Source organism: Miniopterus natalensis, chromosome 15 (genome assembly GCF_054644295.1).
Source record: "Miniopterus natalensis isolate mMinNat1 chromosome 15, mMinNat1.hap1, whole genome shotgun sequence".
Classification (NCBI taxonomy): Eukaryota; Metazoa; Chordata; class Mammalia; order Chiroptera; family Miniopteridae; genus Miniopterus; species Miniopterus natalensis.
Genome location: NC_142095.1, coordinates 29,476,648 through 29,603,242, shown reverse-complemented (window position 1 = coordinate 29,603,242; position 126,595 = coordinate 29,476,648). Strand labels below are relative to the sequence as shown.

At 44.3% G+C, this 126,595-nt stretch overlaps 4 protein-coding genes across 8 annotated transcripts; 2 read left to right on the top strand and 2 right to left on the bottom strand.

Moving 5' to 3' along the window:
- Positions 1 to 55,006: 55,006 nt before the first annotated feature.
- On the bottom strand, positions 55,007 to 64,705 carry LSM3 (LSM3 homolog, U6 small nuclear RNA and mRNA degradation associated). The gene is made up of 4 exons (XM_016209877.2): positions 64,622 to 64,705; positions 62,070 to 62,180; positions 59,586 to 59,681; positions 55,007 to 55,735 (listed from the first exon to the last, which is right to left on the bottom strand). The coding sequence occupies exons 1-4, from the start codon at positions 64,640 to 64,642 to the stop codon at positions 55,655 to 55,657; spliced, it is 309 nt and encodes a 102-aa protein (XP_016065363.1). The 5' UTR covers positions 64,643 to 64,705; the 3' UTR covers positions 55,007 to 55,654.
- Positions 64,706 to 70,214: 5,509 nt separating this feature from the next.
- On the top strand, positions 70,215 to 92,668 carry XPC (XPC complex subunit, DNA damage recognition and repair factor). 5 transcript variants are annotated; one of them, XM_016209874.2, is made up of 15 exons: positions 70,215 to 70,399; positions 71,844 to 71,962; positions 74,985 to 75,108; positions 76,124 to 76,208; positions 78,199 to 78,356; positions 78,859 to 78,979; positions 81,158 to 81,247; positions 82,402 to 83,274; positions 84,691 to 84,851; positions 86,231 to 86,312; positions 88,994 to 89,128; positions 89,208 to 89,377; positions 89,942 to 90,035; positions 90,542 to 90,631; positions 91,675 to 92,668. In XM_016209874.2, the coding sequence occupies exons 4-15, from the start codon at positions 76,137 to 76,139 to the stop codon at positions 91,879 to 91,881; spliced, it is 2,253 nt and encodes a 750-aa protein (XP_016065360.2). In that variant the 5' UTR covers positions 70,215 to 70,399; positions 71,844 to 71,962; positions 74,985 to 75,108; positions 76,124 to 76,136; the 3' UTR covers positions 91,882 to 92,668. The 5 variants fall into 5 exon arrangements, with proteins under 5 accessions (XP_016065360.2, XP_087681101.1, XP_087681100.1 ...); XM_087824973.1 differs by lacking the exon at positions 70,215 to 70,399 and having other exon boundaries at positions 71,775 to 71,962; XM_087824976.1 differs by lacking the exons at positions 70,215 to 70,399; positions 71,844 to 71,962 and adding an exon at positions 72,756 to 72,828.
- A 1,147-nt stretch (positions 92,669 to 93,815) lies between these two features.
- TMEM43 (transmembrane protein 43) lies at positions 93,816 to 111,942 on the bottom strand. The gene is made up of 12 exons (XM_016209876.2): positions 111,775 to 111,942; positions 109,309 to 109,458; positions 108,297 to 108,431; positions 107,569 to 107,663; positions 106,245 to 106,294; positions 105,896 to 105,965; positions 104,958 to 105,028; positions 103,794 to 103,915; positions 103,427 to 103,501; positions 102,763 to 102,864; positions 99,411 to 99,528; positions 93,816 to 96,558 (listed from the first exon to the last, which is right to left on the bottom strand). Exons 1-12 carry the CDS (start codon positions 111,784 to 111,786, stop codon positions 96,356 to 96,358), a joined length of 1,203 nt encoding a protein of 400 aa, XP_016065362.2. The 5' UTR covers positions 111,787 to 111,942; the 3' UTR covers positions 93,816 to 96,355.
- Positions 111,943 to 112,260: 318 nt separating this feature from the next.
- CHCHD4 (coiled-coil-helix-coiled-coil-helix domain containing 4) lies at positions 112,261 to 122,528 on the top strand. Its single transcript, XM_016209873.2, has 3 exons — positions 112,261 to 112,362; positions 117,730 to 117,828; positions 121,347 to 122,528. Exons 1-3 carry the CDS (start codon positions 112,341 to 112,343, stop codon positions 121,646 to 121,648), a joined length of 423 nt encoding a protein of 140 aa, XP_016065359.1. The 5' UTR covers positions 112,261 to 112,340; the 3' UTR covers positions 121,649 to 122,528.
- Positions 122,529 to 126,595: the final 4,067 nt, after the last annotated feature.

Sequence of the window (126,595 nt, the reverse complement as noted above, 5' to 3'; positions counted from 1 at the left end):
CTGCGAGGACAGGGCTGTGCCATGTGCTTGCTTTAGGGTGTTAACTCGGGACCAGAATTTTTGAGATTGAGAATTCTGGCTTGACTGTTCCCTGGCTGTGTGGTCTGGAGAAGGTAACTAACCTCTCTGTGTCTCAGCTTGCCACCTGTACAATGGGGGCAAGTATAGGACAGATCTGGTAGAATTGTTGAGAGGATAGTGTTAACATGCGTAAGACTCTCACAGGGGCACTGGCTGGTGGTAAGTACTCGGCAGATGTGAACTGTTATTGATGTTTTGAAGCAAGGGAGGCAACCGGAGGAGGCCCACAGCACTGGCCAGAGCTTGTACTCAGATGTCTGCAGCACTTTGAATCTGCAATTTGCTTAGTCTTCTGCACACTACCCTACTTCTGAGGCCAGGGGCTGTGGGCAGCCGTGGTGCCAATGGGTCTGGCATGCGTAGGACCTCAGGCCCTCCACTGGCTGAACCCAGCTTCCCTAGGCCTGGCTCCCAGAACTTCCAGCCAGCCAAAGTCCATCTGACCCAAGCCCTGCCTGGCCAAATCTTCCTAGGGAAGGATTCAGGCCTTGGTGGGGATCCAGAGACTAAGGTCTGAGTAGGAGGAACTGTGGTCAGGTGGCTGGAAGGCTGGGTGGGCAGGGGCCGATGCAAAGGCAGCCCTCTTCTCTCCACTCCTGAAAGCCCCAGCTTCACTCACCTCCACTGCATTTCCCTGGCAGGCTACAGGGCCTCTCTGACCTCAGGTTCCTCATCTGTCAGAGGTCTGTTGTGGGGACTCAATGACATAACCACCCATCAGTTGCTCAATACATGGTGGCTGCAATTGTTATTTTTATTATGATCTCATTGGTGGGGGTGGCTGTCTAGGGCATAGAGAGTAAAAGGATGCCAGAGCCCAGAAAGAAACAAGAATTATGGATGTCCCCATGCACACTCTTTGCAAATGAGAAATCCAAAACCCAAGGTTGCACAGCAATTAGGCGACGGAGCCAGGGGGATCACACAGGGATTCAGGCTCCTCAGACCACGGAGCCAACGTTGTCACATAGGTGGCTTCTTGCATGGCCCTGGGAGGGAATGTGCAGAGGACAGACAGGCCTCATGACTTGGATATGGGTAGAAGGAAGGAAGACTCCCTGAGGTGCATATGAACATAAACAGTCTCTCTCTCTCTCTCTCTCTCTCTCAACACAGCCATGGTGAGTATCCTGTATTAGTTATTCAATTCTAGGATTAGGAGAAGCAATGCAGAGCCAACATGTGCTGGACAGAGGGAGGACACAGATGCACCATCCAAAGGTGACTCAGAAAACTGGAAGAACCCTCAGCATTGACCTCAATCCCTCATTTATGAATTCTGCTCATTTCACTATGGAATATTTCCAACATATAGAAAAGTACAGAAAATAATGTAACAAGTACCGTGGATTCCTCACCCAGTGCTTTTAAATGCTAACATGCAGCTGCTCCTCTCCCCCCACTCCCCTTCAAGGCTCATGTTAGAGATACAGCAGGAGCTCCAAGAACCCTCCCTGATTGCCTTACCCTCCCTCTCTCCCTCCCTCCCTCCCAAGGGAAATCGCTCCCTGAATCTGGAACATATCCTCCCCATATTTGTTTTCACACATACATCTGCATCCGTAAACATGACTGGTTTTTGCTTGTTTTCAAACTTTATATAAATGGGACTTCACTGTATGAGTCACTTGCAACTCATTTTTTTGATTCAACATCAGTTAGTGAGGTTGCTTCACATGGCTCCACAGAGCCCTGGTCCGTTTGCTGGCAGGCTGCACAGAAACCTCGATTCATGAAGCCCCTTCCCACTGATGGACGGCTGGGCTGTTTCATTGCTCGCCCTCACAATCAGCAGGCCTGGGTGCAAACGCTGATGGAAGGGAGCTGCGACTAGGGTGCAGGGCCTGAGCATCGTGGCTTCCCCAGGTGGGGCCTGACTGCTTCCGAAGGTGGCCATGCCACTTCTTCATCCCCCAGCTGCACATCAGATACTGCATCATCCATGTTCACACTCTCGCTGGGTGGCAGACCAGGTCCTCGTCCTTCAGTGAGGAAACTGAGGTCCAGGGAGGAAAGGGACCCGAGATCCTAGAGCCAGTGACTAAGGGAGGCAGGGCCCCATGTTTCCATGTTTGTTGCTATGAAACAAACAACCTCAGCACTTAGTAGCTTCAAAAAAGGCAGTTATTTGTTTTGCTCATTAATCTGCAGTTCAGTCAGGGCTTAGAAGGCAAGGCTGGTGTCCCTGTTCCATGGAGCGTCAGCTGGGGTCGCTTGGTGGGGAAGCCTGGGAGACCCATTTCCAAGATGATGCAAGGGTGCCAAGTTGGTGCTGGCTGTTGGGGGGTGCTCAGCTGGGGCTGAGAGTGGGGTCTGGGTTCTTCTCTGCAGGGCCTCTTTGTGAGCTGCTTGGGTTTCCTCGGGGCAGACTGGCTGGGTCCCAAGAGCTGGTGCCCCAGGAACTGGCAGTGTCACGTCTGTTCTCCTCTATTGGTGAAGCAGCCACAGGGTCTGAATCCTGCATTTTGATGGAAGGAGTGTCAAAGAACCAGGGAGTCATGTTTTAAAACTGACACGCTTGACCTCTGCAGCAAGCCTTCAATAATGTAGAGTCCAAGATGCTCTAACAGGCAGTGGATAAATAAACGAATGGCAAAGCAGCCATCATGGCTGCCAAGAACTACATTGTTATCTGTGATACACCAGCTACAACATGCTCAACAAGGACCTGAAGCAGAGGTCCTGAACTATTGCTCAAAGGCCAGATCTGCCCGTGTGCTTTACTTGGCCTGATGGGGGAAGTTTTTATGTAAAAATAACAATCAGTGTTTTAAATTGGTAGATTTTACTTCAAAAATCCAGATTTGCAGAAAAACCAGAAGATTTGGCAACGTTGGGCCCTCATTCCCAGGTGGCCTCTCTGGCTCAGCTGAGGAGTGACCACTCTGGTAAATCCTCTGGTTTTCTGCAGTCCCCAGCCGTTAGAACCTGTGGACCTTTGAGTTGGCAAAGTCTGGGTCACTAATTCTAAGACATTAGGGGGGCACTAGAGGGATAATTATTCCACAGGGATTATTAGTGAACACAGTTTGGAGAATACACCTGGAAGACAAATGAGGGATATAGTTCGGGGGGGGGGGGAGTAATCCCAGAAGGCTCCCCAGAGGAGATAACACCTGAGTCATGAAAGGTGGGAAGAATTTGTAAATGTTCAGGACTCTAGAAGCTAATGAGTTTGATCTCCAGTTGGAACATCTGAACACTGAGATTAGGAAGGACACAACAGCAAGATTTCCCTGGGTGTCCAACCTCCACAGTCCCAAATCCAACCTCCTCATTCTTAGGTGGGAATGAAGAGCAAAAACTGAGGCTCTACGTAGGTGGTGACTTGAATGAAGGACACCCAAGATGCCAGACCTTCAAGATACTGTCCTCGCTGGCTGACCACACTGCCTCAAATGCCAGCATCAGCACCACCCTGTAGACGGCAGCATTCTGTAGGAGGCACACGCTACTTGCAAAGAAGGACATGTTTACCTACATTACTCACTTGCCCGTTAATATGAGGCTGTATGGATTAATTAACCTCTGAGATTTGCCAGCACAGAGAAGGAGTTCCTGGGAAGGAGACAGGATGAGTAAGTGCTGGTAAAGAGAAAAGAAAGAGCTCATATGAGGCTGCTTGGGAGGGAGGGGGGCACAGTTGGAAGCCCTGAGCATCCTGCAGTAGAGGGAGATCTTAGGTCATCAGGGAAAGTGGAGGCAGAAGGTGGGGTGTAAGAAGGTAAAGCCTCGAGGGTCACCATTCAGCAGGGCTTCCTGCAAGTCACTCAGTCTCCCTTTTGGGACTGTGATTTCCTCCTCTGCCAAAGAAGCGATCTAAAATAGCCTCTCACATTAGGGTCCTAGGAGTCTATGATCCCCTCCGTCTAATCTGAGATCCCCAAGATGCCATGATCCCAGGTTCTCATGGATTCTAAGAGCTGTAAGATTATTTTATTAAATACTGTCTTTCCACGGTGTTTCTGAGAATGCAAACAAAGATATTATGGTTCAAAGACTACTTCTGGGGCTCCAAGAGTCTGAGATTCAGTGTTCTCCAGGGTCTAAGTTTTCATATTCAGTCATTATTATAAGATTTTATGAATCCATTACACTTTCTCATCTAGAGCCATTATTGGAAGACCATGATTTGCAATGAAGCCAGTGATTTATCTACGTGCTACCTATATGATGTTTCCTCTTTAAATTATAATTTTAAATCAAATTGTAAAACTTTTTCTTTTCACTTAACCTCATTCTAAATAATAACAGTATCTGTGAAATCATGGGTTTGAAGGATAAACACCATTTTTCTAGAAACATACCAAAGAAGCTTTGATAATATAGGTCCTGGCACCCTCTCAAACCATCTCAGGCACCATCAGCAATTTGGAATACATTTCAGAAGCCATTGCCCAAGGGGCAAGAACATGCCCAGGGTAGGAGCTCCCTGGGCACTGAAAATGTGAGGTCCACTCACATGGGTCTGAGTTGGGAGGTTGGGTGCCCTTCTCATGGGCTCCCAGCACCGAGACTGGAGTGGGCTGGAACCACGCAGGGGACACTATGCAATACTCCCATCTAGTGGCCAAAATGCAAGAAACCGCGGGCAGAAGCACAAAGAGGATGCGGTTCCTGGACTTCGGTGTAGATGAGACAAACGACTGAGATACAAAGCAATGTGGCAGCGAATCAAATACTAAATGGGCAGCACAGAAACAATTTAAGTGTCCACCTGTGGGATATTGATTTTAAAAAGTATAGTGCATCATATGAAATAGTATGCAGGCATTGCTAAGGTTGCTATGAAGATATATTATTGATATGGAAAAATGCTCAGTTGAGTGGGGGAAAAGAGCACCAAGCAATTCCATGCAACTTAGTAAAATGTGAGTATAAACCCATTTTGGTTGTCCATCTAAAGAGAATGTGTGCTACATTCTGTCTTCCCCAGGACAGTATATATAACCCATCCACACAGCTACTCAGGCCAGAAGCCTAGAAATCACTCAAGCCCTCTCTCCCACCTTAACCCCCACACTATCTCCCTGCTTCTCTCCCTCTCCATGGCCACCACCTTGGGCAGAACCAGCATGATTTCTAGCCTGGGCGACTGCAGTGGCCTCCCAAGTACCAACCTTGCCTCTCTGCCTTCTCTACTCCACAGCCGAGAGAGCTTTCCCTAATACCAGCCAGATCACGCTGTCTCCTTAATTAAAATCCTCCAGTGTGGTTCAGTTGGTTGGAGCATCATCCCATACACCAAAGGGTTGCGGGTTCAATTCCTGGTCAAGGGACATACCAAGGTTGTGGGTTGATCCCCAGTTGGGGGCACCTATGGGAAGCAACCAACTGATGCGTCTCTCATATCAATGTTTCTCTCTCTTTCTTTCTCTCTCTCTCTCCCTTCCCCCCCTCTCTAAAAATCAATGAAAACATATCCTCGGGTGAGGATTTAAAAAAAAAATCCTCCAGTGGCCTCCTGTCTTACATAGAATAAAAGCCAATCTCTTCACCGTGGCCCTCAAGCCTCTGCCCACCTCCTCTCGTACCCTGACCCTCTCTCACTCCATGCCTGCTCGCTGAGCCTCTGAGTCTTTGCATGTGCTGGTTCCCTACCCTGAAACACTCCTGGCCCTGCTCCTCTCCTGTCTAATTTCTACTCCGACTTCAGCCTGGGCACACTGTCACCTCCCCAGAGAAGCCTCTGTGGGTAGCAGGATTTCATCTTTGTATTTTCAGAGACAGGAAGGGAGAGAGAGAAAAACATCAATGATGAGAGAGCCATTGGTCGGCTGCCTCCTGCATGCCCCCGACTCGGGATCGAACCCGCAACCCGTGCATGTGCCCTGACCAGAATCGAACCCCGATCACCTGGATCCTAGGTCAACGCTCAACCGCTGAGCCACGCCCGGCCAGTCTGTATTTTCTAATTTATCTGAGGAACAAGTATTATGTTGATATGATCAGAAGAAAGCAATCCAATCATATTAATTTAAAATCAAATCAAATGCATAGACCACTGGCACATGGTGAATTCAAAGAAGGAGGCAATCTATGTGAGCTGGGAAGCCAGAGAAGCCTCCAGGGAAGGTGAGGACTGAAGGAAGGGAAGAATGAAGCCTGGGAAAGGAAACATTGTGGAAAGGGAAACATTTGAAGGTGTGAAGGTGGACAGAGGCAGCTGGAGGAGGTGGCACGTGGTGATTTTGCCTGCCTGGCACCCTTAATTCTGGTTGCAACACCCTTTCCCCACCTCTCAGGGTCTACTCTTCCCACATTCTCAGACCACATGTTTCCAGTGGGGCTGGTTCTCGGTAGGGGTGTGTGAATTGAGCCTGGCCACTGAGAACCTTTCCTGGGCTTTTGTCTCATCTGTTGAAAAGGGGTGTTGGCTTTCCAGTGGAGTTACTGCAAGGATATACGCCTGGATCTTCTCTGCCATTGCAAGGGAAGACTTTGCCTCGGAATAAAGCCCATACAGAAGAAACCAGAGCCAAAGATGAAGTCATATTCTTGATTGACATTTTTTAAGCACCTGGATTCAGCTGCACCTGAAGCCATTTCCCCCTAGACTTTTCAGACCTGTGAACCAGTAAATCCCCCATCTTTTGAGGATTGGGATATTTGCCATCCATTTCTGTCCCTTGTAACCCAAAGATTCCTAATGTCCACACTAGTCCGGCTGGTTCAGAGACTTGCTTTGGGAAACAGTGAGGGAGGCCAAGCAGAGACAGCAGAAGCAATACATATTCTGGCCATTCTTTGGAGGCAAAGCCTTTAGTCCCAGGAGACTAAAGCATCTAGTGTGGGAATTGGAGAATTTGAATTTTTGAGCCAAGTCAGAAATCTGAACCGATAGGCCTTCTCCCCTGACTGCCCACAAGCCACAATCGCCCTCATCAGCCCAGAAATCCTATGAAAGGAGACCCAGGGACAAAAACGGCCTGAGGCAGCTCCTGTTCTTGGCTTCCTGGGGCTCTGGAAAAAAACTTTCTAAGTCTTCCCAGACCACATTGGGAAGGCCAAGAATCCACAAGACAACTCGGCAGGGATGAAATGGGCTAAAATGGGAATCACTGGATGCATTTTCCACTGTTCTTTCCCTGTTTATGCATGGCCCAACTACTCCCAAGGGCCCTTGGTCCCTGGCAGGGAGATGCTGTGGGGGTGGAGGAGAGAGACACAGGCCCACTGGTTCTAGCCCAAATCTGGTTCCTCCTAAGAACTGCAAGATGACATGATACATGGGGACCCCTGAGGGCTCTGGAGAGTCAGTACCTGTGTCATGATTCACCCCCACCCCCACCCCCACCCCGTGATTCCCAGTGCCGGGCACAAGATTATATATAAAAGGGACTGGTTTCCATTCAGAAAATAGATCCCAAGTCCTTCTGGGGAGTGAGCAGGCAAGGACTCCTAAGATGGGTGATCATATAAGTGTCACTGTCTTGTCTCTTCAGGGGTACTTAACGCTCCTGTCCTGCAGCCATGTCGTCTGGCCCCCACTAGGACACAACTTCCTCTGAAACCTATGGCCTGAGACCAGCCACAAACCGCTTCCTAGCTTTTGAGAGCTACATCTGTAGGTGTGAGCTAAAATCAATAGATACAGAAAAAGATTTGTTAAAATTCAACACCCATTCATGATAAAAACTCTCAGAAGAAAAGAATATCAAAGAGAACTTTCTTAACCTGACCAAGGGTACCTGCCAAACACATACACACAGAGAGAGAGAGACAGAGACAGAGAGAGAAAGACAGAGAGAGAGAGCACGCAAACACCACCATTACTGATAAAATATTAAATGCTTTTCTCCTGAGGATAGGAATAAGAAAAGTATGTCCATCACTATCTTATCTATTCAACATTGGACCTAGTCATTTCAATAAAGCATGAAATAAATATTTTAAAAATAAAGATTGGAAAGAAAACATACAAACTATCATTTCAGATGATAATCCTGTACATAGAAAGGTTCAAAATAATCTACAATTAGAATGAATAAAAAACATTTAGCAAGGTTGCTGGATATAATCAACATACAAAATTTGAATTTCTACATACTATCAACAATTAGAAAATGAAAAATTTATTTTATTTTTTAAAAAATTTTTACTGAGCCCTAGCCGGTTTGGCTCAGTGGTTAGAGCATCTGCCTGCGGACCGAAGGGTCCCAGTTTTGATTCCACTCAAGGGCACATATCTTCCATTGCAGGCTCCATCCTGAGCCCTGGTCGGGCACATGCCGGGGGCAACCAATCAATGTGTCTCTTTCACATCGATGTTTCTTTCATTCTCTCTCTCTCTCTCCCCCTTCCACTCTCTCTGAAAAGCAATGGAAAAAATAACCTCTGGTGAGGAGTTTTTTTTTAATCTTTTTAATTGAATTTATTGGAGTGACACTGGTTAGCAAAATTACATAGGTTTCAAGTCTACAATTCTATAGTACATAATACGTATATTGTGTCATATGCTGCTACTTTACTGAATTAATTTATCAGTCCTAGTAGTTTTCTGGTGGAATCTTTATGGTTCTCTGTATCCAGTATCTTGTCATCTGCAAATAATGACAGTCTTACTTCCTCCTTTCCCATTTGGATGCCTTTTATTTCTCCTTGTCTGATCGCTGTGGCTAGGACTTCCAGTGCTAGGTTGAATAAGGGTCATGAAAGTGGGCATCCCTGTCTTGTTCCTGATTTTAAGGGGAACACTTTTAGTTTTTGCCTATTGAGCATGACGTTGGCTGCGGGTTTGTGGTATATGGCCTTTATTATGATAAGGTAAGTTCCTTTTATTCCCATGTTGCCAAGAATCTTTATCATAAATGGGTGTTGGATTTTAGCAAATGCTTTTTCTGTACCTATTGATATGATCATGTGGTTTTTATCCTTTGTTTTGTTTATGTGTGTGTCACGTTTACTGATTTGCAAATATTATAATAACCTTGCACCCCCTGAATAAAGCCCACTTGATCATGGTGTATGATCTTTTTAATGTACTGCTGGATCCAGTTTGCTAATATTTTGTTGAAGATTTTACCAACTATGTTCATCAGGGATATTGGCCTGTAACTCTTTCTTTGTAGTGTCTTTATCTGGTTTTAGAATTAAGATGATGCTGACCTTGTAAAATAAGCGTGGAAGTCTTCCCTCCTCTTGAATTTTTGAAATAGTTTGAGAAGGATAGGTGTTAGTTCTTTGAATGTTTGGTAAAATTCACCTGTGAAGACATCCGGTCCAGGACTTATGTTTATTGGGAGTTTTTTTTTTTATTACTGCTTCAATTTCATTATTTGTAATCTGTCTATTCAGGTTTTCTGATTCTTTCTAATTCAGTTTTGAAAGATTGTATGTTTCTAGGAATTTTTTCACTTTGTCCAGATTGCTCAATTTGTTGGCATATAGTTGTTCATAATATTTTCTTACAATCCTTTGTATTTTTGTGGTGTCAGTTGTTACTTCTCCTCTTTCATGTCTGATTTAATTTATTTGGGTCCTCTCTCTCATTTCTTGATGAGTCCGGTTAGAGGTTTCTCAATCTTGTTTATCTTTTCAAAGAACCAGTTCTTCATCTCATTGATCTTTTGTATTGTTTTTTTAGACTCTGTTTTGTTTATTTCTGCTCTGATCTTTATTATTTCCTTTCTTCTGCTCACTTTGGGCTTTGTTGTGTTTTCTTCTAGTATACCTTTAAGGGTAAAGTTAGATTGTTTATTTGAGATTTTCCTTGTATCTCAAGATAAGCCTATAATGCTATGAATTTCCCTCTTAGGACTGCTTTCACTGTTTCCCAAAAATTTTGGGTTGTGGTGTTCTCATTTTCATTTGTTTCAAAGTATTTTTTTATTTCTTCTTTGACCTCATTGTTAACCAATTCAATGTTTAGTAACATGTTATTTAGCCTTCATGTCTTTGTGTATTTTTCAGTTTTTTTCTTGTGATTGATTTCTAGCTTCGTACCATTATGGTCAGAGAAGAAGTTTGATATGACTTCAATCTTCTTAAACTTATTGAGACTTGTTATGTGTCCTGACATGTGGTCTATCCTAGAAAATGTTCCATGTGCACTTTAAAAGAATGTATATTCTGCTGCTTTGGGTGAAATGCTCTGAAGATATCAACTAAATCGATCTGATCCAGTGTGCCATTTAAGGCTACTGTTTCCTTGTTCATTTTCTGTCTGGAAGATCTATCCATTGATGTCAATGGGGTGTTAAAATTCCCTACTATGACTGTATTACTGTCAATCTCTCCCTTTTTGTTCATCAAAATTTGCTTTATATATTTAGGTGCTCCTATGTTGAGTGCATAAATTTTTACTAGGGTTATATCCTCTTGATGGATTGCTCCAAAAATTATAAATCTCATTTAAATTTTACCAGAAATCATCATGTACTGATGAATAAATCTGATGAAAGAGATGCAAGATCTATATGCTAAAAACTACAAAACACTGCAGAAAAATTAAAGAAGAGTTAAAGAAATTGAGAACTAATTCATGTTCATTGATTGATTGAACAACAATAATACTGAGACGTCAGTCTCCACGGTTTGTTTTGTATCCTCAATGCAGACCCAATCAATGCCCCAGCAAATACTTTTAAAGAAATTGGCATTTTAAAATTTATATGAACATTCAAAAGACCTAAAATACAGGTGAGTCAAAAGTTGGTTTATAGTTGTGAGTACGTGAAACACAGAGTTTATTCTTGTATTATTATTTATTAATTATTGCTTTATTTTCCATAGGAACAACTGTAAATCTACTTTTGACTCACCCTGTAGTCAAGGCCATCTTTAAAAAAGAACAAAGCTGGAGGACTTACACTACTAGATATCCAGAGGTTTTTTTTTATAAATCTGCAGTAATACAGTATAGTATAGCATAACAAGAGTCACATAAACCAGAATAGGGAGCCCAGAAGGAGACCAACACACATTCAATCACCTGATTTACAATAATGATGCACCACAATTCAGTAGAGAAAGCTGGTCTTTTCAGTAAATGGTATTAGCTCAATAAGATATCTATATGGGGGGGAAAATGAACTTACTTCATACCATACACAAATATTAATTTGAGATGGATCATAGACTAAAGTAAAAAGATGAATCTTCTAGAAAAATACCCTGGAGGTAGGCAAAAATTTCCTAAATAAAACAGATTGAGAGAAGAATCTGTGGTACATCTATGAAAAATAACTCATACCTAGAATACATAAAGAACTTTTATAAATTAATAGGAAACAGATAAGCATCCCAATTTTAAAGACAGGCAAAAGATTTGCACAGCCATTTGCACAAAAGAGGACATCCAAATGGCCAATAAGCACATAAGCATTTTGAGTCATTACAGAAATGCTGATATAAATCTCAATAGGATACTATCACACACCCCACTCAGTGGCTGGTGGACTCGGAGAGATCTCCCTTCAAGGGAAGGCTTCTGGCCAGCTGCAGGGAGTGCCATCAGCTCCTCAGACCTCTGCCTGAGGCCATGGCCCCTCCAATGCAGTCCACATCTGGGGACTGAGGGAGGCAGGGTTTGATGTGGGTCACTGTGATGGGCAGCACTCATCCCAGGGCTCCCTGCCTGGTTGACTGGTGCTTCAGTGGCCTGCATCACAGATCAACTTCACTTTCTACCAATCCTGCTTCTCCCTTTCTCTCCATAGGTGCTGATTCCTCACGGACAACTTGCAACCCAAACTCTATCACAGTATCTGCTTCTGGAGAAACCAACCTGCGGCAGCAAGGATATGGCAGCTGAACTCTCAATTATTCCTGTTTGGATCATAAGTTAAAACTACTTCAGAAAACTGTTTAACAGCATCTATTAAAGCCAAAGGTGCACACACCCTATGACCTAGCAAATTCTCTTCTGGGTAGGGACCCAACTGAAATCGCCACATACCAAACACCCACATACCAAACATACACCAATACACATACACCAACATACCCCAATACACACATATACATACACCACACAGACACACAGGCACACACACCACACACCCAAACACAAACACCTTCACCAACACCCCACCACCACCAAACACACAGCACAGACAACCCAACACATGTACACACACGCACACTGCCTCCAAGGTGCGGCTGAGGGCTGAGGGCTGAGGGCCAAGCTGTGGGGGTGACCACAGGCAGAGCTGTTGGCTAAACTCTGTGCTTCAGTCTTCGCATCTCTGAAATGGGAGTGACCAGAGATGTGATCACACACACACACACACACACACACACACACACACACACACACACACACACACACACCCCTCAGTGAACACAGGGCCAGGTGAGCCCAAACTTCTCTGAATATAAGGATTGGTCATTACAGCTGTTGAGGGAGGACACATCTGAAGAGCACAGAGTGTTGTGGGGGGGACAGGCAAACAGATGACACAAGATAGCCTGTGGTACCTGACAGAGGATTGGGACAGATGCTCTAAATATCTGCGTCACCCATTTCAGTTTGCAAATCCCTTCCAAGCCTGTTACTGCATTTCTTCCTCTCTACAGCCTGGGAGGGACCATCACGTTAATTCCAACTATAGAGAAACCATGGTGCACACTGTCAGGAAGGGGAGATTGCATATTGGTTCTTGCCCTTTGTTTCTGAAAAACAATGAAGATCGTGATGTCTTTCATGTGACTGGCAAGTTTGAAGCACAGAGAAGCCTTGAATCACTAAGTTGGAAAAGGCACAGCCAGGTGAGGAATCTGAGGCACAGAGATGGCAAGTGGGTGGCCCCAGGTCACATAGCGAGTGAATGTTGGGATCAGAACCTGCTCGAAAATAAGATTTGAACTACACCAAGACAGGCTGGTAATGCAATGGCATGAAACAAAGGTGGGGATGAGAGGAGTAAAGCCCAGGTCTGCTTCCTCCCCCAATTCTTCAAAGGCCCACCTCCCTGTCACTAGACGCCCGTGCAGCTCCTATTAGAACGGACACTGAGTCCTGGCCTCCTTCCTTGCTGGAGGGATGTAAACAAAAACCATGCTCAAGACTTCCTCCACCCACACTCAGAACCGCATTCCAGCCAGAGGGAACGGAAGGGAACTCAGACCTCATTAGTGTCATCCCCAGCACCCAGGCAAAACACATTCCTAAAGGTCTAGGGCTTCAGATGAGACCATCTGGGAACAGAAAGATGAAAACATCCTGTATCTCAGGACTGAGCTGTCAGGCAAACACCAGTCCCTAGAAGGGGCCCAGCCATACTAGACAAACACACTGAGGCCTGGCCGACATGTGGGCAGGGCAGTCCTCAGAAGAAACTGCCTTGGCAATGGATAAGAGAGCTTCTAGCACAATCCAGACTTGGTACCATCCCTTAAGTCTTAAATTGGGCTTCTTATGTGATGATTTAGTAGTTAATCAACTCAGCTGAGACCCTGAGCCTTCAGGCTACTTGGAAGGAAGGCGGGGGAAGGAGGATTTTGGTTTTGTCACTTGGCTTAAGTTCAATGACCACTGGGAAATTGAGCAACAGACACACACCACGCCGCCCACAGGTCTCGTCGGCACAGCCCCAAGAGGTCCTCCCACACCTTTGCTTCATTCACAGTCTTAGCCCTGCACCTCTTGTCCAAGCGAGCTTCACTTTCCAAATGCCTCCGGGCCACTGGGTGATGGATCGTTTAGGACCCACGGGCTTCGAACAGCACACAAGGCACCCCCATCGCTTCCTGCCCTGGGCTTCCTGATTTCGCCTCCCCTTCTGCCCTGCACAACAGCACAGCTCCCCAGCAGGGGCTGACAGTGCCACACCAGTATCTCACTTGCCTCACAAACAGAATAATGGGAGGCCCAGAGGCTGGGGCCATTGTCCCAAACACAAACCAAGCGTGTGAGCACCTTGCAGTGCCCTCCAAAACTTCCTGGTAGGAAAACTGAACTAATGAATCATCTCACCCAAGCGGACCCATGCCTGCTGGGGACAGGTGTGGGAGGCTGGAGGACAAGCCTGATGACAGCAGGTTGCTGCTCTCCAGTCCTTGGTGTGAGGCTGACTGGCAAAGAAGAAATAACCACATAGCTTTGGGGATACTTTTAGGGTTGCACAAGGGAGTCAGCACAAGGGAAGCAGGTCTTCATTGGAAGCAAGCACAGCCAAAGTTCAGGGAGATTAAGGACAAGTGCGGCGTCTAGACGGTCCTTACAGGGATACAGAAGTAAGTGCTGAAAATCCAGCAAAAGGCAAAATGCAAAGTGGGGCCACAGGCACTAATGTGTCTTTGTGTTCCTTTCCTTCTCTCTCTCTCCTTTGTTTATCCGATCAGCAAACATTTATGGAGCCAGCTCTGTGCTAAGCACTGAGCTATATATAGGTGGGGAAACCATGGGTAAGCAGGATCTGTCTTTGCCTTCACAGAACTTGCAACGTAGTGGGAGATGGAAAGATGGACGCGTAATCCCACAAATAGCTATGTATAAGCCAGGAGCTCTAAGTGAGAAGAGGGATTCTGGAGGAGGGAAGGGCCAGATGTCAGTGACTGTCCTATTTGGGGGCAATAGGCTAAGGCCACAAAGGTTTTCATTGCTTTCAGCTCTGTGTGCTTCTCTGTGGAGATTCCCTGCTGCTGCCCAAATGAAATCTTCCAGATGTCAGATGTCCACACAGGGGCTGTTTGTTTGTCTCTGATCACAGACTCATTTATGAAGCAAGGCTTGGGGAAAGCATTCCGTGTTCAAATAAACGATTAAAACTTCCAGAATTCTGTGTCCTAGAGGTTGAGGAACTCAATGTGCCACATCATTGTGGGTCTCTCCTTAAGGACCTTCTGTTCAGCCACTGGGGCTTGTGGAATGGATTATTTATTGGCCAGATTGAATGTGTCCTCCGGCTATAAAACTGGTGCCAACATCCTGGGCAACACTTCCAGGGCAAGACCAACTTGTCTAACCAGGGAAGAGCTCTATGGATTGGGCTCCGTCCCTATGTCATTTCAGGATGGAGAGATTCATGGTTGAGCATGGAGAGTCTGCCCCAAAGGATGGTCACTCAAGGGCATCCGTTCATTTTATAACTACTTTGTTCACACCTGGTACACAGCAGGCTTTGGATCCAGCTCATGAACAAGACAGACCAGCAGAGCTTACGGTTTGGTGGGGGAGACAGATACCCGTCAAATCATCACTCATAAATTACATATGTAAGTCTAATCATGCTAACCGCCACAAAAGAAAAGCACAGGGTTTTCAGGTGGGTATATCAGGGTGATCTGGCTTAGATTAAGGATTTAGAGACATGTGAGCTACAGAGATCTGAAGAATGAGCCCAAGTGACACAGGAAGGGAGGGGAGGCAACACAGCAGTATGTGCAAAGGCACTGAGAGAAGACAAATTAGGGCATGTCTAAGGAACGGAGGGAGGTCAACGTGGGTGGAGCAGAGTAAAAACAGGGGAGAGTGATTCAACAGGGTGAAGGGCAAGTCACACCAGGCCCTGCAGAGTCTGAGGATTCTGGAGTTTATTGTAAGAACCATGGGAAGCTATGAAAGGTGTAAGAAGAAGGCTGGCATCATCCGTCTCTCTTCCTCAGGCCATCTCTCTCTGATCCTTCCTGCTAACTGCAGGATCTTTCTAAAATAGCTCTTATCACATCACTCCCAGCTTAGACCCTGTCAATGACTCTTCACAGTGGACAGGAAATCAAATCTCCTGGCAGATATTTAAGGTCTTCATGATTAGTCAAAATTTTGAAGAATAAATAAGTGGGAGTTCATTGGAAGTAACTGTCGCCTTTCTCTTCTTGTGCACAATGTCATGTCACAAGCTCCTTTAGGGCAGAAGTCATGAAACCACCTTTTCTTATATTCCCAACAGTGGCCTAAGCATAGCCACTGTCGTTGTCATCATCATCATCATCATCATCATCATGGCTTCGATTAATTAAGCTGTGATTACTACTGTGCTAAGCATTTTACACAACGTATTGGTTAGCTGTTGCTGTTTAATAAAACAGCCTAAATTTAGTGACTTTAAAAACACAACCATTTTTTCTTCTTTTTTTTTCACCCCTTTCACCCATTTCTCCCACCAACCACCCCCCCCACCCCACTCCCCCCCCCCCCCCCCCCCCGCATCCACCAACCTGCTCTCTGTATCTATGAGCTTGGTTTTTGTTTTTCTGTTTTATGCTTTTTAGATTCCACATACAGGAGAGATCACATGGTATTTGTCTTTCTCTATCTGACTTATTTCACTTAGCACAAATGCCCTCAAGGTCTATCCATGTAGTTGCAAGATTTCCTTTTTTTAAATGGCTGAATAATATTCCATTTTATATATATATATATATATATATATATATATATATATATATATATCACAATTTCTTTTTATTTCTCTATTGATGGACAATTAGATTGTTTCCATATCTTGGCCATTGTAAATAATGCTGCAATAAACATGGTGCATATATCTTTTCACATTAGCGTTGTTTTCTTTGGATTAATATCCAGAAATGGAATTGCTGGATCATATGTTAACTTTTTTGAGGAAATTTCACACTATTTTCCATATGGGCTACACCACAGTACATTCCCACCAACCACATACAAATGTTTCCTTCCCTCCACATCCTTGCCAACACTTGTTGTTTCTTATCTTTTTGATAACAGCCATTGTAACAGATGATATCTCATTGTGGTTTTGATTTGCATTTCCCTGAGCATCTTTTCATGTATCTGCTTGGCCTTCTGTATGTCTTCTTTGAAAAAAAAAAAGTCTATTTAGGTCTTCTGCCCATTTTTAAATCAGATTGTTTGTTTGTGTTTTATGCTGTTGACTTGTATGAGTTCTTCATATGTTTTGGATATTAGCTCCTTATCAGATATATGATTTGAAAATATTTTCTCCTATTCCATAGGTTGCCTTTTTATTTTGTTGATGGTATCCTTTGCTGGGCAGAAGGTTTTTAGTTTGATATCATCCCACTTGTTTATTTTTGCTTATGTTCCTTTTGCTTTTGGTATCAGATTCAAAAGATAGTCACCAAGACCTTTGTCAAAGAACTTACTGCCTATGTTTTCTTCTAGGAGTTTTATGGTTTTGGGTCTTACATTCAAGTCTTCCATCCATTTTAAATTAATTTTTGTGTATGGTATAAGATAGTGGCCCAGTTTAATTCTTTTGCATGTAGCTATCCAGTTTTCTCAATGCCATTTATTGAAAAGATTGTCCTTTCCCCATTGTATAATCTTGGCTCCTTTGTTGTAAGTTAACTGACCATATAGGCATGGGTCTTTTTCTCTATTCCATTCCATTGATATATGTGTCTGATTTTTTATGCCAGGACCATGCTGTTTTAATTACTAGAGCTTTGTAATATAGTCTGAAATCAGGGCTGTAATGCTTCCAGCTTTATTCTTTCTCAAGATTGCTTTGGCTCTTTGGGGTCTTTTGTGGTTCTATACAAATTTTAGGATTGGAATTTTGATAGGAATTGCATTAAATCTGAAGGTTGCTTTGGGTAGTATGGACTTTTTAATAATATTAATTCTTCCAACACATGAGCACAGAATACCTTTCCATTTACTTGTGTTTTCTTCAGTTTCTTTCATTAATGTCTTGTAGTTTTCATTATACAGGTCTTTCACCTCGTTTGTTACTATATTCCTAGGTATTTTATTTTTTTTGATGCAGTTGTCAATGGGACTGTTTTCTTAATTTCTCTTTTTGATAATGTGTAGCAAAGCAACAGATTTTCGTGTATTGATTTTACATCCTGCAACTTTACAGAATTAATTTATTAGTTCTAACAGTTTTTTAATGGCATCTTTGGCTATCTCACAATTCTGTGGGTTGGTAATACAGGCTGGGCTCAGTTGGGCAGTTGTAGTATTGACTGGCTCTCTAATGTGTCTGTGGTTAACTGCAGGCCAGCAGGCTGTCTCTGCTTCTGGGGATCGACTGACTGTTGGCTGGATTGATAGAGATGACTGATCCTACGTAAGTCATCATCCTTCAGGTTAGCTTCGGCATCTTCACATGGTGATGTCGCAGTCCCAAAGAGAGAAGGTATACTCAGTCAAAGTAAAAAGGTATATTCAGTTGACCGAATCAAGTTACAAAGCCATCCCATTTTCAGGAAAATGGAGAAAGAAACTCCATCACTAAACAGAAGGCATGGATACTGAAGAGGGTGAAAAACTGGGGTCATTTTTTGCAACAATCCATCTCACAAGCGTTATTTCATTCTGAAAAATGCAAAATAAAAGTCCCATTTTACAAATGAGGAGGCTAAGGCACCGAGAAGATAATAAATATCTTGCTCAGGAAGTTAACAGTTAATAGACTTGAGATTTAAGCACAAGAGTTTATGACTCCATAGTCAACATGTGTTCTTAACTCAGGATGTACTTCCCACTCCCCACTCCCCACTCCTCACTTATTCACATAAAAAACTTATTGAAGTGTGTTTCCAATGAGGCCAGTTGTCTTCATCATCGATGTCATGATGATCAGCAGCATATTTATTCAACATCAATGATATGCAGGCACTATCTGAGTGCTTTACATGTATTAACTCATTTAATTCTTTCAACAGCCCTATGAGGTAAATATTAATGACTCTCCCATGTAATATGGGTCAGGATTAGAAATTTCATGAGGGCAGAGACCATTGCACTCATTTTGGTATTCCCCACAGTTTGTACAATGTCTGGCACACAGTGCACTTTTACCAAATGTTTGCTGAGTGAATGAGTGCGTGAGTGAACAGAAGCCCAAGGAAAATGGTTATTAGCCCATTAGCCCAAAGTCACACGAGGAAACTAGACTTCCAGATCTCTGACCTCCTTCCTGTGGCAGCCTCATTATCTGGACCTCCTGCCGCTTCACTTCCCCAAAGTGGGTGGGGGGAAAAAATGAACACAAGATTTGAGATGCGCTGCTCTATCTTACAGAAGGTACCCCCAAACCAGATAAACCAGATATAGCCCCCAAAACATACATCTGAAAATATTTGGAATTCACGCAATACATGGAGAGAGCACAGGGCCTGGAGTCCAAAAGCCAGAGTGTGATCCCAGGCAAGTCACTTGAGTAAGGCCTAACTTTCTTCATCTGAAACACAGACATATAAATCCCTGCCTATATCCCAGGTCCATGTCAAAGATCAAAGGAGCTGATAAATGTAAACCATTACAAATTAGTACATTGTACTCACCTCAATCTACAGACCTCTCCAGGTTTACTCAATTTCACAACTGTGCCACCACCCCAGCCTCTTTTGCTTGTCCAGGGGAGCCCTGGCCCCACTGCCGGCTTGTCTCCTGATTACTATGGGCTCAGCCTCCCACAGAGCAGTGGCCTCCCTTTACTCTTCACTACAGTGCTCTGGTCAAACACTACTGGACACACAGAAGCTCTAGTTTCTAGGTTCAGATGAAGTACTGTGCCTTAGGGTGTCCACACTGTGCCCTAGTATCAGATCTGGCTTCCCCAGCAGCTGCCCAAAGGTGCCACGCAACACATTCAGGGGAGTTAAGGCTCCACAGGGCAAATCTGGACCAGTTAAAGACAGGAAATGGAAAACTGTCAGTGGATGCTTTCCCTTCCTCTCCCACACACTCTTTCAAGGTGTTCCAGCTCCATACGTCTTCTCCAGAGACATGGCATGGCTGAGTGACCAACTGTGCTTTCTTGTGTAGCTGTGACCAGCTCAGCAATGTACCACGTTGTCTTTGCTTTCTCTCTTTCCTGGCCTCACTTCCCATTTCCCTCAATCTATATCCCCCACCCTCACCCTGCAATGAAACATCAGTACCTAAGCTTTGCCTCCAACTCTGTCATCTAGGCAACACAGCCTAAGTCAAAGAGAAGAAATTGAGAAAGTTGTCATATTGCAGCCACTCAAAAACTCCTAAGAGGACCTGCCACAATACCCCTGGTGTCGGCGAGAGTGTGGAGCACCTGGAACTCTCATACGCGGCTGGCAGGAAGTAAAATGCACCAGGCATTGTGGAAAACAGTTTAGTAGTTTCTGAAAAAGTTAAAGATCCCCCAGATGGCTCAATCTTTCCACCCCTAAGTATTCATCCAAGAGAAAAGAAAAACATATGTCCACACAAAGACTTGTACATGAATGTTTATTGCAGCTCTAGGTATGATATCCCCAAACTGGAAACAACTTGAATGTCCCTCTGCTGGTGAGTGTACAGACAAATGGTGGTGTATTCATGCCGTGGAATTCTACTCAGCAATAAAAATGAATGAACTATTGATACACCTGACATGGGTGAATTTCAACACAATTATGCAGTGAGCAAAGCCCCACAAAGAAAGAAGGCATACTGTTTTACTTCTTTACATAAATTCAAGAACTTGCGAACTAATCTATAATAGCAGAAAGTAGGTCAGGTTTACCTAGGGACGGGGGTGGAGGAGATGGGTTGCCAAGGGGCATGAGGAAATTTGAGCAGTGATGGGACTGTCTGCCATGTCGGTTGTGGTAGTGGTTTCATGGGAACACCTGAATGAAGAGTCAAAAAGGAAAAGGGCGGGGGGGGGGGCAGAGAAAAAATCACCATGCCCACAAGTGAACTCAACCAAATCCTTAGAGAAACAATAACTCCAATGCTATTTAAAACATTTCAGTGCGTAGAGAAAAAAGGAACACTTCCAAATTCCTTTTATGAAGCCAGTATAACTTTGATACCTGAAACCTGGCAAAAATAGCACATTAATGAAGAGCATGATGCTCTCTGCACACACTTGGGGGGTTATTATTAACTCTGTAAATCAGCTACACTACACCTGACCTAGTTGCAAGGTTTGTCTTTGTCTTTGGTTTTCAGAAGTCTAATGACAATGTCTCTTTGTGTGGATTTCTTTGGGTTATCCTGTTGGGGGAAATTAGCAACCAGATAAGATGGGGAGAGGAGGCACATTGGTCTCTGAGACTGATGCCAATAAGGGGGCTTCTAATGGGTGGGAACCAGAGCTAGAAAAGGGAGTCCGGACATCTCGGTGTGGTCTCCCTGATGCCCTTCTTGGGACATCTCTCCCCCCCCTGAGCCACCCCTGCTCTCTATGACCATGGCTCCTGCCTTCATTTGTATCTTGAGCACCTCTTGCTTTTTCTTTAAAACAAACAAACAAAACAAAAGTAGCAGTCTCTGAGCCTCCTCTCCCTGCAGTCCACCCTCCACTATGCACAAAAGTCTAATTATGTGACATGGCTATGATCCTGTCGCTCCTCTGCTCACTGACTTTCACGGGCTCTGCTCCCCCATGGCCCACTGAACAAAGTGCAAACCGGGACATGGCCCAGCACTATAGCCTCACTGTCCACAACGCCGTCACTTGCTTCCAGCCAATGTTCCGATCTGCTGAAGGCCTGCACCATGTTGTTTACGCCTGTGTCTTTGCAATGCCATTCCCTCTGCTGGGGTGGTCATCCCTCCCTCTCATCAGTGGCGAGACATGGGCCTGCTCCCCAGGTCTGACTTGGGCCTCCATTGCCCAACTCAGGATAGGACATGGCACCAAACAGATGCCACTGAGAACTTATAGGGAGGAAACGCCCTCTTCATTCTGCTGGTCCTGATCAATAACCTTTATAATACAACTATAATCGTAAGTATAGCATTTTCTTGAGTTCCATGAATCATTCTAGCATATTATCAAACCCGAGGAGGTTATGAGAACCTCAAAATCTGAAGCTTAGTCATAACAGTGGGTGACCTGGGGGCCCCTGAAATGTGGCTGCCATCTGAAGTAAGGGCAGTCTTGCTGAGGGATGTACCAGTCAACTGTGGAGCCTGCAATCGTTCTAGGTGGTTAGTGCCAGAATTGTGTTGCAATATTACAATAGACATTAAAATTTCTAAGTAAAAAAGAACAAAAAGAAACCACATCCTTGTGACAGGATGCCAACTAATAATGGAGAATGGATGGTTGAAATGAGAAAATAACCTTTTTGAAATCATCACAGTCACAATTGATTCAGGCAAGAACCATCAATGGATGCTAAAACTTGTGGGTGAAAATTTGATGAGGTAGAAGATACTGATAGTCTCAAAGTGTCACTTCACAAATTATCTATTGATTGCAAAGGAAAAAAGAGTAACTTTATGGTGTAGAAACCTGTAAGACACCATTTGACCAAGAGATAAACGCTAATATTGCTAATAATGTGACAAACCTACATCAAGTGCCTCCGTAAGACACACAGAAAAGAACACAGCATCATTTCAGTGGTATTCCTGTTAAAAGCATCATCTGCCCAGCTGGTGTGGCTCAGTGGTTGAGCATCAACCTGTGATTCAGGAGATTGAGGTTCAATTCCCGGTCAGGGCACATGCCCTGGGATGTGGGCTCGACCCCCAGCAGGGGGCATACAGGAGGCCGCTGATCAATGACTCTCTCTCTCTCTCTCTTTCTCTCTCTCTCTCTCTCTCTCTCTCTCTCTCTCTCTCTCTCTCGTCATTGATGTTTCTATCTCTCTCTCTCCCTCTCCTTTCCTCTCTCTGAAATCAATAAAAATATATTGTTTTTTAAAACAGCATCATCTGAGTCTAATCAGGAGAAAACACCAGACAAACCCAACCCAGGGGCATTTTGTGAAACACCTGGCTTGTATTCCCAAAAATGCTAAACTCAAGAAAGACAAATAAAGGCTGAGAAATTGCCCTAGATTAAAGAAAACTAGAGAGACATGAAAACTAAATACAATGCAGGACTCCATATTGGATACTAACCAGAAAAAAATTGCTAAAAAATATTATTGGGACAATTGGTAACAGAAGAGCAAAGAGATAACAAATGTTGGCCAGGCTGTGGAGAAAAGGGAACCCTATGCTGGTGCAGCCACTATGGAAAGCAGTATGGAAGTTCCTCAAAAAATTAATAATAGAAGTATCATGTGATCCAGCAATTCCACTTCTGAGTATATATCTGAAGGAAATGAAGTCACTCTCAAATACATGCACTCCCAAATTCATTACAGCATTATTTATAATAGCCAAGACCTGGAAACAGCCTAAGTCTCCACTGATGGACAAGTGGATAAAGAAAATGCCACACACACACACACACACACACACACACACACACACTATGGAATATTATTCTGCCATAAAGAAGAATCTTGCCATTTGCAACAAAATGGATAGATCTTGAAGGCATAATGCTACATGAAATCAGTCAGACAAAGACAAATACCATATGATCTCATTTGGAAACTAAAAAATCCCAAACTCATAAAAGCAGAGAACACATTGGTGGTGGTCAGAGTTGGGGGGTGGGGAGGTGGGGGAAATGGGTAATATATGCTAACTAAACTTAATGTAGAACTCGCTTCACAATATATCTACATACCAAATCATTATATTGTACACCTGAAAGTAATACAATATTATATCTCAATTACATCTCAATAAAAGGGGGGGTATTAATAAATACCAATGAAACAAAGATCTGATTCTTTGAACAGATAAATTGTCAAACCTCTAGCAAGACTGACGGGGGGAAAGAAGACACATTACCACGTAGGAATGAAGCAGAAAGTACTCCTACACACCCCAAAGACATCTGAAAAATAATAAGGGCATGAGTAGAGCAAGGACTACGGGCCAGGTACAGAAGGTCACCAGGGAGGAAAGCCCGGGTGCCTAGCAAAGGACAATTGTAGGGTGGGGCCTCATCCCCAGGGTGGCCTTTCCTCCCCTAGCATATCCTGGCTCTGCAGTTTGGACCCCCTGACCTTTCCTCCCTAGAGATAACATCTAGGCCTCAGTTGTATTTCAGCTCCAGACCCAGAAAAGCAGCAAAACCAGACAAGTGACCCCACAGCTGACCTCAGGACTAGCTGCATTGAATTATGACCCCCTGCCCTGGTGGAGACTCGACCTTAAAAGGATGCACCTGGAAAGCTGCTAAATATGCTATTGAGATCTTCCCCTGGGACCGCCTCTGAAATCTCCAGCCATAAAACCCCTGGGACAGAGGGCCCAGTGCACTCCCCTCCCTCAGCGCCTTTCCCTCCCCTCTCCCCCTCCCCATCACCATCCCCCAACCCATTACCTTCCTGGCTCCCAAGCTCCAAGGTCCCTTCTTTGCTTCTGTAACTTGTTTCCTAAGCCCAGTTCTTCTACAAATTACTTCTTCCACCTCTGTGACTTTATAATTAAATGTTCTCCTATATAAAATTTTAAAAAATGAATAATAAGGGAAGAGTACAAATAATCTACATGCATAAATTAGCCAGTGGGCAAACTTCTCAAAAAAACACAAACTACCACAACTCAGTATCAAATACATCATCTCAATAGCACTATAACTATTAAGAAAATCAAGTTTATAATTTTAAAAACTCTCAAAAAAGAAATCTCCAGGCCCAGATGTTTCACTGAGAATCTACCAAACATTCAAAGAAGAATAAATGCCAATTCTCCATAATCTCTTCCAGAAAACAGGAGTGTATCAGTCAGGACTTAATCAGTGACACAGAATCAGTAAGATATATATTAAATAAACAAAAGCATTTACTTCGAGGAATGGGCCTGTCGTGGCTGCCAGGCGCTCTGAAACCCACAGAGCAGGCAGTCAGGAAGAGCAAGCTCAACTGCTTGGCCACAACACCAAGCTGCAGTCCATACTCGGAATTTCAGGAAAATTTCAGAGAATTTCAGGGAAAACTTAGTTCTGTTTGTAAAACCTTTCAAATGATTGAATTAGGGCTGCCCAGATAATCTAGGATAATCTCTTTTACTTAAAGTCAACTGGTTATAAATGTTAATCCATCTAAAAAGTACCTTCGCAACAACACTTAGTGTTTAATTGAATAATTGAGGACTGAAGCCTAACCAAGCTGACAGATAAAACTGATCATCACAGTCCACCTCTTGTCAACTGGGCACCCATCCCTGTCTCTTTAAACCATACACAATCTTCAAAAAAAGAATAGCTAGATTATATGTCCACCTAACATGATATAAATATTCTGTACACGACAGAAAACACACTAACCTTTCCCCAGAAGAGAATGCAAAGTCCTTGATACCCTATAACTTAAATACTGTGATATAAAGTCACCTATTATCAATACATCTTATGTTGATGGTAGAGGGGGAAGGGAAGAAAGAAAAAAAAATTTGCTTAATATATATGCACAAACATATTCATAAAAAACAAGAAAGAAATACTCATAACTATTGCAGCGTCCTTTCTGCAACTGGTCATGTGGTTGTTATAACTACCTACTTTTACTACCATAGTTTCTTTGCCCTCAGCTGTCACGATTCTTTATCTGGTGCGGTCACCCAAACCTTCATTCCTGAAGGGTCTGGGCCATTGGTTCTGTCTGAACTGTGTTGTCGTTTTCATTACCTTTAATCACAGGAAATGGTAGAACCAGGAGACAGCCTAATGGATCTCTTGTACTCCAGACATACTTTTCCTTATCTTATCCAATGGCCATATTTTGCATATTTCTATTGCCACATCATACCATGGACTACCAGCTTTCTCTTTACCACTGAAAATAGTGTCATTAGTGTCTTTAAACCTAGTTATGTCAAAGAACCAATTCCAGAAAATACAGAAGCAATTCAGAAGACTCTCCCTTAAGGTTCTGTTCCTCCAGAGCCACTTCTGGCACCAAAGTCTGTGTATCAGTCAGGGTTCAAGCAGAGAAACAGAACCAGAGGGATATACATGTGGATTTACTGCAAGATGTTGGATTATGCAAGTGAGAAGGCTGTCCAGGCAAGTCTGACATCTGTAGGGCAGGCAGGCTATCAGGACTCTTGGGCATGAACTGAAACTATAGTCCAAAGGCAATTTTTTATTTTTCTAAGAGAACATTCATTTAGAAAATCACAGAGGTAGAAGAAGCAGTTCATAGGAGAAATGAGTTTAGGAAACAAGTTATAGAGGCAAAGGAAAGGCCCTTGGAGTTTAGAAGTGAGGAAGGTAGAGCGACTGCCTGGGGCATGAGGAGCAGGGAGGAGGCAGGGAAGCAGGACAGGGGCTCCGAGGCCTTTCAACTGACTCAAGCGGGCGGTCCAAATTATCTAGGATAATCTCCTTCACTTAAAGTCACCTGATAATGAATGTTAATCAGGTCTACAAAGTACCTTCACGCCACACCTAGTGTTTGGATAACCGGGGACCGCAGCCTAGCCAAGTTGACACGTAAAGCTGATCGTCACAAGGAAGAAACATTTCCCAATTCATTTTTTAAAGCTGATATTCCCCTGATACCAAGCCAGATAAAGACAATACAAAAATTTCCTGGGCAGAGCAGGAGCCCCGTGGAGCTGGACTCCATCCACCCAGCAGCCTCTAGGGTGGGGTCATATTTTTCACCTGAACATTTGGCTGCCCAGTTTCCATTTCATGGGGGGGGAATTTAGCACATTACGTCAGTTCCAAATTATTTGTCTAGTTTGGGAACTCCATGCTATGAAGAAGAGGGCTCCATGTGTGTATCCATTTACTCATTCATTCATTCATTCATTCATTCATTCATTCATTCATTTTAGTTAACATTTATCATGCTAAGCTTATCTCTGCACTGGATAAAGAATTTTATGCCAGGGAATTGTTTTATCTTCCCAATAATTTGACACAGTGGATCGCTTGACCCCATTTACAAGTACAGGAACAGAAGGTCAGCAAGGTTGTATCAATAGGCCTGAGGATGCTAAGCTGGTAGGTTTTTATTTGACCCCAAAGCCTGCCCTCTCCACCTCTCCACTAGGGTTTCATCCCAGGGCTGCAGATTGTCACCTGAACTTGGACACCTAGGAGTTTTGCCAGATCTAAGTTCCTTGAATCTCTGGGAAAGGTGCCTAGAACTTTAAGGTGGCCAAGAAACGTTAGTAATCTGGCTGCCCCCAGGTTCTCAGTCTTGTCCACTTCTAGGCCTCTGCTCACGATGTTTCCTCCTACTTTCCAAGGGCTGGGTAGCGGTAAGAATGTAGGCTCCAAAATCAGTCAGAATCCAAGTGAGGCCTGAGTCAGGCGGCTTCACTTCATTAAACTAACTATCTGTAGGATGGGGATACCAGTCTGTACCTCATTGGATGTAGTGGGAATTAAATGCCACGGTGCAGGGTGCCTCAGTCATTAAACAAGCCTATGAGTCACTTGGCCATCTTGTTAGAATGCAGATTTGGTTTCAGCAGGTCTCAAGAGGAGCTAGAGATCCTGCATTTATGACAATCTCTCAGGCGATGCCATTTCTGCTGGTCCACGAGCCACAGGTTGAGCAACAAGGAGATTATTCATGTGATGCACTCAGCATGATGTCTTAGTACATTATAAGTGCTCCACGATAGCAGGCATAATAAAGTTAATAATAAAAATTTGCCTGTCTCTGGACATCCAGACCAGGTATTTGCTCTGCCTTCATAGGTTTCTCTGATATAAAGAAATGTACCAGTTCATAAGGAGGGACAGGTTTTTTTCCCCCCTGGCACTGACTTCTAAGAGAAATTTGTCTCCTGGATCCTCAGATACGGGAATCTGATTAGAACAAAGGATTGTGTCTTCTAGAAACAATCCTGCTGCTAGCTAGAAATGTGTAAGGGAAGAAAACTTGTCAGACCCAGGTCTCAGACCCAGTTCTGCGTCTGCGTGACCAGCGGGGCGGGATCCACCTCTCTGACACTGTTTTCTTGCTGGCTGGCACAGGGTACATGTTCTTCTACTTTTTGCCTGTAACACAGGTATAATAGCACCCTCCCCCTAAGATTGTTGTGAGAGCCATAGACAACATATGTCAATAGTTAACACTTACTTGGGGTCAAGAACTTTAGGTTGAACCTATGAAATTGCTGCTAGAAACCATTTTTGATCTATAGAAATGGCTTGAGCTAATACATGACTTGTGTAATCCTTAAAACAAACCTTTTCGGCAGATACTATTTTTATCATCACCCGCTCTGTTCTACAGATGAGAGAAGTGACAGCCTGCCCAGGGTCACGTGGCTGGTGACTGGCAGAGCCAGGATTCAAATGCGGGCAGCCCGGCCCACAGTCTCAGCTTCCCATCACAATCCCCCACCTTTCCCTTAATGGTGCCACCCTGAAGACCCTGAATTTGCATTTCCTCCCACTCAGCTGTGTTTAATGTCCAATCCCCACAAATGCCAAGGGCCCATAGCTAATTGTCCTTTTCTGGCAGCATTTCTGCAAGGAGCTAAGCCAATTCATTCTGGGAATGTTGCTTTCTGGTGATCTGGCTGGAGCTTGAGGAGCTGGAGAGGGAAACGGGCTTGGCTGGGCCTTTACAAACAGCTCTTGTCCGAGTGGCCCCTATCCCAGGAGCTCAAAGGGACACTCAGCTTCTGTCATGCAGCCAGACCTGGTCTCATTGCTATCACTGTGGCCCAATCACTGGCCACTCACCCACATGTTACCCACCCCTGCATCCTGGTCCTGAGATTAGCCCAGGCTGTCCCATATCTCCCCTCACATAAATCCGTCCCTGGGGGGTGTCGGGCATCATTTTCTGGGCCAATCACAGTAGTGAGCACCAGTTTAATTAGGCCTGCAGCCAGCAAGTAAGGTGCTACGAATACCCAGTTTACGAATGAGGCTCAGAGATAGGAGGGTATTTACTCAAGGTCACACAGTGAGTGACCAGCTAACCTGTTGAACTCCAAATGCACCCTCCTTCCACTATGCTGGCTACTACGACCTCCCATCCGAAGACCCCGAAGGGTCAGTGCCTTTGGATCACTGGGAGGAGCAGCACTGAGGAACCTCGGGACTGCTCAGTCTTGCGGTTGGGTGGGTTTACTTAATAAGAGTACCACATTCATGGCTGCAGGGGTTGGCTCCGAGATGGGGAAGGGGCTCAAGCTAGGCCAGTCAGAGTTAATCCTGGGACTTTTGCTGGGACCCTTGGGAAAACATGCCATTTTTGTGTTGGATGGAATGTTAGCTGGAGCTGCTGGGGGCTCCCTGTCCACTCCATAGGGAAGAATCTACTTGATACAAAAGCCAAATTAGGGGAAAGTGGAGCCAAGACGTGGAGAGGGACAACTTTCTAACAATATTCTTTGAGGCTCTGGATCCAGCCACATCTCCACATGTTTCTACCTACACACTGCCTTTGACACATAGCTCATCACCTTCTACGCCTTTTGTTTCTGAGCTGAAACCCACCTCAGATTGGTCCAGTTCTACCAACCTGAGGGGCAGCAAAAGGCTCCAATGGCAAATGGGCATGGCTTCAAATCCCAACCCTGGCATTTACTCTCCAAATCTCAATTTAAATTTGGAATAATAATAACTATGTCAGAGGGATGTTGTGGGGAATAAAGAGCTTTTACAGTGCTTTGCTTCTGTTACCATGCTATATCATCACTGCTATATTTGTTACCAGATTGTGAGGCCCGGACAGGAGGAACCTCATTTTATTCAACTTAGGTTCCCCAGCACACAGCAATGGTTGGCATAGAGTAGGTGCTCAATTAATGCTTGTCGAAATAAATTTGAAGTACATTTTGACTTCTCAACTATAGTGAGCTGTGTGGGGACAGCTGCTCTGTTACCCGAATCTTCTCTTCTTGTCCCTGCCTTCATCTTCACCATTTCTTTGCATAACACAAATGGTTTTCCTTCTAAAAAAAAAAAAAAATGTACTAACTCAATTATTCTGTGAATATTTATCAGTTACAACCAAAGGAATGAAAATAAGCTCCCATGGTACAAAGAACCCAGATGTTTGGGGTTAGGTTTTTTTTCTTTTTTAACACAATACTCAACTATTTTACTTATTTCATGTTTTTCTCAAGAAACAAAACAAAACCAATCTGCCCTAAAATTTGGAAATGAGATTCCTTTCTCACAGTGTCTCTTGCTGTCTGTTGGGAGTGATGTGGGCATGCTTGGCAGTCACAACGGGCTGCTGAAATGGGACAAGCAGGTAATGGGAAACAGCTGCTTGGCCTGCGCTGAATCTAAGCTCCAAATTGGTGACGAGGTGCCGCAGACAAAAGACAGGCAGTCATGGTTTGGGTGGAGGCCCCACAAGCAGCGATTAATTCAGCTTGCCAAGTTCACCAGGAGAAGTAGAGTGTGCTGGGCTGGCCACAGTGCACCAAGAAACTTCCCTTGCACAGATACTGTCTCTGTCTTCACAGCAATGTGCACCCAAAGAAATGAACCCACTGACCAAAGAGCAGGCTCCCTCTCTCTGAGAGCGGAGAAAACATCAGCCAACAGGGACTGGTGTAAGAAAAGGCCTCACCTTCCTCTGTGTCCTGCAATAGCTCCCTAGCTCTACTCCATGACACTGGCCCACACAGCAGCCAGAATAACCTTCTGAAAACATCAATTAGATCAGGGGTCAGCAAACTACCTTGTAAAGGGCCAGGGTATTTTAGGCTCTGTGGGCCAGGTGGTCTCTGTCACAACTACTCAGCTCTGCTGTTGTAGCATGAGAGTAACCATACATAATGTGTAAATGATGGGCAAGATTGGGTTCCAATAAAACTTTATTTACAAACAACAGGCGGCAGGCTGGATTTGGCCCACAGGCTATTATTTGTCTCTTATTGGTGCCTCTGTTCAAAACCTTGGAATGGTTCTCATCCCCGCAAAGTAAAACCCAGATTCCTAACCATGGGTGCCTAGGCCTAGGCTGTTCCCTGCTGGCTTCTCCACCCTTGCTTGGGACTCGAGTCCCCACTCACCACCCCACAGTCACTGTGAAGTTCATTCCTCCCTCAAGGCCTTTGCACTTGCTGTTTCCTCTGCCTAGAACACTGCCCCCAGCCCCACTTCACATTTTTACATGACTCGCTCATTCCCATTTTTAGGTCTCAGCACAAATGTCACTTCCTCAGAAAGGCCATTCCTTCAACCCTCTAAAGTGACGGTCACCTCTCCCCTGGTCACTCGTTATCACAGCATCTGGTCTTACTTTCTGCATAGCACTTATCATAGTTTGAACTGATCTCTTTTCTTTGTTTACCTTTTCATTGACCTTCTCCCCCTTGAGCTCCAGGAGTGTAGGGAAGCACATCTTATACCCATGGAGTTGGAGTGCAGCATGTATTTGGAGAATACATGAATAAATGAGTGAATGGCTACTTCGGTGGCCTCCTCCTAAACAGTTTCCCTCATCCGCTCATCCCCTCCATCCCATTAGCCACTCTGTTGACAGATATAGCTTTGAAAAATGAATATCAGATCATGGCCTGTAACTGCTTTCAACTCTCTGATAACTTCTCATTGCTCAAAATCCAAATTCCTCACCATTGCCCCAAAGGCCCTGCAAAAATGAATGCCTGCCTGCCTCTCCCAGCCCATCTCTCCCATTCTAAAAAGCAGGCTGCCTGGAGGATCCATTGATGTGACCCCAAAGGACACCACTTGGCATTGGAGGTGTTTTTGCATTGATATCAGAAAATGGGTTATGTTCCAGGAATTCACTTTGAACAAAAGAATGAGGCCATGAACACCTGACTCATGAGAGGCTGGGAAGTCATCCAGTTTCCTCAAATCACCCCACCCAGGTCAGGCTCTCTCCTGTGACACACTCTGGGTAGAAAGAGAGAACACAACCTTTATAGACTAATGCCAAAGCCTAGTGGGGCTCCAGCTTTTTTTTGGGGGGGGGGGGCAGGACATAGAACATAGAGCTTTCAGTGCTCTTTCTCGCCCAACTGAAAACTACATGCAAATCTGTGAAATAAGACAGTTGGAGAAAGACAAATAGCATATGATCTCACTTACATGTGGAATCTAATAACCAAAATAAACTAATGAACAAAATAGATACAGTAGAGGCATGGATGCATGGGACAGACTGACAGCTATCAGGGGGAAAGGGGGTGGGGGACTGGATGAAAGAAGGTGAAGAGATTAAGCAAAAAAAACATATATATAACACACAGACACAGACAACATCGTGGTGATAGCCAGAGGGAAAGGGGGGTGAGGGGTAGGTGGAGGTGGGCAAAGGGAGGGGAAATGGGGATGGAGAGAGACTTTGCTTGGGGTGATGGGCACATGGTGCAGTGTGCAGATGATGTTTTATTGAGTTGTACACTTGAAACCTGTATGGTTTTGCAAACCAATGTCGCCCCAGTAAATCCAATTTTAAAAGAACTGCATGCAAATCAAAGTGAAGAAGATTGGAGGTGGAGCTGCCGAGATAGTAAGTAAGCAGCGGGCAGTGTCAGAGCTGTGGACTCCTCGAGCAACCGCATAGTTTATACTGCTTTTCCCACTGCTGCGATTCAGCTAGCTGAAATTCTTCAGCAAAGATAAGATCACATGGACAGCCCATGGGTCTCACACAGCGTATTGCTTGGGCTATATTGAGATGAAAGATTAGAAAGCTGTCACATTATGGCTTCTTCTCAAATGGGCCCAGAGAATAACGCCCAAGTGGCTAAAAGCAGCACTGATTATCTAACTGGTGTGTAAAGTGTGTAATCGGAGTTAGAACAATGCCTATTTTTGTCATGGGAGTTAAAGGTAGTTTCACTTTAGGTGGGTGTGGGTGTGGTAATGATCCTTAAGCATCTCTGCTTTTCTGCATTGGCTTTCCTGGTGCTCCACAGCGCAGTGTTATCAGCAAGACACAGGAGCAGCCTACTTTGGGGCATTTTTAAGGCCAGGCCAATGCACCGGGCTGTCAGGCTTATAAAAGTGGCCACTTAGCATCTCTGTCCTCTAATACTATTTGATCTTGACTTGTTTTCACTTTATCTCCTCTCCCCCTTTGTGAATTCTTATCTCCCTGCCCTGAATCCCTCCCCTGGGTCCCTCCTCTTTCTGATTATCTCTGGATTTGGCCCCTTCTTAATACTTGGGACCTAGCCTACCTGGCTCACCCACCTCTCTTTTGTTCCACTGTCCCTCATGGCCCTGACTGGTGCCCAGAAAATAAGCCTTGGCCCAGAGCCCCTGAGCAAGGAGGAGAGGTACTGTGCTAGATGACAATGATGTATCGTGGAGAACAGGACAGACGCAGTCTCCCCGCTCGACACATCTGCAATCTCTTCTACAGCATCCCATCCGTCGGCTGCCGTCCTCTACCAGAACACCTCCCAGGCCAAGAAACTCTTGACTTCCTAGGACTGGCCTTTTCACTTTCTGACAACTTTATCAGAAAGCTCGAGCTGTCAACAAGCTTGAGAGCGGCCCTGAAGTCATCTGTTTCCTGCAGAGTGCTGACGGTGTGGCGTGAACTCCAAAGCAGCTGTCAACGTACATTCTGCCTATCACTTGCTGACCCCAGCACTGCAGCATGCGACATAAATTAATCACTTCCACTTCTCACCAGCACCCGCTCCTTGTGCCTTTTCTGCCTCTGGTCATTCATGCTCAGTAGATAAGTGATAGCCACAGCACTCTGTGGAACATGGGCAGGGTTCCGGGACAGCCGGATATAGCTCACTATCACTGCAGTTACAGTGTATGGGCTCATTGAGATGTTAGGGGACACTTTATCAATGAGGGAGGCTGTCCCAGAAACTCTTGCATCGGGTTTTACGTGGAGGAACGGAGGTGAAGATGAAGGTTGCTGAGATAGCAGGGCCTGCTTATCTGACACGTTTTCCCAGTGAGGTCAGACATCAGTGCCACAGCCATCTTCCCAGGTGGAAACAGACCATAGGATGCCAGAGCTGGAAAACCTCCGAGCTTTACAGAGGGAGAAAACGAGACCCAGCCAAAGGACAGGACTTGTCCAAGGTCCCACAGGGAAACAGTGTTGAGAGTCACGTCTGCAAGAAAAAAAAAAGGGGGGGGTGCCCCTTTGCCCTCTGCAAGTAGAATTGGGTTTTGAGAAGAAGGAGCTGGATCTCTGAGGGTGTGAATGTTTTGCTTTTCTGCCTTTAAAACATATAAAGAAGTCAGTAGGGAGTTAGAGATAGCATTTCTTTAGACTCCCAGTTGAAGCATGACTTTTTCATTTATAGCAAATATCTGTATTTTTAAAGTAATTGCACTCATTTCCAGTTTTCAGTTTTGTGTACATATGAAAATAAAATAACAACGAAAAGTATTGGTTCCATTAGGAGAAGAAAGTTGCTAACTTTTAAATGATGATAGTTTTATATCAATGACATTACATGATTCAAATGGAAAATTGGCTAGTTACAATGATGTTGATTTTTTTAATCCAATTCACTGAAGTTCATTCTGCCAAAGATGATATGCCTGACATTATTGTAAAGGCTATTGTAAATTCCACTTAAAGTTCAACTCTAAAGAAAAAAAAACACTTGTTTTGAGATGATAATATACATACAGTTTTATTGGAGCACAGCATCATGAAAATACAATGTACTTACTAAATAAAAAGGGCCCTGGAGAAGGCCTTTCTGAAGAAATGGCTTTAAAGCTAAAATCTGAAGGATGAGTAATAATTCATCAAATGATGAATAATGGGAAGAGCTCTGCAGGTGGAAGAGCATGTACAAAGGTTCTGCAATGAGATGAGGCAAAGTATATCGTGAAACTAGAAGGAGGCTTCAGGGCAGGGTCCAGCAGGTGAGGGGCACAGAGGCCTAAGGGGAGAATCGGGGGAGGCTGGGTCAGATTTGCAGGGTCCTGTAGACTGTGTTAAAAAGGCTTTGGGTAGTTGTTTTTCATTCCAACTGTCAGCCAGTCAATGAGCAAACCATATGTCCATGTAAGTGCCCACTATTTTATGCTTCAGAGGGCAGGAAAACAGTCAGATGCAAGACATTAAGCTGCCTTGAGGGAAAGAAGACAGGCACAGTGTGCCTTACCCTGGGTTCCCAAAAAGCAGATCACAAGCCAAGGACTGGAGTGCAAATAGTTTATTTCATGCCAGGAAGCACTTGCAGGAGAGTAGGAACTAAGATACAGAGGGGAGGAGCCAATAAAGCAGGTGCTATCACACAAGTTACCACTGTGGGCAGTTGGAGCTTAATTCCACTGGGGACTCTGGGAGCAGACACAGAATACAGTGATATCCCGATATCTTCAGAGATATTCTGCCCAAAAAGAGTAGTGATTGAGGGCTGCTATTGGGGATAAGGCATTAATACTCGGGTACTTCTAGACTGACATGCTTGTGATTAGAGGAGGCTCCAGCAGCCGGAGAAAGCCCTCAGGTGAAAATGCAGGTGTTGGCAGATAGAAGTCAGGCCTGTGTTGGATTCCACACATGGACTAACAGACTTTAATTAGCTTGGACACTGAACCACACCCCGCTACAACATGGAACAGAAACTCTGGACACTGGCTTTGTTTCTGGTTCTGCTGAACTCCCAGCTACACTTTTTCCAGGACTGGCTTAAAGGGCAGGGGACTTAGGAACCTGAGGAGTGTAACTCCAGGCCAATAAAATCCACCACATCCCATCCTCCTACAGGGGCTTCTGAAAATGCTTATTCAGTGGTACCTCAAGAACCTCTACCTCACTCCCACTCATGTCTGAAAAACCTGGCCCATTAATTCCTCCAGCCCATTAATTCCTCCAGCCAATTTGAATCAATACTATATCCAAAAATTAACTCAAAATGGATCACAGACCTAAACATAAGAGCTAAAACTATAAAACCTTTTACAAGTAAATATAGGGATTCATTTTCATAACCTTGAATCAGCAATAAATTCTTAGATAAAGCACCAAAGCACAAGCAACGAAAGAAAAATAGAGAACTTTAACTTGAACAAAATTAAAATTAAAAGGATACTATCAAGAAAGTGAAAAGGCAACCTACAGAATGGAAGAAGATATTTGCAAACCATATATCTGAAAAGGGATTGATATCTAGAATACATAAAGAATTCTTACAACTCAACAACAACAAAACAACCCAATTTAAAAAAATAAACAAAGAACTTGATTAGACATTTCTCCAAAGAATATATAGAAATGGCCAATACACATGAAAATATGCTCATCGTCATTAGTTATTAGAGAAATGCTAATCAAAACCATAATAAGATACTACTTCACATTCACAAGGATGGCTATAAATTTTTAAAAATGAAAAATAACAAACATTGGTGAAACATCAAGAAACTGAAACCCATTATACATCACTGGTGGGAATGTAAAATGGTACGGCTGCTGGGAAAGAGAGTCTGGCTGTTCCTCTAAAAGTTAAACATAGAGCCCTGACTGGGTAGCTCAGTTGGTTAGAGCGTTGTCCCAATATGCCAAGTTGTGGGTTTGATCTCTGGTCAGGGCACATACAGGAATCAACCAAAGAATGCATAAATAACTGGAGCAACAAATCTCTCTCTCATCAATAAATTTTTTAAAAAGTTAAACATAGAGTTACCATATGATCCAACAATTCCACTCTTAGGTATATACCCAAAAGAACTGAAAACAGATGTTCAAACAAAAAGTTCCACAAGAATTTCATTGCAGCACTACTCACAATAGCCAAAAGGCAGAAACAACCCAATATTCATAAATGGATGAATGGATAAACAAAATGCTGTACATCCATACAATGGCACACTATTTGGCAATAAAAAGGAATGAACTATTGATCCATACTTCAGCATTGTGAACCTTGAAAACACTGTGCTAAGTGAAAGAAGCCAGGAACATCTCTTATTATTTCATTGATATGCATCCCATGATTAATCATATTGTGATCATGTGCCCATTGTCATACATCCTTTGCAATTAAGGGGGTCTCTTGGTGGAAGAGATGGTATGTGGGATCTTAAGAAGATAGGTCAGACCCTTTGTAAGTTCTCAGATGGTGGTGCTGGCCGAGGCACTATTGGCAGGAAAGGCAACAAGAAGCAGATGCTGGCTGCTGGAAGTTGGGTCTGGATACAATGAATTGTGAGGGCCTGATGGAATAAGGGTGAGAATCCAATAGTACATCTTTCAAAAAAGAAGTTCAAAACCATGAAAATGATCCTAACGGAGATGTCCTAGGCAACGCTAACACTTTTGGGAAGGAGCTCCCTGGAAAAAAGTGAGATGACTTTCTACCTGTTAAAAACTAAAGCCTCCATTTCTGTTGTAATGTGGTCACCACTTTATGTACACTGACTCCACTGAATCTTTTAGAAGCTCTTCAGGATGAATGTCATCACTGTGCAAATGGGAAAACTGTTGCCTATAACGCTAAGCCACTGTACTGTGACCACATGACTAAGAGGTGGAGATGACCATGAACAGAGCTGCTGCACTCTGTGAACCATGCTATTTCTTTAATGAGGCTTGGAAAATACATGCCGTTCTCCTGGCTAACATTATTAATCAATTATGGCTTCCTTTCCTGCTGAGTCTGGACTCAGCTTTACCATCCTCTGCAAGACAGCCATTCTTAGTCATAATTGATGCATAAGATGAAAACTCCTCTGCCATCCTAGCATCACACATCGCTTCCTTCTATCCTAACTGGCATCTCCTGAATCTACTTTTAGCCAACACAAACAGAAAGGTCCAAGTCAATCTAGAAGACATCCCTCACCCCCCACCCCAGGCCAGATGATGCGGCCATTTCTTACCTGAGGCCAGAATGAGGTGTGGTTGGGAAGCCTGGGAAGCAGTGGGTCAACTGAAGACAAAGCAAGAGTCGGGAAAGGGAAGAAAAAGGCAGGAGGCACAGGCCCAGCATGTTTCATTTCAGGAGGAAGCAAGTGAGTGAGGCCTGGCCAGTTGAAAGGGGCACATGACCTCAGCCAGGCCCATCATAATGAACCCTGGGACTTTGGTTGAAATTTTAGGAAGGAGGCGGGATGGCTAAGCCGTAGAATGTTCCCTTGGTGCTGCTATGGCCATCTTCCCACACGAAGAGAGCGCCTGGCTGAGAACAGTGTCAACATCAAGTAAATTAGAAGCAAGGGATAGAGCAAGACAGATTCCTGATGATTATCACTTGAGCTCTTGGATGCAGCCGTATCTACAGTCAGCTCTCCTTAGTCAGCTCTCCCCTAAGCCAGTTGGAATTGGGGGTAGGGGCTTTTTATTGGGGGGTGGGTTAATTGCCAATAAAATATTCCTAATTAATATAATCTATTTGTCTTCCATACTTGCTCTTTGCCTCATTTATCACTACAAAAGTGCCCTCTATCTTCTGTGTGGATTGAGCATCTCTTCACTTGTCTTTGCACAAATTACTACCCCCTTCCCCACTTACTGCTGTACACCGACCTACAGGCACCTCCTGGGATATCGGCTCAAACTCCCCAGGGCTCATGAGATAGCTGCCAGGAGAGCCTCTGTGCGTCCTTTGGAAAAACTCTCCTTCTAGGATAGGAAATATTGTGTTTGTTATCCCGAGTTCACTACGGAGAAATCATGACATAAAATCCTTTTAGAGTGCAGTGCCAGGAAAATGTAGGTGCTATTTTTATCCCCTTTCCACAATGAGAAACAGAGGTCCTGAGAGATAAAGTTTCTTGTCTAAGATCACACAATCTGTGATGGGGCCAGGATTCAAACTCAGGGTGTGTGGCTCCTGGGCTCACTGTCACCACTGAAGTATCTTGTCCCCATTCAGTAAGTGGCTATGATTGTTGTTACTAACAATAATAAGCAGTCACTCCAACAAAGCTGATGACATTATGGCCTTTTTATCCCTGATCACTGGTCCTTCCCCACCTTCCAGCTACTCCAAATTTACTTTATAAGAAGTCATCTAAGCTGGATAATAGGTAAAGTTACTAAGCATCGGAGAGATGCAAATTAAAACCACAATGAGGTATCACTTCACACCTGTCAGAATGGCTACCATCAACCAACAAACAACAAGCGCTGGCGAGGGTGTGGAGAAAGGGGAGCCCTAGTACACTGCTTGTGGGAATGCAGACTGGTTCAGCCACTATGGAAAGCAGTAAGGAGTTTCCTCAAAAAATTAAAAATTGAACTATCATTTGACATAGCGATCCCACTTCTAGGACTATATACTAAGAAACCCAAAACACCAATTAGAAAGAACTTATGAAACTCCATGTTCATAGCAGCACAATTTACAATAACTAAGATCTGGAAACAGCCCAAGTGCCCATCAGTAGATGAGTGGATAAAAAAGCTGTGGTACATTTACACCATGGAATACTACACAGCTATAAAAAAGAAGGATCGAAGGATCTCTTATCCTTTGGGACAGCATGAAGGGAACTGGAGAGTATTATACTAAGTGAAATAAGCCAGTCAGAGAAAGACAAGTACCGCGTGATCTCACTTATATGTGGAATGTAATAAACAAAATAAACTGATGAACAAAATGGATCCAGAGACATAGAAGCATGGAATAGACTGAGGGGTCTCAGAGGGAAAGCAGGGAGGGGTTGTGGGGGGGGAGAGATTAATCAAGGAACGTATATGTTTATAAGCATAACCCATGGACACAGACATTGGTCTGGGGAAGGCCTGGGGGTGGGGTGGATGCAGGGTGGAGGGGATCGATTGGGGTAAAAAAAGGGCATCTGTAATATTTTCAACAATAAAGATTTAAAAATTTAATAAAAAAAGAAGAAGAGAATCCTTGATGATAACTACAACCTCACTAATTCAAAGAAACCATGGCTAGAAGACAGAATGCAAATGTATCCCTAAGACAGAATTCAGATTAAAAAAAAAAAAGAGGTAAAGTATCCATGTTAGGATCCTGTTGTCCCGGATGGATAAAAGTCACCTGGGACAGACTCAAAGTTATCTTGTTCCGTAATCTTTTTCAATACAATAAGCTTCAGAACCAGCTTATTTCGTACAATAAAAGCTGGATCAATCCACACTTTATTACCTAGCTATCTCTGTTCCAGATATTTACAATCTTACCTGGGCATTGTAGCTGATAAGAATAGTGAACCTAGGGGTTAAGAAATGTGGGGATTCCAGACCTAGCTCTGCCATTAACTATGCACAACGACAGGTCATTTTTGTCCCCTTCTCTGAACCTCACTTCCCACATCTGTAAAATTGATAAGTGGGGGTGGAGGTGCTTGACTAGAGAGGTATTTCCCATAGTGTTTTCCAGTAAGCATTTTTTCAGAAGTTAAAGTTAAAAGTATATTTAACTTCAGGACTTCTTGGAAACTTCAGGCAGCTCTTGTGCATTGTGACTCCAGGGCAGGGAGATAGAGCACACAGCAGTTTCCAAACTTACTTGACAAAGGAAAACTTTCTGGGTGCACTGTCTTGTGGGGAGTGGCTCTGTGAAACAGAATTAGGGAGAAGTTAGATTAGGGAATCTGTAGGAGCCCTTTTAGCTCTAACAAGTTTTAATTCAAAATCTATTCTTTTGATTTAGGGCTCTGAGATGCTAAATTAATCCTGAATCATGAAAGAAAAAAATAATTATGGGCAGTAAAGCTTAGATAGAGTTCAACTGTAATTTATAGAATTCCAGTTGCTGAAAATGAGAGTTTATGAGTGGGGGTGAATGGTAATGAGCCAATAAACAGAATAATTAATGAACTTAAACCCTGCTGGACAACAGAGGGAGATATATTGTAAGCTGACCTCCTATGAGTTTCCTCTTTGGAGGTTCGAGGACGCACAGATTCCCCTTTCTGTATCACCAGAGTCTGGGTTAAATATAAAATCAGAAACTCATAGCTTGAGGAAAGTGACTTTGATACTCTGAGCTATAAAATCAAAATGGCTTTGAACTTTTGGAGAGAGCAAAAACAAATACCTGTGGGTGTGCACATTGTCTGCAGGAAAGCAAAAAAGCAAAATGAACTAATGAGCATCTCATTGAACCTACCCAGGAAGAAATTCCATGGCATCCTTCATTACTAATTGTAAAAATGTAGACAATGCAATTGACATTCTATTCAGGGAAGTTTCTTTATTGTCATATTTTGGTGAGTATAAAAAGTACCCATAGAAAAGAACTTCATAGATTCATTCTTGAATAAAGTCCTCTGTGTTCACTCAACACTGAAGTTTCCCATCATGGGGGTTTTCAAGCGGCAGAGTGGTGTGGGACAAGGGGCATAGCATTGGAATCAGACATTTACTCGGTGACTGTGTATTGGCTCGCTGCTGTGTGTCAAGTGTTGGGAGTAAAGCAATGAATGAAGGAGTCAGAAATCCCTATCCTAACAGGGCTGCCATCCTGGCTCTGATACTTTCAGCTGCATAAGCGTAGGCAAGTCACTTAACCCCTGAGCCTTATTAGCTCATGGCCACAGGATTGTTAGGAAAGCTGAATATCAGATTTTGCATGTAGAGTGTCAAGCCCAGGGCCTGGTGCCCAAGTGGCTTCTAGAAACAGCAGGCAGGATTATGGCTCCTGCAGCCCGAGGGGGAGAGGGTGTAGACAGATTCAGGGAGGCTTCACACTACAGACAGGGCCTTTAAAGAAAGTGCAGGATGAACAGGGGCATCAGAGAACAATGGCTTAGCTCCCCAAATAAAGCCCTGCTTTTGTTCCCTGCCCCTCACCTGATCCCTCACCCTTCCCAGGTTCACAAGTAAGGGCATCCGCTGGGCTGCTGACTCCTTGACACCAGAGCCCTGCCTGCTGCTCCAGGTTCGCCCCCAGGGAGCCAGCTTCCCTGTCAAAGTTCAGCTCCCACTGCCCCGGTCTTTTGGATTTCCTCGGAGGTCACACACATGCCTCCATTCCAGCCTTGGGGCAGGGATCGGTGGACACCTCCAGGAGGTGGTTGACGCAGATCTAGTCCCACTCTGCCCAAAAGCAATTCGCTCAGCACATCTGGAAGTCTGGAGACAGGGGCTCTTTGCCCAGCCTGCTACTGCCTTGCCGTGTGTCCCTGAGCTGCTCGCTTCCCACCTCCGCGTCAGGCTCTCCTCTGTCGGCTGAAAGGATTGGATCAGACGACCCTATGGGCAGTCCCCAGCTTTGTCACTGTACAAAGCACAACTGTTCTTTTCACAGGATACCTGGTAGAGCTTTGGAGTCAGTCAAACCCCAGTTTGCCCAATATTACCTCCACTTTCTGAGCAAAGATTTTCTATCTGCAAAAATGGGCTTAATGATCTCTCCCTTTAAAGAAGACTACTGACACAATGGAAAGAACGTGGATCTCTAGTCAGACAGACGTGGGTTTGAATACTGGCGCTGCCATTTTGCAAGGAAAATCACTTAGAAAATCTCTCTGGAAGTCTCAGTTTCTTCACCCGTGAAACTGGGAGACAGCACCTATCTTAAAGAACCGTAGAGTGAGTGAGGCAAACCACCCATCACACCTGCGCATAGCAGATGAGTGGTAATCGGCAGCTTTGATTATTGTGGTTGTTATTTGCTAGAAAATAAGTGTCTGATTAAGCTGTGCTCACCGTCCCTGGGTCTCTGGCGCTGGGGTTCCTCCTGCCTCTCTAATGGGGCTTCTGTGGCTGAAAGCCACATCCAGAGGGATCTCAGTATCTGCCCCAAACTCCTTTTAGGCTTCAGAGTCCCGGTCCATGCAACTCTTCCTGTTGAAGGCTATGTCCTCAAATACACAGTACCCTACTTATCCTTGGAGGGGACTGAATAGTACTTAGTTGAAGTCTACCACACCCTCTGCTGGAGGTTCACTCAGCCTGTTCTTACCTCCAACGGTGGGGAACTTACTAAATGCAAAGGGGGGTCAATTCATCATCTACCCAGATACCTATAGTTAGCTGCCTGGCTCTCTTGAAAAAATATCACTTAAGAGCAACAAAAGCTCCTCTCACGGGCAAGCCGTCTGTGAATCATGGATTACAAAAAACAATACTGTTTTCTTGTCCACCCCGCTCCCCAACTCTGAACTTTGTGCCCACAAAAAAAAAAAAAAAAAAATGGAGATTTGACATTTTTCTCTAGAATAACAAAACTGTTAATGTGTCTCTTTCAGTCACCCACCCACTAGACATTCCCGTAAGGAATCTACTTCAGATGCCCACGAGAATGCATTTACAATTCTAAACATAATTAGCTAGCTTCCAGAAGGAGAAGAAGCATTTTATGGGCGTAGATAAATCGTATCCTTGGCCAAATACCCTCTTCTACTTTCCAGTAGGGATCCCAGAGCAATTTCTGGACACGACTCAGGGGGTAACATTGTTTTCCTCTGTAGCTTCAGAAACCGAGACACAGAAAAGCGAAGGTCAACCAACAAATCAAGAGCAAAGACATGCACTAAATCCCAGGAATCCAAGACCTCCCAGCATAGTAATTGATCCTCTAAGAAAATGTTTGTCTTGCTAACCAGGGATTAACTGTGGTCCTTACAGAGGGATTCTTTTTTTTTTTTTTTTACAGAGGGATTCTTGAGGCTCAAAATTATAAACAGGGAAACCGCCTGGTAATAAATTGAGTGATTAATTGGCAGAGAAAACTTTCAAGGAGGGAAAGGATCAATGAGCTGAAACAAAATTAAACATCTTTTAGGAAGTTTTCCCACTCCCTTACATTGTTTTAATTCTTCATGCTCAGTCTCTTCATTAAACATTTTTAAAGTGGGTTTTTATTTTGTTTCTTAGCTTTTGCTTTTTCAGTTATTTTTCTGGCAAGGTTATTTGATCACATCTCCAATGTAGATTAATTCTCAGGCTGAATTAAACCCGACCTTTGCCCAATGAAGCAGAACAGCCTCTTGCTTATCTGAAGTAAATGGGACCAGGAGTCCATGGAATAATCAAAACGTAATCAGCAATGGCTGAGATATAGAACATTATGTTTCTCTGCCGAGGAAAGGGGCACAGTGAGGATTAATGTCAAGGTCACAGGACACAGGTGGTGTGACAGCTCTGAGGGAGCCATCTGAGGAGTGGACCACCTCACAGTAGCTTCCCTCCTTTGAGCCAGCTTGTCGCCAGCAGCGGAAGAGCATGGGCTTTATTGTTAGATTCCCAGCTCTGCCATGTACTTGCTGTGCAACTTCAGCATATTGAGCAACCTTTCTGAGTCTTGGTTTTCTCAGCCAACTCTTGCTAACCCAGAAAGCTCCACGGGGGTAGGGGCTGTGTCTGTTGTTAACTCATGTTTTCTTTAGTGCCTAGTAGAACAGGCACTCAGTACATATCTGCTGAATGAATGAATGAATGAATGAATGAATGAATGAAATAATGGTACCATCACCAGTGTTGCAGCATCATTGTGAAGATTAAATGAGAGATTACAAATCAAAACCTCAGACATTTTAGATGCTCATTAAACAGTAGCTCTCAGTGTCAGGGCTGGGAAGGAGTCTGGGTGTTACATTGTAGAGCCCCTTGTCCTACAGATGAGAAAACTGAGACTCAGACATGTGAATCTGTTTGTTTGTTTCTTCATTTAATATATACACCAGAGGTGCCTCCTAGATATTAGGCACTGTACTAGGGGATATATCAAGGCAAAAAGTATCTCTATGCAAATGAAGTTTACCTTCTAGTGGGAGGAGATAGTAAAGTAGACAGATATATAAAGAAGAATTTTACATGCTAACAAAGTGCTATGAAAGTAAGAAAGCAGGTAACTTGGTAGTGGGGGGCTATGTTAGATGGAGTGACCAGCTCAGGCCTCTGTGTGGAGGTCACAGAGGAGCAGAGACCTGAATGACTGGATGGAGAGCCACACTCAACAGGGAAGCAAGAATGCTCTGGAACACTGCTTCTTCCTTGATTTATTTTATTTTTATTTTTTAAAATATATCTTTATTGATTTCAGAGAGAGGAAGGGAGAGGGAGAGAGAGAGATAGAAACATCAATGATGAGAGTCACTGATCGGCTGCCTCCTGCACGCATCCTACTGGGGATCGAGCCAGCAACCCAGGCATGTGCCCTGACCGGGAATCAAACCGCAATCTCCTGGATCTTAGGTTGATGCTCAACTGCTGAGCCATGCAGGTGGGGTTCCTTGATTTATTTTAGTATTTGTTCTCACAGGTCTTTTTTGAGGGGAGGGAACAAGACTTTCATTTTTATATAATTACAAACTTATTAAAAAGTTCCAAAATAGTACAGTATTCCAAAATTGCTCCATTCCCTCTCACTCTCTCTGTCTCTCTCTCTCTAATATATGTTTACTATATATTTGTAATATACATATTTTACACATATACTCCCACACACATACTTTTCTCAGAACCATTTGAGCATATACAATGCAAACATACTGCCACATTTTACCCTACAGTTCGGTGTGTATTTCCTAAAATAAGAAATTCTCTTACATAACCACAGTCCATATTTTAAAAATCACTCCAACAATAGCCTTTTGAAATTACATATATTTTTCCAGGTCCAGGATCAAATAGTGTATTTAGTCCCCATGTCTCTTTAGTCCCCTTTAATCTGGAACAATTCCTTAGTCACTCTTTGTCTTTGTTGACCTTAATATTTCTTAAGAGCACAGGCCAGTGATTTCATGGAACATTCCTCTGTTTGGGTTTCCTGATGCTTCCCGAGGAGTGGATTCGGCTACTGCCTTTTTGGCAGGAATGCCGCAGAGGTGATGTTGCATCCACCTCATGCGTCAGAGCAGAAGGCGCCTGGTGTAGGTCTGTCCCAATATGGGTGACGTTAACTTTGTTGGGTGAAGGTGGTCTCTGTTGGGTTCCTCCACTATAAAGTTACTATTTCCCTTTTGTAACTTAATTAGTCCTGTGTGGGGCAGTACTTTTAGAATATAAATATTCTGTTTCTCAAACTTTCACCCATTAGTTTTAGCACTTTCTTGCTCCATTTTCCTTCTGTACTTATTGGTTGGCATTTTACTACAAGGAAGAGTTTTTCCTTCTCTTTCATTTACTTATACAATCATTTCTTTCTTTGTAGCACTATGAACTCATCGGTTTTCACTTTACTCATAAAGGTTATATTCCGCTGCTATCAGATTTGTCTTCGGTTCAGCCCCTTCGAGCTGGCCCGTGTCTCTTTGACACGAGTCTCCATCATCCTTCGGGCATCCTCTTGCTTTCTGGCACCAGGTTTTTCAGGCTTATCTTACACTTTCCCTACACGAGCCCTGGAATCAGCCCTTTCTCCACTGAGCCGGATTCCTTTTGGTGTTAAAAGATAATTAGAATCCAAGATATAGATGCCAGGTGGGGTCCTGCCACTATTGTATTATTGCTTCTAGGCTTTCTCAGGGGACAGAGATAGAAAGCTTCCCAAGCTTTAATGCGCATCTGAGTCACTGGGGATATTATTAAAGTGCAGATTCTGATTCAGTTGGTCAGATTTACCTGCTGGGGTGATGTCATAGACTGCTGCTCCAACAAGCTTCCATGCTGACACTGCTCCACAAGTCAGGTCTTGAGCACCAAGGACATAGGACAATGGTTCTCAAACTTAGGCATGCATTGGAATCACCTGGAGGGTGTGTTAAAATACATATTCTGGGGTTTTCTCTCCAAGTTTCTGATTCCGTAAGCGGGGACTGAGAATGTGCAGTTCTAACAAGTTCCCAGGTGATGGTGCTATTGCTGATCGGATGGGTTCTCAAACATGCCCGCATATTGGAATTCTTGAGGAGTTTTTTGAATTTTTGTGTTTGTTTTCAATACTGACTGACCCTTAAGGCCCCAGAGATTATGATTTAATTGGTATAAAACGTGGCCTGAAAGTTGAGAACGTTATGAGCTCCATAAGTGGTTCTATTCCTCAGCACAGGTTGAGAAGATTGTTCTAGGAAAAGGTAGGAGTGAAATACAAAGTCCTTTAAGAGGGAATGAGCTTGACATTTTCCAGCGCGAGCAAGGAGCCCAGTGTGGCTGGGCAGAAGGAAGTGAGGTCAGAGAGGTGGGGGGGGGGTGATCACGAGGGAATGAGATGGGTCAGGTGTGTAGAGGTTACTCTGGTGAGATGGGAAACAACTGGAAGCTCTAAGAGAGGATTGCGTGACCCGAATGCCTTAACCATGGCCCTCATCCAACAGTCTCAAGGCCAGCTCTTGTCTGCTCATCCAGAGGCTTTCTACCCAAATGAGTTTGAAATGTGATGACTAAAGGATGAAATAACTTCACAGCCTTCTCCAAATGCTCCCCACATTTTAAGTATGAATTTTATTTAGAATTACTTTCCAAAGCTTGAAATCCTTGAAAAGTAGGTTTAGTCATAGTAATAAAGCTATGTCATGGAAGAAAGACTTGGTGGATAGGGGACTCCAGTTATTGATGAAGACATCCAGGAGTGCTTTGCTTTAAAAAAACTTAACATATATTGCACAATAATTGAATATACTCAGCACCACTGAACTGTACACTTAAAAGTAGTTAAGATGGTAAATTTTGTTATGTTTTTTTACCACAATTTTTAAAAAAGATAATATTCACATATATAAATGATAAATCTGCAAAGCACTAAATTCTTTAATTTGTTAAATTTTATTTGTTTCTCAGGAATGTTACTATGGGTATTTTACTACCATATAGAAAACTACATCATACCATTAAGAATAATGAAGGGCGCTCTCCCTCTCAGGAGCACACCTGAGCCTTTCCCTTCCCTCTCTTCTTCACCCCAGGTGCATGACCTTTGCTTTTCTCTCTTCTAAACTCCAAGGGCCCTTCTTTTGCCTTTGTAACTTGCTCCCTGTGCCCACACAGCTCAGCTAGCTCAATTCTACTACTTCTGTAACTTTCTAAATAAACTTTCTCTTATAATTTGGGGGAAAATGAATAATAAAGAATCTCTGCCAAGAATGAAAAAAGTGTATAAAACCGTGAACTTGGGAAATGGGCAAAGTTGGTACAAGCGCTCACTTTAACAAAAGGATACTTTATGTGAAGGTTTTTACATAAGGCTCACCTAAGTAATAACGTCCCTCTAGGGCACTAAAAACATGATTCGTTTGACATGTAACTGCAGAAACAACTAGCCTGGAGAGAGAGGCCAACCAGAGGCCTTCTGCAATGTCAGTTCCAACAAAGTGATAATAACTTTGAGATTTTGCTATCTGCTTTATCCCCTCAAGGCCATTGCACAATATGAGTGTGCTTGGATTGGACAGGATTCCTGTGACACGATTCACATACTATTTTGATTCTGGCAGCTGGTAACCTTTCTTCTAGGAAATGGGAGGAAAAAAACCTCATTGGTGATATTCTATTGCTCTGAGCATGCGAGGGCCGCAAGGCTGCCCAGGGCAAACTGAGCAGAGGCAGGTGTGACACCTGGGTAATTTTTAGCAACACTCCCAGGCCTGATATTTGATGGTGGCCTGCAACCATCTGTCAACCTGCCATAAAGATGACCTGCCCTTTCTCTCAGTTATTTGAGCCCTGGGTTTTTCCTGGGCAGAAGCTGACAGTGATATCATCATCTTGTGATGCTGTTGGGTGACCTTGTTCACTGAGCTGGTTCCACTCATTACTCTTTTATCCTAGAGTTGAACTGAGAAAAACATTGCAAAGAAACAAGGAGGGCAAGGGGACTCTGCAAAGGGGAAGCCCCCGGGCTAACCTCGTCTGATTTCCAAACCCTTATCATGATAAGCTTTAATCTGACCTAGTTCCTAGGAGTCCTCAGACTGGAAAAGTCATAAAGGAAAAACAGTGCAAGAAGAGATCAATGAGATTATTTTTTAAAGCCTTGCAGTAGATTCAGCTTTGAACTCATAAAGAACAGCTTTGATCCTTGTTATAAGGACAGATGAATATTTAAGAGTGGCCTTTCATACTAAGGACAAAGTACAGAGGCCGTTATGTGGAGCTACTGGTTTAATTAAGGGAAACAAAGATACACTGAGCTCCTCCTGCACGCCAGGCCCTGAGCTAGATCCTGTAGGACATCATTTAACCCTCAGCCTTCTTCATGAGATGGGCACTGCCACTACCCTCATTTTGCAGAGGAGGAAACTGAGGATCAGAGAGGCTATTATCCAGCTAGTGAGCTCTGGTGCTGGGACATAAACGTGAGGCTTTTTGACTCCACGTCTGTATTCTTTACCGAGCACATACAGTCATTGGCTTTCACATACTATACCCAAGAGTTTTTCAAGAATACCATATTTAGGCTCTTTTAATCCATAACAGAATGATCCCAGGCCTTTCCCCCACAGCACATAATGTTTAAACTGAAAGGACATCGTACAGATGAAGATACAGAGGTCATAAGCAGGTAAAAGGATCTGCTCAACGGAATGGAGGAATCTGGCCTCAAACCCTGACAAAAGCTCTGACCACCAGTCAACTACATGCACAGAACAGAGTGCTCTCAACAGCCATCTTGCCTGGAATGTGGCCTTGCTGACAATCTCATGTTAGTTCAACAGGATGTGGACATAATTAGAAGGGCATTTTACCTTACAACTCGCTCACTGAACAACACACTATGTTTTCTTTCCTTTTTTCCTCCTGGCATCAATAGATATTGTTGGGTTGGAGTTTCTCAAACTGTTTGGGTTTAAGAAAATAAATAACACAGACTTTGCCAGCCAACATTAATATTCTGTATGTTGACTGAAAACCAAGAAAAGTTGAAATTGAAAAGCAAAGAGCACAGCACCACCTGGTGTTGACAATTAGGACATACAAGTTTAGTTGCCCTCGGAAGCATGGATTAGTAGTAGCACAAGCCCCTTAGGGGTAAAACTCCCTACATTTCCCTTCAAGTGAAGAATTGAGGCCCGGAAAGGGTGAGAGATTTGACAAAATTCACAAACCTTGGGGGAGAAAGCTGAATCTAGAGTGTCTGATTTCCAATTCTGTGGTCTTTCTGAGGAGGGGAGAGTAGTCATTAACCTGTGAACATGGAGCTTATTATATATGATCCAAGTGGCAGCTGGAATTCACAAGACCCCTTCCTGTGAAAAGGGAAGGAAATGTTAACATGCAATCAGATGGGACTGTGTGGCAGCGTAAATACATATTGCATAGCTCTGGGGACTATGGTGTGAGCAAGGAGCTGCTGGAGTCACTCAATAGCTCCAATCTAGATTTTGTACTAGATTAGCTTGAACTTGCAAGTCTCTTTCACCCTCTTAGCCTTTTCCTCCCCATCTGTTCGAAGAAGGTGCTGAATTACACCTGGACCTGTGAAGTCTTTATGATCTGGCCCCTCTCTGATCTCATCTCCCACTGCCCTCCCTTGGCTCAGTCTCCTCCAGGCCATTGGCCTCCCTGCTGACCCTTAATCAGGCAAAACTGTTCTTGCTTCAGAGCCTCTGCACAGGTTCCAGCTGCTTGAACAAATGCCATTTTGCCAAATCCTCACAGGGCTGGCTTCCTCCTGCTGTTCAGGTGTCTGCTCAAAAGTTACATCTTTAGACAAACTCCTGCTGAGCTCCTCTCATGTGTCCTGTCCCCAGCTGCTGCCACAGCCTGTCAACTTACCCTCCATGTCTTTCATAGCACTTGGCATTGTTTTCTCAGTTTGTTTTGTTCAGTCCTCTGTTGACAGGGCCTACACTTAGTAGACATTTGATAATCATTTTTAATTGACTGAGTTAAATTATTTCATGGTCCTCCTGAAAAATATCTGGGGAGAGAATGAGTGTGGATAGTTGGAATAAGATAATAATGACCTTAGCAAACTTAACTGGCCTCCCAATCCTGCCTCCATTTCTGGGACTTCTGAACCTGGTGTTCATGATATATTAGTAACATTGCAGGCACTGTCCTAGACTCCCTTACGGCTGAACTTAGGGCATAAGTAATTTGCCCAGCTGATAACGTGGCACAGCTGGGATTTGAATCTATGTTTATCTGACTCCACCACATTTCCAGAATCTAATGGTCAGTTTCCAACCCAAAGGCAACTAACTCTGAGGGTCCTGTCAACACCCAGAGCCCAGAGCCCCACAGCACTGTAGGTGGGTGGGATGAGTGCCAAGAAAAAAATTCCTCTGGAGTAATCAATATTAGAAACCACAGTGGGGCATGCTGCTTCCACATCCAGGAAGCTTCTAGAAGCAGCCAAGAAAATAAGAATCTACATGCTCCAGGTATTAAAATTGAGCAATGGATCTAAAAGGAATTTAAAACACTTAGCCTTGGCTTCCTCACTTCCTGGTGTTAATTTTCCATGTAAATTGATAACTAGTTATCTACATTTGGCAAATACTGTTATTCTCAGGTATATATGGTAAAGGGGACAAGAGAGAGAGGCAAAAAAAGTGGGGAGCATTGTCCAGTTGTGGGAGGACATTGCAAGTACCTGGAAAACAATATGCAAAGTTCACCTTTGACAGTACCATTTGCCCTGGATGGGTAAAGAAGTTACTAATATATACAATGGAGTATTATCCAGCCATGAGAAAGGAGGAAATCCTGCCATTTGCAACAACAATCCTGAGGGCACTGTGCTAAGTAAAGTAAGTCAGACAGAGGCAAATACTGTATGGTATCACTTATATGTGGAGTCTGATTTTTTTTTTAAAGACAGGCTCTTAGAAACAGAGTAGAAAAAAGGGCGGGGAATAGAAAGAGGCTGGTTAAAGGGTATAATCCTTCAAGTATGAGATGAATAAGGTCTGAGGATCTAATGTAAAAATCATGGTGACTATAGTTGACAGCACTATATTATACAGTTGCCGTTTGCCGAGGGTAGAACTTAAATGTTCTCACACAATTAGAAAAGATAAATACATGAGTTGATGGATGCATCAACTAGATAGTGGGAACCCTTTCACAATGTATATCAAATCACCACAATGTATACTTTATTTTTTTGTTAATCCTCACCCAAGGATATTTTTTCCACTGATTTTAGATACAGTGGAAGAGAGGGAGGGAGGGAGGGAAAGAGGGAGGAAGGAGAGAAAGAGACATAGATGTGAGAGAGACACATTAATTGGTTGCCTCCCACACTCGTCCCAACCCAGGTACATGCCCTTGACCAGAAGTCAAATTTGCAACCCTTCAGTGCACAGGCCGACGCTCTAACCGCTGAGATACTTTAGATATCTTACAATTTTATCAATTATACTTCAAGCTGAAGAAAAAAAGTACCATTTGCCCCTTACATCCACAGCATTGTTGCTGATTTTCTCATAGCTTAATTACTCAGTCATTCAGCATTTATTGAGGATAAACTCTTGGCCAGGCCCCATGCCAGGGGTTATGAATACTGTACCTGCTCATAAGCAACAACTTGTCTGGAGGAGTTCAGTGCTATTCACTCACAGCATGCAAGTATTCTGCCCTCCTCAAGAGCTCCGAGGACCTCAATACCAACTCTCAGCCTAACACCCTCCTGTGTTGCAGGTCACCCACTTAGTCCCCCACCCCCACCCTCAGAGGACTCCAGCTACCATCAGGCCCAGTCATCAAACAAATCTAAGTTCCAACCACACTGATTCCCCCTCAGGGTGCTCCAGGACCTCCTACTAGATTCCAGAGCAATGGCTTTAAGTCAGTGTCTCCACTATGAGGTGTGTTTCAAGAAACTTGTTACTAATAATCCAATACCAAAGGGGTTTATTTTTCTATAGAGGAGACTACAAGTTAGCTTTACATAATAGGCACTTTTTGTCACCAGCTCCCATCCATCATTTCCTCTAATTCCCTTTGGAGAACTACCCCTCTCCAAATTCAGACCATATAGCTCAACGGAAATAATCTTGCTCTTAGTTCCAGGATAGGCATGTGGCTCAGGCCTGGCAAATAGGAGCCCTGCATTTACATGACCATAAATAATGACTAGATGTGAACTGGCACATGAACCAATCAAGGACAATGAGACCATTGCAGTTGGCAGGCAGTAGGTTGTAAAATCAGCTACCAGGCAGGGCTTGCCCAAGAATGAAGCCCACATAGTTCAACAGAGCTGAGTGACAGGAATATCAATCAACCCTCTTGGTCCTGCCAGGATGACTCCCAGAATTTTCAGTTACTTTCCAGGTCCAAAGCAGGTGAGCATTGCTCACAGCTGGCAAATAAATGCTCACACAATAGAACATTCCTCCCTCCCCCCTTTTTAAAAAATATATCTTTATTGATTTCAGATAGAGGAAGGGAGAGGGAGAGAGATAGAAACATCAATCATGAGAGTCATTGATCAGCTGCAGCCCGCAACCCAGGCATGTGCCCTGACCGGGAACCGAACCCTGATCGCTGGATCCTAGGTCGATGCTCAACCACTGAGCCACGCCTCCCCTTCTGACCGTGGGCTGAAAGCAATGTGGGCAATATAGGTATTATATGTTATAAAAGTTGTGTGAAACCAGTTTCATAATGTGCAAATACGTCTAGTTTAGGAAGATCTTCAACAAGCACTTTTTGAAATTTGTGGAAATTGACTATCTGTAGCTAATGATTTTAGTCTAACTTGGAACACTCAAATTACTTGGTTAATTTGGGCATATTTTATCTCAAAGATGAATGTGTGGTCCTGCATTTTGTCTGTCCATCTTTCTTTGTGGAAGACAATAATTCTTAAAAATCTCTTTCAGGAAAGCACCAAGACAGAAATCCAGTATGGCATCTGCTTGAGAGGATTCCAAAGGAGATGGTCAAAAGGCTTCTCTTCCGCTGTATGACACCGTGTTGCAGAAACCATCAGCCACCAGCTCTAATGACCACAGGCAATCCAGATGGCCAGAGCTCAGTACTGTGCAGCCTCGAGGTCCAAAGCATGGTTCCTCCCAGGGACCCTCTGACTGCTTAACTCCTGAAGGCAAGACCCTTACAGACCTGTAGAGGAAGTCTTGACGTGGAGGACTGTGGCAGGATGCTGCTTGCACTGCCCTTGTGGATGAGTCCCAGTTCCAGCCCTCCACACAGGTAGCCTGAGCTCCACACGGGCTCACAAAACCCACATTGCCTCCTATCTGGTAACACACAGATGGTTTTCCTGCAGTTAATGTCTTATTGCCCCTCTCCCTGTTTCTTAGCAGTCAAGAGGTAACTGGATGTTTGCACGTTGCAATTTTTATATGCACATGAAGGTAACTGTGTTAAATTTTAAGATTCATCGTTTCAAGAAATGTGTAAAAAAAGTCCTCACAGCCAAAAGTTCTCGGGTTATGTATCAATTTTAGGAGAAAGATGACCAAGACTGGAGTAGGGCAAGAGTCCAGGAACTAAGCATGGCTATCAGAAGCCATTAAAAATAAATGCAATGCTGGAATGAGCAGGAGGGTGTAGCAGAGCAAGAGGGCTGGATGACAATTCAGGCCAGGGCTGTGGTGGACATCAGGAGCCACATTACTACCCCGAGCCAGGGTCTCCACAGCACGCCTGCACCACACACTCACTGAGAGGAGCCCGACATATTCACATCCTATTGCCTTGTATTAGCTGTGTAACATTTCTGTAGGAAAGGGTTGTAAGAATTAAATAGAAATATGTATACAAACTACTTTTGCTCGGTGCACTTTGTTCAACAAATTATGGTAATTACTGTGTATCATCACCTGGGCAAGAGTCCTATTCAGAAAGTATGATCCAAAGGATGGGCCACTTGCTAGCACCAGAACCACAAGTCTCACTTTTCAATAGTGAACAGGTTGCTATAAACAGATCACCTTCTGGGACTACTGAAGCCTAAGGACAAAGTGTGGAGGTAGCAGAAGTGAAGGGAGGTTCTCTTCTGTCTACTCATGTTAGATAAAACCCCAGTCAGCTCACTCACACTTGTTTTTCCCTTCTCCATTAACTTGCAGGGACAGGTACAAGAAATAATGAACATGGAACCTTCCTACTCAAGTCTATCGAAAGCATCTTTCTTGCACATGGCTTAAAATATTGTGCATACTAGCACATTGTGCCTGATAATGGATTAACACACGTTCAGCATATTTACAGACAGACCACCACGTCAAATTTTCTATTTCCAAATGGTACAACCTACTTAATGAAGGATGTCAGGTTCTAAACCCTGTCTTAATAGTTTTAGAAATTGTAACATACATTTACTTTCCCCTTTATCTTTCATGCATTAAGTGCTCACCGACTGAAGCTAGAAATAAAAACAGCTTTGCTTTTTACCACTTTGTTTTATTGTCGCACTGAGACAGGTTGTTTTAGTCCTCTCATCATTAATGGGCTATGATCCAAGAATGGAAAAATGGTTTCTTTGAGTATTAACTATGTGTACTATTGGTAGATATGACCAAGCTGAACCACACAGGTATATAACCACTGAAGATTAACCCTAGAAATAAATCAGGCCAGACAGAAGTAACAGATATCATGCTTCATCCTTCACTGCAATGTTAATGTTTACAATGACACATCACTTCCCCCACTCCCTCCTCCCTTCTGATTTGGGTGCTCTTCTTTGTCTTATGGCATCCTATATATGCATTACTATGTCAGCACTAATCTCACTGTCCTGCAATTATTGGTTTAAACAACTGCCTTCTCAGAAGACTCGAGGAAAAGCATATTGACAGTACTCAGCCTGGTGCCTCAAACACGGTCGATGCACTACATGTGTACAAATACAATGAATGTAAGACATGTGCTTCCTTTAAAGAATTCACAAGACAGGAGACGGCATTAAAAAAAATCAAAAAGAAAGCATCGAATTTAATTTAAATTAAAAAAATCAGAAATGGTCTGAAAAAAATCAATGGAGCAAATCAACTCCTAAAAAAAGAGGGTTGTATCGTGGTAATCATATTTATTCGAAGGGTAGGAGAAAAATAAAAATTCCATTTTTAAGAATTTGTGAGTTATGTTCAATTCAACTCAATTCAGGAGTGGAAGAATCCTTGGTCACTTCTTAATATCAAAAATTACGCACGTTTCTCTTTTGAGTATCTTCTACTTTTGAAGACGCAATCATATAAAGTCTCCTAATTTCCACACAGGAAAATTCTGTGTTTCAGCCAACTCTCAATGGAGGGGCAACTAGCACAACACCATCTCCCCGGACAAAAAGCATTGGAATATTCCGTTTTGTTGACTGGAAGAAGAAAAAAACAAAAACAAACATAACACATTTATACAAATATGTAGTAGTATTGTTTATTTGTTGTTGTTGTTTCATGAGAGAAATTTGAAAACAAAAAACCAAACACAGATTCACTATAACACAAACAAATTGATTAAAAAATCTGATCACTTACCTTTGTAGCACAAAAAAAACACAGTCTTTTAACTGTTTATTTTTCCTGAGTATCAGTAACTAGGGCAGAGACTGGACTATCCAGCAATATCCATTCTCCTCTTCTGGTACACAGCCAGACAATATCTCACACTCCCTTGCAACCAGATATAGCCATGAGATTGAGTTTTAACCATGAAAAGTAAACAGAAGTGACTGAGTGATCCATAAACCTCCCATAAATTTCCCTCTATGGTCTTCCTCCCACTGGTAGAGAATCCATGGAATGGCAGAACCCTAAGATAGAGGAAGCCTGGGCCCCTGACTGAGCATCTGGAAGAAAGCTATTGTGTTGACCTAAAACCCCACTCAGGCTGGTTGTGGGGAGAAATAAAGTTCTATTGTGCTGAGTCATTACAAGTTGCTATTGCATTCATACATATGAAATGGATACCTTGGGGTGTTAGCCTAGATGTCAAGCCTTAGGCAATAATGAAACATGAACTGTTTGAAATCCTCTTATGCCTTGGCAAACACATGGTAAAACTGCCTGCAATAACTTGGAAAGTAGCCCAAGGACCTTCCAAACCTGTAGGTTCTGGGGAAGAGATTGGAAAAGTCAAATGTTGGTAGGTGTTGCTGTTAAACTGATGCACTCCGCAAGGAGTATAAGAAAATGATGAGCTCAGGAAAGAGCTCATCAAGCAGAGATTACATGAAATAGGATTCAAAGGGTTAGAAAAGCCAATTGTTTTTAGACCCCAAACTGTAGACTTAAGTAGGAAAAAAAGGTTTGATGAACAAAGCCCAGAAAAACTCAGTTAAACAAACAGCCTGGAGATAAAGCAGATTAAGGGTATTGCCACCCAAACTCACTTGAGCAAATAGCCTCGAAGTAGTGAAAATTAATAGGACAGGAATACAGTTGAGAAGGAAATAAAGGCATCATCCTGGCCGGTGTGGCTCAGTGGTTAGTGTAGGCCTGCACACCAAGGGTCACCAGTTCGATTCCTGGTCAAGGGCACATCCCTGGGTTGCAGGTTTGCTCCCCATCCCCACTTCGGACGCGTGCAGGAGGCAACCAATTTGTCTCTCTCACATCAATGTTTCTCTCTCCCTCTCCCTCCCTTCCTAACACTCTCTCTGAAAAGGCAATGGGAAAAATATTGTCAGGTGAAGATTAAAAAATAAGTAAGTAATTAAAAAAATAAAGGCATCTATAAGCTTTGTCTAGGAAAGAACATTAACTGGGGATACTGGCTCACAGAATTGATTGGAAGTAACAGATTGGAAACATATGAATTCCTAATTTTTAAAAAAATTGCACTGCCGAAGAAACCATATCCTGCCCTGGGCAGTGTGGCTCAGTTGGTTAGGCACTGTCCCGTACACCAGGAGGTTGCAGGTTTGATTCCCAGTCAAGGGCACACGCCCGGGTTGTGGGGCCAGATCCCCAGTAGGCGGTGTGCAGGAGGCAGCCCATCATCAACATTTCACTCTCAGATAGATGTTTCCCTCTCTCTCTAAATAAAATAAAATTAAAAATTTAAAGAAGAAAAGTAAACAACTTCAAGCCCTGGCCAGGTGGCTCAGTTTGCTGGAGCATCATCTTGTACAACAAAAGGTTGTGGGTTCGATTCCCAGTCTGGGCACATACCTAGGTTGTGGGTTTGATCCTCGGTAGGGGTGAGTATGAGAGGCAACCGATTGATGTTTCTCAAACCTTTCTCTAAAATCAATAAAAAACCTTATCCTCAGATGAGGATTAAAAAAAAAGGAAACTATTTCAATTGTGCTATCACATGTTTGGTGAGTATTTGTTACCATAGTCTAGCCAACATATCTATAAGGGTAAACTTTCAACTACCCTAGTATGAGTTACTCACACTGAGCTATCTGTTTATATCATCTATCTAGGAGACCAGGCTATGGACAAATAATTCTAAAAAAGGGGTCCAGTGTGTGAACTTGTATTTTCTAGGTAAAAAAATAATTCTATAAAATCAGTATTAGAAAAATGTAATGGATTTTGTAGTGATAGCGGTGAATTTCACCCAGAATATACATACACATACATGCATACATTTACATGAGTGGACTTTAGATTTAGTCTTAGGTTGAATCAATTAGTTTCAAACAGAATATTTTATTTCACTGCCAAGGGCTGCAGATCCAAGCCTTGCCACCTATCATATATAGGGGTGGTGTGTGTTCTTTCCATTATGTATCAGGTACTACGATAGACACAGGGGTGAATAAAACACAGGCCTGTCCTCCTACAAACCCCATTCTAGAAATGAAAGTTGGCAAAGAATGAATTTATCCTACAAGAATAATTACATATAAGCAAAAGATAAAATTATTCACGTCAGGATAATATGTATTAGCAGAAGAGTGGAAATGGCTACCTGTCCATCAATAGGAAAACAGTTAAATAACTTATGGTACATCTATACAATGGAGTACCATAAAAACTAAAACCAAAACTATAAAGAAGCTATACATGAAAATGGAAAAAGCTCTGAGATATATGAAGCTAAAAGAGCAAGATGTGCAACAACATGCATAATGTTATCTATTTAAAGAAAAAACAAAATCAGGGGAGGGAGAATAATTATCATTAGCATATGCATAAAGGTACTGGGGAGGATCCTGCAGAAACCAGTTTAATAATGATTATGTCTGGGGATGAGGGTGGAAAGAAGATAAAAAGAGGATGAGGTGGAAGACATTTTATTACATTACTTTTCATGTTTAGTGACTTTTTTAAAAAAATATATCTTTATTGATTTCAGAGAGAGGAAAGGAGAGGGGGAGAGAGAGATAGAAACATCAATGATGAGAGTCATTGATTGAGCCCGCAACCCGGGCATGTGCCCTAAACGGGAATTGAACCCTGATCACCTGGATTCCAGGTCGACGCTCAACCACTGAGCCACGCCCGGTGGGCGATGTTTAGTGACTTTTAAACTGTGTGAATCTATTATCTACTCAAAAAGTTAAATTAAAATGGAAGGAATTTAAAGTGGGTAAGAAAAAAATATGGTATGTGTTAAGTATTAGTGATATATATATGTGTGTGTGCGCACATATATATATTACGGGATCATAAAGAAAGAATTACTTCTGAATGGGAAAGTCTGTAAAGAGAGAAGAATTACTTCCATATGGGGGAGTTGGTCTAGAGTTACTCTGTCCAATGTGAAATTTGGACAGGTGGCTAAGGTAAAATTAAATACCTAGTAAATATACCACCTAATATGAAAAGGTTCTACTGATGAGATCATCTCTGTTCTGAGCAGAAATGATTATGGCTGTTATATTTTGATAACATTTGGAGCTTTTATTTGCTCCAGATGTCTTACAAGGTTAGGTTCCTAGTTTTATCTCTGAGGCCCTGCCATCATGACCTGCCACCATGACCACCCTGGCAACCGTATAAGGTGAGTGGTAGTATTCCTGCTTACCAATGAGGAAATTAAGCCTGCAAAATTACTTCCCTTGCCCAATGTACCCCAGGTAGGTAGTGGCGAAGCCAGTGCTGGAAAACAGGTCTGTTTGACCCCAAAGACTTTGCTTTTAATTGCTACACTCTGAGTCCATGAGTAGGTGTCAAAACATGACAGACTTTCCATAAACAAGTGTAAAGTTGTTGGATGTTAAGAACAATTAGCATTTTAAAAGCAATGATTAGAATTGCATGACTTACTTTATATATCTCTTCGTATGTTTCTTCATCAATTTCTATAGTAGTCACAGTTTCTTCCACATCTCCCAATATCATATTTAAATGTTGATCATAAGCCTGAAGTGGGAGGGTGAGGAACCAAGAAACTTAATAGTTAAGAAACAATGAACAGGGCTTACAATATGTAAATGGCTCAATTACAAGTAACACACAATACTTATGCCACAAACTACTACAGACAAATAAAAATCTAGCTGTATAAAATATACTGTTTCTTCACAAATTATTTCCAACAATAACTGAATTGACCTGATAAAAAGTACAAAACTGCCTGGATGGTGTGGCTCAGTGGTTGAGCGTCAACCCATGAAAGAGGACGTCAGGTTCGATTCCTGGTCAGGACACATGCCCAGGTTGTGGACTCTACCCCCAAATAGGGCGCATGCAGGAGGCAGAAAATCAATGACTCTCATCATTGATGTTTCTATCTCTCTCCCTCCCCTTCTCTCTGAAATCAATAAAAACCTATTTTTAAAAACCACAAAACTGTTTAAATGGCCAAAAATCAATTTACTCAAAATAACTTGAAATTAGAGTGTTCACCCTACTTGTTATGCAAGGCACTGACATCATTTACAATAATTATGAAAAACAGCAAATTCATTACTTTTCAGTCGACTTCTTTCAATTCCATCTATAACAGTGTGACAAAAAGCACATAGTAAAGGAAATAAAATTCTTTGTGTAATTGCTAAGATGATGGCATTACAATCTCCTAAAGGCATAAGAAGCTATCATTCAATCTTCCTGTCCTAAACTAAATACCATAAGGTAATGTAAATAAAGCAACACCCTGCCCATTTATAACCTAGCCAGGATTTAACTATGTTTGGCACCTGTGGGCTCAATCAATAAATGGTGCAACTCAGATATTCAGGATGTCCTCAATCCAAGCTCCAAAGCTCATGCATTTTACTAAAAGGTGAACCTCCAGGGGCCTTATTCAGAACCCATTTATGCTTACTTTTAACAAAGCATTAAATGGTTCACCAGCTCACATCAAAATAAAAGTAGCCTATGAGCCACATGGGGAACTGCTAGGCAGAGCACACTAACAAGAGCAAAAAAATCCATAGATTAAGGCTAGAAAACAAACAAAAGGTTGGAGGCCATTCAGTATAGAGACAATCCAATCTACATAGGGAACTGAAGAAGCTTCCAAGAGTTAAGGGAACATGTCTGTCCCAGGGTGACTCTCCATGTGCCACCCACTGGCCCATGTGATTAAGCTCAATTCCATTTTTCTTGGCAAAGTTGCCACTATTCCATTTCCTGGGTTCTTTCCTTAAGGCTAGCTGTATATTAAGACTACTGTCTCCCTAGGCCCCTACTTCCTTTCCAGGAACAGCAGGTTCTTTACCTTTAGGTTTTATGGGAGGTAGAATCATAGCACTTAAGAGTGAGGCTGAAGTCAAATTGCCTGGGTTCATATTCTTGCCCTCCCTTTCTGGCTGTTACCACCTTATGCAAGTAACTTCAATTTTCTGAGCCTGAGTTTCTTCAACTACAAAACAGGGGTGTTTAGTATCTACCCTCAAAAGGTTGTTATAAAGATTAAATGAGCTATGTATTATATACAAAACACTTAGCACAATTTATGCTCAATAAATTTTAGCTATTTTTAATCACTTTAGGGTAGAATGGCAGTAAAAATAACATGCTCTGAAAAGCAACACATTATCAAGAAGAGGAAAACCTTCAGTTACTCTCTTTATGAATAAATGGGACCACTTCATTTGCAGATACACACAAAGACTTGTACAAAAATGTTTACTGCAGCATTATTTATAGGAGCAAAAAATGGAAAACAATCTAAACATCACTATTACCATATAAAGAATTCCATGTATTCATTAAAACAATAAAGGATTTATATGCACCCATGATCAATGATTTCCAAGAAAAATTAATGAAATAGAAAGATACTATAAAATATGTAGAGCAAGATCCCATTTATTTTTTTAGAGGTAGTATATATAGAGCAAATATATACATTTGGATTGATATATAAATATATACATGAAAAGATCTGAAAGACTATAGACCCAATTTTTTAACAGTGGTTAACAATAGAAGAAATAAGATTTCACCTTTTACTCTATGTATTTCTGTGTTAATTTTTTTCACAAATTTATGTATGTCAGTAATTTATTTAAATAAGAATGGAGAAATATTATTTGCAAATAAACAGAAGGGGGGAAAATGAAAGAAATAAACATGTTCTTTAATAAACACATCATTTCTGTTAAGAGAAAAAATGTTAAAAATATGAATAAAATATAGTTGTATTTGACTTATAGAAATATGGGTGACCTTCCACCTTGTTCTCCTCTACATTCAAAAGGCTATTCTACAGTGGACAGTTTTTACATTTCAAGGGGTCAGGGTAGGGAGTGATGGAAAGGAAATAATCTGATTTCAAGGTAAATTAATAAATTTACTTACATGTAATCTACCTCGAAGCTCTCTGTCATTTCTCATTTTCACATAAATTCGCTCATCCAGGCTGAGCCTAATAAGATCCAGGGGCTCTTCTACAGTGTTGGTAGTCTGTTGCTGATAAAAGAAACAGGCTTAGTAATATAATTACCAGAGAGAATGTAGAGCTCAAATCAATGCTATGCTGGGTAATGTGGGCAAATAACTTAACTCCTCTATGTCTTAGTCTCATAATTTGTAAAATGTGGATAACAATAGTGCCTACCTAATACCGTTATTGTGAGGTTTACATGACATACATGAAGGGTTAGAACAGTCCCTGACACAAAGTAAGTGCTATCCAAATGAGGTCTGAAACATCCATACACAGGAAGGAGTTATACAGCAATATAATCACAACTGTACACTGTTTCCTTCAAAATTCAAACTGCCTGACCCAATTTCAGGGTATAAGGAGTCACTCTCAGGGACGTTAGCCTTATCTCAAATATCATTTAGTAATTTGAAAAACATTCACTTAATAACTACTGCACACTAGTCAGGATGCTAAGCAGAGATGAAGCTTTGAGGGAAGATTATAAGTTCAGTACAGGGCAGGCTGACTTTAGGATGCCTAATGGCCAATAAAAATAATACATTCAGCAGGCAATATAGAATACTGCCTGAAAGCGCTGGCTTTGGAGTCAGGCAGTATGGGTTCAACTCCTGACTCTGACACTTATGAATTGAGACTAAAAATTATGCAATCTCGGCCCTGGCTGGGTGTTCTGCTGGTTGGAGTGTCATCCGGATATGCCAAGGTTGCAGATTCGATCTCCGGTCAGGGCCCATACAATAATAAGTGGAACAAATTGATGTTTCTCTCTCTCTCTCAATAAATAAAAATTTGGGGGAAAAATTATGCCATCTCTAATTCTGTTTCCTTGTCTATAAAATGAGGAAGCCACAATCTTCATGATTCTTATGAGGATTAAATTAACTATGTATAGCCCTGGCCAGTGTGGCTCAGTTGGTTGAGAGTCCTCCTGTTCGATTCCCAGTCAGGGCACAAGCCCAGGTTGGGGGTTTAATCCCCAGTTGGGTGCATGCAGAAGGCAGCTGATCAATGTTTTCTTCCTCTCATCAATGTTTTTCTCTCTCCCTCTATCTCTAAAGTTAATAAAAACATATTTTTTAAAAATTTAGCTAATGTATTTAAAATAGTATCTAGCAAACATAAAGTACTTATAAATGCTTGTCACTGTTTTTATTAAAGAACCATTGGAAACAGGTCTCAGAAACCAGGGCCAGGATGACTTGGGGTCATCCATATGGAAGGGATGGTTGAAGCCAGGGGAGTTCATAAAATTGTTCAAGGAGAGCTCCTTCAGTTAGTACATGAGGCCAGCGGAGGAAGGTGACTGAACATTACAGGCTCTGGAGCATAAAAAGGCTAGATGAGGAAAGAAGAAAATCCTGAGCTCAATTGCTCATCATCTCTAGTTCAACAGGTGTTTGTTTAGAACCAGCCACCCAACTAGATTGCAATGATACAGAAGTCAGTCCCTGTCCTCAAGGAACTCATTCTAATTGAGAGGCATATAAATAATTATAATACTATAAGCATATACACATGACAGAGGCCTACTTAGCCTCACTCTGGGATGTCCACTGTCTACCCTTCTCATCCTGTAGCTTTAAATATTGCCTTTTCAAAGAGGCCTCCCTGATCATCCAATTCATTCATTCAATCAATGTGTTGAATGTTTCCAGCACTGTTCTAAACCCAGAGCACAGAATAGTGAGCAAAACAAAACTCCTGCTCTTAAGAAATTCACACTGGGGGAGGCAGGGGTGGAGACAGACATTAAACAAAGTTTATACTTAATTTGAACAAATAACATGCTATGAAGAAGGAAAAAAAACTGGGGAGAGTGCTCTTTTATGTAGGTGGCCTCTTTGATGAGAGGTGAGACCTCGGTAAAAGTTGAGGCCTGATTCACAAGGATACCTGAGGAAGAGTGTTTTGGGAAGAAGAGCAGGTGAGAAAGCCTGTAAGATACCACTTCTTCTGCATACCAGCTCCTTGCTTCATACCACATCACAGTTCCTATGTATCACACATATCTATGTTTACTTTCTAACTGTCCTCCCCCACAATACAAGCTCCCAGTGAGGACAGTGACCGTGTATGTCAACGCCGGTGTAACCACACAAAGCTGACGTTCCCGAAGTACTTGTTGAACGAGTACTAATTGTTGAGCCCAGTAACGATAAAAATCCTTAACTTTACTATCACGCTTTCTATCGGAATCCCTACAGTTCTGTGAAGCAGGCAAGGATAATTATTCCCATTCCATAGATAAAAGTGAGACTGAGAGACAGGAAATGAGAGAGCGGAGTAACTAGTTTTCCGGTAGACTTCTGACAAGGGCCTAAGGCAAAATTCAAGCCCGTGACCACCCGGAAAGGCGCGGCAGAATAGGCTATCTTCCTGTTGCCTTGGAAAAAGCAGCTCTGGTACGCAAAGCTGGGCGGGGGGAAGCCGCTCTGGAGCGAGCGCTTTAGAAGACACTTACCTGGTCCACGTCGTCCGCCATGTTTCAAACCGTGCGCCCTTTCCCGCCTCTCGCGATATCACTCCAGCCTTTCCAGGCTCCGGAAACGCGAGAACAGAATGCACCGGAAGTAGAAACGTGTTTTGCCCCTCCTTGCTTCCCACAGTGCGCGCGGGTCTTTGGGGCGGAGCTTCACCTTGGGGCCTACGGTTGGTCTATAAAAGGCAGGGGCGTGGTCCCGCCTTGTCCCGCCTTGGGGCGTAGCGGAGCTCGTGCGGGTGCCCGCGGTCTGGTGCGTCACTAGCGAAGCCAGACTGGTCTGGGCTAAATGGCTCGGAAGCGGGTGGCTCGCAGGGAGCCTCGGGGACGCAAACCATGTGGCCAGAAAGCCAAGGGCGAGGGTACAGCCCGGCCTGAGGAGAAGGAAGCAGGTGAGAGCGAGGCCACGCTAGGCTTAGAGGGAGATGCTGATGAAGATCCGGAAACAGGCCCGGTTGTGGGGAGCGGGTTGGCCGGCCCCTGGAGGTGGAGGGCGGAGGGCGCTGAGCGGACGACGTTACCGTGAGGCAGGCGGTCGCGCTGCTTGCTTCCCGGGTCCTCCCCGATGTCGCTCCGCCTTTGTCTTCTCTCGAGGAGTGATGCGTTCTGAGCGGTTCCCCTGAAACTCAACCTGACCACGCGTTCCCCTGCGTAGTCTCTTTTTTGCTCCCTGTTTGCTTACAGGATAAAGTCCAACCTCTTGGTAGATCAAAGGGCTGAATAGGCAAAAGGCCTTGCAGTTATTTTGTGTCCCCGAAGACGGTGGTCCAGGACATAGAGTGCGGAGGTGTGCTGACTCCCAGAACAATACCGTCAGCTAAATCTCACCCCAGAGCTCCAGATTTGGATCCAACCTGACTTCACAGTGATATCAAATAGGCTTCTTATGTTTGTCATGGACAAAACAAAACTCTTGGTTTTCTTCTTTCAATTTGTCTCTTCCCCACTTTTTCCCACCTCAATACCTTCACCCACTAGTTACGTCAAACACCTTCTTTTTCTTAAACGCAAACATCCAATCCGTCAGCAAGTCCAATCAGTTCAGCCTCAGAGCTATATCTCAGATCTCTCCACTTCTCTTTATTTCCATGGCCACAGCCCCTGCCCAAGCCATCACTTTTCAGGTGAACGACTGCAGTTGCTGCTCTCCTGGTCTCCCTACTTCTCTTCCTCCTCCTGCAAGAGATCACCCAAGTGATCTTTTTTTTAAAAATCGTCATAATAACATGCTCCTACTTCAAACCCTTTGTGGCTTCCCATTGCTCTTGGCGGAAAATCCAAATTCCTCATCATAGCTTACAAAACCCCACTGCTGTTATTACCTCTCCTGTTGTCTCCTACCCATATTCTTTGACAGATACTCTCCTTAATGGCCTTTCTGTTTCAAACACGCCATGTTATTTCTTACCTAGAACCTTTGTGTTTGATGTTCCTTCTGCCTAGAATGTTCTTCCACGGCTCTTGCCATGGCTGATTCTTCTACTCCTTCAGGTCTCAACTTGGACACTTCTTGAGTACCCTAAAGTGCCCTTCACCAGGTACTCCCTATCACAGAGGCCTTCACAGCCTCAGTCACAATCTCTAATGATCTTGTTAATTTATTTGCTTTCTTTTTTATTACCCATCTCACTAAAATTTAACCTTCAGGAAAGCATCTTTTTTTTTTTTTTTTTTACTGTATCCTCTTGTCTTCCCCCACATATACTAAGTGCTCAATAAATATGTTTAATAATTGCAAAATGCACTCTGTAGAGGGATTCCTGAGAAAAGGGTAATAGATTAGACTACGTAACCATCAGGGGCTCCTATAACACAAGATTCAACAATTTTGCAATTCTGTGTATATTGTTAAGTTCTTCATCTATTAGGAAATAGTCAAATGCTAACAGTTTCTAAACTTAAAAAGGTGATTTACTTCACAATTAATACTATGAGTTCCATTTAATTCATTTACTCATTGAGATAACATTTGAATATTTTCTGAGTATCAGCTGTCTGGTGTACACAAGCTAGGTGACATGGGAGATCGAGATTTCTTGGGGGAGCTTAGAGTATAGCAGTGTTGACATTTACAAAAAATATCCAGGGCAGAGTGCGATATCATGGGAGAAGGTACAGGGCATTGTGGCTTCTGAAGGAGTAATCAAGTTTGACCAAAGATACTGAGAAATGCTCTCTGAAGGAGTTGTTTGATCTGTGACTTTAAAGATAGGTAATATTTCAGCAAAAGGCTGTGAGAGCCCTGCCGGGCATAGCTCAGCGGTTGAGCATCGACCTAGGATCCAGGAGATCACGGTTTGATTCCCGGTCAGGGCACATGTCCCGGTTGCGGTTGCAGGCTCTATCCCCTCTCAGGGGCGTGCAGGAGGCAGCCAATCAATGACAACTCTCTCATCGTTGATGTTTCTCTCTCTCTCTCCCTCCCTCCCCTTCCTCTCTCTGAAATCAATGAAGATATATATATTTTTTAAAAAGGCTGTGAGAGGGGGTTGGTATTCTAGTCAAAGGGAACATGTTCTGAATATGTGACATTTCCAAAAGTAAAGTTTTAATCTAATGGAAATACCCTGCCTGGGTAACATTTCTTCCAGCTAAATACTTCACCTAGTCTCCATCTTGGTATAGCTCCAGCACTCATTTGTTATATGCACTTGGGTAAATTATTTTGGACAAATAACTTACCTGTTTGAACCTGGTCTGTGAAACAATACTGCCTTGCAGGGTGGTTGTGATTCTTCAGTGAGATAGCATATAAAGTTCCTGGCATGTTTCATGTTAGATAGTCGGTTGGGCTAGCTCATATCAATTTAGTCTAAATGTAGGTAAGGATGCACAGAAGCTTAACTCAAACTCTGTTAGCCAGAGGAGCTAGCTATAAGTTCCCAAAGCATCTTTCAGGATCTGAAGAGCTAGAATCTTTGCTCTGGTTGCGTGGAGGAGCAGGTGTGGTTTGGGCTGCAGGTGACACTAATTTGGTGACTGTTGTTTCTAATAATAGTGTAGGTTTTAACAGCAACTTAGTACATGCAGTGAAATTATAGAAATGAACATGACTGGCAAGGTTCTTGCTCACGTGATGCTTATAATCTTTTGGGAGGGATAGGTAGAACAGACAATAAGAAGTTAAAAATAAATTCACATGGTGATAAGAGCTATGAAGAACGTAAAACGGGTTACTCTCATAAAACTGGCATAAGGCTGAGGAAGAAGCAGCTAAGTCAGAACCAGTGGTCAGGGAAGACTTCTGTGAGGATGTGATATTTTGAGACAGTTAGTGAATGTCCTGAAAAAGCTATTCATAAGAAGTTCTGGGGGGAAAGAGATCCAGGCAGAGGGAATGTTTAAAGAGTCTTAGGAGGAAATGAGCTTGGTCAGTTAGCTGGAACCGTGAGTGAGGGGAGTGAGTGGCAGCAATTGAGGTGACAGATGGGCAGAGCCCTTAGTCTGGAGACCAAGCTAAGGGGTTTGTATTTTATTCTAAGCACTATGAGATCCTGCTGGCATCTTTAAGCAGGTGTTCTTACTAAATCTCAATAGATGGCCAAGCAAACCACGGTAATTCCTGTCCTGCTGAAATAACCACATTGAGCTCAAGGGGACTAGTTATCCATATTAGATTGCCCTAGAAGTTCTGGAAAATATCCTCTAGATTCTCTGGGACCAAAAAAAAAAAAAGCAGCAAAAAATAAACAAAAAATCATCTGTATTTCTACCATGCAGAAATAACCACCACTAAATAATGGTATATTTCCTTCTAGTCTACTATACTGTGTTACAGTATAGTAGAAACCATACTGTGAAAACAACTTTTCATGCTTAACATTTTATCCTAGATCATTTTCCTTTGTCTTAAAAGATGATTGAATTGTATTTCATTGTGTTACTATACTGGAATTAATGATGATCTCATGGTTGAACATTTGGATTTTAAAACTTTTCTGATATTATGAATAATACTACGAACATTTTTTTATTCAGTTTCAACCCCCCCCCCCCCTTTAACTCTTTTACCTTTCTCTTCAAAGCACAAAAATATACATTGTGCCTTTTAACCAACCAAATAAATTTGGTGAGAAAGAAACAGTGCCTCTAAAGTATTCTCCCACCTGTATTTTTAGATCATTAAAAATGAAGTATTTTGCATCTTTGCCTATTAATAGAGGGCTAAAGATCTTTGTAAGCTACAGAAGTCCTGATTTTTAAGGGTATCCTATTCAAACTGTCAAGTTATAAACCTTTAAGCATTTTCTGGCCTTGGAATAAAAAATCTGTTTCTAGATTCTAAATAACTAATTTTTAAATATTTTGTGTTTCCATTGGAATGTTTAAACCATTGGAATGCATAAATTCCTATAAAACATTTGAAAGAAACAGAACTGAAGCAGTGATTTTTATCTAGCATTAAAACAGATGCCCTTATAATGTGAAATTTATTCAAATTATGACTTTATTTAGATCAAAAGGGAGCCTTCTTCCCATGCAAAAGTGTATTCTTTGGGGATATAAATACCCCAAGAGAGTCATCAGGACAAACCATAAATGAAAGGAATGAATTCATTTGATATTTTAGGTTAATATTGCAGTTCCTTTTTGAACCTCAGTACAGGCTAGAGTATTTTTGTTTTCTAAAATTTGTTGAAGCAGAGTCAGGCAAAGGCAAAAGAAAATGATTTATTTCAGATTCAAGATTATTTTCATGAATAGATTTACAAAATAAAAACAATTTTCTTCTGTCAAGTTATCTATAAGGTATTTACTCATTAAAAATTAATATATTATATAGCTATATATGAATATATATTTTAGATACCCTAATTTAACTAATAGTTTTAGATACCCTAATTTAACTAAATAGTTTTAGATACCCTAATTTAACTAATAGTTTTAGATACCCTAATTTAACTAAAACAACAGCTTATACATTTTTATTTTTACCTTTAACAAAAAATAATTATTATTTTAAGAAAGCGAAGACAGTTAGTACTATCTTATTCCACTAAGCTCGCTGATGGTTGATATACCAAGTGCTATTTGGGTTAGCTAGGAAAAGTTTCATAAAGTATGTATTTTGAGCAGAATTTGATTTTGAAAGATGGCAGAAATACGTATTAATCGAAATAAGACGGTAAAACTTGGTTGTGTTTATGAACTCAAAACATTTCACTTAATAGGAATGGATTATCCCTAAAATAAATAGTCTTGGCAGGTAGTAAATAAGCAAAGGGTTAGTCAGTGGACTGATGTATTTTTCTTACTGGATATAAGCAGAAATTTAAGATTTAGAAGTTAGATTTTATTTGAGTCATATGGTGGCCTCTCTGTCGTCTCAGGAGGAGTAGAATAAAATGCCAATAAAGGAAAATGGTTTTTACTGTGAGCAAAGAGCATAGACTATACTGAAGGTGGGAAGAGGCTGAAAGCTGGTTATTGCCCAAATGTAGCGTGGTAAGCTGGTGATGAGATGTGGATTGGAGGGAGGATACCGAAGAGGAGTTTTCATGACCCTGCCCATGAAACTACTCTGCATCCACCTTTCCTGTTGTCCCTTTCCTGTTGCCGTCTAGATGTCTTTGAAGATGAGAAGCCCCCAAAGAAGAGTCTGCTCTCAAAAGTCTCGCAAGGAAAGAGGAAAAGGGGCTGCAATGACCCTGGGACCTCAGCAGGCGGTCCAGCAAAAAAGAAAGTTGCCAAGGTGACTGTTAAATCTGAAAACCTGAAGGTTAAAACAGATGAAGCCTTCAGTGATGTGGGAGATTTCAGGTGAGAGGTCTTGACTTTTCCTATCAGAGAAGTGTGATTAATAAAACCTGTTCTTTTTGCTTGTTACTAGAATCCATGGAAAAGATTGGATCTTTAAACTCTTCTAAATAGAGCTCAGACTGCTAGTAGGAGCTAGAAAGAATCTTAGCGATTATATACTTTACCTTCCAAACTTCATGTGAGAACAATGACAGCTTGCAGAAAGTGATTTATTTGTGGTTACACAGCTAGATAGTGGCAAAAAACAGGATGAGACCTAGGTCTTCTGATTCCTGGTCCTGTGTTCTTTCTACTACACAAAGATATTACAGTTTAAAAATATTTACCTGCCATGCCAGCTTTCTCTCATACAAGTGTCCTCCTGCACACTCTACTGCTCAGCTGGACATCTTGTCATTCACTTGACGCATGTTCATGCTTTGTTGTCTCTGAGTTGTGCTCATATTCTCCTGCTGCCTAAAAAGTTTTCTTCCACCTTCAAGATGCAGATCAGAAGCCACCTACAGACTTAATATCTTTTCAACTTAGGATGGGTATATTGGGAAGTAACCCTATCTTAAGTTGACGAAGATCTGTGTTACACATTAGCAACAATTTAGTCTTGAACTGGTATGTAGCTAGCTACTTATCTATGTAGTTATCTCCTTAACTAGCTAGGTGTCCAGGTTTGTGTTGCTATTTATGACATACCTGTATATAGTCACATTCCCACTTATCTTGAAGCTATACTTCAACTTCAGTCTCCTTATATCATGTTTCTTAAAGGGGGGTGGAGGGAATCTTCTTAGTTGGCCTGTAGCAGGATCAGCAAATGTGAATTCCTTTTTCTTTCTGGCATCCAACTGTATATACACAGATATCACAGCTTTTACTTCTGAAACTCACATTATTATTGTGTTTCTTCTAGTTTTCCTATCCCATTTCCAGACATAACTGTTTTCCTTCACACAGCTCTAGGCTGTAGGTTTATAGTGATCTTTCTGTTTTGACAGCACATCTAGTATTAAATTGTTGATCAGATCACATCTCTCTTTTTTTTGTTAATCCTCACCTGAGGATGTTTTTTTCTCCATTGGATTTTTTTTTTTTTTTAGAGAGAGAGAGAGAGAGTGGGGGGGGAGAAACACTGATGTGAGAAAGACACATCAATTGGTTCCCTCCCACATGCTTCCCAACCAGGGCTGGGGATCAAACCTGCTACTCTTCGGTGCATAGGCCGATGCTCTAAGCACTGAGCCACACCGTCCAGGGCAATTAGAGCACATCTTGATGAGAACTTGAAACTCATGCTGATGGAGGAAATGAGACTCAGAGTTCACAAATGATCTTTAAATAATTGCAACAGATTTTCAATAAATAGGAGTCCTTAAAATTCCATTTAGTTTAAATGTAATACTGGGATGTTTGCACCTTCTTCATCTTCCTTCCTGTGGTGTTTACATAGAAACCTTACACGTGCCTGCAAGAATGCACACCATCCAAAGAGGGAGTCTCCTGTGGACGAAGACAGGCACGAAGGAGATGACGAGGAAGAAAGCGAAGATGAGTGGGAAGAGGTAGAAGGTACGGCATCTTTCTTTGTTTTCAGAACTGTCTAATCCTGTTTTTCTGTTTGATTCCATTTAGAGTTATGCCACTGATTGTAATCCTATTGTTTTCTTTTGAAACTAATAAGACTAAAGATAAGATTGCAGTAGGAACTTGCTTTTGATATGAAAAACTCAACACTGGATTACTAGAGCAGGTTGTATAGTCTCTTTCTTTGCTGGCTGTCACTGGAGTAGATTATGAAATAGAGAGGTATTGTCACTCATAGGAAGAGCAGAGGCTTTGCAAGAATACAGTAAAAAAACACCGGTTCAGACAGGTGGAGTTACTTGCTCACAAAGCTATATAAGTGACAAACCTGGGGTGAGAGCCAGCTTTGCCACTAATATAGCTGTGTGAGCAAGTAACACCACCTATCTGAACCAGTGTTTTTTTATTGTTAATTTTCAGTAAACACTGTATGATTACTATGAGCAGTGCACAGTCTAGGCTCTGGGATTCTTGTGGGGGAGGGTTGCAGGTGTATTGGGCCTAGTGTATCATATACTAAAAATAAATACCAGCTAATGTTATCATCCCTGAATCCTCCTGCCTAGCATGACTTTTTCCCAGCTATCTATTTTGAAAATGTTCAGACCTACAAGAAAGCTGAAAATGAGTACATATACTCTTTTTTTTTTTTTAAATCCTCACCTGAGGCCATGCTTTTTTTTTTTTTTTTTTTAAGTTCTCACCTGAGGATATTTTTTCCATTGATTTTTTTTTTTTTTTTTTTTAGAGAGAGTGGAAAGGAGGGGGAGAGAAAGAGAGAACTGTTGATGTCGATTGGTTGCCTCCCACACATGCCCAGACCAGGACCAGGGATCAAGCCTGCAACCGAGGTATGTGCCCTTTTCCAGAATTGAACCTACAACCCTTCAGTCCTCAGGTGGACATTCTAACCACTGAGCCAAACTGGCTAGGCAGGACATGCTTTTATTGATTTTAGAGAGAGGAAGGGAGAGAAAGAGAAAAACATCCATGTGAGAGTGAAACGTCAATCAGTTGCCTCCCTCATGAGCCCCTCCCAGGGATCAAACCCACAACCTGGGTGTGTGCCCTGACTGGGAAATGAACCTGTGACCTTTCGGTGTAGTACATATACTCTTCATCTAGATCATTAACTTTAACATTTTGCTATTCTGAATATATCTTTCAGTAAATATGCATTGTGGAAGCATTTGAAAGTGAGTAACTGACATTCTGACACTTCTAAATACTGCACCCTGCATTTCCAAAGAATAAGACATTCACCTACATTATAAAATACCATTATCACACCTAATAAAATGAAAAATAAATCCCCAATTATTATAAAAATATCCTTTATAGCTGTTCCCCCCCTTTTATTCTAATCCAGGATCTATACAAGGTGTAAGCCTTATGTTGGTTGTCTCTGTAACAGTAACCCCCCACCTACCTTTTGTTTTGTTTTTCATAGCACTGCCTTTTTTAAAGAGTCCTGGCATCTTGTTTTGTAGAATGTCTCAGGTTCTGGTTGTGTATGATAAATAATCAGTCATCTCATGGTGGTGGTACAGTTTTTTCAGTATCCCATGTATTTCTTATAAATTGTAAATTAAATTCAAAGACTTGATTGAATTTAGATTAAACTTTTTTTTTTTTTTTTTTTGCGAGAATACTTTATAGGTGATGCTTTTTACTTCATATCACATCCATTAATAGACACTTAATGTCAGGTTGTTCTACTAGTGATAATAAGCTTGATTCTGTAAGGTGGTATTGCCAGATTGTGCCAATATAAAGGTACATTTTCCCTTTGTAATTAACCATCTCCAGTTGTACTCTGATTCTTGTTCCCAGTAATTTTTTACTTAATGGTTTTAGCATGCATTAATGATCTTGACTGGATCAAAATTTATTATATTGAGGATGACAAAATGGTAATAAATCTGATTCTGTCATTTTATATACATTTATTAACTGACTGATCTGTAAAGGAATTGTATTTATTTAGCAAGTGCCTAATTTTACCACCCTTTCAGGAATTGTATTTATTTATTCTGAGTATCACAATGGACTTAGAGGTTTTTATATTCTAATTACACATATTTCCAGTTATCATCATTACACTTTTTGAGCTTCAGATTGTTCCAAATTTGGCTAGTGGAAGCCCCTTTAAGCTAGTTACCCTCCCATGTCTTTTTGATATGACCTCATTTAGTTTTTTAGAACATTTATGTTTCTGGCACAACAAGATGTTCCAGGCTCACTTTATACTTTCCTTGCTCCAGACCTGGAATCAACATTTTTTCTCCAAGAAGCCCTGATTCATTTCAGCGAGGACTGTTATGTAGAAACCAAAATCTTGGCATTAGGTGTGTTCATTGCTAAACGGGCATTATTGCTTCTAGGCCCAAACCTTCTTTAAAAGAGCCCTTTGCTAATGAAGTTCACAGTTAGATCCAGTTCAACAAATTCAGTTTATTTCAGCTAGTGTTTACAAGCAGTGTAAGGGATAAAGAGATGAAAAAGATGCATTTCTTGTCATAACAAGTTTACAGCTAAGACTGAAAGACACCTAAATCATCACTTCATACAAAGCAAATTGTGCTAAGTGTTATGTAGTAATAAAAAGATAGAAAATTATTCTCATTTTGGCTTTAAAAAAAAAAGAAATATCTACTAAAACACACAAGCATCAGCTCCTTGATAGCAAGGGTCTGTATCTAATTCAAATCAATATCTTTAAGCTTAGTTTCCTTCTTTTCTACTACTAGGACTACTACTATGGGTTTCTGTGTGGGTTAAATGATACAAATAAGTATAAAACATTTAGCGCAGTGCTTGGCAATTTTTTTGGTTTTTTGGGGTTTTTTTTAGGTATTCAGAGCATGGAAGGGGGAGTGTTTATCTCTGCAAATTATCCACCTCACATCCATTCCTCACTTCCTGCTTCCCAGCAGAATCTTGATTTTGTTCTGTACAGTAGTTATTATAATTACTATTATTGATTTTTTAAAATTACTGTTGACAGAACTTAGTGAGCCTGTGCCAGGTGATGTGGGAGAAAATGCAGCCTTCTCTCAATCTGTTCTGCCTCTGAAGCCAGTGGAGATAGAGATTGAAACACCGGAGCAGGCAAAAGCAAGAGAAAGAAGGTAAGATTAAGCACTTGCTTCTAGATTCCTGTCACATTTAATTGGCAACAGCTCCTACTTAATAAAAACTTCTGAGAAACACATAGGAGGCCAGGGCTGAGTATTAAAGTGTTCAGGAACCTTGGGTGAGAGAACCCTGGCCTCACCTTTAGGACTTGAATGAGAAACCTTTGTGTCCTGGCTGGAACAGGAGATGGAGAGAGAAAACTCCTATGTATTGAGCAACTTCTGTGTGCCAAGGTTGTCCATTATCTTACTTAATTTTAGGACAGTATGTGAATCAGCAGCCAGAGGCTCAGAGAGGTTAATTATAATTTCAGGAGTCACTCAGCCACTAAGTGGATGAGGCAAGATCTAAATCCCTGTCAGGCTGACTTATAAGTCATGCTTTCCCCACCACATCACTCTGCAGGACTTGAAGCAGTGCCCCACCATGGTAGAGAACCCCCCCATTTCATCCCAATATTCCCACTCCCTTTGTAGCTTCTGGGCTTGGGAATATTGAGCACAACCCCTGGTAATTTGTTGGTTAATGGATTCCACTGTATGATGGGCACATTATTAGCCATGCTGAAGGAAGATAATAAAAGTCATTCAAGAAGCATTGAGTTTTCTTAAAGATGCATGGAACACAGACATGAAAGAGATTTTACATCAGAACAGTGTAATACAAATGAGTGTACATTAATTGAATATAAATGCAGTAGTTGGAAGGTCAGGGAGTCAGAGACGACTTCCTGGAGGAGGTGAGCTTTGATCGATGTTCATGAGGCATGATTTGGTGCAGGTTAAAACAAAGTCAGCCTGGGTAGAGAATGTCCTGAGCTAAGATTTGTAGGTGAGAATGAACAGAAAATAGGTAGCTTTTTAAAAATTTACTTGAATAGCACAGCCTTGTGCAAGAAAACAAGGAAAGTGATTTGTATGCCATTATAAGGAAAAGAAATTGGTTGGGGGGAATGGAGTCAGGTTTCAATTTCCCAGAATGACTCAGTTTTTTTAATACACATTGCAGTGAAAAAGTACAAATGGAGTTTGAGACAGCTCTTCGGAGGCTGATGAAGCGTTTCAATAAAGAAGTCCATGAGGATACACACAAGGTAAGGGCAGGGAATAAAGGGAAAGGACAGTATTCCTGTTTGTCAGGGCAGAGTGCTGTGGCGAAAAGAACTTAAGGTCTCAGTCTATGAAACCTAGGTCTCATTTCTGGCTCTCCTACTCACTATGTGATCTTGGCAAGTTTCTTATTCTCTCTGAGGTTGTTTCCTCATGTTTGAAGTAAGAGTTAATAATAGTGTCTTCCTCAGAGGGTATTTATGAGTATTACGCATACTTTACATGTAAAGTACAGAGCATAATGCCTGGCATGGAGCAGGGGCTAAAGGACAGATACCCTCCATCTCTTCTTTCCACTGTTTAGTAACATTACTTCTGATTTCAGCTAAAGTTGCTGGCTTTTGACTTCAGCTGGTAGCTCTTGAACATGTGTTATGAACCTAGCAAGGTTCTTGGCATTGTGGGAAAGATACTTGTATAAAGCTTATTTCCTACTATTAAGGGGTTTCTGATGTCACAGATGGAACAAGAAAGACCTCAAAACAGTGAAGCATAAGACTTAGAAGAAAGAAGGAGATCAGTGTGGTTTGAGTAGCTGAGGAAGGCTTTATTTAGGAGAAAGGACTGGAGTTGGGTCTTGGAGAAAGGATAGCATGTTAAGATGGGAGAGGACAGAGTCTGGGCAGACTGTTCTCCGAGTTACGGAGGGAATGGTGGGACAACCAGTTTACCCCCATATACTCTTGGAGTATATGTGTGTTGGAAACCAAACGAGAGTGAGGGACAGGAGGATTTTGATTTTTCCTCTGATCCACAGTGAGCAGCCAGAGAAGGTAGTAATGGGATGGATGGAAGAGACACTGCCATGGATGGAACAGCTACAGAAATTTAGGGGTAAAATGTGCACACAGCAAAGACAGTGAGGAGATGAGACAGGAACTGGAGTGAGGCCCACCTCACAGCAGCCATGGGGGGGAGTACATGAGATAGCTCTGTTTCTTTTACCTCTTAGTGTTAGAGATGAATGAAAGACACCAAGATTTGAAGCTTAAGTGAGGGGGAAAGGGCAGTTCCACTGAATGAAATAGGCTATAAGTGTAAAGGAAGGAAAACCTATTTTGAAGTGAAAATGATACAAAGCTGTGTGCGAGAGAAGGGGAAGATAGTCACATGATCATTTCAGTAGGTTGAGGAAAGGTGGGTTTGGGAAGATAGTCACATGATCATTTCAGTAGGTTAAGGAAGGGTGGGTTTGGGAAGATAGTCACATGACCATTTCAGTAGGTTGAGGAAGGGTGGGTTTGGGAAGATAGTCACATGACCATTTCAAGTAGGTTGAGGAAGGATGGGGCTGGAGGTCAGATGTGGGACAGGTATGGGGTCTGAAGTGGAGGAGGTTGGATTCATGCACACATAGCAATGCAGTGAGCTCTGTGCTATCCTCCAGCTTTGACAGTTACTGGCCCATGAGCAGTCTTGCGATTCTTTCCTCCCACTCATTTTTCCTCTTGACCCTCCTGAGCAAACCCCAGACATTGTAGCATTTCATCCATAGTTCCTTCAGTATATAAAAGACAAGGATGCTTAGAAGAAAATAAGTTGTGTTTTGAAGCTTCAAGATTAGTATTTTTACTTTTTCTATTTAGAAATGACAGCATGCCCTGGCTTGTGTGGCTCAGTTGATTGTTTTCCCGTGCACCAAAAGGTCACCGGTTTGATTACCTGTCAAGGCACATGCCCAGGTTGCGGGTTCGATCTCTGGTCGGGGTGCATTTGGGAGGCAGCCAATCGTTTCTCTCTAGCATCAATGTTTCTCTCTCTTTCCCTCTCCCCCTCCCTCTCTCTCTCCCCCCTTCCCTCCCTCCCTCTCCTCTTTTCCCTTCCTCTGTCTCTGAAGTCAATAAAAAAAAAATTTTTTTTTAAAGAAATGGCAACAAATATTTCCTGCCCACAAAATGTCTTTTAATTTGATAGCAAAAATCCCTCTAGTGTTTAGCTTTCTTTCCATGTCTTCCTTTTTCTCTTTCTTTCCAGGTTCACCTTCTATGCCTGTTAGCAAATGGCTTCTATCGAAATAGCATCTGCAACCAGCCTGATCTTCAGGCTATTAGCCTCTCCATCATCCCAACTCGCTTTACCAAAGTGCCTCCTCAAGATGTGGATATCTGCTACCTGTCAAACCTGATGAAATGGTATGGCCCTCTCGCCTGTGTTGTACCGCCTTAGTGTAGGATTTGTGTCTCTCTTAGAGGTTGGGTGCGGGTCACCTCCACAGATATCCCCTGAGGTGATCTTGTATGCCACACAGTGGGTACAGCATTGAAGATAGAAATATCAGGCATGATCTCTGTCCTGGAAGAGCTCCCAGGTTGGTCGGGGTGACAAATACACCCCCAGGTAATTAGAATAGTGTAACCATTGCTCTGGAAGCGGTGTGCTGGGCACTGCGGGCACAGAGAATCAGGGCACTTACCTCAGGTGGGGAGTCTGGGAAGGCTGCTGAGAGAGGTAAAGTCTGAAGTGGGTCTTCAGTGATGAGTAGGAATTAGCCAAACAGGGTAGGAAGAGTAGAACAAAGGCAGGTGGACACAATTTCCTTCCCAGACTCCCCCTTCTGATTTTCTTGGCTATAAAGGAACAGAGGTCCTCTTTGCTCTGACCTTTCACACCAAGGAATACCTGGCTTTTCTGCAGGTTCATTGGAACATTTATAGTTAACTCTGAGCTTTCAATCAGTGAGCGAGATGGCTTACAGACTACGTTGGAAAGGAGATTTGCGATTTACTCTGCACGAGATGATGAAGAATTGGTCCATGTAAGTGATTCTTCCTGGCAGTACTATTTTTATTAGTACTGTTAGCAAATGATGATAGCAGTCATGTGCCAAATACTATTCCAGGTGTTTTACATATATTTCCTTATGCAGTCTTCATAAAATAAATAATAGACACTGAAGCTCAAAGAGGCTAAGTAACTTTCTTAGGGTCACTCGGTTGGCATACATTGGAATCAGGGTTGGGATCAGTGTGTGAGTTGAAGGCCTTTCTATTATTTGGTGTCCTATTATTTGGTGTCTTTCTATTATTTGGTGTCCTAGTGTGTTAAAGCACTGAATTTTTGGTCAAGTGCTCTAGAATTGTTTCCATTAACTATTCAGAAATTGTGTTCAGAAGTTCCAAGGAAATGTTGTTTCAAATTGGCTGCTAAAATCCTTAAGAAAGTGTTTCCATGCCTTCCTATTTGGGTGATGGCATCGGCAGGCAGCCATTCAGTGAGGAGAGTTATGTCTACCAAAAGGAGTCCTGGTGAAGAGCTCTTATGTGTAGAGAGGCTTTATCAAACACTTGAAAATGCCCTTAGGTAAGGCTCTGTCTGAATAAAACAAAAATAGAGATAGATACATGGTTTTATCCTTGTATCCTTGGAAGATTCCTATGAATACACAGACTTGTGCCTGAGCCTCAGATTCCCTGTTTGTTCAGAGAAAGAGACCAGACTTTTTGTATCTTTCGAAGCTAAGTTTCAGTTTCTTGTTAAAGGTATATTCAGATTTTCTATTTTTCCTTGAGTCAGTTTTGGCAATTTCTCTATTTTTAGGATTTGTCCATTTCTTCTGGTTATCTAATTTTTAATATAGGAATTTGTACGGCTTTGTAACTTAATTTTTTTCCATTGTTAACATGTATTGACAGATTATTTATTAAAGGTACTGACCATGTATATTTGTGTAGCACTGGATTGCTTGCAGAGTACTGTCACATATGTGATCTTATTTATAATCCTGTGAGGAAGACAAGGCAGGGATTACTATAGATGAAGAAATCTAGGTTTAGAGAAGTCATTCAGCTAGTTGAATACTCCAATGAGTACTCAGTTACCCAGACACTTACATCTGTGTTCCTGTGCCGTGCTATGCACTAAGAAACTAAGGAATTACTATTGGCACAGTGATAAATATACCAATTAATAATGTGTTGTCAACTAAACTATCAATATTATTTGGACTTTTCAAGGTTTTCCACTAATGCCTTTTCTATTCCAGGATCCAACCCAAGAGACTATGTGGCATTTAGTCATCATATGTCCTTAGTCTGTTCCAGTTTGTCACAGTTTCTCAGTCTTCCCTCATCTTTCATTACCTTGATGTTTTTGAAGAGTATTGCTTAGGAGTTTTGTAGCATGTCCTTCAATTTGGGTTTCTTTGATGTTTCCCCCATTTTTAACTCCAGGTGAAACAAGGCAAAAATAATTATTTTTTTCAATATAACATGGCTTTTCACAGAAAACCTGCCTTCCTGTTTCTCATTTTCACCTCTGGCTTTCTCACTAGGGTATTACAGTAATTCATGAGGAACCTAAGATCTGTGTAGGAAGATCTTGCTCTCAGGAGCTTTATCACTGGTGCTGTTTTGGAGATTAATTTCCTGGAGTCACTTCCCATCCTTACAAGTTAACAGAATGTTTAGAACTGCAGCTTCTAGTTGAAAGATTCATTGTGGGGAAAATGGAATACAGGGCATAGACTTTGGTCATCTGATGATAATGGTGTTTTCTATATTTTTTTCTCAAAGTAATATGTCATTTTATTATTTTATTTTAATCACAAACATATAACACATTGACTACAGAAAGGTAAACTAAAAAAAACACAACCGTATGTAAACAGCTATAATCCAATATATGGGTCCTTTTCTAAATATACATTTTGGAAATCTTTATATTTGTATACAATTTTTTCTTACAAAAATTAACATTATATATTTTAAAACAAACTTCTCTTTTTCTTTAATATGTGGTGAACATTTTTCCATTTTTCTACAAAGATAGAGCTCTGCAGCATCGTTTTTAAGTGTCGAGGGTTCCAGACTCCTATGGTTAGACAGCTTGGTTATTTCTAACTTTTCTTTGTTACAAATAAGTACCACCACAACAGCATTTAATTAATCCCTTAATTCTTTTATTAGGATAAATGTGTTATCCTTTTTCATTATAGATATTTTTACTGATTCTCCGGGCCCTGCAGCTCCCAACCCGACTGGTATTGTCTCTACAGCCAATTCCTCTGAAGTTATCAGCAGCCAAGGTGAGGTTCTTAGGGCTTCCAGAGAGAAGGGTAGTTGGTCAGGAAGAAGTGGGAAATTATCAGACTTTTAAAAAATTGGTCATTAGACTGTTTTTAAGGATCGGTATTCATAGAGTGTGGGTTCCTTTGAGCCTGCCTTGCACATATATAACCTGTGCTGGCAAGATTGGACACACAACTGGGTTATCTAGCAACCTGATCTTTGTGTGTGCAAAAGGCCTTTGAGAGGTCTTGGCTCCTTGGTGCTTTAGTTTCTGTTCTATAAAACAGTACAGTGGTACCTGTCCTCATCAGTAGTGTAGAGTGATAATGGGTGAAGGACTCTCAATTCTGCAGTCATCTAAGAAAGAGGCTGAACACTATACTCACTGGGGTGTTGGCATTGTCTGATACTTGACGGTCCAGAAATTGATTTTACTAATTTCTGTATTCTTTTTTTTGAAGAATTTTAGTGAGTTTATTTAGCCAAACTGTCAACAATTGCTGGGAAGCAGAATCTCAACAGATTGAGATAATGCTCCCAATTTCTATATTCTTTTTTTTCTTCCTCTAAATATCTTTATTGATTTCAGAGAGAGAGAGGGAGAGGGAGAGAGAGAGAGAAACATCAATGATGAGAGAAAATCATTGATTGACTGCATCCTGCACTTTCCCCCACTGGGGGTCAAGCCCACAACCCCGGGCATGTGGCCTGACAGGGAATCAAACCGCTATCTCCTACATCATAGGTTGATGCTCAACTGCTGAGCCACACTGGTGGGGCAATTGCTATATTCTTAATACCTTAATTTCGTTAAGTCTATTAGTATTTGTTTTCAAAATGCATAATGCGCAAGGTGAGTATTATTGTTGCCGAGGAAACTCACATAACATGAGAAACAGCTTTGAACCCAGGTTTGTCTGTTTCTACATCCTGTGCTCTTTTCCTTGTGTTACACTTCAGAGTGAAGAGAATTACATTGTGACCTTATCTAAGATGCTGTTGATTTTAGCTAATACTTCCCAACTACCCAAAAGGATAGCCAGTGATCACTGTCTGAGCTGGGGACATCTTGTGTATGCTGGTTCTCTAGCCAGTGGTGTCACCCTGTTAGATTACAGGGTCTCTATCCTATCAGCAAAATAGAAAAAGCAAAATTTCTTTTCTATTTAAGGGAAAGAAACCTAAAGAGAAATCCACAGATGGTCCTGCAGGCTCCTCAGAAACTTCCAGCCAAGCGTCAGAAAACCAAACCAAACCAAAGACCAGCAGAGGAACCAGAAAAGAGAGCACTTCTTCCAAGGGCCCCAGCAGCCCAGGTGCCGCAGAGAGGAAGAGCAAGCCAGCTGCTCTCGGGAAGAAACACAGAGAGCCCCCCTCCGGTGGGGAGGAACAGCGGGAGGGGACCCCGAGACGGTTGTGTGGCCGGCGGCGACGGGTGGCCTCCAGGGTGTGTTACAAAGAGGAGAGTGGGAGTGACAAGGCCAACAGTGGCTCTGACTTTGAGTTCTCCAGTGGGGAAGCCCAACATTCGTCTGATGAGGATTCTGAGCCTGGCCCTCGGAGGCAGAGGAGGGCCCTGGCCCCTCAGAGGACAAAAGCAGGGTCCAAAAGTGGCTCTAAGACCCAATGTGGAAGCTACACTAAGCACCCTGGCTCTCCAGCAGCATCCACAAGCTCTTCAAGCAGTAAGAGTAAGAGAGGCAAGAAAATGTCCAATGATGGTGAGGGGACAGAAAGAGGGAAAGCAGCTGGCACGGACCAGTGGCTAGAGGTGTTCTGTGAACGGGAGGAAAAATGGGTGTGCATGGACTGTGTGCATGGTGTGGTGGACCAGGCTCTGACATGTTACAGATATGCCACCAAGCCCGTGACCTACGTTGTGGGCATTGACAATGATGGCTGGGTCCGGGATGTCACCCAGAGGTATGACCCAGCCTGGATGACAGCGACCCGCAAGTGCCGGGTTGATGCCAAGTGGTGGGCTGAAACCCTGAGACCCTACCAGAGCCCACTGGTGGAAAGGGAGAAGAAAGAAGACTTGGAGGTAAGGCCTCAGCTGCCATGGGCTCAAAGACCTAGTTGAGCTATTAAAATTATTTCCATATTTGAGCACTTTATGTGTCCCCAGCCCTGAGTTGGGTATTTTTTGTGTTTATCATTAGTTGTCACAACACTATAAAGCTGGGATGATTATTGCCTTAATTTTACCAGTTAAGAATTTAGGATCCAAGAGATTAACTGACTTGGTATTTGAACCCAGGTCTATTTGGCTTTGAAGCCTATATACTTCTAGTTATTGCCCAGTTATAAATTTTGGAGCTTTAAAATAATTTTTGCAAGTCATATGTCATGCTGAGTAAAAGAAGGAAAAGCTCATTAATATGATTGCCCTCCATCCTCCCAGTTGTACACACTCACACCAGCACATACACAAACTACCCTCCACAGATCTAGAACACTCACCTCCTGGGAACAAATTAACTCAAGATGAGGAAATACCTTCAGTCTATTGAGAAGGCACACTAGGAAGTTGACTTCTAAACTTAAAGAGACCATAGCATATCACTTGGTTTTAGGAGGAGAGCCTGAGCTGCTTGTGCACAGCAGTTGTGTTGGATAGAACTCAGCAGGAACATGCCCAGATTTGCCAAAGAATTATTCCCAATTCCTAAGATGGGTGAAGCATGGGTTTATTTAGCATTCTCTGTTTCAGTGCAGTTCATCCTGCACTGAGAGTTTCCTCTGGGGGTATTCCTCATTCGTTTTACTGAAAACTGCAGAGGAGATGGGAACTGTGTAGATGGTATTGTGACTAGCCTACGCAAGTATGTACTGGAAGCTAACCATGTGGAGGGTCTCTCCTACTGGCAACACTACATTGCCCGTCCTCACTATATATTGAGAGGTTTTCAAGAACAACTAAGGGATAGCTTAGGAAACCTTGGTGAATAGGATGTGAATTACAGCAGTGGAATTGTCCACTGAGAAATCAGATTCCTTAAAGAAGTGCTAAAAGAACATGTATGTATTATGGTAGACTAAAAATAAAGTCTCAGGGTGTGAACAACTCATTCTGGTTTCCTGTGAGCAGTTAAGGAGACCCACGTTGCGAAATAGTGACTTCACATTGAGATAAGACCTCTTTCCTGAAGAAAGCTTTCTGTTCCTTGAAGCTCCTGAATAGAGTGGGCACCCATCTGCTACCACTGGCTGAGGAATAGGTTAGATGACTTTGCAAAGTTGCCACGAGCCACAGAATTACTTGATTCTTCATAGCTTTTGATTTATCTGAAACCTACTTAACACCAGAGCTACGAAGACAATGTTATAGTCATTGGTGCCCATGAACCCTCTGCTCCATTGTTTGTTATTTAAACAAGTCGGTCTGAGGATTGTCCACATCAAACCTCACTTCCCCTTCTAAACCACATGCTCAACATTGTCTCTCTGACCTTTGCAGTTTCAGGCAAAGCACCTGGACCAGCCTTTGCCCACTGTCATTGGCACATACAAGAACCACCCTCTGTACGCCCTGAAGAGGCATCTCCTGAAATACGAGGCCATCTATCCTGAGACAGCCACGATCATTGGGTATTGTCGCGGAGAAGCTGTCTACTCCAGGTATGTGAGGCTACCTGGTGGCCTGGGATTATCAACCTTCTTCTGGGACAAGGGGCTGGTAATGTCATTTCTCTCAGTTGTCAAACAGGATGAGCTTTATAAGTGTAAGTGTGCTCTTGTGTTGGGGGGATGTGTAGAAGAGATTAAAGCTTGGAAATTAAAACAATAAGGAATAAAAGATAAACAGGAGGGGAAAAGTTATAGGGGAACAATAAAAAGTAGAACAAGGAAGGTTTGTTTAGGGCAGTATAAACACACCCCTCAAATATAAGTTAAAGACATACAAAAAGAAAAAGGATTTGGTAATGAAAGTTAGTGATTGGATATTTTAATGGGTACAGTTTCAATTTGGAAGATGAAAAAGTTCTGGAGATGGATAGTGGTGATGGTATTGCACAACCTTGTGAATGTACTTAATGCTACTGAACTGCACACTTAAAAATGATCATGATGATAAATTTTACGTTGTATGTATTTTACCCACAGTAAAAAGAAATTACCAAAGAAGGAGTGAAGTGAGTAAGAGTAGAAAATAAATAAAATATATACAAAATTAAAGCTGAAAAAATTTTAGTAATATAAATTTAAAGTGAAGAAAAAATAAAAGCAGAACTTCTAAGAAATAGCAGTAGAAAGAAAACAAAAGATGTGATTTTTTTTTTTTTTTAACATTGAAATACAAGACCAAAAAATAGAGGATATTCTTAAGAAATGGGAAAAGAGGGAAAAAGGAAATTTAGAGACTCACAAGTAGATGGTTTGAGTCCTCTGACTGAGGACTGCTTCCTTCATGTCAGTCCTGCAGGGAGTCACCTGGACCCTCTGTTCAGGGTCTCTGTTGGAAAGAATTGCAAGGCTGGGGTATAGCTCTTAGCTCTGGAAGGAGAGTGAAGATAGAGGATCTCTCCCCATAATCAGGAATTATTTGACCGTTCCTTGCTCATGAGTCTCAATTCCATGGTAATTTATTAACATAGTTATAATTTCCACGTAGTCTTTTTTTTGGTGAGGAAATGTGCCTTCGTTGCTGTGACTTTTCCTGTCCCCCTACAGGCTGCAAAGGGACTCTCATTGTGGGAGGAGAGGTGAGGGTACTGCATGAAGCCTAAGACAGATGCAGTAACTCTGTTTAGCTTAGGTTTTGTAAGTGGAACTCATACACCCACCAAGACAGGATGCCCAAGTTCACTGTTCGCCTGAGGCATGTCCCCTGGTTCCCTCAGGAGCAGAGCCTGAGAAGAGTATCACAGGCTGCGCTCTTCCTTCCGGAAGGTCATATGAGCACCTGGGTCCTCAGTGTTCCTCTCCATAATGTACTTCATCAGACAGGTTGTGAACTAACTGAGTTTTTCCTTTGTCTCCCCCTTTGGCTCTGGTAGGGATTGCGTGCATACCTTGCACTCCAGGGACACATGGCTGAAACAAGGAAGAGTGGTGAGGCTTGGAGAAGTGCCCTACAAGGTAACCAGCGCTGAGTGGGCGCCCTGAGAGCTGCAAGGAGGCTCAGGGACAAGGCCGAGTGGAACAGCTGAGGGCAGAGGAGTGGGGACTAAGTGCTGCCAAATACACGTCCAGGATAGGAGCCCAGGTCTGACTTTTCTACCTTGAGAAGGATTAGAGAAGGAGAAAGCATTTAAACGCTGTCTAACTTTAATGAGGACTGAGGACTTTGTAGGAGATGGATCTTCCAGAGCATGCAAGAAATCTAAGGCAAAAAGCAGCCCTCAAACTCCTGGTGTGTGCTCAAAGGCTGTGTAGATTGGAACTGTGTTACTGAGTTGTCCTAAGAGGACAAAGCCCTGCTTTATGTAGACGCATTCACCAGTTATCAGTGTCCTTCCACTTGGTAACTTACCATGTATTTTGCATGTATGTATTCTCTACTGAGTCTCAACAACCATAGGAGTTAGCATTATGATGCCCATTTTATATATGAGAAAACGGAAACTTGAGAAATTACTTGTCCAAGGCCTTACAGTTAGGAAAATGGCAGTGCCCAGACAGCAATCCCAGGCCCTGCCTCTACTAGATTGTGTTATCTCTTTCCCATTGTGTTGTTGCACTAAGCCAGGTCAGCTCCCCACAAGAAATACGGATTCAGTACAGTACCACAAAGGCTTGTCACAGGACACATAGCCCTGTTCAACCAGGCGAGGACAGTGGCCGGTCATAGACACATTTGTTCTTTTTTATCAGATCCCTAGAGGAGCCCTTTGGGTTGTGAGACTCTGGGGAGCTCGGCAGGGAGTGGAGAGGCCTCAGTTTGGTGGGAAGGGGCTGCAAGGGTTAGGAGTGGGTCACTGCCAAAAGCAGGCTTGAGTGCATTATGCTGCCTGCTTGGACCTGGAGCACCCTCACCTTTCTTTTATGCTCCTTATCAAATAACCAGTCTCTTCGTTCTGGTATGGCACTGTCTGACTGATATGTAAGGTGAGCCACAAATTTAAATTTTTTAGTAGCCACATTAAAAACTTAAGAAACAGGTAGAATTTTAACATACTTAAATATTTTCAAATGTATTTGAAATAATTGTCATCTCAACATGTAATATTTTAGAATGTTAACGAGATATTTTACATTTTTTTCTTACTAAGGCTTTTAAATTTAGTGTTTTACTTTCAGTATATCTCAGTTGCCACTAGCCACATTTCAAATGTCCAATGGCTATCATATTAGCACAGTTCTAGCATAATCCCAAATCTCAAGTCCTCCTTTTGTTCTGAAACCGACTGTCCCAGCTCTAACTCTTCTCTTGCTTGGATCACAGCCACCTTCAGCCCTTCAGTTCACTTTCAATATCGCTGTCATGAGATCTGAAACACAGAGTTGCATGTGACACCTCCTGGATAGCCCACCCTCACCCCACCTAGAGTTGCATGTCTTTCATGTGGCACGAAACCTGTGGTACTCTGGTGCCTGCCTCTTCTCCAGCCACATTTCCTCCTACGTAGCAGATGACTTCCACAGTCCCCAGGTACTCATGGTCCCAAACACCATTCTACCCAGCCCTTTTCGCTTGACCACTCCCTCTTTTGCCCTCTCAGACTCAGCTGAGGTGAGGCCTGTTCTGAGCAACTTGGCTTAAACTCTTCCTCCTCCGGACTGGGCAAGGGATCCTCCCTCTGGGCCCCATTCTACCTTATACTCTTCACACTAAATTGTAGTCTTCTCTGTCTCCCCAGAGGACCTTGTGCTCCTTAAGAACAAAGACTTCCCTTTCTCTGGTCCTAACGACTGGTGTCACAGTGGGGTCTATAGTACATGCTCATTGGATCTTTACTTAACAGCATTGGATAAAAAGGACCGTCAGCCCCGCAGGGGTGACAGAGGTGGTGTGCCCAGAGACCACGGCAGAAATGGTCACTAGAACAGCAGTTGGCAGTCTACAGCTCGCAGGTCACATCCAGCCTGGGTCCTGTTTTGGTGGGACCCTTAGTCTCAGAATGGCTTTTACATTTTTTTTATGGATTGTAAAAAGAGAGAAATAAAGAATATGCAACAGAGGCTGTATGTGACCCTTTACAGAAAGGTTTGCCAACCCCTGCACCACAGGCAACTCAGGCCCAGGAGCCTACGCCTGAGCCGCCATTCCTTGTAGAAGTTACACAACCTTTTCCTTGCCAGTTCTCCACTCCTTTTACCCCTTCACTCACCAGTGGAAGTTTTGGTGTGCTCGGGGTCCCCAACTGTCAGTGCTTCCTAGGGTAGGTGGCACAGTTTTCTGGGGTTAAATCCTGTCCCTGTCACTCACCCAGCATGGGCTCTTAAGTGACATCATTTTGGGTTCCAATTTCCCTTTTGGTGATGAAAGTCTAGAACAAAGTATAGTAATCCCCCCTTATCTGTGATTTTGCTTTTTGCTGTTTCAGTTAGCCACGGTCATCCATGGTCTGAAAATATTAAATACATATAGATCACTGAGAACAGTGCCTGGGACGGTGAGCAATCTATAGATGTTAGCAGGTGGTGCTAGTGGTAATAGTACTAGTAAGTCATAAAGGGGATAAAAAGCACACCCAACTCAGGTTTGTTTGTTGTTTGTTTTGTAACAGGTACAAAGCACTGTGCACAGGGCCTGCTATACAGTAAGCACTCGGGAAGTGGTAGCCCTTGTTGTAAACTGGCTGTTCCCTCTGGTGTAGATGGTGAAAGGCTATTCCAACCGGGCACGGAGAGCCCGCCTTGCTGAACCCCAACTGCAGGACCAAAATGACCTGGGCCTGTTTGGCAGGTGGCAGACAGAGGAGTACCAGCCACCTGTGGCTGTGGATGGCAAGGTAAGGGCAGTGCTCAGTGGGGTCAGGACCAGGCTGCTTCATTCTGCAGTTGGCCAGACCTGGCATGCCACCCCTGCAGGTCCCCCGGAATGAATTTGGGAACGTGTACCTCTTCCTGCCCAGCATGATGCCTGTTGGCTGTGTCCAGCTGAACCTGCCCAACCTGAACCGTGTGGCGCGTAAGCTAGGCATCGACTGTGTCCCAGCCATCATCGGCTTCGATTTCCATAATGGATACTCCCATCCCGTGTGCGTGAGGGGCCTTCCATAGAAGCTGGAAGGAGGAGCAGAGAGGTCACAGTGAAGTGGGTGGGAAATTGATGAGGGGTTGATGGAGGTAGAGGCCCAGTGGCTCTTATTTTCCAGGTTTTACTCTGAAATTGCAAATCAGCCTTAACACTTTACCCTTTACTTTTACACTTTGACACTTCTACTATGGCTTCCATCCAGAAGCAGTGATGCCAGTATTCTAACAATATTAGATTAAAACACTGCTTCCTGAGGGTAGTCACAGGTGACCTAATGGGGTCAGCATCCTTCTTGGTTGGTGACCTGTCCTGCATGCAGTGGGGGCTGGCAAGGGCTCTCATCCCAGCTCTTAGGCAGGGCCTGGGGAAGAAGCAGTGCCAGTGTCCACAGGCCTTCCTCCTGCATGAGTGGTATCTGTTAGCAGCTATGGCCAGGATTGTGGACCGGCTGACCCAGGAAATCCTTCAGTGCTTAGGAGCAGCCTGCTGTCCTCCACAACGGGAGGAGGAGAGGCCAGAGCAGGAATAAGGCTCAAGAAAGACCACCCATGTTACACCCCCACAGAACTGACGGGTACATAGTCTGCGAGGAATACAAAGACACGCTCCTGGCCGCCTGGGAAAACGAGCAGGCCCTCATTGAAAAGAAGGAGAAGGAGGTGAGCAGCCTGCCCGGGGCTGGCCTGGGCGGGGCCTGAGGTGGGAAAGCACAGGGGCAGGGGAAGCAAGCGCACAGCTGCAGGTGCCTCGCTCGCAGCAACTGTAAAAGGAGAGTCTGTGCACTCTGAAGCTCTTTCTGGCTCTGACTCCACGAGGGCACTCTAGGAGGCCAGCACTGGAAAAAATGGTCCTGTCTACACCTCAGAATCCACTATCTGCCTGGATGCCAGCTCCAGGGACAACTGCCCTGCTGCTGACACCTGCCTCTGTTAAAAGGAATTGCCTATGGTCCAGGTCTGGAGAACCTCCCCCCCTAAAAATTTTAGAGTTGGAAACAATAAAAAAGAGGCTTTTGTTTTTGATGCCTTTTATAAATCACTCCAATTTTAAAGCTGAGACTTGGTAAACTTTTAATCTAAAATGTGTGTGTGTGTATCCATAATGATACTTTTCCTGAAAATGGCAGTACTCAACATTTTATGCCTGTTTCGTTTTTTTGCTGCAGAAAAGGGAGAAGCGGGCTCTAGGGAATTGGAAGCTGCTGGTTAAAGGACTGCTCATCAGGGAGAGGCTGAAGCTTCGCTATGGGGCCAAGGTCAGTGTGGGTCCTTTGTAAAGAAGACAAGCCTGGGGTGGAGAGGGGGGAATCAGAAATCACTGGCCACCATTCTGCCTGGACATCAAGTCCTAGATCGATCAGCTTTAAGTTTTGATGTCACAGACCTGTGTCTCCCAGGCCCTGTGCCCTTACCTTATTGGGAAAGGTGTCCCTAGAGTCAGCCTCAGCTGCCTCTTATGGCCCCCCGCCCTGCCCCAATGTCCCCTTTTCTGCCCATCTTGCACAAGGGAGGAAGTTCCTGCTCTGGTGCTAAACCCATACAGAACGAGAGTTCTATATTTCTGTGTTTGATCCACTATTCTTGGCCCAGTGCCTGTGATCATCCCTCGGGACAGGAATATTCTTGCAGCACCTGCCATGTGGCAGGCCATCCTGTGGGCACAGGTGCAGATTTGACATGCAGGCCCCAGACAGTTAGGTGGTGTGATCAGTACTGGGTCAGAGACAGCAGAAACATGCTCTGGGAGCAGCTAGGACCACACATCTCCTACCACCCGTGCTGCCTATTTGCCTTCAAAAAAGTCTTGTCATCTTGTCATGTCGCTCCCTCAAATCCCTCCAGTGACCCCTTCTCCTGGCTTCATGTCTGACTGGTTCCTTCCTAGCACTGTGCTTTCACCCTGTGCATCCAGCTCCCCGCCTCAGCCAGCCCAGGCTCGGGAGTGCCTCTTCAGAGCACTGGGCACTTTTGTTCAGAAATGAATACATGCAAAGCACCATTTAATAGTGATCTCCTAGATTTGATTGTACACTCCTTGATTGTACATGCCTAGACATCTGGGTGTTCCCTCAGCTCGTAGTTACCAGCACCTGCTTGGATGAGTCCCCAGTCTGAGGAAGACACAGGAAGACAGACCTTAGTTCTCCCCCAACCCCATGCAGCACCCTTGTCCTCCCAGAGCCACACAGCTCCAGGCAGGCTGTTGCTAGGACCTTCACTGCCTCATGTTGGTGCTTCCACACATCTATCTGGTCACTGACCTGTGTCCTGTTTCCCTGCACTGCCCACACCTCTCCAGAGTGAGGCAGTAGCTCCCCACGCAGCAGGCGGTGGACTCTCTTCTGATGAAGAGGAAGGAACCAGCTCTCAAGCAGAAGCGGCCAGGATACTGGCCGCTTCCTGGCCCCAAAACCGAGAGGCTGAAGAACAGAAGCCGAAGTGCTCTAAGAAAACCAAAAGGGAAAAGGCAGCGGCTTCCCACCTGTTCCCATTTGAGAGGTTGTGATGTGAGCAGCCACTTCATCATACCGTCTGCCCCATGGGCTTGACACCTGCTGCAGGGGATGGCCAGGCCCTGAGGCAGTGGTGTCTCCACTGAGAAGGCAAACAAGCAGCATGCACTGTGGACAAGGATCCAGGGGACAGAAGGGTCAAATTGAGGTGGTGCCGCAGTTCTGGTCTGTCCCCAGTCCTTGTCAGATTCACTCAGGGTAGGGCCTTCAAAGCTTTTTGCTCCCACACCCTATGCCTTGAGCTATGGAACCCTTCCCTGGAGACCCTCCTGCTCCTCGACCTGGTTCTTCCCATCTTTGGAAACATGAATCCGTTTTTTTAATAGAAACCACTGGGAAGTTTTCAGATGATGGTGCATTAGGAATGCACCATTCCTTTCTTCCAAGCAGGTTCTTCCTCTGTCAGACACTGGCCCTCTTGCCTTCTGCAAACTTCGGATCCTCTCTGCAGGCCACTCACTTTCCCTCCATCAGGTTTATTAATACTGCCTAATGCCTCTGTAGTATGGGGAGCACAGGTCATCTCAGATTGTGGTATTGTTCAGATCCACTTGTCAAAGTTACGTTTCATGATAGCAGAAGACTAGAATAAAAAGCCAAAATCAGGAAGAACAAAAAGGAAAAATACGAACTCAGAATGAAAAAATTATTAGTAAAAGTGGATCAGTGTTAAACTAGAATTTATTCATTACTGGATAAATTTTATAAAGCTCTATGCACTGTAGATATGTAGGAGAAATAAGATTTTGAGAAAAAAAATAAAGCATTTATCTAAAAAGACTCAGGTCTACATTTTCTTTCAGATTTTACATCAGCTAAGAAAACACGATAGCCGTGATTTGTACACATCAAGACTACATTAAAGATAAGGTTTTGTTTTCATGTAGGCTGGGAACTTATTACACACATGGATTTTTTTCTATGTTTAAGCAAGGAGGAGGTATTTCATCTTTGACAGGAGCCATTAAAAATTTGAATCAGTTTTATCCAAGGGAAACAAACAAAACACTTGAGATATGACTCATATGCACAAAAGCCTGGTGGGAAGGCTCTTGTTGAGAAACAAACTGGGGTTGCCATGGAAACTGCAGGGCCTCACACTTCCTGCACCAGAGCCCTTCTTTTCCTAGAGGTAAGAGACTTTTCTGAGAATTCAGTCTAGCATCACCCTGTCTCCGCAGAAATAACAGGTCATCTTAGGCTGATGTCAAGCTCCTAGGAGGCATTGTGGAAGTCAATAAAACTTTTAGTTTTGAAAAATATAAAAATAGGTTTTGGAAAGTTATCACTCACCTGCTTCAAATCTTATAGCAAATAAAAACTATTTAAATTGCTAACTTCAGAGTGGGCAATCAGCAGCAGTCTATTACTTCAGAGGCAAAAAGAATGAAAAGTTAATGTGTCACATGTGTTTGGCATTTCCTGGGCTTTCTCCCAGTTAGTCCTCAGCAAACTGGGGAGGGGGGAGAATGGCACTGTCCCCATTTTATGAATGAGGGAACCTGAGGCTCGAAGAGTATAGATTTCCCCAACATCACACAGCCAGTCAGTGGCAGACTTGGGACTGAAATCCATGTGTGTAATAAGTTCCCAGCCTACATGTATGCCAACCCAAAACTAATGATGCCTTTTGCACTGTGTTGGACTGTGGCTCCATCCCACGTCTTCTAGCACATTCTGAAGATGGGTGAAGTGTGAGTCATTCAGTTTAAATCCATCCAAAACAACGTAGCCTTTGGTATTTAAGACTTCTAAGTGCTAGAAATATTGAGTTGCCCTTTTTTAAGAAATTGAAATCTATTTTAATCACTAAAAAAAATTAGCACTGAGTCCAAAATTCACATGGTTTGTACTGAATTTTACAGCTGAGTTCTTTGAGAAATTTCAGGAAGAATACAAAAACAAAAGGGGTAATGGCAAGATCCTATAAAAGATAGTTAGAAATTTATTTTGATTTTTCCGTCAAAAATACAAAGATAATACAAATTTCATGATGATTTTTCAAAGGCATCAAATATTTCACAATATTTTGCTCTTAACACTTAAATTTGGCAGTAACTTAAAATGTAGGAAAAATTACACACCAAATCCCAAGGATTTTGTATGTAGAGTAAAACTTCAATATAACAGACTAATTCAGGTGAGCGTATGTTGTTTAAAGCTGAAAGTCCATTATATTATAAGTAGGTTTTCTGAATGTGTACATTAAAAAATTAACATTAGTTTACCTGTTTTGCTTATGTAGATTCATCTGTGTAATTTAAGCATGTATGCAAAGTTTAATTTCACAGAAGTTTCCTATATGTATTACTGTAATTTTAAATTTATACTGAATAGGTCTAGTAAATATGTATATTTACCTGTCACCGCAAGTAGACATGCACACAGCTGGGGCATGGCTTAGTGCATGTCCGAACCTTGGCCAGCATTAAAACTGCTGCAGAAAGTTACACCGTGCAACAACAGAACCAATAAACGTGATCAATGTGGTGTGATTACATGCTAATCATTCACCGAACATCGTTTACAAGCAGTGACCCTTGAATTTAAATACATCGACTATAGTTGTAGGTATATAACATTTATGTCAGCAAAATTACTAGTGTATTTTCCAACATATGGCTTATTTGCTAAAATGTATTAAAAATAACTGAATAACAAAAAAACCTGTTATAAGAAATCTTGGTTAAAAGCATTTTTAAATTAACTGTTAATTTTCACATATCACATACGGACCGGAAATTTTGTCCATTAAATCCTAAGTCCATTAAGTTGAGGTCCGCAAAAATTGAGGGTTTACTGTAATGTTTTTTCCAAAAGCATCCTTTGAGGAGTTAGAGATGCAATGAAACTGCTTATGGTGAACATCAGTGAACTATTTCAATCCTTAAATCCAGATAAATCATCTCTGGGGCTGGCTGTCTTTACCATGAAGAATCTGTTTGTAGCACAGATATACCAGGACTATAGGAGAGATTATTAGATCACTATTTTCAAAAGTTCTGACCCCTTAATTCAACTACCACATACTTACTTGCTAAAGCAACCACTCCCAGCAAGGCAAAAGTAGTGAAGATAAAAACATATACCAAAGAATCTTAGGACATCAAGGTTACAACATACTTTATCTTTCAAAGGGTATAAGTAGTTGGGCAACTTAGGAAATATGTGGATTAAGCATCGGTAGGTTTTATTTTGGAGGAGCAAAGTAGTAGTCACTTAACAGATAAAACGAATCACAGAAGCAGCAACTGGAGGCCCGGCCACTATGTCAGAAGTACTCCAATGATGAAAGGAACAAGGCCAGACAAGCACTCAGATCTACAGCAAGCCTGAGGTCTCTAAGTCTTGATTTTGACTGGGGGTCGCCATGAAGGAGCATAGGGCAATAAAACTTCCAGCCTTTTCCTTTAATAGCTGACTAAAAACTCAAAACTTCAAGTACTGTCTGATGCCAGAGCATGAAAAGAAATGCTTTACTCTAGAGATCCCCCACCTTCTCCCAGAGGGAAGTCAAATCCTTTTGCTAACCCTGTTTCAAAGGCATCCTGAACCTTCCCAGCGCGGCCCAGAATACTGACAGCAGTAACTTTTTTTCAGCCAGGCTAAGTCACAGCTCCAATTTAACACCTTTCTGTGCTCTGAATAACTTCAACTAACAGGTTAAAAGGTGTCTCTTTCTGTAACAGTCTGAAACCTCAGTCATTCAGGAGGTTTTCTATTTTGCTTTTTAAATCATATTTCAAACAACTCTCTCAGAGTAGGAGAGTACACATGAAGTGAAGCAACAAAAACTCAGGGCCTTTGGAAATCCTAGACACTAAAAGATTCTACCAAACCATAAAACGAGCGCAAAGCCCAATGTTCAGTTTCCCTCAGGACATCTCCAGTGGGTTTTCTCTGAAGTTCCAAATCAAGTTCTATCCACAAATGGTTTATGGTGCCCCACTTTGCAGGGTATGGGCTTACTTAGTCTGGGCAATCCAGTACCGATTAGACACAGCTATAAAGGTGGCCCTTTAGTACCAAGGGCACAGCTAGTGACTGTGGCAGAGCCCTGGCATCTTCTCCAAGGAGGAGAGGCAGTAAGGGGTAAAGCAGCAGGTCTCTGAGTGTAGCCTCCTTGATGTCTGAAGACATCGGCTAAATAAAGCATGCGAACCAGCCACACACAGCCCGAGAAGGGGAGGAAACGAGTAGAACGCTTGTCATGCTGCCAGATAGGAGCTGCCTTCTGCCCATCAAAGCTGCTCACCGACAAGAAAAGGGGTGGAGAGACGTTAACAGATGAACACCAAACCCGACGTAGTGCACGCTGCCAAGTCTGGCCCCTTGAAGAGTGGAGCAGGTGCAGAATCCAAAACCAATGCAGACTCATGCTCTGATGTGGAGCAGGGTCAGAAGAGGGGGCAGGGTGATCTGGATCCTGAAGCTCAAATGGGTGTCAGGTGGGTGCCAGGGCCTGTTTCACTCCAGCTTTTTGGCTGGCACCCGTGTCCGAGCAATAATGATGGGCACCAGGGCCAGACAGGCGATGAAGAGGGCCCACAGGGGCCGGTAGAAGAGCCAGCCGGCAGCCACAGTCAGCAGAGTCAGTGAGGTGGCCACACAGAATGCAAAGGCCTTCAGGCCAATGTTGACCAGGTCTCGGAAGACAGGAAACCAGTCCACTACGGAGAAAAGAAAGGCAGTGAGGCTTCCAAGGATACCATGCTCTATGTCTCAAAATCAGCAGATGGTTCCTGTCTCTAGACGAGGAAGGACCCTTGATGCCAGGTGAGTAAGGGGAGGAGAGGGTCAGTGGTGGAAGGCAAATAACCTCCTAGTGAGGGCTGGAAGATCCAAAAGAGGAGGAGCCCTCACTCCTGAGCTGTGTGGCTGGACACACTGACTGAGCCACCTGTTGCACAGTGCTCCGAGAAGGCATGTGCAAGTGCTTTGTAAACTTTAAACTGCATGTTGAAATCAGTCTGAGGCCACTATAAAGACATTCAATTGTCCCTGGCCAGTGTGGTTCAGTGATTAGAGTGTTACCACCACCACCACTACCCAGCACTGGAGGGCAGCAGGTTCGATTTCCGGTCAAAGGCATGTACCTGAGTTGCAGCTGGATCCCCAGCCAGGCGCATGCAGGAGGCAACCAACATATCACAGCAATGTTTCTCCCTCTGCCCCCCTTCCTCCCTCCCACTCTTAAAATTCAATGGAAAAAATATCCAAGGGTGGGGATTAACAACAAAAAGACATTCGACTGTGACAGTGGCAAGTACTGTTTGCTGTACACTCACAAAGGAGGCTGGGCCGACCCTTCTGTGGGTGCCTGTTTGGGCCCCTCAGCCATTCCTGGAGGTGCTTGTTCATTTAGGCAGCAGTCATTACCAGTTATCTGTATGCTCAGCTGTGCATGGACTGAGGGAAACGAATTAGCCTCAGCTGGCCCTGCCTCCAGGATCTCGCAGGCTCCTGGCCCAATGTGAAGTCTAGGATCTAGCTAAACCCATCTGGAATTACCCTGTCCCTGGCCTGTCTGGCCTCTTCAGGATGGCATCCCATGACAGCCATCCACTAGGGGAATCTTCACTCAGTGCCCAGGAGGCCCCAGTGGTCTGGTGTCATTGGGTCTGCAGAGGAAGACTGGTGCCCTGCCTGGACTACAGGGTCCTGCAGGCCACCTCATGGATTCTCTCTGTCTACTCTCAGCACCGAATTTGGCCCTGATAAGGAGAGTTCATGTTTTTGACTATTGACCATGTGTTCAGGCACTATGTGCACCATCTCATCAAAACCTCAGGCGCACCCCCTGTAAGGACGCTATTTTGGGGTGTGTTTTTTAATCCTCACCCGAGGATATGTTTTTTATTTGAGAGAAACATTGATCAGTTGCCTCCCGTACGCAATCTGACTGGGCATCAAACCCACAACCTAGTTATGTGCCTTGACCAGGAATCGAACCTGCAACCTTTTGGTGTCTGGGACAACCGAGCTCCAGGCTAGGGCAAGGCCGGTACTATTCTTCACCTCATTTTATCCATAAGGTCACAGAGGCCCAGGGAGTTCAACGTGCCCAAAGTCCTACAGCTAGAAAGCACCAGAGCCAGGATTTAAACTCAAGACTGTGAGCCCAGAGCCTGAGCTCTAAGTCATTACTCAGAGCCTTGAAAGGACAGGGATCTTATCTGTCCTATTCATTGTGTTGTCTCCAGGGCTTACAGCAATGTCTTGCATACACCAGGCACTCAGTAAGTTCTCATGGAATAAATGCTTTTGTGTTGTAGGCTCCTGAATCACTCCACCTGCACTTTGGAACTCTCCGTGCTTTGAAGTATGTTCTGAGTCTGGAATGTCGGCACTCCGCATGTGGAGAGAATCAGAGGATCACAGGCAGGCAGAGATTCGAAGAAGGACCCCCTGAGATAGACTCTAGCCTCCTCATCTTGACGATGGGGCAACTGAGAGGGGAAATGGCCTGTCCATTTCCACAGTGGGCTTAGTGCAGAGGAAAAAGTTGGAGGGTTCTGTTCAAATGCAGATCTCTGCTGAATGGTGCCCAAGATGTGCTGGCTTTTCTGAGCACAATTCAGCTATCCAAAGAAAACCTTGGAGAAGTGTCCCTCTCCCTGCACCTAAGTTTTCCCATCTATAAAATGAGGCAGGTGGCCCTCCCAGCTCTGATGTTCTGGGATATATGCAGCCAGCGCTCCCCAAATGGAATGGGTAAGTAGGGGAGAGGTTTCTGTTGGAGCCCAGAGAAGGCTGGACAGAATCATCTGACTGGACAGGGATACACTGGGGTAAAGGCTCAGATGGAAAGCCCAAAGCCCTATCCTCCTATTGCAACAGTCTAGACCCAGCCCTTACTCAATCAGCCTGGGCGCTCAGTCCTGAACTAGGCCGGGCCACTTGGGCAATTACTGGGCTCACTGGTGCCAACCTCAAGCTATGGGAGGAGCCCAGCAAACTCTCCCTTGTGCCCCAGAATCGCTGGCTATCCCAAATCTAGCCAAAAGGGGGTGGGGAATGAAGTATAACAATCTTTTAGTGTTTCCTATTTGCCAAACATTTCATAAAACTACAAATTAGGTGTGAGATAACTGAAGCTGAGATGGGAAAGAGGATGGCCCAAGGGTCCAGAGCTCTGACATAACGGATTTCAGATCCAGCTCACTGCAAAGGCTGGCCAGCCTCATCATCACTATTCAGTTGTGGAATGCGTGTGAGCCAGTGGGCAGATGGATGAGTAGAGCCAGACCCCCAGACCACAGAGGCTAGACCAGCCTCCCAGGACTGGCATCCACCCCATCCTCACCCCCTGGAAGCATCCTGTCTCACATGCCTGCCTGCCTGCCTTTGCTCATTCATCCCAAAGCTATGGAGTGGGGACTCAGAAATGGACCAAGTGCCCAGTCCCTGCCCCAAGTTGAATATCATCAGGCCAGAAAGGCTGACATGAGGTGTGAGAAAGCATGAAGCAAGCACAGGAGGGTGGGCAAGATTCCCCCCACCCCAGTCTCTCCTCACCTACCGAGAGTATAGAGGATCCGCGTCATGAGGTTGAGGCCCATAAACATGGCCATCCAGCCAGCAGCCCGCAGGCCCCAAGTCTTCATGGAGTTGCTCTTTTGTTCTCTAAGAAACACCTCCTACAGGACAAGGTGGAGGAGTATGGTGTCATATCTCATGTCTGGGGGAGTCACCAGCCTACCCAGCTGGCAAGGCAGGTGGCTGAGGGGACCATGCCAACGCAGGAGACATTGGCCATTTCTGATAGACCAGAGGAAAATAAGAGCACATCTCCCACCCAGGTCTCAGTGCCTCCCCAACCTCGCACAGCAGAGCAAGGTAAGCGCACACATCTTTGTGGAGGTATGGGCCCTCCTCAGGTCACAGCCGACCGCCTTCAGGAGTCCTTAGCCCACCATCTCATCTGGAATAAACCTGACCCCCCCTCATACTACAGCAGTACCTTTCTGGGGTCATTTATCAACAACCATGACAATGGGGACATTTGAATGTGCCTGCAGGCACTATGGGAAATGCTCCATGTATGGTATCCAACTTAATCTTGGACACTATTCATGTTACCTGAGACATGTTTCTCCTAGTTTCCCTCCTATTCAGGCTGCTCCTTCCCAGTCTGCAGGGCCATTCTTTCCCTCTTGCTGTTCTCTAAATGCGGAAATTCTCTGGCTACTTCAGTCTACACTGTCTCCCCAGGAAATCTATATATGTCAGTGCCCCCTCTTATAGGCTGCAGCCCTGGCACCTATCTGGGCCTCACCCCTGTGGTTCCCACTGCCTATGTGACATCTCCATGTCTTGGCACATCCGACACTGACACTGGAGTTTCCACCCCAACCTGTTCTCTGTCACTTCCATCTCAGCAAATGGTACGCCCACCCACCTGCATAAGCTGAATCCTGGGTGTCAAACTTGGCTTGTTCCTCCCCCAACCATCTCCCGTCCAGGCCATCAGCAAGTCTTGTCAACACTGGGTCCACATTTCCTCAAATCCTCTCCCACCACCGTCAACCCCTCTCACCAGGACCTCTGGAGTAGCCTCCTCCCCACTGGCCTTCCTGCTTCTGCCACCGCCACCGCCTCCTCCATGCAGCAACCTGCCAAGACCCTCAGTCCCACTGGGGCACAGGTCAAGCGTCCTTCTGCCTCGGGGCCTTTACATATGCGGGTGCTCTGCTAAGAGTATGTTTGCCCACAGTTACGCCTGTCCAGCTCCTACACATGCTTCCAGTCTTGGCCCAAATGCCATTTCTTCAGGGAGCCTACCTGGTCGTTATCTATAGTAATAACAATGCTAGCTAACATTTATTGCTTATTATTTATCAGTCACTGTCCTAAGTGCTTTACAAGTATTACTTAATCCTCAGAATAACTTGATAAGGTAGGTACTTATCTCTATTTTACAGGTGAGGAAACTGAGATTCTGAGAGGATAAGTGACACACCCAGGGTCTTACCCCAAGCAGTTAACTAAGCCATAAGCTTGAGGGCAGGGATCATGTCTCTTTTCTCCCTATGTCCTTGGTGCTCAATAAACATGTTGAATGAATAATCTTCACAACCACCAAATAAGGTAGGGATAATTGCAATACTGATTTTTTTAAATTTCCATTTTACAGAGGGGGGCAACAGGTTGAGAGGATAATCTACTGGCTCAAGGTCCCTTAGCCAGCAGAAGGCAGAGTAGGGCTTGAGATGGGGCCATCTCCAGTGTTCATGCTTGTCCTCACTGCACTCTCCTGTCCCTAGGACTGAAATCTGGAGGGCCTGACTCGCAGGGTTTGGGTTTCTCAGGGCCCCAGGCTGCCTCCTTGGCTCAGGGCATTCTCTCCTTGCTTGACAGAGACCCAGACACTGTGCTAGAGGCCCAGGGTGATCAGGAAGCTCCTGCCCATCTGCACTGTCAGAGCCTTCCCTCCTGGGGAGTTATCTAAGCTATGAGGCCCACCACTCCTCTCTGGGGAGCAGCTCTGAGACCTGGGCGTCTGCCTGTAGGAGGATGGAAGCCTGGAGACAGGGCTGGAGCTCTGGGAGAGAGAAAAAGGCCTGGACAGGGATTCCTAATGTTAGAAACTCCCCAGGGGGGCTCTGAGAGCTGCTGGAGGAAAGGGTGACTCATGCTCTGCCAGGCTGGGAGGTGGCAGCTCCACCCTGAGGTAGGTAACTGGGCTCCTGGGCTCCAGCCCAACCACACCCTAGTCCTGGCTAGAGAAGGCTGGGCCCAACACCCTGGGGCTGGGGGCTAAAGTGAAAGGATGACAACTGAGGGGCTAAGCCCTGACACCTGCCCACTGCCTTCATCCTTTCAAGCCCTTCTGGAGGCAAAACCCAGCAATCCTATTCAAAGCAAGCACAAAGTGTGCAAGTGATACACTGTGTTCATCAACAATGGAAAAGCTGTATCTTTCTGTTAGAGAAGGATTTTCTGCTTAGAGAAGAGTGGCTAATTTTTGAAGCATGCAATTGAACTAATCAGTACGTCTTTGTACCTGTACTCCTTGGGACTTAAGGTGAGGCATGACCCTCCCTCTTCCTTCTACAGATGGGAACAGGGTGCTCACACTTACCTGGTCCTGGGACTCTGCAGTTCAAGTCTCTTCACTGCCCACCTCATGCTCTTCAAGTAGCACCTCCCAACAAGGGGCCCCTTGCCTGCTCAGTAGTCTTCTTCCCCTCACCCCTCTCTCTGGGCAGTGGCCCCACACGGATACTCCTGATGCCCCCAACAAGATGAACTCTGACTTGCCTGGACTACTTCCAGCACTGACCTCTTCTCCTCACTTGGCACTCAGCAGAAATGTTACTGAGAGACCACTGTCAAAGCAGATTTCCTATTATCATGCCTGTGTATCTTTTTTTTTTTTTAATATATCTTTATTGATATCAGAGAGAGGAAAGGGGAGGGAGAGAGAGAGATAGAAACATCAATGATGAGAGCGTCATTGATCAAGCCTGCAACCGGGGATGTGCCCTGACCAGGAATGGAACCCCAATCACCTGGATCCTAGGTCGATGCTCAACTGCTGAGCCACACCCAGCCGGGCCATGCCTGTGTATCTCTGAGCATCTGCCTCCTCTTGATAACACTCGGAGCAAGGTGCCCTTACTTGTTTTACCGATGAGTCACTCTCCCCTACAAGACTGGAAGCCTGTGAAGGAGTCTGTTTTGCCCACTGTTCTATCCTTAGTGCCCAGCACAGTCTGGCACACAGGGAGATGCTTACTCCTATTTCTTTTTCTTGTCTTGTTGCACTGGCTATGACCTCCAGTAGTAGGTGCTCATTTAATAACCTTATTAAAGTGGCAGGGAGGGAGACACCAGTCCCTCCATCACAGTGGTAGGCAGCAGCAACTCACCTCTGGTGAGAAGTCCCCATGGTGCAGGAGAAGCAAGGTGTCCCCAGACTTGGTGGAATATGGAACTAGCTGGTCACCTCGCTGCCGGGCAATCACAGTGACCTGGTCAGAAAATTTAGTGTTAGAGCTGAGGGGGTGATCAGCTCACCCAGTCCCAGCACACCTCTACACTGTGTGCCTACTAGGGAAGTGAGTGAGGAGACCCATGCCATCCCTGAGCCTCTCTCTCCATACATCGGCCTAGAGTACAGCCGCTCCCAGAGCTCCTGCTAAACTGCTTCACTTGAAGCTCCAGGAAGGACCCTAGGCAGAAGCAGGGGCTGGGCTGGGGGTGGGACTATACAAGACAGGGTCAGAAATTCAAGATCAAGTATTTAGAGAAAAAATTGGGGGCTAGCAGAGGAGGGGCTGCATGTGATTGGAAGAACTCTCATTAGGCATAATTATGAGATTCCCCTAGAACTACATTTCTTAACCTAGGTTCTACTGATATCCATGGATGTCTTCAGGGGACACAAAACTCTGACACTGACCAAAGGCATGCCTAACTGAACACAGATCCTAGAGGGAGGGTCCAAAGCAATATTCACAATGTTGTCCACTGCATCCATGCCCAGGGAGATTAGGAAGCCTGCCTTAGTATACCCTGGAGAAGCTACATTACCACATGAGCTGGGCCCAGGTCAGGGTCATCACTGCTCAGCCCCGCGTAGGAAAAGGAAACTCGCAGGTCCCCGACCTGAGGGGTGGAAGAAAAGTGGGGTGAGTGAGGCCAGGACCAGTCAGCCTGGGCCTGAGTCCATGGTACTGTTAAACCCCTACACTCACCCTCTTTTCCCACCTCTACAGTTTTGCCCAGGTGGCTCCATCACCTAGAATCCCCTCCCTTCCAATTTCATTTGGCCAAGTGCAGCTGTGGATTCCACTGAACCAAACCAGTCTTAAACGAGAATTTGCTGTGTGCTGTTGAGAGAGGGTACTTCAAGGGCCCTGATCTTTGCTATGTGAACTGCCCAAGCCCCTCTGTGCACCTCCGGATACTTGGGGTTTTCACTGTGGTAGAAATAGTCTCCCCGGCGAATGATGTCCACGTGCGGATCCTCCAGCTTGGACAGGCTCAATGGCTTGAAGTTGTCGACTTTGTCAATGAGACCTGAGAGAAACAGGGTGGTTAGAGACAATGGTGTGCAATTTGAAACACCCCTGATCTGCAAACCTCTCAGCTTGACATCCTTCCCACTGCACCCTCACACAGCCCTGCTGCTGCCCCCTCCTGGCTCATCCCTCTTGGGGCCTTCGAATGCACAAGTCCCACCCAGAGTGCCCTTCACCAGCTCCATCTCTTCCACAGCTGCTCCTTGCCAGCCCCACTGCAGTCTCCATCTCCTCCTGGAAGCCTTCCCTGACCCTCTCTCCATCCAGTCAGAGCAACCACAGCTCTGGGAATGGTCTTAGCTCTGTACCCATTACATCTTGGGTCTGGTTATCCATGTCCAAGGCTGGATACCATGCCACAGGGAGACCACTTGAGGCCAGGGCTGGTTGGCACAGCAGGCACAAGCTGAGCAACAGAGCAGATGGCAGACAGGCTGAGCCATGAATCCCAGGCCTCTCCTCTTTCTCCCTGGTTATTGGGGCCCTCAGCGTTTTCTCTCCCACCTACCTGGGTCAAGCTCAAGGACCGGGCCCTGGAGTTACTGTGGCCAGTGATACTGCCTTGTCCCTTGAAATTTTCTCTTTGGAATAACTTGGGGTGGGGGGGGGGTGGGAACCACCCACTACCTAGCACAGGGCTAAACGCTATATGGGGCTCAGCGGTGGAGCCCTCAGGGAAAGGTTTGTCTCTACTACTGGCTCAAGGGCTGCTTGAGGAAGGGCTCTCAGCTTTGGTCAGAACCAGCACCAGCACCACAGCAGTGCCTGGCAAGTCATTCTCTGGAACAATCTAGGTGTCAGAGGAACCTGCCCAGGGTGGGGGTGTTCTACACAAGTCCCCACCACCTAAAGATTTGCCTCCCCCGACCCCCAACCCAAAACATGATCCTTGGGAAGGTGCTGGTTGATCCCATGCCCAGGGTAGTGGAGTCCTTTTAACCACCTAAGGGCTGAGCACTGGAGGCACCAGTTCCTGGGAGGTGGCTAAATGGAAGCACAGAGCCTCTGGGTTGGCTCACCTGAAGGCGCCAGAGACTTACCTGCTGAGAGGAAAAACCTGCCAATTTGGACAAAGGGAGCTGTTGCCGTGAATGACTCCACGGCCATTGCACTGTGGAAGAGAGAGAGCTGTCAGTGAAGCAGGACACCAGGTGGGAGTTATCTGTGTTCCTCTGGGTCATGCTCAGCAGGGGCCCTACCTAGGGGGCTCCTGCAAGTCCAGACCAGCCCAGGCACTGCACACATCTTGTCTTTACCAGCAACTCCAGCCCCTGGATGTTCAAGCCCTCCTTCCCCGGGTGGCGTATCCTCATTCTGTCTCCTGTTCCCAGAGCTTCATACCCTCTTGCCTAGACCCCTACCAGCCTGTTCCTTCCCACCCCATCAGATGAACCTTCCATGGACTTCACACCCTCACTGACCCTTCCCAGCCCCAGGTAGTATCTAAGCCCACTGTGCACATTCAAGGCTCTCCTGGCAGCCCTCCCCTCACTCCAGGCGTGCTCCAGCATTAGGCCTGTTCCACCCCCATGTTCCTGAGCTAACCTCTGTTTGCCAAACACTTATAAAAGCCCAGATCAAACGCCACTGTCTCCTGAAAGCCCTTCCTGATTGTCCTCCCATCCCCATGGCTAACTGTTAACAAATGCTTCCCTGGTACTATACATGCAAACCCCTTTAGTACTCAGTCCAGGCCTCATATTCATGACTTATTCGAGGGTAGTTTGTATGAGGTCATGGAAGTTGGGTCTTGCCTCTGTGTTCCTGGTACCCAGCACAGGAGCTGCCCCACCCAGCATCCAGACTTGTGCCAGGGAGGGGGCTGTCATCACAGACCACAGTGTGGTCCACATGTCCAACACTTTAATCAACTCATGAGATAAAAGTAACTCAACCATTACTCAGATGAGGAAGCTGAGGCTGGAGACATGCCAGTGGCAGCCAACGCTGCACTTGGGCCTGGGGACACAGCCCTCACCTAGGGTTTTTGTGGCCAATCTCTCGGTCGAAGTTTCTGCTGTTGACGATTTCCGACCTCCATTCAGTGTCTGTTGTGAGAAGAGGGAACAACTCAGCGACCATGGTAGGAGTGGTCACATGTCTAAGGCCCACTGACCCCTTGTCCTCTTATCCAATCCTGTAACCATCCCAGCACTGAAAGAGCAGCTCCTGGAGTCTCGCTGGATAGATGGGAGAGCAGGGCTCTGAGGATTGACATCCAGGAATCTCGACACCTGGTTCCATGCCCTTCCCCACTGCAGGGATATGCCCAGAATCTGCCCACAGGCCTGGGGTGTGGCCCTTTAGAACAGGGGGCCTATACTCACTGTAGGAGTACTTCCTCTCTGTTTTCACCTGCCCGTCCTCGGTATACTCCCTGTGGGGAAAGCACAGCAGTCCCAGAGTTAGCCCATCACTCCTCAGGCATTCCCATCTCTAAGCATCTCCAGCTGGAAGCAACGTGGGGCTACCTGGTCAAACTGCCCAAATGGAAAGGACCTTATCTGCACCAGCCCAGAGGCAGGCTGCTCACTCCCTGACAGATATCCCGCTCCGACCCTTGAAGGGCCTGACCGGAGAAAATTGCTTTCTCATCCGGAGCTGAAATGTGCCTCTGCCTAGCTCACACCAAGGGTCACAGCTCTGCCCTCTAGGCTCAGAGATCTGGTTACACCCTCTGCTCCAGGACAGCCGCATGGAGACCCTCTACAGGTGCCCTTCTCCACGCTGAGCTTGACCTGCCCTGGCTCCCCCAGCCACCTCTCCACCCCTCAACTCATATCCATGTGGCTCAGGTGAGGCTGACCACACCCCTAGCTCCAGGTGACTCCCACCCTGGCCAATGAGTCCCTCCCCTAAGACTTCTGTTAAAAGTAACAGTATGTTGCCCTGCCAGGTGGCTCAGCAGTTCAGCATCGACCTATGATCCAGGAGATTGAAGCTGGATTCCCAGTCAGGGCACATGCCAGGGTTGCAGGCTCAATCCCCAGTTGGAGGCGTGCAGGAAGCAGCCGATCAATGACTCTCTCATCATTGATGTTTCTCTCTCTCTCTCTCCCTTCTTCTCTCTGAAATCAATAGACATACTAAAAAATAATAATAAAATAAAAAATAGAAAGGTTGCAGGTTTGATTCCCAGTCAGGGCACATACTTAGGTTTCAGGTTCAATCCCTGGTCAGGGTGAGCATGGGAGTCAACCAATCGATGTTTCTCTCTCACTCCCCCCCTCTCTAAAATCAATAAAAACATATCCTCAGGTAAGGATTAAAAATAAGAATTTTTTAAAAAACTGACAGGATGTGAGTCAGGAGGCCACTTCTGTTCCCTCATGGGAGAGAAGATGGAATTAACACATGGGAAAAAATGGTTTGTGGCCTGGAAATAGTAATTCCTTAAGCTCGAGCATCTGTGGAACTCCCTAGATAAGGGAGCTAATCAATACACCTTTCTTTGGGCCACTTTGCACTAGACTTCTGCCACCTCCAAACAAAAGATCATTCACTAGTAACTTCGGGATAATTTGACATTTCTCTGATAGGAAGATTTTATACTTTAAATTTCAGAAGTGTCAGAATGAAAGCCACCTGCATTTTATCTTAACATCTGCACCTCCTCTAACCCCAGCTGATTTTCACTCTCTGGTACCTCACCTGGACTCCTCGGTTTCTACCCACTGGTACATCTCCACGTGCCGCCGCAGCTTCACAGCCGGAATATGGACCCCATAGTTTGGATCAGACAAGAGCTTCAAAAAAAAATCAAACAAATCAAACATAAATAAATAAAAAACAAAACTCACACCAGCCCAGAATACCTGCCTCAGGGGAAGCTGGACTGGAAAAGAAACAGACAGAAGAAAGGAACAGAACGGAGAACTTTATGGCTGCTTCATGTGGGAGAACCGAGTGAGGATGCCTGTCCCAAGTTCTAAACACCCAATGTCTGTGACATTTGCCTCACAGTGCAGGCTCAGGCTGCATGGGCCAATTGCATGGTGCTGGCAACACCGTATTTGGTGTTCAAACAGGAAAGATTCAATAACCAGAGTACCTTTGTAGCCTTGCACATGCTAATCATAATCATTAAAGGGCCTATTTGTAAAACTCATGCCGTGTGCCAGGCACTGTGCAGAACATTAGCTACCCACCAAATCTTTAAAACTGGGCCCCCCAATTTGTTATAATTTTTCTCCCCATTTTAGAGATGAAGATGTTGAGACTAAGAAGTGATGCGTCCACACAGCTGCTGAATGGTGGGGTCAGTAATCACACCCATCTATGTCCATCTCCTAGGTCCATGTTTTCAAAATCTTCAACCAAACAATATCTAGTGATATGCCCCAAGCCTCTAGCGAGTCAGCAACCATTGCCAAATGTACCTTGGAAGTCCGCAGGGCCCCAATGATGTGCACCAGCCTCCCCTCGTTCTCCGGAGCCACACTGTGGATGCTGTCGGGGGACACCACGAGTGAGAGCCCCTCAGCCAGGGAGCTTGCCGTCTTCAAAGCGCGGCCCTGTGACCAAAGGGGAGTGAGGATTTCAACAACTCAGGCATAGCCTAATACAGTGTCTCAGGGCAGCATGGGCCTCAGAGAGCACTGAGACTGATCTTTCCATTTTGCAGTTGGAAAACTAAGGTCTAACAAGTGGCAGTGTTGGGAGCAGAACCCAGAATTCCTGCTTTCCCAGGCAGACCTCTTCCCACCACTCCACTGCACCCATACTGGAGCTAGCTGCTGTTTTGTCTGCCCTGTACCCCTTCCCCATTTTCCTCTCCCTTCTCCTCCCCTCCCCTACTCTCAGTCCATGGGATTTACATGGGCCAAGCTGTACTTCAGTCCAAATCACGTGACTCAGGCCTGGCCAATCAGAACACGTGTTCACTGGCCACAGGGAATGGTTCAGAGAGAGGACTCAGACCCAAGCCAGGACACACAGATCTCCCTGCAACTTTTGCTAAAATCATTTAGAAGGAAATGGTTCCTTTGTTCTCTGGGGTTGCTAAGCTGATTGGATGTAACCCTGGAATTCCTTTGCCACCACAAAGGAAGAGCCTGCCAAAGAAAACCCACAACAGAGAAACACAGGCAAGAGATGGATACATGCAGATTCCTGGTGACCCAGCATGAATGCCTGATCCAACCATGCCTAAAGCTGGTGCTACTCCCAGGATTTCAGGTGTGTTAACCTATCCACTCCCTTCCCACTTATTTCAGTTGGGATGGGGGTTCGGGGGGGGGGTTCACAACACAAAGAATTCTGATGAATTCAACATCTCACTATTGTAAAATCTAGGCCCTTATTACTAAATCCAGCCTCTGGACTCACAGCCTTTGCTCCCTGACGCTACAGGGACCCTCACTCTGCACAGTGGGACCCTGAATATTTTACCTCATTGGTAAAAATTAAGTAGAAGGAGAGCAGGAAGGTCATGAGCCCCACAAACATCCCACCCGAGGTCTCGCTCAGCCGCTCCAGGAAGCCCGGCTGGGACTCATTCGTAATTTTCACATGTTCTCTTCTATTACTCGTATTAGAATACTGAAGGGAAAAAAAGAATAAAAATTAGGTTTTTAAAATAAATTAAATTTCATTATTTATACTCAGTTTTCATTTTAATTATATATGGTAAAAATACACAGATATTAAGTGTACAGTTTGATGGGTTTTGACAAATGCATACCCCATTTGGCCAACATCCTAAACAAGATACAGAACATGTCTATCACCCCAGAAAGTTTCTTTGTGCCCCTTTCTGGACAATACTCCCCTCTCTCCACCTCCCAGAATTAACAACTATTTGTTGCTAGGGTGGGTAGTGACATGACAGCCCCAGTCCACACCACATTCTGAACCAAATTCCCTATAAACAGGAGGGAGACTTGTCAGTTCATTCCTCATCACCCACACTTACAACTCCCCTAGCCTGAGGAACACCTTCCTGAGCCTTTCTTCCTTTCCTTCAAAGCCATCTTGATGTTGGCTACATAATATGTGTTGAATACCTATATGTATCCTCAGTGACACATACCTTCCCAGTCCCAGCACTCTGGGCTCAAAAATAACGAGAGGTGGAAACAGAGGTCAACACATAGGCCCTTAAAATTACTTGCTGTGAAACCCTGGATAAGTTACTCTACCTCTCTGCTCCTGTTTACTCACTTATAAAATAGTAAACAGAACCTATGGTTACAGGACAGTGGTTACATTGATTAAGAAATCTTGTCACCTCCCTGCTCCACCCCCAAGGGCTTGGTGGCTCCTCCTTTAAACACACATGAGGCTACTAGATGAATCAACAGACTTGGCAATAGAGGATACCCAAATTCATCTACATTCCTTCGCAAAGGTCAAGTCCCAACATACCTAAGATGGTCTCTGCCCACCAGGATGGACCATCCATGCTAGACTGAAGAATTTTTTCATGTATTAAGTACCTACTGTTGAAAGCACAATTTCTCTTAAGCCAGAAACTGTTGAAAGCACAACCTCCCTTAAACTTCCCAGTAACCCATCCCACTAGAGATTAGGGCCACACAACTACAGAGAAAAGGAAAGTGGATTTGCCCTCAGGTCTGCCTGACTCCAAAGCCTGCCATTTTCAGCACCTTCCCCTGACATAACCTGCCAAGCTGGCTCTGAGACCTGGGCAAGTGCCTTCGTCTGCTGGGGAAATTCCCCATCTGTAAAATACAGTGGTGGTGGTGGTGGTCTGGGGGCAGACAGGAGTCCGCCTTTGGGGGCAAGCCAGTCTCCTGACTGCCCTCTCCTGGAAGGCCTGGGTCTCATGGACCACCTCTGAGGCTCTTCTAGGTGCAGCATTCAAGGCTTCTAGGACTCAGAGACAACTCTAACCTGGGGCAGAGAGTGCTAGGGCTGTGGGTGACACAAACCCTGCCTCTCAGAGGGTGTGGGAGGTAGAAAGGACCCTTAGAGACAGGGAAGGGATTTGGAAAGAGTGTGTAACAGGCCAGGAGAGAGTGGGTAAGACGCTCCACCAAAGCAGGAGGGACGGGGGAAGGGAGTGCCTGGGGCTGGCAGGGTTCCCCAGCTGGCTCCAGAAACACTTTCGCAGAGGAAGGGAGTGGTGAGTCACTAGCTTCTCCCATATACAGCACCCTGGTGGAGCGGGCCGCTCGGCCTGTTGAATGAATGCTGGGCTTAAGTAGAAAGGTTCCTGAGAAGGGCGGGCCGCAGTGAGAAAAGGCCAGCATCCTTTCGAAAGGAATCAGCTTCGGTCAGGACCTCTCCAACCAATTCCACGCTGGGAGGACGAGGGGCCCAGGAGTAGGGAAATGCCCCTTACTGTCACCCTCACTCCTCCGTTCCCAACAAGGCCCGCGCCCTTTGCAGCATCGCAGCCTCGGCTCGCACACTCCGCTAGGGCGGGGAGCTCACTGCCCGCGCCGACAGCCCGTCTGCCCCTTGCTGGACAGCTCCGCCCGGGCGTACCGGCTCCCCCGCCCTTCCCGAGCACTGGCCCCTCTCGGAGGTTTCGTCCAGCTCCGCAAATTTGACAAGGGCCTAGGCGGTAACTGCGATGAAGGGGGAGGTGCCGCGCACAAGATCATCCCAAAGTCCCGAGCAACACCTCCTGAGTGTCCCTCCCCACAAATGCGCCACCCTAGGATGAGGTGGACCGAAGAAGACGGACAAAGGGGTCTGGAGTCTGCAGAGGCTCCGAGAAATGAACACACGGCTTCGCGGCGGAAGGCACAGGCTCGGCAGGCAGAGGGGGCTGCGGGCCGGCCGCACAGACAAGGGTCAGGCGGACAAGCAAAATGGACCCGCGGGCGAAAGGAGGCCCCGTGACTTTGGGAAGTATGGGTGTGGCCCGGCGGACCAGGAGACACTCACATTCGCAGCCATGGTGGGACCCGGCTCGCCACCCCGTCTCGCTCAGCTCAGGCAGGAAAGCGGTCTGCAGCCGGAGTGCGGAGTGCAGTGCCTCTTATCTGCCTAAGACAAGTTGCGAAAACCCGCCAAGCCCAGAACCGGAGGGGAAGTGCTACAATATTACCGCCCCACGGTCTCCGGCTTTTTGCTCATGCGCGCCGCAAGGTCTTTTGGAAAATGTAGTGCGGGGTCAGATGCTTTCTCCACGAAGTTGCAAAATGCGCTGTATGTCATTATGCGCCTGCGCATCGCAAAGACTTTCTGGGAAGTGTAGTTCCTACTGCCCGGAGAGTTGCCCGGCGGCGCGCAGCCTGCTGGGAAATGTAGTTCCCTGCTGAAGGGGGGGCGGGGTCCCTGGGCTGAGGCCGGGAAGGCGCGGAGGCAGGCGCGCGGCGGGCAGGCCTGGAGGGGGCGGGTTCGCGCGGGCCTCGCAGCCTCCCGCCCTGCCAGAGGAGAGGTCACGGCGTGGAGCCGCTGACGCCGCAGCCGCCGGTACCACTGCGAAGTCTGAGCGCCGGGCTGCAGCCATGGCCTACTGCCGGCAGGAAGGTAGGGAGGGCGACCTGCGGTGGAGACCGGCCTACGAGGGCCTGTCCGGGGTCTGTGCTGCCGCCGCAGGCGTCGGCACCCAGCGATCCCGTTACCGGTGGTGGCAACCCGAGGCAGCCCGGGGTACCCTCCTCCGGACCTTTGGAGACGGCTGGGAGGCGGGGTTACCACCTCCGTTTTGCCGAAGAGAAAACCGAAACTGGGAGGAACGGGGCTGTTCCAAGGTCACGGTGAGGCTCGAACCCGGACCTCAGAGGGACCAGCTCGTGGGAGAGTTTAACAACTAGACCCGAGCCGGTAGGGGAAGTGCTGAGCACGTTTCCTCGGGCTCGCTATTGGGAATTTATTGTCCCTAATTACTCTCGCTCTTACCACACACCACGTGTTACCATTTGCACGCGCCTTGTAACTGTCCTGAAAAGCTGCCACTCGGGGTAGGTGTTGTGCTAGAGAGGTAGAAGTGCCAACAGCGAGAACGTTTGTGGAGTCCCAGCTACATATCAGGCACTCTCCAAGGAGCTTTACAGGGCTTATCATTGATCTCGGAGCGACCTTTGTAAGTCAGGCTCTGTTAAGACCCAGAGTGACTTGGCCAAAGCCACGTGATAGGTGAGTCGTGGAGCTGGGGTTTGAGCCCGAGCAGTCTGCTTCCAGAACTGCACTATCCAACCTGGTGCCCGGTGGATTCCAGGGAGCCCTCTTCTGGGAAGACACCCCCCACTCCCCATCCCCGACCCACACACACACACACAAAGTTGGGCGCGGTGAGTTCAGACGCCTCCAGGCCTCAGTTTCCAGACTTGTAAAATGAGAAGTTAAAAGAAGTTGGTCTTCACTCATTCAGCAAATATTCATGACGAGCCTTCTCTGTCCCAGGTGATGGGAATGGTGGACACCTGAGAAGCTACAGCGACAGTTGGAACTCACCCAGAAATTCTTTGGTGAATAGTCCAGCTCCCTCAGTTTAATTCAGGGACTCTGAAGCCCAGAGAAGATGACCTACCCAAGGTCATACATCAACTTAGGGGAACAGCGTAGCCTAAAATGCTAAGCCTTTTTCCTCACCCCACCTAGCTTCTAGAATTCCTCCTCCTTTCCTGGGTCATAAAGCTGTAATACTCACTGATGTTGTAATGAGTACTGTTTATGTTGATTAATACTTAATTGTGCCGTGGACAAAAATCCTCTGCCTTACCACTCTGTTGAACAGTAGATCTCTTGTTTTTAATTTTCTTTCTCTGAATCTCTAATTTACTTCATCATTTAGCAAGTAATTTTGAGCCTTTGGGGTATAATGAGGCTGTACAAATAAGTAAAACCCTCCTTGCCCTTGAAGATTTCTAGGAGTCACAGGTTCTCTGGGAAGGAGAGGCAGGTTCCGCATTCCACCAAAGCATGAATCCTTATCTTTTCCTAGTTCAAATATCTCTTTCTTAGTTTAGGAAGGAGAATGGAAAGCACTCTATTCTAGGCCACCTCTAATTTTCATCTTATCCTTACCCACTGTCCCCTGAATCCCCAACTTTTTAACCACCAATTTTTTTATGCTTCTCATGGGATTTAGAAAAATGATCACAAACTCCTTGCTATGTAGGGGCTTATATGACCCAACCCCTTCTTGATCTAGCTCCAGCCTGATCTCTAACCACTCTGCCACTGCTGAGCCACACTGGCCTTTTGACTATTCCCTTTGCCGGGTACATCAAGATTCAGCTCAGATGTCACCCTGACCCTCAGGGTCTTTCACATCCTAAATTTTCTGAAATTACCTTGCTTATTTTTGTCATCTTATTTCCTGTCTTTCTTCTCTCACTAAGCTAAGAGAATTGGATGGGCCGTATTCCCAGGATCTAGCACACGGCCTGGTATACAAATGGGTGCTTAAATCTTTATCGAATAAACTCATACACATACCTGCACTCTTATTGAATCGCTTGCCTGTGCAAATTTACTTCAGGGGCCCACCCACCACCTAGCCTCAGGTTAAAGGCTTTAGTTTCCTCCTTTTCTAGTGCTGAGCCTGCCCTCTCCTGTTCAGTCAGCAAACATTTATTGAGCACCTCTGACCTGCCATCCACTGCACATGTTAGTGAGCACAGGTGACAAAATCTGCCCTCATGGCGTGGTGGACACTCCTGGGTTGGATATGCTCAGAGGTTCTGATGTGTAACGAACCCATGCATGTTCATGTTCCCCTTTCTGGGGACAGATGAGACCAGCCGTCCAATAGTGTTGTCTAATGTGCTTAAAGGTGATAACAACCATTCTGTCTTCCTGCTCCTCTACTGCATGTCCTAATCCAGAGTTCAGTCTCTCCCATTTACTTTCTCAACAAATATTGATTACCCACTATGTTCTGGGCACTGCTCCAGGCTCTGGGGATACTGCAGTGAATGGAAAAGACAAACTCTTGTCCTTAAGGAGCTGACATTTCAGTGAGGTGGTAAATAAATATTTAATGTTAGGTGAGGAGAAGTACTTTGGAGAAAAATAAAGCAGAGTGGTCAAGGAAGGTGATATCTGAACAGGTTAGGTATGAAGACATCTGAGGGAGATTGCTACTGGAGGAGAGAACAGCCTATGCAAAGACCCAGAGGGAGGTGTGTGCTTAGCATATTCAAGTAAATGTAAGAAGTTGCTGGAATGGTGGGAGCGAATAGTGGAAGATGGGTCATGTAAGGGATGCAGATCTTTCTAGACGTATTTGATGATGGATGGCTGCACAGAGAGTATAACTACAGAATTGGGGGTTTCTTGGTATCCAGCTCCTCAATCAGTACTGTTCTCAGCGCCATTCTGAAGTCCTGCTTTCAGAGAGACCCCTGGGGGCCTTGGATTCCCATCCTTACCAGGGTCCTGGGGTAGGGATTAAATTTCTTCTAGTTGACTGCCCCTCAGTGTGCACTTTGGGTTCAGCATTCTCCATTTTATTCATTAGATTCCACATATGAGTAAGATCATGTGACACTTGTCTTTCTCTAACTGGCTTATTTCACTTAGCATAATACTCTCCAGGCCCCACCATGCTGTCCCAGAGGGTAAGGGATCCTTCATTTTTACAGCTGCATAGTATTCCATTGTGTAAATGTCCAAGAAGACAGGCATCAACTTTTAAAAGTATGCAAATACATGCAGTCTTGTAGGACCACAAGCATATGCCCCAGTGGCCACCAAAGCCAGGCAATCTGGAGGTGTCCCTTGGGTGGCGGTTGCAAAAATCAGGACTCCAGACAAGAGTATAAATAAGCTCTTTTCTGGGTGATACCAACAAGCTGGAGTATCGCCAAGTTGTCATCCACAGCCTACATTTCTTGAGAGCAGCTCCATAAGCCACTAGATGTGTTCCAGACCTGAGTCTTCTGCCAAAATCCAGAACGAGCAAAGGGGCCTCCTTAAGAGAAAGACTGGGGGAGGGGAGGCTTAGTCCACTGTCTCTGCAGTGCCCTGGAGATGGTAGCCTGCCAAGAACCATCTCTTTGATTGCCACAGTCCTATGGGACCCTGGAATACAAGCCCCCTAGGCCATCAGAGCCAGCAATCAAAGGGTTTACTGTGGGCCGCAGCCACAAAAACCAGAATACCAGACATGTAAAATCCCCTCCAAAAGACACTGCTTCTCTGGAGCATGGCAGAGGGTGAGCTCGAAGATCATGCCACCCTCTGAGGTCTCTGAAAAGGACAACAGTCAGCCTCTAGATATGTGTCTAATTAGAAGCCTGCCCCTCAGGCCTGTCATGATGATTAGCTACTAGGCCTCCTTCACAGACAGAGCTCCTAGGTCTGTTGCCTCTTGCTGTGCTCTGGGGTTGGTACCTATTTAAGAACTCTTTCTCCATTGGTTACAGTCCTGTGGGACTCACAAGCATAAGCACCACTAGCCACCAGAGCCAGGCGATATAGATGTGTCTCCTGATAGCAACTGCAAAAATCAGGGTGCCAGACAGGATTATGAGTTTTTTCTGGGTGACACCGGTTATAGCAGTTCCGTGGGACCAGGAACACAGCTGCCACTGCCACCTACAGGGAGCTAGGTAATCAAGAGGCTCCCCCTAGGTGGCAGCCACAAAAATTGGGGCACCAGACACACGTCAGAACTCCCTTCTGGGAGATGTTGGTGCTCTGGAATACAGCAAAGGGAGAGCACAAAGATGGTACCTGCCGGTCTCTGTCCCCAGAGTGTTCCAGCCCGCTGCTCGGTGTGTGTCAAGTTAGATGCCTCAACCCAGCACTTTAATATAAGCAGGTGACCCTCCTTCACTTTAAGTCTGGGTGTGATCAGCTGCCTCTTAGCTGGGCCATGTGGCAGAACCTCTAAGAGCAGTTTCTCAGATTGCTTAGTCTTATGGGTCTTGAATGCAAGTCCTGTTGGTTTTCAAAGTTAGATGTTCAGGGGCTCATTTCTCAATTGTGTGTCTTAAAAGCTGGGATGCTCATTGTAGGGTTCCATCCCTTTGCTCCTCATGGAGAAGCTCCAGGTTTTGAATTCACTCCTGGTTGTGGGTCACTGCAGCGGGGGTGGGGTTTATAGCGGGATTGTGTCCCAGCCACTCAGCCTCTCCTGCTCGCTTAGATGTGTTTTTCTTCTCTTTTTCCTAATGCGCAACTCAGCCAGCCTAGGTTTTTCAAAAAGAAAATTGTTCCATATGTACCTGTAGACAATGTATCCATGAGGGAAGGTGAGTTCAGGCTCTTTCTGCATCATCTTCTTGAACCCTCTTCTTTTCCTTTGGCTTTTTTGTGTCCCTCATACTCCACCCATCCACCCCCCCGCCCCCAGCACAGTGAGAGCAGCTTGTGTAGTCAGGTTGGGGTGCTCAGCAGCAGGCATTCCAAGCATCCCTGGCCGAGTAAGTCGTCATCATTCCACACGTATTACCTGAACGCTGACTGCTCAGCCTGGGGAGCAGGGGAGACATGACAAGTAGGTGAGGTGCTCACAGGTTGATGGGAAGTGACACGGACAGTCAGAGCACCATGGGAGGACTGCTCCTTTCCTGATGGGAGGAAGAAAGACATTGCACCATTGGAGTGCCAGCAAATTTGGGGACTAAAAGCAGCTGCCTTTGGCAGGATTAGGGCATCTCATCTCTCACGTGGGGGATACATATGGTGGGCAGGGTTTGCTATTCTCCTCACCCAAGACTTTGGAGTTCTCGTCCCAACCACAGGTACTCAGTAAAAGTGGCTGCTAAACTGTACATCATGCAGAGTCAGTGACTCAGCCCAGGGAGGGCAGTTCGATGGTCACCTTGCTTTGGGATTTCACTTGAGACAGTCTTCAAACTTGGTTTGTTTGACTGTTTTGGGTTTAGGGCTGATTCACTGCTCCTGAGTGAAAGGTTTCTTCCTCTGTCCTCCAAACACTAGGGAAGGATAGAATCATATTTGTGACCAAAGAAGACCATGAAACTCCAAGCAATGCTGAGCTGGTGGCTGATGATCCCAATGACCCATATGAGGAGCACGGTGAGTGATGTGGGGCCTCCCAGGGACCCACAGACACATACTGAGGGAAAATTCCAATGTTCAAAATTTTTCTCCCATTTTGTCCTAGCCAGGGCTGGGTTTTTAGGTGTGCATCAGCCATGGACCATCTTTCAGGACAGTTTGTCTCCCTAAGAGTTGTAAGGGACTGTTTTGAGCCCTCGTTCTGATGCACTTCCCTGGCCAAGAGTTTCTCCTTACTGAAGTCTTCGGCCTCTTTTTTTTCTCTCTGAGTTTTTGCATTGGCTTAAACTGCTGGTTGGATGCTTCCCAGTGATTAAGTTTGGGGGGAGGGTCTAAGTGGATCTTAGCAGTTCCAGATAAGTTAAAGTGACAGAAATGCCCCTGTTCAATCAAGTTATCAGACTGAATTCTGCCACTTCTGCAGACTATTAGCAAGCAGGCACCCAAGTGCCATATACCTGTCCTATGAGATGCTTTCTCCTTATAGGTTCTCCAGCAAGCACCTTGTAGGAAAAGCTCACTTGAGATAGAGGGTCAGTTTTCTAGCAGCAGGATTCAGCCAACCAGTTCCACACAACTCGGTTAATGGTCACTTGGGCCTAGGGCATCACTGCAAAGACTTTGGACTGTTGGACTCACTAGGATTTATCCAGCCTGTGTAAGGCAGTTGTGTGTGTGCAATATTCATAAAAAAGCCTTTTCTGGCATCCATGATGATAATTAACAAGCATTCTAGTGCTGATTGGTAATAAATATGATTGAAAAAACTTGTAGGAGCCACCTGTAGAGTATGGGCTCCTGGTTGGAATTTTTCAAATGCTAACTAAAGTGTATATTCTTAGTTAGGACACTTTATTTACTACCCTACTGCTCCTAGGGATTAGAGGAAAGCTCATTAGGCATTATCTAGCACCCTTTTGGGAACAGTGAGAATGCAGACATTATACAAAGTGTTAGATTTCTGAGAATGATGGCTACAGGTGTAATTATTTTTTTAAATATATCTTTATTGATTTCAGAGAGAGGAAAGGAAAAGGAGAGAGAGAGATAGAAACATCAATGATGAGAGAGTCATCAATCGGCTGCCTCCTGCACGCCGCCTACTGGGGATCGAGCCCACAACCCAGACATGTGCCCTGACCGGGAATCAAACCGGTATCTCCTGGATCATAGGTTGATGCTCAACCACTGTGCCACACTGGCCAGGCTACAGGTATAATCATGAATCACACTCTTACAAAGAAAAATAAGTCACATGTAAATTCTAGTCCTAAACACTAATGTGTTTAGGTCCACATTAGTTAAACACATTTCTTTAATTGATTGAGACTGTGGGGCCTGCAGGATAAATCAGGTCTTGTTTTGTTTGCCTCATAGTATTTTTATAAAAACTAAATATGTCTGCCTTGAGACTGTGCATTTCCCTCCAGTTCCTGCCAGTCTTTATCATTCCTCTTGTTTTTCCTTCTACCTGCTTGTCATTTATAGTATACCTGCTTGGACCCTATAGGTATTTGCCTTTGCAACCCCTTCTTGTGAATAATTGTGTGAAGAAGCAACAGAGAACTCTGGGACCCAGGTTCTGAGCTCTCAATTGCAAAATTACTAGTTTTAAATCACACTGCATCTGAGTTTAATGTAACATACCGAAGCTAGTTGGTGTGGTTTTACACTGTGTCCCTGAAGTACAAACTGGCTTCACAGTGTTCTCTGTGAGGAACTACCACGTTCTAGCTCACCTTCCTCTGGTAAAGATGCAAGGATTCCTGCAGACCTGAACTATGACTTTTTTTTTTTTTTAAGAATAGTAATGACTGTCTTTTTTTTAATTGACTTTAGAGAGAGCAAGAGAGAAAGAAACATCAATTTGTTGTTCCACTTATTTGTGCATTCATTGGTTGCTTCTTATATGTGCCCTGACCAGGGATCGAACCTGCAACCATGGCAAATCAGGACGACACTCTAACCAGCTGAACTACCCAGCCAGAGCCTGAACTGTTACTTTTAAAATTAGTATTATAATCTGTTATTTCTTTTGGAAACTGTTTGAGCAGGTGTGTTAGCAATGTTGAGCATCCAGGGGGCAGCATTTGTATATGCTTCCAGCACTGACAAGGCCTACAGAGTTGGGAGAGGTGGTGAGATGTGGAGCAAAGAGCATGGGCTCTGGGAATCCTCAAGCCCTGGCTCTAGTCCTGACTTGGACCCCACTGAGCCCCAGAAACCTCATGTGTAAACTAGAATTAGTAACACCCCCTGCAGCAGGTTGCCAAAAGGATTACGTGATTTACCACATATAACTTCATGCACAAGAACATGCACTGCAGCTGTCGTCGGTGCCAGTGGTGAACTACCAGCCAGTTCCCATTGCCGTCCCCACTGTTACCCTGTTTTACTAGTGAGGAACTGCAATAGCAGATTTGTTGATCACTGAAGCTTCCTAAGGTAGAATTAAGAGACAGGGTTCAGCCTAGGCCTAAGACTTTGGACACTAGCTCAGAGCACCAGACCCTAGGTATTTCCCTGGAGTGAAAAAATCATGTGTGATTTCACTGGGCACTTAAGAATCTTTCTTAAAGAGTGCTGTCAGTCTCCATAGTCAACATATATAAGAGAATTCTATATGAACCACATTTCCGTCCATGTTTGTCACAGCGCTGAAGATGAGCCATCGTCTTAAAAGCACTTTAGGGATGGGACGGGGTGGAATGGGTCATTGGGGAGAAAAGGGGACATCTGTAATATTTTAAACAAAAATAAAAAATAATAATTTCTCAAAAAAAGCACTTTAGAAAACTGGAAAATACTACTTAAATGTGGGCAACGTTCAAAGGCAAGAAAAAATGTAAAATTCAAAAGTTAGGTGCTTATATAATATTGAAATGAAAATCCCTCTGAAACCCCAGCCTCTCCCCAACACATGTACAATGTAACAATTTGGTTAATATGGTTAGTCTCCCTCTAAGTTTTTCATTTTTACATTTTCCTTATAAAACATGTCTTGGACACCTTTCCAGCCAGCACAGAAGGATCAACCTCCTCACTTTTACCAGTCCCCACGATGTGTGGGACTTCTTAGAGCAGCCACAGAGGGAGAAGGGCTTGAGGAGCAGCGCCCATGGCGGGGAGCTGAGATTGGAAGGAGGAGATCAATATCTCAGCTTCTTAAAGGGTTTGGGCCTTAAAAAGGTTCTCGTTAACCATCCAAGTGAAGGCTCCTACTTTGGACTAAGTGGATTCTGGTAGATAGTTCTTAGAGCACAGCCACAGCACTGGGATGTGGCTTAGAATAGAGATCAGTGTTGCACGTGGAGAAAGTTGCCGATGGTGGCTTCTCTCCAGCTGAGCCAGGAGTGCTGGGCTTGCTCCAGGCATTTGAACCCGATCTAAGAAGTAGGTTCACAGGCAAGTGCCTGCCAGGCAATAGTTCATACTGTTCACCTCTTAAGTGGCTGGGAGGACAGGACTTGGTTTTGCTTTTTCTAAAACCTTAGAGAGCATCTCTCACGTTTTCCTTGCCCACCTTCCTGTTCCAGGATTGATCCTGCCAAATGGAGACATTAACTGGAACTGCCCGTGCCTTGGGGGAATGGCCAGCGGCCCCTGCGGGGAGCAATTCAAGTCGGCCTTTTCCTGCTTCCACTACAGCACTGAGGATGTCAAGGGGTCAGACTGTATAGACCAGTTCCGGGCCATGCAGGAGTGCATGCAGAAGTACCCGGACCTCTATCCCCAGGACGACGAGGAAGAGGAGGAAGAGAAGAAGCCAGCAGAACGTCTAGAAAAGACAGCCTCCGCTGAGGCCGCCGCAACCAAAGAAGAGGAGGGGTCAAGCTAATGAAGACCGTGCCGCAGCACCGGGCTCCGGATCTTCCACCTCAGAGTGACATGAACCTTTTGCAAAATGCCTTTCGGTCACTCTCCAAGAAAGTGTCTTTCCTCTGTTCTGTGCACTGTAATGTACAAAATAACTTATTTTGATCATCAGGGGTCTTGGCCCCTTGATATATACACTGAAAAAAATGGGGTTGTATGTGGGTGCCTCACATAATCCTATCAGTTACCGTAGCTGGCACTTTTGAATTCTCCTCAGATTACCCCAAAGTTTGCCACTTTGAAATAATGTGCTGAATACTCTCAGCAACCAAAAATCATTACCTAGTAGCGTCTCTTGTGGATGAGCTGATTTATTCTGATTCACTATCTCCCTTTTAGTAGATTTTATACCTGTTTGGGGAATGACATAGAAACAAAAACATCTTCCTTTTAAAATGCTGGGATGGGGCCATTCCTAATACAAGAGGCCAGGTAATCAGATACTTATTTCTCAAAAACCATCTTGACCTTGAGTGTATAAGGAGGTATTATGCTTCATTTCTGATACATTTCGGTTTCCATTTTTACATTGAGCTCTCAGTTTTCTTTTTAGAAAGTGGAGCTTTGGACCCTCCAGTTCACAGTCCCTTTCTAAATGAAGAAAAGGCTGAGTTTTGCTGTTCTTGGTATTCCAGAAGCCCTGGTTTGGGACTGTGTTCACATTGGCTCTGCAGCCTGTTCAGATGTAGTATTCTTGAGAGTGGGGACCTACTTGTTACCAAAGTAGCAGCCAAGAAGAAAATATTAATTAAGTGGTCAATTAAAAGGAAAATGTGGTTTTTACCTGATTTTGAATGTATCCTTTCTTTTTACTAATTAAAAATGTTTTTGGCATAAGGAAATATAAATTATAAAAAGTTCAATTGAAGTTCCTTTTTGATACAATTTTCTTTCCTTTTTTTCCCCAGTTTATCTTTATTGTTGAAAGTATTACAGATGTCCCCTTTTCCCCCCCATTGATCCCCTCCACCCTGCATCCACCTACCCCCAGGCCTTCCCCATACCAATGTCTGTGTCTATAGGTTAGATAAAATTTTCTATGTTGAGTTCATATCTAGCTGTTTTTGTCTGTGAGCAGATGCCTTCAGATAGACATCATAGGTCATGAGGTAGGGGAGGCTCTCCCCATTTGAAGGTAAGGAACTGAAGCCCTCTCAGGTTAAGTAATTTGCCCAAGGTAACTGCTAGACAGTTTTCAAGCTGTGATGTAGTAGTGCCTCATTTGTCCCAGGAGTATTGGTTCTCTATTGCTTTGTAAATAATTACCTTAAAACATAGCAACTTCAAACAAACATTTATTATCTCACAATTTCTATCAGTATTCTGGGTATGGCTCACCTGGGTCCTCTGGCTCAGCTTCTCACACTGTGATCAAGGTGTTGGCCAGGGTCGCAATCATCTCAAGGCTTGGCAGTCTTTCCAGAATCACTCAGGTGGTTTTGAGCAGCATTCAATTCCTTGTGGTTTGTTGGATTGAGGGCCTCAGTTCCTCACTGGCTATTGATCAAAGTCCTCCCTCAGTTCCTTGGCACTCGGGCCTCTCCTTAGGTCAGCTCACAACATGGCAGGTGCCTTCCATCAGAGAGCAAGCAAGAGAGCAAGATGGAAGCCAGAGCCTTTTGTAAATTAATCTCAAATGACATTCCCTCGCTTTACCATAGTCAGTTTGTTAAAAGTGAGTTACAGCCCACACTTGAGAGAAGGGACATGGCATGAGAACCTGGAGGTTTCCTACACACCAGAAAAGGTAACAGTACATTAAAGCTGAAAGCACAGTTAGATGTGAGGAGTTAGGGAGGTGGAGAACTGTGGTATCTATAGTTGGAGCTTGTTAAAAACCAAGAACCTAGAGCTGCCCAAGTTTGGGAGCTATGACAGCCCTGTGAAGGGCCCTCATGACGTCTTTTAGCCTCAGTAAGGGCCTTGCACGTTTAACAAACATACTTCTCAGTTACAATTTTTTTTTTTAAATATATTTTTATTGATTTCAGAGAGGAAAGGAGAGGGAGAGAGAGAGATAGAAACATCAATGATGAGAGAGAGTCATTGATCGAGCCCACAACCCGGGCATGTGCCCTGACCGGGAATCGAACCCTGATCACTTCGATCCTAGGTCGACGCTCAACCGCTGAGCCACGCCCGGCCGGGCTCAGTTACAATTTTGATCACCACCAAGAGGTTACTGATTTGGGACCATGTCATAGATCCCATTCATTCGATGCCTTTCAACCTCTATAGTTCCAAGCCCTAGGGATGTGGGAAAATGAGTCATATATGGTGCCTGCCTGCATGAAGTCAGCATTTACCAGAAAGGAGAAGGAATGGATGGGTAGTGCATGATGGCGCTGGATTCTCAGAGTAGATTATTTTCTTCTAGCAATGATCACTTACAACAGACTCTCAGCTGACTTTGCCCGAGTCCACTTGGTTAGATGAAAGAGTCCATCATTTTCCACTGACCTGGCAATAAGAAGTACCACTGCATAAGCAATGGAGAGTAGGTGGAGATTATGTTTTAAAATCGGGGGTTTGAAAATTCTTTTTTTTTACTTAAAAGTATTTTGATTTATTTTTTTAAATAAATTTTTTAAATTACAGTTGACATACAATATTATATTAGTTGCAGTTATACAACATAGTGATTAGACATTTACATAACTTACACAGTGATCACCCCAATAAGTCTAGTACCCATCTGACACCATACATAGTTATTGACTATATTCCTTATGCTGTACTTTACATACCCGTGACTGTTTTTATAACTGGAAATTTGTACATCTTAATCCTTTCCTCTTTTTGACCCAACCCCACTCCCATCTGGCAAACATCAAAATGCTCTCTGTATCTATGAATTGATTTGTTTTTTGTTTATTTTGTTTTTTAGATTCCTCATATAAGTGAAATTATATGGTACTTGTCTTTTTCTGACTTATGTCACATAGCATTATACCTTCTAGGTCCATCATGTCACAAATGGCAAGATTTCGTTCTTTTTTATAGCTGAGTAATATTCCATTGTATACATGTACCATGTTTTCTTTTATCCATTTGTGTGTCAATGGAAACTAGTCTTTCATTGGAGTATTTAAACCATTTACATTTAAAGGAATCATTGATAGGTATGCAAGCTGGGTGGAGAGAGGGTCAACGAAAAAAAACTGGCTTCTGGCTGTACTTCTGTCTGGGAGAAAGCTCCCCCTTCAGCCCTCATTCTGAAGCCAGACAATGCAGTTCCTCCCCTTCTGTCCTTGGTGCTTTTCAGGCTGCTGCCCCAACACTGGAGCTCAGAGAAAGTGAGTCTGTCAGTAAATCCGTGCACCGGCCCCTAAAGGGAAGCTGGGATTCCGTCGAGCAGCCCTCTCTTCCACTCAGCCACAATCCCTGCCAGTTTTCACAGTCAGAAGTTATGAGGATTTTTCTTCCTGGCACTGGGACCCCTTATTCCTGGAGAGGGGACCTCTGCAGCCTGGCTATCCCCCCCACCATCGTTTGGGGGGTTTCACCTCATTTCTTAACTGCTACACTATAAATGTGGGATCTGCCCTTTCTGCATCTCCAACCCTTCTACCAGTATCAATGTGGCTTCTGAATATCCTTAATTATACAGGACTTCTGTTTAGTCTTCAGGCTGTTCTCAGGGGAATGGTTCTGTAGTTCAGTTGTAATTTTGATGTAGTACTAGGAGGAGGTGAGCACAGCAGTTACCTACTCTGCCATCTTGGCAGAAAGTTCTTCCTTGCAATTTATTTGTGAAAAAAATCACACCTTTTGCCAATTGCATCCCATGGTGTCATTTCACATGTTCCTCTGTTCCTTGTGTTTCCTATAAACTGGTAGCTATGGGAAGCTTTTAAAAGTGCACATGTCCAGAGCCCACCCTAAAAATGTATTCAGTAGGACTGGTGTGGGTGCTGAGAACCTCTGACTTTCCTCAGATCCCTAGGTGAGTCTGAGTCTGTTTGCCTCATGTTTGAGAATTGCCAATCCATCCGACTCTGCCAGTAGCCACAGGTTAGCCTCAGTCCCAGCAAGCATCAGAGACAAACGCTAAGGTTCTCATCTCCAGTGGTGGGCAGTGGGGGATGGTCACTGCAGGAAGAGGCACTAGCTGTCTTCTATGGGTTAACAGACTCGCAGTGGGAGCTTTCTGGGAGCCCCAGTGCTAGTGCTTCCTTCCTCTAACCCAGGTTAGGGAAACTTCTTTTTTTCTTTTTTTAAATATATCTTTATTGATTTCAGAGAGAGGAAGGGAGAGGGAGAGAGAGAGATAGAAACATCACTGATGAGAGAGTCATTGATCGGCTGCCTCCTGCACGCCCCCGACTGGAGATCGAGCCCGCAACCCGGGCATGTGCCCTGACCGGGAATTGAACCCTGATCGCCTGGATCCTAGGTCAACGCCCAGTCGCTGAGGCAAGCCGGCCGGGCAGGGAAACTTCTTAAGTGATCAGAAACTGCCCCAGCCTTGAAGGTCTGTGTCCTGCGAGGTGCAACAGTCTTGCTGCTGTGACCCCTGAGGACAAGTGTGCTGTCCACAGGGTGGGTGATTTCACCCTGGCCTAAGGTCCACAAGCTGCTGACAGTGCCCCCTTCTCTTCTGGGCCTGGGACATAGGCCCAAAGCCTGTGCTCCTTCTTGTCTGCTGATATTCCCCTCCCCCGCTCCCCAGGACCAACCATCCCCTTAACGCTGAGAGACATTCCGCTGGGAACAGCCAGCACCTCACTGCCATGACACAAGCAGCCCGCGTGATCTCTCCATCGTCTGCGTCGGATCACCTCTCCGCCCTGTCCTAAGCCCACCCGTGACGCCCAGCACACACAAGAAAAGAGCCATCAATGAGGCGCTGACCGCAGAACACACCATCGACATTCACAAGCGCATCCATGGAGTGGGTTTCAAGAAG

Bases quoted from the DNA above. Each gene is read 5' to 3' on its own strand.
- LSM3 (XM_016209877.2), bottom strand. From the start codon at position 64,642: ATGGCGGACGACGTGGACCAG. The intron at 62,181-64,621 runs GTAAGTGTCTTC...TTCTTTTATCAG, and splicing joins TGGCGGACGACGTGGACCAG to CAACAGACTACCAACACTGT. The intron at 59,682-62,069 runs GTAAGTAAATTT...CTCCCACTTCAG, and splicing joins AGCTTCGAGGTAGATTACAT to GCTTATGATCAACATTTAAA.
- XPC (XM_087824973.1), top strand. From the start codon at position 71,800: ATGTTTGCACCTTCTTCATCTTCCTTCCTGTGGTGTTTACATAGAAAC. The intron at 78,980-81,157 runs GTAAGTGATTCT...TTTTCATTATAG, and splicing joins ATGATGAAGAATTGGTCCAT to ATATTTTTACTGATTCTCCG. The intron at 89,129-89,207 runs GTAAGGGCAGTG...CCACCCCTGCAG, and splicing joins CTGTGGCTGTGGATGGCAAG to GTCCCCCGGAATGAATTTGG.
- TMEM43 (XM_016209876.2), bottom strand. The intron at 107,664-108,296 runs GTACATTTGGCA...TTTTTTTTGAAG, and splicing joins GGGCCCTGCGGACTTCCAAG to CTCTTGTCTGATCCAAACTA. The intron at 96,559-99,410 runs GTAGGTGAGGAG...TTTTCTCCGTAG, and splicing joins GCGGATCCTCTATACTCTCG to TGGACTGGTTTCCTGTCTTC.
- CHCHD4 (XM_016209873.2), top strand. From the start codon at position 112,341: ATGGCCTACTGCCGGCAGGAAG. The intron at 112,363-117,729 runs GTAGGGAGGGCG...TCCAAACACTAG, and splicing joins GGCCTACTGCCGGCAGGAAG to GGAAGGATAGAATCATATTT. The intron at 117,829-121,346 runs GTGAGTGATGTG...TTCCTGTTCCAG, and splicing joins TGACCCATATGAGGAGCACG to GATTGATCCTGCCAAATGGA.